This window comes from Conger conger, chromosome 11, assembly GCF_963514075.1.
Source record: "Conger conger chromosome 11, fConCon1.1, whole genome shotgun sequence".
Taxonomy (NCBI): Eukaryota; Metazoa; Chordata; class Actinopteri; order Anguilliformes; family Congridae; genus Conger; species Conger conger.
The window spans coordinates 23,995,847-24,137,813 of NC_083770.1; the positions used below are offsets into that span (position 1 = coordinate 23,995,847).

General features: G+C 44.0%; 4 protein-coding genes across 6 annotated transcripts in view; 1 reads left to right on the top strand and 3 right to left on the bottom strand.

The window, feature by feature from the left end:
• The window catches only part of f2r (coagulation factor II (thrombin) receptor), a 3,159-nt gene extending 2,746 nt beyond the window's left edge, over positions 1-413 (bottom strand). The window contains exon 1 of the mRNA XM_061261009.1: positions 125-413. Coding sequence (XP_061116993.1) covers positions 125-212 — 88 coding nt within the window. The 5' untranslated portion in view covers positions 213-413. The remainder of the gene's footprint in view (positions 1-124) is intronic.
• An 890-nt stretch (positions 414-1,303) lies between these two features.
• Positions 1,304-70,264, bottom strand: iqgap2 (IQ motif containing GTPase activating protein 2). The gene is made up of 38 exons (XM_061259770.1): positions 69,922-70,264; positions 63,319-63,418; positions 47,589-47,745; positions 46,039-46,116; positions 44,526-44,602; positions 39,791-39,858; positions 37,289-37,402; positions 36,782-36,960; positions 35,903-35,990; positions 35,161-35,324; positions 34,733-34,817; positions 33,851-34,014; positions 33,172-33,332; positions 32,470-32,594; positions 31,220-31,383; positions 26,050-26,140; positions 25,199-25,366; positions 24,705-24,847; positions 24,229-24,399; positions 23,438-23,521; positions 23,109-23,180; positions 22,887-22,956; positions 22,047-22,255; positions 20,134-20,286; positions 19,606-19,769; positions 18,930-19,154; positions 18,049-18,189; positions 17,114-17,198; positions 16,198-16,430; positions 14,709-14,841; positions 11,527-11,629; positions 10,715-10,856; positions 6,107-6,194; positions 5,296-5,508; positions 4,864-5,024; positions 4,144-4,290; positions 2,390-2,498; positions 1,304-2,049 (listed from the first exon to the last, which is right to left on the bottom strand). Exons 1-38 carry the CDS (start codon positions 69,965-69,967, stop codon positions 1,936-1,938), a joined length of 4,989 nt encoding a protein of 1,662 aa, XP_061115754.1. The 5' UTR covers positions 69,968-70,264; the 3' UTR covers positions 1,304-1,935.
• On the top strand, positions 27,738-32,150 carry f2rl2 (coagulation factor II (thrombin) receptor-like 2). Its single transcript, XM_061259771.1, has 2 exons — positions 27,738-27,919; positions 29,171-32,150. The coding sequence occupies exons 1-2, from the start codon at positions 27,835-27,837 to the stop codon at positions 30,208-30,210; spliced, it is 1,125 nt and encodes a 374-aa protein (XP_061115755.1). The 5' UTR covers positions 27,738-27,834; the 3' UTR covers positions 30,211-32,150.
• A 1,845-nt stretch (positions 70,265-72,109) lies between the features above and the next one.
• On the bottom strand, positions 72,110-118,524 carry sv2ca (synaptic vesicle glycoprotein 2Ca). 3 transcript variants are annotated; one of them, XM_061261813.1, is made up of 13 exons: positions 118,413-118,524; positions 107,141-107,776; positions 95,033-95,213; positions 90,387-90,538; positions 84,550-84,683; positions 83,395-83,484; positions 82,877-82,987; positions 82,588-82,676; positions 79,625-79,789; positions 78,560-78,693; positions 77,087-77,290; positions 76,529-76,688; positions 72,110-76,106 (listed from the first exon to the last, which is right to left on the bottom strand). In XM_061261813.1, exons 2-13 carry the CDS (start codon positions 107,679-107,681, stop codon positions 75,923-75,925), a joined length of 2,145 nt encoding a protein of 714 aa, XP_061117797.1. In that variant the 5' UTR covers positions 107,682-107,776; positions 118,413-118,524; the 3' UTR covers positions 72,110-75,922. The 3 variants fall into 3 exon arrangements, with proteins under 3 accessions (XP_061117797.1, XP_061117799.1, XP_061117798.1); XM_061261815.1 differs by lacking the exons at positions 79,625-79,789; positions 82,588-82,676; positions 82,877-82,987; ... (4 more) ...; positions 107,141-107,776; positions 118,413-118,524 and adding an exon at positions 79,372-79,507; XM_061261814.1 differs by lacking the exons at positions 79,625-79,789; positions 82,588-82,676; positions 82,877-82,987; ... (4 more) ...; positions 107,141-107,776; positions 118,413-118,524 and adding an exon at positions 79,363-79,496.
• Between the last annotated feature and the right edge of the window lie 23,443 nt (positions 118,525-141,967).

Sequence of the window (141,967 nt, forward strand, 5' to 3'; positions counted from 1 at the left end):
TTGCAATCTAAAACTTTCATGTAGAATAGTTGCAATGATGACTCCAGCAGTTTACAAAGAATCAACCAACATTTCGGTATACCAGTCCAGATAATTCATTCAAAGTTTCGCTTCAGAGACTTACCACTAAATGATGCATTTTGCTGGGTAGCTGGGTCCAAGCAACGTATGAGTCCAAGCAACGCCAGAACGATAACCGCTTTGAAAATCATGGTAGTTAAAGCCTAAATTACACCTTTTCAAAAAATTTCAGTTATTCAGTTAATAAATGTATACTTTTTGGCTGAGATCAGTCACCTACTCGGCGTGATGAAAGATTCGGGACTTTAATCGGCAGTAGAACTGTCACGAAAAGCAAGGATCCGCTTCTGCCCCAAATTCCTCCAGTTCCCAGCGCCGGACCGCCCACGCCGAGAGAGCAGGCTGGGTGTGAGCGTATCTATTCGGTGACGTCAGCAGTTCAGTTTGCTTTATCAGACACGCAGCCGGAGCAGAAGCCTGCCAGCTGCCTTCTGCGGTTCGCTGAGACATAGCCCCGAAATAACGACTTACATAGGTTACTTACAGCAACGGTTTTGGACTGAAATGCGGGCACGTTATTATATTTTAGAAACAAATGTGAACTAACGCCACGATACAAATTAAACAGGCGTGTACACCCAACCTAACGGTGTACACTCCTGAACTTAATTTACCAAAATGGCAACCTGTTTTAGCGATGTAACTGTTTTAACTTGTTTAGGCTATCACTTTAGGACGCCATAAATCCTAAATATTCAGATTTTAAAAACGATTTGATAGGTTCGATAGGTTTTAAATGTGTTGCGGTTTCTTCTGCAGTCTCGCGCAGGAACCAATAGAAAGTTACTTATAAAACTCATAATGATAATGATGATGATCTGGTGTAGGTGGGGCTCCTCTTGGAGCCAGTGATTCAAGCCTTCCTATAACACTGACCTTCAGCCAGTGATCCATAGCACAAGGCTGGCCTAAACGGCAGGAAACATATCTCACACTGTAGCCGATCAGTACAAGGTCAGCCAAGTTGATCCACGTTCCGTCCTATACCAGAGACTAATCGTGAGATTGTCCATCTGAACAGAAGGACAACAAAGAACTGCGTGACCTTTGAACTGGGTGATGCCTGATGGTCTGAAATGTCTTAATGACAATGTACAGAATGGTACTCATAGCAGAGGCACAGTGAATAATAGGGTCATGTTCAAACCAAAAAGCAGGGCATTAATTCTAATATATTTTCCATGTGGAGTGTAATCTTCCAAAAACTACATAACACAATGGGTTCATTGAGGTTTGTAGTTTATTCATCTTTTTTTTTTTTTTTAAACAGAAATTATGTTAATTTATGATCCGACTGCATTTAAAGGGAAGAAAGATTGGGAAGTATAATGGTGAATGAACTGGTTTTAAAAATATGCAAAGGCACAGCGTAACACGTTCAGCAAACCGACAGTCTGCTTGGAATGTTCCATTTCACATCCTAAACAACCGTGAGGCAGTAGTGCATTTTACAACAATTCACTATTATCTCTTATTCACAAGTGATAATGTTGTCTGCTTATATAACGTCTTTATATAAAATGTCATTTTAATTATATTCTTAAAATATATATTCCATATACAATCACCCAGTGGATAACCACAAAAATAAACCACAACAATAACATTGACAATATAAGTAACCATTCGTTAACTTTTTTTCAACTGTGGAATGAGTGGAATGAATTCCAATCAACTTCTCATACAATAATCCAGTTATTCATTAAATCACTAAAAATGAATCCAGTTATAATTCTGAAAAAGCAAGTTCATTTTACAGAAGGCAAGGCACAATCCAAATTTATCCAACTTCAGAATTAGACTCTGTGAAATGTGCCGGGGGGGGGGGGTTAAACTGTGCTTTGGTCAGGGGCTTCACTTCCCGTAGAACTTCTTGTTTAGCAGAAAGATGAGCAGGTTGACGTTTACTTTGGCTTTGTCGAACATCTTCATGACGGCCACGCCTTCATACTGAAGCTGAAGCAAGTCCTGTAGGAAGACATTCGGGGGAAATTCATGTCCTGTTTCTAGTTCTCTTGCCTCATTTCATTTTTCAGAATGTGTACACCTGCACTAGTGAAATGATTCACATACTCTTTGATGCATCTGTAATGCAGGAGTGCTGCATACAGCTAAAACAATTATTAGAAAGAATACAACTGATTACATACATCCATAATTAAATAAATATTTGACATTGATGTCTGCCATTTTACAGTATTTTCTGAAGCATAAATATAATAGAACTGGTGTGTGATGGCTCACAAGCACGCACCCACGCGTGCACACACACACACACACACACATACACACACACACACACACACACCTGAAAATGCAGCGGAACCTTCTCCATCTCCACTCCCATAAACTTGGCTTTGACCTCAAAGTCCCCCACTTCCTCGCTGGGAGAGATTTCAAACATGACGTTCTTAAACCTGGTAAACAACAGAGATATAGGACATGTCCATCAGCTCCTCTGCCCCTGGGAGAGTGTGACAGAGATGTGCGATGGCACACAGCCCAGCTCCAGCACTGCACTTTAATAATCCAGAGAGCAAACGGAGGCATACACAATAATGTAGTATAAAAAAGATTATTTAAAGGTACAACAGGTAAGATTTTTGTGTTAAAATATTGTTACAAGACCATTGTAAATCCCTTCCTATAGTTGAAAAAGGCTCACTGGTACTGCCTGTGTTTATAGTCCTTAAATTCGGGTTTAAAATATGCAGTTGACGGGCCGTCACTCTGTATCAAAACATTGGACAGCTGTACAATAATTCAAGCTCATTGGTTGAAAATTGGTTCTAATTGCCACAGCCAATGGCGTGTTCGCGTGTAGCTGCCCAAATTGCACTCCAGACAAGCGATGAAACTCTGTATACAATTCCTTATTATCCAAGCGAAGACTACATAGCTAATAATAAAGCAATCGCAGTTCACTATCGGTAGCAATGGATATTTGTAAATTTGGCAAGCTAACTAATAATAGCTCATTTGTTTGTTGCTACTGCTAACAAGTTATATTGCGCGTTATATTCATAGACTGTGGGAAAGTTACTTCCTTTCTTGACTGTTAGGAGTCCAAAATGACCTATTGTACATTAAACAACAAATAATGTTCCCCCAGTTAAATCTAAACCTAACCCGAATGTTTTCTTCTTCTTGCAGTTGCATTCAATATTTATGTAGGCTAGTTTCTTTTCCCTTAATACAATCATTCAGTACAAGAAATCAATGTAAATCAATTTAAAAAACAAATAAAACATTGACTTCTTAAAGCAATTCATACAAAATAATTGCATACATACATTGCAGCTTAAATATGGTAAAATAGAGCAAAATATATATTTTTAATATACTTTTTGTCTGTAATTATTTTATGTCTACCTTCACATGTCTGCACATGTTTTAATCATACATTCAATTGAGGCTAAAATCCTTCTGGAAACAAAAAAGCTTTGAAAAGGAAGCTAGGCCGTGTCATTACAGCCAGGCGTTAAGTGATTTCAAAGGGAGGTTACGTAATGTGGAATGTGCGGAGTTCCTGAGTGCCTCTCCAAGGCTACAGTGAGTCAAGCGAGGCCCGAGAGACACGGTCACACTGAGCAACGATGGAGCCTTTCCTCATTTCTGCATAAACGGGCCCAACTTTGGTACAGAGCCTACAGAACGGCCGCAGAGAGAAGTGCAGTGATTCATGATAGCATATCCTCATGCAGGAGCGCACATTTATAAAAGTGGGTTTTTGACCATTCCAACAAAAACATTGCAGTTGCTGACATTTTTAATAAGTGTTTTACCATTTGAAGGAACCCAGTATTAATCACTGCCCCCCCCCTTCCCCAGCTCTGTGCCCCAGGTTTCGGCCCCAGGTCCTCCCTGCTCTGACTGGAAGGGGTTTGACAAACAGGAAGGGCCGGAGCTGCCCTCTGAGCCTCTGCCTGCAGCTTCGGGCCCAGAGGGGCACCCAGAGAGCCTGGCTCTAATAGCCCTCTTCCTTCCTGCGTCAGAGTGCAGTATCTCTCTCAGAAAGCAGATCCTTTTTCAGAGAATGCGGGTGAATCCCTGGACACTCACTGATTGGTCTGCAGCCCCTCGATCTCCAGGATGACGCCCTTCTCGTGGAGACGCGCCGCGTTGTACTTCAGTGACTGCAGCGGCCGGGACTTCCTGCTGCCCTTCTCCTCCCCCTTACTGTCCAGCTTGATGGAGCGTCGGGCATTCCTACGGCAGCGCAGAGACGGCGGGGTGAGCACAGTGAATGTCACGGGCAGGCCCACCGTAGCCGGCCTATCATTATAATTGCACTTTATGAGCCGATTCCAGCCGGAAATTATGGATAAACACTGTGTGCTTGTCACACGCTATGATCTCAGGTTTTGGCATCATGGGCTAACTATGCAGCATTCCTGAGTTACCCAGTATTTCATTACATCACATTTAGTTACTTTTATCCAGAGCGACTTCCAGTTGATTAGACTATGCAGTTAACTGCACCGTTTAAGATCTGCATCAATTGCGAAAATGCGATCAGTAGGCAGTCCCATTTGCTGATTTCTTAATGAGCTGTAGCCTTCGTAAATACGATGTTAATTTCAGGCAGACTATGACCGCACCAACACACCCTCGTCAGGCCGCATTTTGTACCCGTAAATCTGGCCCTAAGGGTAGTATGTCTTCTAAAAAGCAGCATTTAGAACCCCAGTGTATGAAACCTGTACTATATATCGCACGATTTTAAAATGAACGAATCATTAAAGTAGTATTTAGTGTGCAGGTTGTGGGCCGGCTGCGTACTTGCGGTTGAGGTTGTCGAGGCAGGTTTTGATGTAGGTGTCGTAGTAGTTGACCTGATCCTGGTAAAAGGCGGTTTTTGAGTTGAGAGCGCTGAGCGTCTGCTGCAGTTTCACCAGTTCCGCCTTCCGTCTCTGCCTGTACCGCCTCTGGTACCGGATGTCCTGTCAATCAATTAAAGACGTGAGCCAGTGATCACACTGATGGGAGTTACATCATCCCTCTTAAAATGGGCGTGCAGTGGGGGGAGGCATAATTGCTACAGGGACACCCAGGTCAGGAGGGTTAATCGCACCCCACTGTGACCATGTGTACCAGGATGCATGCTCTGGAGGATATTGCAATGATGCAATGATGGGACATTTTCTCTGAGGGTGAATTATCTATTATTTAATACCTCAATACCTCAGTTGTGGGCGGGGTTTGGTGCGTTACCTTGGAGATGTCGTTGATGACGTCCTGGTACGCGTTGTGGGCGGAGACACGCCCGGCCTGCTCCAGAGTGCGCAGGTTCCGCAGGATCTTCCTCTTCTTCTGCTCCAGCGGGAGCTGCCGGTCCTCCAGCCCCGCCCCGCTGCTCCTCAGCCCGTCTGGCATCTGCTCATCCTGCTCCGCCCGCCGCTCTATCACCCGCGTGTGCTCCGCCTCCTAACAACCAATCAGAGACCAGCCTGCAGTGTCATACCGGGACCATTCACAGGATGGTTTGTGATCGGGACCGTAAAGGCCAGTTTACAGTCCAGCGACAGAGCATAGATCGATTGAACTTGCAGAACAATCATGAACCTTCTACTGTCGCACAAAGTAGACTGGTTGTTGTCCTTTGCAAAAAGTAAAAAAAAAAAAGTGCATTCCAGTCACCCAGGGTATAAACCATTTTGCTGCAACCAGCAACATCCACTGCACGTCATTGGTTGCAGCGATGCTCTGTCGCTGGACTATAAATGTTATGCCTTTCTACGCTTTACTGACCTTGGTGTATTGGAAGCTATGAAGCTATAAAAAAGTGCAAACCCCACCTTCTAGTCCTCTTGGTTCGCTCAGTTGCACCAGGCAAGGTGACTCAAACACAGAAAATTGTTGTTGTATTTGAATCCAAAACCACTATATTGAGACCAGGTCTGCCAGACACTATGTAACATCACTGAGATGGTACACTCCTCTCTTAATGCAAGTTTCTTTCATTTAAGTCCTGGGGGAGGGTGAGGGGGGGGGGGTAAGGTACCGCATGAGAGGGGACCTCTACCTGCACAGCTGTGGCCGGTGTCTCCAGTGTATCTGTGAGCGTCTCTCCAGGCTGAATTCGCACCACATCCACGATCAACTTCTTAGTCCTGATTAAATCACAGAAACACACACAGCTTGGGAGAGAGAACTGACACTATCACCATGGAAACGCTCCAAATGGGCCACAGGTTCTGCTCAAACCATTTCCTGCAATGCATCCTGGTCATCAAATTCGAGCATTGTGCACCAAGCTGAAAATGCTTTGTTTTTATGTGACATTCTGCCTCTGGAAAAGTACAGCTGACCTTTGACCTATGACCTATGAAAATACAGATGCACCAGAGAGGAAAGAAGCGCTCAACCTTTTGAAGACATATTCTCTTCAAGACACACGTTAACACACTGATATTCTCTGTCTCATCAGAAGCTTCAGTTATCAGTTTGTGTTGCAGTTATTAATTTGTGTGCAGTTATCTGGTTGTGTTGTAATTATTAGTTTGATGGCTCATCGTGCCTGGCACTCAGAGAGGAAACTGCACTATGTGCGGACTTGGACAATGTGCCACAGGTTCAGAGTTATTGTATAACTGGGTTTATTAGGAAATTCTCCAATTGTTTGGTTCCACTTCCCATTTCCTGTCTCTATTTCCCCTTCCTCTCTCACTGCACACTGCGCCCTGGATGCTCACGCCAGACTAAATATGACTCTACAGAGGGAATGGGGTCTTCAGAAGTCAGGAGAAAGTGCTGGAGGGGCGAATTTCAGCGCTTAACGAGTAGAACAACATACTGTGACTAATAGTGGATTATGTCCTGTATGGCCGTTCTCAGTGTAAGTGTGTGACCTTGTATGTTCAAGCCATGGCGGCAATGCAAGCTATAAACACACACACAGGGTTAGCCTCATGTATTCAATGAGTTTTTATTTACTAAATAAATTAATTCAAAAACTTTCATCAAACCTATTCTAAGATGAATTAGAACCATGCTGAACCCCAAATATATGAAATAAAATACATAACCCCATGTACAAATAATTCAAGGTATTCTAATTTCACAGTAAATGTACATCACAATGAAAGCAAGTTGACAGTCCATGGCTTTGAAGGTCACAAGCTTGCCACTGTAAGAGACTGTTCAAATGGCAAATGTCTGCATGGATATAATGCCTTTATCCAAACCAGCTTGTAAGGAGCAACTGGGGGTTAGGTGTCTTGCTCAGGGACACTTTGACACACCCAGGGCGGGATCGAACCAGCAACCCTCCGACTGCCAGACGACTGCTCTTGCCTCCTGAGCCTCCTGAGCCAATGTGGCCAATGTTCAAGGATTAAATGGGTCAAATGCTTATTGATTCTCACTCAAAACCTCAGAGGAATGCATCCGTTTTGTCTGTAGTTGAGTGAAGGATAAACACAGCTGGGCTTGGAGTATGAACAGGATATTCATCCTACACTGGGAGCTGGTTGAACTCCAGCTATGTATAGTGCATACAGTGACCTGTTGCTATGCTCAGATCAGTCTCTGCGGTTCCCACTGGCTCATGAGAAACTGGACAGAAGCCTTGGCCTGAAACACCCAGCTTTGGCCTGAGAATTTCACATAATCCACTCAGTCTATAAAACACAACGTGGGTTGTTTTGGAACATATCGACCAGGAATAGGCTTATTTCATTTATTTCCTTATGTTTTTATTTCCCACATGTAGAACTTTACATTGAGTTATATTGAATTTAATTTGCCCGGTTTCCACCCACTTCTAGATTCTATTTCTTCCTGGATTACTTCCAAACTGTTAGCTCAACCTCTTAGTTTTATATCATCTGCAAATTTAACTAAAGGACTTTCAATGCCCCAGGACCGAACCCTGTGGGACTCCACTTCCCAATACCTTGCTCAGATAAGGTCCGTCCTACTACTCTTTGTGTTCTATCCCGTAACCAGTTCCGAACCCACTCAGAGATGGCTCCTGTAATTCCTACAGTCCTCATTTTGATAATGAGTTTGCGGTGCGGTACCTTATCAAATGGTTTTTGGAAATCTAAACATACAATATCATAAGCCCTGCTAACATCAAAACACTTGGTAGTTTCCGAAAGAATGCCAAAAGGTTTGTCCTACCCTTACAAAAACCATGTTGGATATCCCTTCAAGAAATTATTTCAGTTTGTCTCAAATGATAAGATTCCAGTATTTTACATGTGATGCAAGTTAGATTGACAGGCCTGTAGTTTCCTGGATTAGTACGGTCCCCTCATATATTGGTATTATATTACCTTGTTTCCAGACATACAGTATTTGTCCAGTTTCTAAAGACTGTCTAGAAATATTGGTTTACAAATGATCTCACTTAACTCTTTGAGTACCCTTGGGAATATGCCACCGGGCCCTGCTGCCTCATTTGTCTTTAGTTTATGTAATTTAAGTAGTATTTCTATATCCCCTATCTCAATATCAGCTAATACATCCAATACATTCTGAGTATTGGATATGCCTATTAGTAACCTCCTTCTTGGTAAAACTCTCAACAAAGTAGCTATTTAAGACATCAGCAATATCTTTCTTCTTTATGCACATAACCTCCTCTTTAACTTTCCTGTTCCATTAGACTGAGATCAACTACATTAAAGTAAAACTGTATTGCCAATTTCACTTTGTTTGATTTTATTTGTAATAATTGCTAGGAGTGTCAATAATTGTATCACCCGTGGTATTCAGAAAATGAGATTACAAAATAAAAAACATTGAAACATGACAGTAAATCTGTTGTTCATTACATGCAGCCTTTTTTCTATATTAAGGGTGCCAATAGCCACCTCACATATCCACCATGGTTATATTAGATCACATGAATATTATATTACATCACATGAATGACTCTGTATTTAAATATACTCTGGACTCATCCTAAGGCCCTTTCCAGCAGAAAGGGACAGAACAGACAGATAACACCTCTAACCACTGTGGCCTCTAACCACATCCCATCTACTTAAGGAAACGATAGAGAAACAACCCGTCTGTGTGGGGCTGCCATTTTGAGATAGCTGACGAGGAAACAAGCAAGTGGAGGGACACTAATGTCTATCTTTTCCTAAACAACAAGACCGTATACTGTGCTTGTACAAGTTTAATGGTGGGAATGGCTACTGGGCCTGTTGTTAAACAAGAGGCCTTTACATCCGGTAATAGCTTTCTGTGTATGGAACAAGAAATGCATCAGGATGAGCTGCAGCAATTTTATTGTTATATGAATAAAAACAACTAAACAGCAGCAGATGTTTCCTCCCATGATTGACTGCATCCTTTCTGAACACAAACGACACGACTAGTCTCTTCTCTGCTCGTCACGGATGGCCCTGAAATACTGACAAATTATGAGAACATCTCCCAAGTGTGTGACATAAATTACACTAATAATAACACTCCTCATTTGTTCTCTGGTTCAGCAGATCTGAACTGCTGCACCTCAGTGTTTGAACAATAACGGCTAATCAAAATCTGTTCCACGGCACATTAATTTCAGCTAAACAAAAAAGCTCTCCAGAAGTTATGTCACACTGAAGACTTTGCTTGGAACCCCTTCTCCACAAAACAGAACCACTGCCACTGCGAAACAGACTCTGCACAGTGAGACCGAACAAGTCATCTGCAAATTGAATAAGCAATATTTCACCATTTTGCACAGCAGACTGTAACTAACAATTAGCCTACAGTGCATTCCATTTTCACACCACGCCATTCTAAGGCCTGAGAGGGACCGGAAGACATATGGGTGTGATATTACAAACGAGGAAAAAGCATAAATCAGTGACTGCTAAAACCATGCCCATGCATACAGAGCCTACAGTCATCTGCCCGTTTACAGTACAGTACAGTACAGTACATCACATGCAGTCATTTGGCAGAAGTTCTCATCCAGAGCAACGTACAATAAAGTGCAGATCAGAACCAGGGACAAATGGTAAATGGTAAATGGTTGGCATTTATATAGCGCCTTTATCCAAAGCGCTGTACAATTGATGCTTCTCATTCACCCATTCATACACACACTCACACACAAACGGCGATTGGCTGCCATGCAAGGCACCAACCAGCTCGTCAGGAGCAAATGGGGGTTAGGTGTCTTGCTCAGGGACACTTCGACACAGCCCGGGCGGGGGATTGAACCGGCAACCCTCCGACTGCCAGACGACTGCTCTTACTGCCTGAGCCATGTTGCCCCCTCAAGTGCGCTGAAAAGGGAAGTATGCTTCCAAGTGCTAGAGTGACTGCTTGAACCTCAATAATCAGGTAGCAATACCACAGTTTTGGCAACAACCCCTCACCGTGGGAGACTTTGGAGACAGACACCCACCAATCCCATAAGGCACAGCTCCATTACAGGCAAAAGCTTCAACATTTTCAAACACAAATCACTGTATTAAATGTTTTTAAACCTGGTCGTTTCAATGTTCCAATACCTGGCTCCAAAAATAATAGCAGTGAGGCACTGGATTAAAAACAGCAGAAGTGCGCACTGTGGGAAATAACCCTATCGTGTGATCTCTGTGTGAAATATGCAGCGCTGCTGTTTGAGATAAGGGCCCCGCCGCTGCACGCTGAGAGGCGGGGGAGGCGCGGCTCTTACTTCATCATGAGGCTGTTCATGTCCTGCTCGTCCCCCTCCAGCAGCTCAAACTTGCTGGTGAGGGTGAGGGAGATTTCCGTTTTGGCCAGCTGGGTCAGTGTGCTGTCCTTGTTGGGGTCGCTGGGGTCCACTGCCCCCTCCCCTGAACAAACACGAGCAGATAACCACGGGTCAGCGGCACAGACCACTTTCTGCCGTTAGTCAGCGATCGGGAAGGGGGGTGGGGATAACGGGCAGGTCGTAGCGATAAGGAGGCTACACTGCTACTTATTTACTGAGCCAAACTCCTGCAGAAGTGTCCTGCCCTTATGAGACATTAAGGATTAGTGTACATGACTGTAATCGGATGCCATTTTCTAGGTAAATTCAGGGAAACAATTGAAAACATGCAACATCTTTGCACTCTACTCTACATAAATCTGTAGAGTATATCGGCTGATTATGTGCAAGGGTGCAATGGGGGTGCAGAACCTTGTGCAGGGGTATCTGGGGTAAATGTGGGGTAAAAACAGGGCAGCCTCCCAAACTACCTTTCAGCATCAGCATTTACCAAAGCTTGTGGGTTTGAGGGATTACAGATGACCTGTATGTTCTATTTTCATTCAGTAGCCCTCCATAGGGATAACAGATGACCTGTATGTTGTATTTTGATTCAGTAGCCCTCCATAGGGATTACAGATGACCTGTACATTCCATTTTCCTTTAGTAGCCCTCCGTAGGGATTACAGATGACCTGTATGTTTGTCCAAATTAAAGTGTTGCGCATCTTTTCCATTGTTGTGAGTGGAAGGGAACATTCGGGAACATCATACCCAGGAGAGACTCCACATCGGGAACGTCACCCAGATCCTCCAGGAGCTCGTGAAGGAGGTCGTTCTTATCCGGAGAAATGGCCTCCTGATGTTCCAGAACCAGCTACGGGACAAAAGCAAGAGCACTTGCAAAGTGGACAAAACCCGGCTTTCATTTTCCAAAGTTCTTTGTGAAAGAAGATGCCTTACAGCTAAATTCAGCGGTTGGCACAAACACACCATTTTACAAACTGCACATTGGTTACACAATAAGCCTCAAGCTCTCAGCCAACAAGTAAAACAGTTCATTTAATTATTTTAATTATTTATTGTTTGGCTCAGGGCTTTCAGCATGTTGTAAATAAGAGAGTAGGATTTTATATACAGCTCCCGTCACAACAAATTACACCACGCTGCCTGCCTCATTGGAGTACATTTGCTAACCACAGCAAATATAACATAGCAGCAATCTTTCGGTAAAGACAATACAATACCTAGAATCCATTAGATGCAATCAGTCTTGTCTTGGTCTCAACAATAATTTAATTTAATAATTAAAAAATAACAATACTCCAGTAGTGTGCAACAATTTTGGCCCCTCCTGTTCAAAATTTTTTTTACAATCAATATTTAAGTGAACAGAAGCAAACCTGACCTCTAAATGGTACAATGTTACAGTTTCAATATAATAAGAGAAGGAAGGCCCTGTGCAAGCGTTTGGGAACCCTGTCAGTTAGTACTTTGTAATTCCTCCTTGGGCAAGTATAACAGCTTGCAAATGCTTCCTGTAGCCACCTAAGAGTCTTTCTATTCTCACTTTTCTCCATTCTTCCTGGGAGAACACCTCTAGCTCAGAAATATTATTTGCAGTGGTGTGGGTTCTTCTGAGCATTTCTCACCAGGTCTCGGGCCATTCTATCTGAATTCCAACCGATCCTTGGACAACTGTCAAGAGGAGCCCATGGTTGTTAACACCAGACAGAACAGACACTGCAGTTGGATACTTTGCATGGAGTTACTTCAGAATAAAAAGTTTGGCCCTGTAACTCACCTGAATCATTGAAGCCCTAATGAGTAAATCATCTGGGTCTGAGCCTTAGTAATCATCTTTTTAAAAAGTAACAAAGAATAATCCAAAAGGGTTCCCAAACTTTTGTACAGGGCCCTTTTCCTTTTTTATAATTTATAAACAGTAAAAAAATTGAAATAAAAAGCAATCTTGCTTTAATATTTGCAGAAAGGTATCATGTTTAACTCATTTACAGTTTAGGTTTGCTTTCGATCACATACAGATTCATTGTAACAGGCATTTAAACCATCCATCCATTATCTGAACCCGCTTATCCTGATCAGGGTCGCAGGGGGGCTAGAGCCTATCCCAGCATACATTGGGCGAAAGGCAGGAATACACCCAGGACAGGTCGCCAGTCTATTGCAGGGCACACACACCATTCACTCACACACTCATACCTACGGGCAATTTAGACTCTCCAATCAACCTAACGTGCATGTCTTTGGACTGTGGGAGGAAACCGGAGTACCCGGAGGAAACCCACGCAGACACGGGGAGAACATGCAAACTCCGCACAGAGAGGACGGGGATTCGAACCCAGGACCTCCTTGCTGTGAGGCGGCAGTGCTACCCACTGCACCATCCGTGCCGCCGCATTTAAACCAGGGGCGCCAAAAAGTTTTGCTATTTGCTATATTCTATCTTACACTGTTTACTCTTGGATCCATTAATGCTAGAGAGCTGTGTGTTTGTCAGATTTCTTTAGCCTTTGGATGACATTGTAAGACACTTAAGCAGAGATTTGCTCCCCAAAACATGGAGGCAGACAAAATGTTCCTTGTTTTTTTTCTCTATGGACAGAAAGGGCACATTTTTGTGAGCACTTACAAAGATGACCGGGAAAATATATTATCTTGTTTGCATCAAAACTGGCCTCAACTTACTGCATGCCAGAGCTGCAGTCATTCCAGTAATTTAACACAAACATGATAGACTACTGCTCTCTCACCACTGAGACAGGAGACAACCTCCAACTGGAAAAGTCTCTAAAAGTACTGGCTATGATCGATACAACATTTCATAGAAATGGTGTCACACAGTTTAACTGGTTAAAAAACATGCTTAATAGAAAAATCTACTATGAATCACAATTATGACTTTTATGTCAAACAGAAAAAATGAATGGTGTATGAAATGATGCACACACAGTATTGCAGAGTGTCTGAAACAGAAAAGCTGCCTCTGCTGGAACACAGGGCTCCCTGTGAGAGGGGTGGGGGCCTCGCTCAGCCCAGCAGGCTCTGACCTCACTTCCTGTCCTGGGGAACAAGCTGGGGCTGCACTGCTGCTGGGAGGGGGGGCTCAGACAGAGGGGCCCAGTGCCAGGAGAACAACAGAGAGGGCTGTGCAGGGCAAAGGGGGGGGCAGGGCTCTTTTGCGCAGGGGGGTTTCTGGGGGGGGGGGCTCCTTTGTGCTGGGAGTGCAGGACTGAGGGGGCGTATTCCCGCCACTGACTCATCCAGGCCAGGCGGGCGGTGAGAAAAACAAGGCGCCGTTACTTCACCCGTGTAGCGTGTAGCATGTGCGCACGTATGGTCCTGATTACCGCCGGCTGCTCGCTCCGGGGCTCCTGTGACCCATTAGCGTGACGCACTGCAGCCTCCTTTCAGCAGCGACTACGCCAACATCATCAAACCCCACACAAAACCTTACAGACAACAGTCCACCATCATCACTGAAACCCCACACTTAACCTTACAAACAAGTCTTAGATCCACCATCATTACTGAAACCCTACACTTAACCTTAGAGACAACAGTCTTAGATCCACCAGCATCACAGAAACCTCACACTTAACCTTACAAACAAGTCTTAGATCCACCATCATTATTGAAACCTCACACTTAACCTCATAAAGAATAGTCTTAAATCTTAGGTTAACCGGACAAGCAACACTCTTAAATCGTATTCATTGTCTGACAGAGGATGTGGCCCTATGTGCCGATAATCTGCAGTGAATTCACATTTAAAGGCTTAACATGACAAACATAAACGCTCTCATTCTGGGTAGAAATACTGGGAAAAGTGAAAGAGTGGCTTTGTGCAGCTATGCAGTGAGCAGACTGGCTTTGTAGTCATGCTCAAACGATGGGCAGATAGATAATTGTCCAGAGTGACCCCCCAGTCTTACTGAGTGTGTGTTGATGATCTCCTCAATGGAGATGTAGATGACAGGTTTGCTCAACGTGATCATGTCGGAATACTCGTCCACGTTGAATTTTTCCTCCGGCTCCGGAACGTCGCACGCAGCCTGGAAAAGAAGCCTGAAACAGCAGGAAAAACCACGTCAGCGGAATCGCAGCGAGAACACTCACTCATAAACCTGCAGCGCTGTGTTACTGCAACAAACCAGACAGGGAACAGGAGACAATGTACTAATGCACTCTGTAAAATGTACTAATTAATTAGATTAATCAATTAACTAATTGCTGAATAAGTGATTTAAGATTAGTATCGATAAATCTGAACAAAGATAAAATCTGAGTGAATCCCGCAGCTGGTAGAGTGACTCACACTACAGAACTGACTCACCCTACCGAACCCTGTGCTTATTTAGTGACACTAATATGGATGTCAGACGCCCGCCTGGCAGGCTTATGCAGGCCCTGCTAGCTGCAGGAAACGCTGATCAGACAGCGGTGGATCTCATTCAGATACTCAAATTACAGCCCCGTCTCTGCTCCGTTCGTTCAGTTAAACGTCCCTGGAGAGGTCTGACAGACATGTTTTATGCACGGACATGGACACTCGATCCCATGAAGTTTCAGAAAGTGTGAGTCACTCCCCTTGGCTTATTAGTATTCCAAGAAGACCCCCTGTTCCTGTTCAGGCCATACGGAGCCCCAGAATACCCTGATGGACACGAAAACAGACAAAACATCTGTTGTTATTCCAGTAATCCACTGAACCTGCTGAACGCCTTTACGGGATCATATTTAGCCACTTTAGGCCATCCTTCAGAAGCTTTTATTTCTATGTATTTTATTTCTAACTATTTTGACTAGTTATTCATCCACCATTAGGTGGTTAAGGAATGGCAGTGTATGTGATGCTTGTACAGTGTGGCACTAAAGAAAGAACTGTGACGTGTCAGTGGATAAGTGATCCTCGCAGTGCATAACCACATTACTGTACTATTTATGGATTTCATATTCCACCACACGCCCATGTTATCAAATTAGCCATTAGGCTGAAATGAGGCGTTTCAGGACCGAATGTGTTGGAAATGAGCAATGGGTGATACCAAGTAAAACATCTAAATGTAATCTTACATCTTAAATCTAATACTAAAATTCAGTGGAGTGGAGAGAGACTGAATTCAGGCCACAACCCTAATTGTCTGTCCATAGTTGAATTTACAGACTGTAGGGAAGGGTGCAATCCAATGCACGTAAAAAATACTTATGTATGTTTCATGTGTTTGATACATTGCAAAAAACTGACTTTCACCCTCTCACTGACCTCTTAGATCTGTAAAATAGACCTGAGGACATGCAGTCTCTCACCTGAATTTCTGGTATGTCTGGGAGATGTAGTCTCTCACCTGAATTTCTGGTATGTCTGGGAGATGTACTCTCTCACATGCATTTCTCATAGGTCTGGGACATGTAGTCTCTCACCTGAATTTCTGGTAGGTCTGGGAGATGTAGCTGTTCATGGAGGCCATGTGGTCGGTCTCTCCCTCGAAGAGTTTGTTAGCAGCTGCGTGCTGCAGCACTTTGGCCACTGATCCCAGGTTCCTGCGCTGGTCCGAGTGCAGCTGCCCCCCCGCAGTCATGTCGATGATGTCAAACCCGTCTGGAGCCACAATGGCAGGGTTCATGTAACGGTAGTACAGCAGGTTTCCCACAATCTGCAGTTAAACAAGGAAACTGTTACTTACCCCAACATAAATACATACACACAAACACACGCACACATACTCATCAAAGACTGAACTCAAAGATGATCAAGATCATGAAATGCATGAATCCACATAAAAGAGCCAGTCATGCGTATGTCACCTTATAAAGAGCATTTCATCAGACTAAATATTATGGTCGGGTCACAACAGCTATGATTCCTAATGATATGTGTAAGTGTTGCATAAAATGTTCAATAAGAGTTCATAAATGTAAAATAACAATGTCCAGAGAGACACAGGACTGACAACTCTCAGTGCAATTCCCACGCCCCTATTTCTGTCTTGTTTGTTTTTGGGGAGTCATACGCTCCAAGCACGAGGTGGGGGGGGGTGGGCGGGGGGTTTGGTATTTGTTGGACTGAATGGTATGATAACGAGGGAGGAGGGGGGGGGCACAAGCCTAAAACCAGGAGCATGTTTTTGGAGAGAAGGGAAGAGAAGGACCACACAGCAGGAGGTGACAGTGCTACACACGTTTTTTCCCCAACCTGGGTTTTCTTCTGGGTTACTGCTGCTTACTCCCCCCCCCCGGAATCAGGCCGGCTAAAGACCCCCCAGGAAGGCTAATAAATCTTCCTCCTGCAGTCAGTAATATTCTGTGTGACTAATGGCCGATGCGATGATGCCAGTACCTTCAGGAGCTCGTCCTCAGTGGCGTCGGGGAATTTCTCATGCAGTGAGTTCTTCAGAACTTTGGCTATGTATCTCATGCCATAGCTACATGCAAACAGACACAGTTTGATGAGGTGAAGTCACAGTACATGACCGAGCAGGCACACACAGAACAGGGTGGTTTTCAGGACACACTCCACACCACAGGAAACACCAGTATGCTGTACAGTATGGAACAGAGGAAGCAGGTGAAAACATTCAGCATTCTGTGTCTGAAATCTGACACACAGCACCCTCTGCTGGACAGCAGCTGCACACATGCTATTATGGAGCGGTGTCCATGAGGTCGATGTAGCAGGGCTTTTACTGCCAATTTATAATTTGTATTAGGAAATATGTAATGTCTCCTGGTGGAACTGCTTGGCAGTCATCAGTAAAGAGGCAGGTGTTTTACAGATTTCAAATGCTTTATATGAAAGTTTATAAAACTGTTCAGTTACCCGGAACATCCTGGCATACCAAACATCAGAATGTTGCACGATAAAAAAGGCTTATCAGTTTACTGGACTGTCCAAGACAACCTTTCTCACACACCCTGCACAATTATGGATTTCTCTCCTCTACTGAGGCAGCAGCGACCTGCACAACCCTGTGCAAAATAAGCCCAATCATGACATACAACGACACAAGTCAAAGGTCAGCGCTGTCTTGTCATGCAGTTAGTCATTAGGCTTATCCTAGTGGGGAGAGAACTTCTACAGTATGTGCTGTCATGTGGCAGTTTCACACTGTCAGAATTAAAAAGATGACAACAGTCAAATGCCTCACAATTATGAGATCATTACAACTTAATGTGTGATGAAGCGTTTTTCCTGCACTGTATTGCTATTCTCCTATTCTTTATGTAAAAAGATGAATCCTTGTTTGTGATGCGTTTTTCCTGGGCAGGACTTACGGGATGTTGTCCAGCGAGGACACAATGGAGCCCAAGAGCTTATCGGTGGTCATACGCAAGTTCTGACTGGAGGTCTCCAGCCGGGCCCGCACCTCCTCGTGGGTCACAGCCTGCTCAGGGGTGACCTCGTACGGGAGCTTACTGAAACCACACAAACACAGCGCTAACAAAACACTATGATAACCGGCGCGCACAAAACACCATGATAACCGGCGCTTACAAAACATCATGATAAACAGCGCTAACAAAACTCCATGATAAACAGTGCTAACAAAACACCATGATAAACAGCTCTCACAAAGGCAGGAAGACGACAGGGTCTTGAAAGACTGCTTCACATGACCAGATGTGAGTTCACCATAAGTACAATAAAGAATGCCAAGAGAAAAAGGATTTGTTTGGTAACATATGAATGCCAATGAATCCTTGAAACTATCATATTTAACTGCCGGTATGTACTGAATATGCTTAGGGAATCATCAATTACCATAGCTTATACATACTTAACAAATTCAAGAATAACAATGTATTACATTGCATTTTATTTATCAGACACTTTTTTTCCAAAGCGGCGTACATAGCAAACCTTTTTTTAGACACATGTAAACTCCTTTACAGTGATTTAACACTGAAAATATTGCTGTATAAATCCCTTGTTATCTTTATTTCTATACTACAATATGAAAACAGGAGTTTGGATATGATCATGCTTAAATTTTTTTACATTTTCAGGAAAAAAAAAAACTTTCCTCAAATAAACAGACTAAATAAATGCTCAAAATAAATAAACTACTCAGTTCACAGTGAGACTGAAGAAAAACCGCCATCATTGTACTGAAACACCACTCCGTGGTGTCTAACCCCGTGTCCCCAGCCCTTACCTGGCTTCCCCAGTGGCAGACTCCAGCTGGTTGACCCAGGCCTTGTACACGTCCACAGGGCTGGTGTTGATGCCCAGGCTCTTGTCCTGGATGATGTCCCTGACCACCGGGGCCAGGAGCTGCCTGAGTGCGTTCTGACCGCGCGCTCCCCGGTTAAAGCTCACCACCATCTTAATGACCGTGGGGTTCCCCGTCACAATGTCCTGGAGCTGGTCCACCTTTGATCTGCAGCAGCCAGGAGAGAGCCATTTCTCACAAGAACCGAAAATAGCGCATTTATACCTAACTGAGCATCCGGTAATGCGCAGGTACTGTAACTACACCCGCCCAACCCCCCAGCCCTGAAAAACACCCACTTAATCTCTCCTCCCACTCATCCCAACCCTGAGAGACCTACTTAACACACTGCAGAAAATGTCTGTTTTTAATCTTGATAAAACAAGATCACATTTAGTAGAAAATTTGCTTGTTTTACGTTATTGTTTGCTTGACAAGTGAAATTCCTATGCCTTTGGAAAATCTTGCATTAGTCAAAACTGTCTTATCTCATTGGCAATATTTTTGCCTTATTTAGCAAAAAAGTAAAAGAAATTAGATTTTCAGTCTCAATATAAGCACTGAAATACTTGCTGAGCCTGACTCCCTTCCCACCCCACCCCACCAGAGAGAGACCCACTGTATCTCCTCCTCCAGGGCCGTCTTGAAGAGCTTGAGCAGCAGGTACTCCTCCCTCTGGTTGGAGGCGTAGTTGTACAGGGTGAAGATCACCGTGTCCATGAACTTGGTGGACTTGTTTTGGGGCATCTGGAAGATCAGCTTGGCCAGGTACGAGGGGTTGGTCTGTGCACAGAAGAGTCAGAAACCAACAGCTAAAACAATACATCCAATACATAACACACACCGTCAGCATTATAAAGGGAAACGCTTTGAGGCTGACTCATTACATTACATTACATTATTGGCATTTGACAGATGCTCTTATCCAGAGCGACGTACAGTTGATTAGACTAAGCAGGAGACAATCCTCCCCTGGAGCAATGCAGGGTTAAGGGCCTTGCTCAAGGGCCCAACGGCTGTGTGGATCTTATTGTGGCTACACCGGGATTAGAACCACCGACCTTGTGTGTCCCAGTCATTTACCTTAACCCCTACACTACAGGCCATCCATAAACAGAAGTAGTTATACAGTGTCGGTGAGACTCACCTGGAGCAGGTAGAAGAAGTGCTGGTAGGCCTCCAGCTTGCGTCTCTTGCCCTTGCTCAGTCCCTTGATGCCCTGTCTGTCCCCCATGGCCAGGTCATCCTTGTTTACTTTACTCTTCTTGTTCTTCAGTTTCTTACTGTGAGACACCACGTCCTGTTATAAAGGGTTACAGCGGTCAGAGAACCCTGAGGACAACTGTAAAACCCCACACTAACCCAACGACGGAATTTAGCGAGGGCTGAAGGTATCAGCGTGCTCGTCCTTCTGGTGTTGCTGAAAGAATACTAATAGGGTTAAAAATTAGTGGCCCCTATGCAGACAGTCTAGATCAGCCAATAAACAAACCACGATACAAAGGCAGTAGTACCACTCTGCCTTCCGCTCTTTACTGGTCCGGGCTGACCGAGAATCTCCACAATAGGGCCAATAGATTCACCTTCGTTTATCTGACTCCATTTTAGAATAATAATTTAGATTAGTTATCCACATTAGTGGATGTCGTATTTATAATTTTGACTTGATCACTATAGGAATCCTGTACTGAGATTTCCGAACAGTCCTCTGCTGGTACCACCGCATGTCACATCGCGCGTAATGTGCACGTCTCACGAACTGACTAGCTATCTGCAGTCATCAGAGGTCGCAGGAATAGCTACTCTTGGGTATATCTGTTTATAGCCTAGGGACCCAAGCAGACCAACCTAGCTACGGCTGTGCTCGACATGAATGAACTACCATGCGGAGGCGAGGGATTTACCAACATAGGTCTACGGGTGCTATACGCCGTGATACATTAAGTGGAAATATTCATCCTCCCTAGACCAGTTCGAGAGGGTAAACCACACATTCCCTGTATAACTTTGAGTGTCAGTAAGCGAAACCAAACAGATCAAGTTTTAACAATTTATTTTACCAGGCAGGTTACATACACATAATTACATTCTAGTTCCAAATCAAAAAACATCACAACGGAAACCAAATTACGGAGTCTTAAAAGTCATACCTGGTAATAAAAGCTACATACGGGAGTCTGGCTACAGACACCCTGTACGTAGAAATTACGTGCATGGAGTGCACGGGAGGCTAATTGCATTCTCCCAGATTGCTTAGTTTGCTGTCCTTAAATCCAAAATCTGGCCTTTGATGTTAACCCTAAAAATGGGTCACCCATCTGTAATTTGGAGCCACGCCTCCCCAGGAAGCGCAGGGGGGTTGAGGCACATGGCTTTCACTGGGGCAGAGCTCCACACAGCTTCTCCTGGTTGGTTATGATGTACAGGGTTTGCTGTTGCAGAAATAAAACCATTGCACCAGTCGCACTGAAACAATCAGAATAATACCAAACATGAATATTATCTAAACTGACTTTGTCATGAAACATCCAATGCTGTACACATCATTTAGTGACTGAGTAAAAGAGGGAGAGAGCAATAAAGGGGGGTTCAGGAGAAGGTCAGGGCCTAACAGGCCGTGCCCTCTGAAACCTTCTGAAACCTTCCCATGCCGTAAAGGATGGCCTGAGTCTTCCCCCACAGGCTCCTGCCCGTATGGGTGCGGAGATAGTGGGGGTTAATGATGCATGCTCCTAAATTACTTTACAGCCACATATTCCACAATACCAGAGGAAGCCAGCAAGCTGACCAGCCCTGAGTGATAATGCCAGATTTCCAGCCTTACACAACGCACCCGTCACTGCGCAACTGTTCCTATGCAGCTGTCACTATGCAACCATCACTATGCAACCATGCTCATACTGTACAACTCCCGGAAAGAAGCCTGAGATTTGTACAAAGACATTTGTACCCACACATGCACAAACACACACAGGCATGCATGCATGCACGCACACACACAAACACGCACACACGCACATGTACACGCAAACATGCACACACACACACACACATACCTACCTGCAGTGTGATCCTGTTCTTGACCAGCAGGCCGATCTTGATGTCCATCAGGTTGAGGTCTCTCTCCAGCTGCTGGTTGGAGCGGATGCGGGTCACCACCTCCTCCCGGAGCGCAGTCAGCTCCTGCTCCTCCTGCAGGTCCAGCCTGCTCTGCTCCAGGAGATGCACAAACTTCCGCACCACCGCCAGGGGGGGGTCCTGCGCCCCAGCTGGGGGGAGAGAGGCGGGTCAGCCTGCTGAAGCCTTGCTGGTACTGCTTTACTGCACTTAGCGAGGGCCCCCTACAGGACTACGGCAGTGTGCTGGTTTCTGCTCTATGACTGAATGACCTCACTCTGTCCCAGTGACCACAGGGGTATCTCATTCCCAGGTTGATACTGGAGCTTTGACACTCGGGCACGTTAATGTAAATCCCACCTGGCAGAAGCAGGAGTGAACACAGCAATTCAACGAGAAAAATACCACAGATTAAACACTATTAAACACCACCAAACGCCATGAAACACAGCCATTGGGCTGCTGCAGGTCTCTCTTCCAGGAACAGGGGAACATGGAGTAAACAGTGAATGAGTTACATTATACATTACACCAGCAGCATAAAGTACATACTGTGCAAAACAAACAACAGTTATAGAAAGACATATTTGTGATGCGTTTTTTGGCGTGTTCTAGAAGGGCTTGCTGTGCATTCGTGGGGATGCAGATGTCCAGCTCCAGGTTCAGACATGTTCATCTGTAGCCAGCCGTGAATAACGCAGCATCTCAATGGCCCTCGGGAAGCTGACGTTGCTAAAGGGCGAATTTCCCGTCACTGTGAATTAACCAGGAAGCCTCACTCACTCAGAGTCCTGTAGTCTTCTCTCGCCTTATTCGCCTTCAGAAACGCCTGTATTTTCACAATCTCCTTCTCCTGACCACCAAAAAAGAGGAGAAATAAAATTGATGTGTGTTTCTTCAAAAGCTCCGGTTTGCATTTGACCGACATGTTTGTCCATGGTTCTGAAGACCAAAATGGAATGTGTAACTTTCTTTTTGCAAGAATTAAGGCTAAGCACCACTTACATGCTCTTTGAAATACTGAAGCCTTCCGGAATATCTGTGTCTCAGTCTCCACATTTTCACCCATGACTGTATCTGCAAGTCAAGAGGTCAAAGGTCTTAATGCACACTTCGGGCTAAGTTAACGTATCATAAAAAAAACAGAATTTCAAACGGACTTAGACAGCAGATACCGCAGAAAGAGCCAAATTTATGTCTTAAGAGGAAATATGATCAATAAGATATGATAAATCATCAATGAGACTTTTCAAAATGAGGACAATAAAATTTAATTGTTGTACTATGAAAAAAAATGTTGTTGTCTGTATACAGTAGGCCAATTTTATGCTTACCTTGACGACAGCAGCTACGTTATTTTGGAGCACGCTCAGTCTGTTCTTGTAGGCCTTTCTCTGTTTATAGCCCTTCCAGGAAGCCTGCAGAAGCACAGAAGATTCCGGAGCGGTTAACCACAACCTGATGCTGTTTATTTGCATTATCTTCAAAAACATCTACAGTGGCACATGTTTTAAAAGCTCATAAATAACGAGCTGAGAATGACATGTTATGTCAAATATTTAGAGATAATTTGTTATTGCGTCAAAAGTTCTGTTCACATGAAAAGTTAGAACATTTTTCCATCATGAGAACAACAGTATTGCTTGACTTTATACACAACCATTCCATTCCATGATCTACTACGTCGGGAAAGCGAGGATGAAGTAACATGCATTCACAACAGCAATTTTTGAATCCAGCAACTTTATTTGATTTATTTCTCATTTTTCCCCAATTCCAATTGCAATCCCATGTCAGTTGCGGAAACTGCTACAACCCCGTCCCCCGGTAGCCAGGAAGAGATTGACGCGCCTTCTTCAAGCAGCATCATTTCAATGCCTCCCAGCCGAGTCTCTCCCACCACCGTTGGAGCGGCAAGCTAATCATGCCACTCCCTCGCCATACTCAGCTGCGGTTATATAGTGCCAAGCGGTCAAAAAACAGTCAAGAATTTCCCACAAGAATGGATGGATGGATAGATGGATACATGTATTGATGGATAGATGGAGAGATGGATCTTTTCACAGGCCCATGGATAGTCGTTGGGTGACGTGACAGACTCTTGGGGAAACCGGGGCATTCTCACCTGCAGTCTGATGACAGAGGGCTCTTGCTGCCGCAGGTACTGCAGTCTCTGGGCATGCGCCCGCCTCACCAGGTACCCTCGCACCTGAGCCTGGAGCAGCACAACGAGCGGCTCGTTCGCCCGCCACAGCTGCTCACGGTTATACTCCGCCGTCACGCTTCCCACAATGCCCTGCGGCGGTCACACACAGTACAGGATGACATGCACTGCACATACTCTAAATACAGTACATTTATTATATACAGTATACACATGCAATTAAGATACTCTAGTCTACACACTCTACATAAAGTGTATTTATTATATACAGTATATTTTTACACTACACATACTCTATGCAATGGACATACAATACACACTCCCTTATACCGTATGAACTTCACGATGTGTAAATTCAATGACAGCTGAGAGACAGCCCATTCTGGCAGCTCAGACATTCAGCTCTGTAACGACCCAGTGGGGGGGACGTGCAGTACCTGGATTAGCTCTTTGCTCAGCTGAGAGCTGCAGTGCACAAAGCCCTCTGGCTCCAGCCAGCCCCCCTCCCTGGTCTCTAAGTTGTAGAAGAAGTCATACTTTTCTCTGATGCAGTGTTTCACCCACACACTGTCACTGGAGCCTACATCCGGAGACAGAGAAAATAACAGCCATAAACAGTGGGAGGATGAATGGCTATTTGCTGTATGAATGTTGACTGGAAACTGTTTCTATGTACATTAGTTATTTAGCTGACTTATAGTTGATTAGACAAATCAGGGGCCAATCCACCCCAGAGCAATGTGGGGGTAAGGGCTTTCCCCCAAGGCCCAAAAGCTGCAATGATCTTATTGACAAGGACCTGAGGCTTTAACCACCAACCTTCCAGGTCCCACTTAAGTACCTTAATTCAAACTCAGTAGAGTGTGAAACAGAGCCATAATGGCGCCGGTAGGGGGATGACTATAGCAGTAAGAGCTGTGTCTGGCAGTACCTTCAGTAGTGTTGAGGATCTGCTGCTGGGACAGGTGTAACAGGTAGGTCTCTGCGCATTCGGGGAGCACCCCTCTCAGAGAGATGCTGGGGGACTGCAGGGCCTGCAGGGTGGCCTGAGCATCCCCCTTCGACACCGCTGTGTTAATGTCCGCCACCGCTCCAGCCACTGAGGAAACAAACAGGAAGTTAACACCACCGCTCCAGCCACTGGGGAAACAAACAGGATGTTAACTCCACCAACCAGCCACTGGGTAAACAAACAAAAAGTTAACTCCACTGCAACACAAACAGGAAGTTACCTCCACTACACTGACCACTGTAACACAGGAAGTTAACTCCACCTTAACTGCAGAATTATAAGAGTCATTAATACTATAACATGGTTGGGGACACAGCACAGGTCCATAGTCCAAAGTCCAGAGACACTTCTTCACACACACTGCACTAAGGCACTACGTCAGGCCGGAAGGGTGTTGTGTGTGTAAAGAGTTATCTATCCACCTCAAATCTCACCTTTCCTTGGGAGTGTGCTAGGGCCAATGTTCAGTGGCCATTTTTACAGCACTGCAGACAGTAAAGTAGTGATACTCTTGAGTAGTACAGATTACTATGAGAGGGTGAGTGGGTGAGAGGTTGAGTGAGTTGGACTTAAGGTCATTCTGTAACTGTGGGCTCAGAGACAGAGAGGAGCAGCATTATTTTTCATGATGCTTTGGCTGCGCATTATGATAACCGAACAAGCATAAAGAGATTTGTATTCATGGTGAATAGCTGCACTCAGAGCACACAGTGTAGCATGTGTTGCGTAGACACTCGAGCCAATACGGGTGTAGCTCTCCAGCAGCTTACGGTTGAAAGCCTCTTCTTCGTTGGTGTTGGCGGTGTGGACCGCATCTTGGATCTGATCTAGCCACAGCACTGCGCCCACATCACCCGACTTCTGCAGAACACATCGTCATCGATACACAACACATCAGAGAACCCGTCACCCCGGAAACAGAACACATCAGAGAACATTACTGCGAACTCAGATTGAAGACCTTTTAAAACCTCTTATCAAACCAGATTTAAAGCTTTAGTCCCTATTGAAAAGAAAATGACCCACCCTGAGGTGCACACTAAAACTGATATTATCAGTATGACTGAATCTTTATCAAGTACCAAAGTATTTCAAGTATTGAAAAATATGTCCTTACTGGACATGATTTTTCAGAACAAGAAAATTGCTATCTACTTAAACGAGACGATTTTACAACACAAATTCCTCCATTTAAAAAAGTGTGTGTTTAAAAATCATTTTAAAGGTAAAAATTGACATTCTGTTGTTGATAAAATGTTGCCAATAGAAGTATGCTCCCTTCTGTGTCAGTATTGCAGCAAGTAATTGAATTTCTTTTATAAACAGAGGAAGATCTACAAAGAATTACTACTCAGTTAGAGTAGTAATTCTCCTTCTTCACATTTATAACTAAGAGTATTACACAGTAACTTTACTTTGTAGTTTTTGTATGCTTAATCATACACTGCTATTTTGATTTGAATCAAGCAGAAAAAGCACTTTAATCAATGCCCAAAACATGTTCTCATGTTCGCATTTGGGTTAATAAGGCATTTGGGTACAACAGTAAGGATCCCTTTGATAAAAAAAGGTTTGTTTAGTCTACACATCTCTTATCACATGAAACATATCAAAACAGTTTGGGAAAGCGATTCCCTTGAGAGATGGAAGTATTTCCCTTGTAGTAACGAAACACAAAAAACGTCTCATCTGCCCAAGCCACACTTCCTTCCTCCGCGACATGACGACCAAACTCATGATTCTCTTCTTTAGGAGATAGAAGCTCAAAATAGTACACAATGAACGTTTATTTTTAAAATCAAACCATGGCATAAACATTTCCACAGTTAGTTTATTCAGCCTGTTCCAGCTGATCAATTGGAATATGAACTTTGGCCCAGGATCATAGAGAACATTTCTCACATTTATCTCAGCACATTCAGTATGGCTGTGTTTTCTCACATTTATCTCCGCACATTCAGTATGGCTGTGTTTTCTCACATTTATCTCCGCACATTCAGTATGGCTGTGTTTTCTCACATTTGGATAAAACATTTGGATGAATAACAAATTATTATTTATTATTTCTCTCTGTGTTTTCTCATATTGATGTGTTTTCTCATGTTCCGTTTGTGTAGCCTGGGCTCTCAATACTGTAGCCATAAAAGGTTATTATTATTCTCCAGGAAGGGGAAAAACACATTATGACATGCAGAGGGAACTTAACTAAGTGTAAAAACGAGACGAACGAAAACTCCCGACTACAGAGACAACGAGCAGCCGAGATCTGAATGAAACACACAGCACCCTGTAAATAGGAAAAGGAGTGTAACACCAGAGCAAGTTGAAGTCTCCACTTACAGAAATAACTCTGGCCCTGACAGGATCCACTGCGTCACGTCCATAAACACCCACCCACATACACACACCCGGCTGCGTTATTGCGCTTTCCTCACAGACATGTGACTTCTCAACCAGACAACACAATAAACCTCCACCCTGAGCTATAGCCGTACGACATCGTGACAACATTAACAACTGCCGTTCTCATCGCACATCGCTCTCCGTAAGCTGGAATGTGCGTGGAAGAAACCATGCGAAAAGTCCTGCTATTGGTGTTGATTTCTCTAATGCTCCTGGGCGTACCACTCCCAGCAGAAGGTAAAGTAACATTTTTGCTACTTTAAATTTTGTCTGTAAAATTTCAGTCAGTTTCACATCTTGTAAAACTGAAAGAAGACTGGCAGTAAGAAATGTACAGACTACTTATTATAATTATTCTGTCGATTATATTCCTATAATTTATTGTTAATATCAAAATGTATCATTAGCAGAATTTTTAACCAGAATGGTGTCAAGCCTTTCTCTCCTTTTGGTAAATAATTAACCCAACAGGAATGTTAATAGAAACCAGAGCGCAGTGTCACCCTGCAAGCTTCTTTTATTTTTTATGTGTGCTCTCTCTTACCGCTGGGTCGAGCGCAGAATGTTAAAAAGTTTTTTTGTTTTGTTAGAAGCCACGCTGAATGAAGGTCATGCATTTTAAATACAGCTGAAAATCATCAAGTGTTTAAGTCAGCTAAAATTAAGTTAATCCTCTTATTATTATTATTTTATTTTCACAGGCTTTCACTGGCTTAACTAAATGATTAAACACTTTAAAACTGAAAAAGGAACCCAGACAAGAACCGTAACAACCGTAACAGTACTCAGAGATTAAAGCAGCCAGCACAAGGATACTCTCCTGTTGTGTACTAAAGAAAAAAACTTAGTAAGAGGTTAGGAGAATAATGTTAATATGAAAAGACCTCAGGAGAATTACAGAGCTTTTGGGGATTACGGGAATGTATTTGAGGAATCAGGACGAAGCAGCTTAGAGAGGCATTCTCTCTGGTCAGTGGAGCGAATGTTGGAACGAGCGAAAAACTTCCAAACTGCCTGCCACAGAATATGTGGATAAAGGGAAATACTCAACTGGGTGTGACATTTATTTCTGAGCAATTCAATTCTTTGTAGTTTATGTATTACTTTCTTTCTACTGAAGACTTCTGCTAAATCATATGAAATAATATTTAACTGTCAGAAATGAAATAATTGCCAACATGTACATTTATGATGGAATTGTCTAATAAACAGCACTCTCTTGAAGCCAATGTGTGTACAAACATCTGTACAGAAAACGTGTGTGACAGATGTCTAAATAGCCACGCTCATCAAACCTACCACTTCTTTGCACTTTCCAGTTTACAGTGCATATTCTCTCATGGTCATCTTAATTTAGTAATCCTGCCAGGTTTTCAGTCTAGTCTTCAGAGCTAGGACTGTGGTCCCATTAGAAATTGTGAGGAATTTGGTGCACTGGACTTCGATCATACGTTTATAAAATATAGTTTTTCTCTTTGTGTTCAACAGGACAGAAGCCCACAAAAGGAAAAAGAAATGCCTCAGATACCCTTAATCCCAGAACCTTCAAAGGGAGGAGGACTGAGCCGAACTCTACGGAGCTGAATCTGACCGCTCTCCTGCCGGGGCTGGAGGTGACGGAGCACGTGACCGAATTCACGCGTGGGGTCATCAGCACACACCTGATCCCCGCGGCCTACATCATCGCCATCATCATCGGGATCCCCGCCAACGGCATCATCCTGTGGACCGTGAGTGCCAAAACCAAGGCCTTCTCCACGGCCGTCCTGTACTGCAGCCTGGCGGTGTCGGACCTGCTCTTCCTCCTCACCCTCGTCTTCAAGGTGCACTACCACCTCAACGGCAACGACTGGGTGTTCGGGGAGGCCGCCTGCCGTGTGGTGACCGCCTGTTTCTACGGCAACGCATACTGCTCCATCCACACGCTGATGTGCATCGCGATCAAGCGCTACATGGCCATTGTGCACCCCTTCACCTATAAGAGCCTTCCCAAGCACCCCTGCACCATCTGCTGCAGCCTGGCAGTGTGGGCCATCTTCATCATCGCCATGGTGCCCGAGCTGCTGATTAAACAGACCTACTCCCTCCTCCAGCCGAAGGTCACAACCTGCCACGATGTCCTCCCCCTGGACAACCCATCACACTCCTTCCTGATCAACTACAAGATGGCGCTGACGTTTCTGGGGTTCGCCCCGGCCTTTCTGGTCACCGTGTTCACCTACGGCTCGATCCTCCGCGAGCTAGGCAGGTCGGACTCGGATTGGCTGCACTACATCAAGGCCAGCACCCTGGTGTTGGTCATTTTCAGCGTCTGCTTCATGCCGAGCAGCGTCATCCACTTCGCTCACTACGTTCAGCTCTACAGCAGTGGTCAGGACCACTTCTACATGTACTACAGCCTGGCCGTCTGTCTCTGCGGCCTACACAGCTGTCTGGACCCCTTCCTGTTTGCTCTCATGTCCAAGACCACCAGGTCAAAGAGGACCTTCATGAGCTACAGGGGGAAACATATCAGCATTTCCACGTGAATTTTAAACTTTCTGCAAGACAACTGCTGGACAGTGTCTCACAGGAAGGCCAGTACAAAATGACAAAATGGCAGACATTGGTTGCCACTGGAAACAATGAAAGGTGGTTCTCTACGAGCTCAGGGACTTCATTGGAACACACTTTGACCTTGCTGTTACAATGCACATATTACAAGACTTAGCATCATTTTTACTGTGAAAAACTACCTTTTCCACAACGCACCATAGTGCAGAGTCATCGAGGGGTCACTGGTACTTTCATGTTGGAACAAAAACGTCTGAAATTCCAGTCTTGTAGCAACACACTCTCAGTTCAATTGTGATATGTAGCCTTGTAATAATTTATGTCTGCCACAAAACTATGGAGGTATGTGTATATACAGAGTAAACGACTGTTACTTCATCCATATATTCTGTTCTTTCTGTGATCAGATCAAGCTGTGAGCTATGGGTGGAGTTTCTCCTAGAACATATTTATGTGGCATTAGCGATATATCAATATGAATACACTGGGGAATATAAAGAGCTTGTGTCTAAATCTATTCCACATGGCCCAGCCAGTTTTCAATGTGCCATATAATGAGAGAAAGATTTATTTACCCTGGATAAGATATCAGGTTGTGCTGTGTGGCAGCTAAAATGTGTACTGTATGTGAAAACGTAAATGGTAAATGGTTGGCATTTATTTAGCGCCTTTATCCAAAGCGCTGTACAATTGATGCTTCTCATTCACCCATTCATACACACACTCACACACCAACGGCGATTGGCTGCCGTGCAAGGCGCCGATCAGCTCGTCAGGAGCATTTGGGGGTTAGGTGTCTTGCTCAGGGACACTTCGACACAGCCCGGGCGGGGGATTGAACCGGCAACCCTCCGACTGCCAGATGACTGCTCTTACTGCCTGAGCCATGTCGCCCCGTGATCAGATAGCTGGTTTGGCACTAATAACACAAGACTAGCAATGAACGGGAGGGTGTTTATATCAGATTCATTCCTGGGGCCTCACCTCACAGATGAGTGCTTTGGCGTGCTGCAGCACGTCGTGGTAGTGTTTGGCTGTGCGGGGACACACTCCCTGTAGTTTCGCCGTGGGCAGCAGCAGCGCACACAGAGTCTTCTCTGGGTCTCCTGTGCTGAGCGCCTCGTTGATCTCCGCTATCGCCAGGATTCCTGAGGACAAACATTCAGCCGCTAAAGCTAATTGACCACCTTAATACATATGAGCCGCTAAAGCTAAATCAACACCTTAAACATCTCACTGTTTAAAAACAGGCTATGTCTATCAAAGAAGGTTTAGGCCTTTAACTCTTTTCTATTTGGTGACCTTTTCTTGTTCTAAAAATAAGTCAATTTCATAAGAAACAGCAGAGAATGCTTGTGCAGGGTTTATATTGGGAAAGTTTTCCGCTTGCTGTGAATCTGTATGAAAGTGTAATAAAGCACATGGAGTGTATTCTGCTCTAAAAGGCATATATAACTGTGATTAGATGATAATCAGGCATGCAATCTCACCATCAATCTCAAGTGACTCTGACATACCGAACCAGAAGGTCACAGTGTTATTTTTTCTGTAGTGCCATAGCACAGCCCATGACTGTCTGTTAGGGGTGAACTATTTATAACAAAAATATTAATATTGTAATATGGTTGTGTGTAGCAGATTGAGATTAATTTCCTCCATTTAGCCAACATTCAAATTTATTCAGAATGAGTGCCAAAGAACTGATGTGTCTCAAAGGAAAGTGTCTGAAGACCATGATGCTAAGGATATGCTAACCCTATCAATTTATTCAGGCAATAATGAGTCAAAATTTGGGCAACAGAACTTAGGCAACATATTAGGCGTTGGTAAAGCCTATGACAAAGAAACATGTAAATAAGAACTGAATTTTGTTTTGTCCGTAAAGTTTAATAAAATAAGGTTTATTTGGAAATTATTTGGTCTCGTTTTCCTTCTGTGTCCAAAGTAGTGCAGCTGATTACCTATTCCATGTTTAACTTTATCACTGTGTGTGATTAGTGTAAATAGTCAAAGTCTTCACACAAGCAATCTGCTACAGATACTGCAATAGCAGTAACATTTAGTAATAATATAACAATAATATCACAATGTGGTTAGTTTATCCATATAATGCAGTATGTCTGTTTAAGTGATCTGCAGTGTCTGTGTAGTGTTTACGAAGGCATTATGCAGTGCCTACGACAGGTCTATGTAGCTTGTCTGAAGTGTGTTCACAGGGACACTGTCACACGTACTCTCATGCTCCTCGTGGACCTGTGTGTTTACAGAGTCGATGCACTTCTGCACGTCGTTCCAGGTGAGGAACTCGTGTCCCTGGGAGAGGGCCTCGGCCTTCTGGGTAATCAGTGCGTCTGCGTACCTGAAGAGAGAATGCTAACTGTGTCAACGTCACAAACACCCTGAGGAGAGAACAGGTCACACATCTGACATCACACTGAAGCAGGCTAATGCCGTCTACGCCACTAAAACCCCAAAATCCCTGCTCTAAATATTTTGTTGTTCCATTTTACAAATTCAGCCAGTATTTAAGAGCTCAAATATCAAAGTTTTAGAAAAAAATATTTAATAAATATTAAATAAAACATACAACTATTTATTTAAGTATTTAAGGCTGGTATAGTGAGAACATCGCTGTACAAGCGCCCTCTGCTGGGGAAACTGGCTGTTGCAGGGCCTGCAGTGTCCTGGCCTAACAAAATGTTAAACGTCACAAAACAAACATGACTGTCTTGAAACGTTCAAATGTTAGGAATATATCTCTCCCTTTAGTAAGGTTTTCAGTGATTACCTAATGATCAGTAATCTGTAGAAACACGGTGTACTCTCATCAAACACTAAAGCCCTCATGCAGGTCTAAAGCTCTCAGTCAAAAGTACAGTCGAGTTCACACAGACTGAAGCGGTCATCCTTACTGAATCGAGTCCCACCCCCCTCACCTCTGCAGGTTGTCCTGCTCCATGCTGCTGAAGCCCAGGGGGGAGTCGCTCAGCTGCTCCATCACGCCCTGCGAGTCTCTGGTGTCCAGCACCTCGTTCAGCACCGCCACCGCCGACAGCATCTCCACGGCAACCGACAGCTGCTCGTACCCCAGGTACACCTGCATGCCAGCGTACAGTTAGAGCCGTCGCTAATCCAGCTAACAATGCCGTCCTAACCAGTGAACAGTTAGTGCCGTTGCCAAACCAGCTAACGATGCTGTCGCTAAATCAGCTAACAATGCCGTCCTTAACCAGTGAACAGTTAGTGCCATCGCTAAACCAGCGAACAGTTAGTGCAGTCGCTAAATCAGCTAACAATGTCGTCCTTAACCAGTGCAGTTAGTGCTGTTGCTAATCCGGCTAACAATGCCATCCTTAACCAGTGAACAGTTAGTGCCATCGCTAAACCAGCTAACAATGCCATCGCTAAACCTGCAAACAGTTAGTGTCATCGCTAAATCAGCAAACAGTTAGTGCCATCCCTAAATCGGCAAACAGTTAGTGCCGTCGCTAAACCAGCGAACAATTAGTGCCGTCGCTAAATCAGCGAACAATTAGTGCCGTCAGCAAACCTGTAGCAGTAGCTGTTAGTGAGCCTGTGTAGTGTGTCGCAACAGCCGTTAGCGGGAGGACTCACCCCGGTGCTCTGGGCCTGCAGGCTGTAGAGCTCGGGCTGGTACAGGTTAGCGGCAGTTTGGTACACGATGGGCAGTTGGGCCTCGGGGTTCATCAGCTCCTCCACCGTTTCCAATGCATCGCCCCGTCGAACAGCCGCATTTATCGCAGCCACAGCCTCCATCTCTGAGAACGGAAACAGAGTTTAACTTCCACTAGAATCCCCGTCACTCATCCATCAATGCTTAATGTAACCAGGTATGGTGACTTTTAAAATATTCTTCTAGTCTGGAATGGAACAGAAAATGTCCCATGTCGCACACCTATGAGGACGAAGATGACAGAATCGTTCTTCATCGGAATAAAGACAGTATCAAGAACTTTGAATCGAAAAACAGCTTTAGTAAGCTCCAATTGTGTTTGAAAGAAAGTGTAGTGTTTGATTTGCACTTTGTTGTACGTCGCTCTGGATAAGAGCGTCTGCTAAATGCCACGTAATGTAATGTAATGTAGTTCCTGCCAACAAACGCTTTCAACTTCTGTTGGCATCGACAAACAAGAAGCACAATAACACCAATCTGCATTCCCTGTACAAATCATGTCATTTTCAGTCGCGTTTAATTCACTTTCTGAAGCACTACCTCGTATTCTGTTTTTCCCTCGAATAATTAGAAAAATCTGAATAAGAATAAGAATTATCTGAATGCCAGAGGTTATTTGTAAAAAGTAATGTTTCAATGTCCCATGGCATCCTAGAACACGTGTGCAGCGCAGTACACAGTACAGTCATACGTAGTCTGAAAGGGTGTTAGCAGTATTCTTTAGCACTAGCACACACTATTAAATACTAACACTGTATGAAGCAGGGCTGTGGATTGCAGTAAGTTGCGGAATGAGGACATACTTCGTTTCTCTGCCTCTGCAAAGTCGTTGCAGGAGCTCACCACACACTGGATCTCCTCCCTCTGCAGATGCACGGGAGAGCCATCCTGCGTGAGCACAATATTCAAACACATTCAAACAATATTCAAACATATTGAACACACACCCAGACATACTGGACACACACCCAAACACTCCCAAACACACACTGAGCACACACTGAGCACACATCCAAAAACAGACTCAACACACACCCAAAAACACACTGAACACACACACAAGCACACTGAACACCCACCCAAAAACACACTGAAAAACAGCCCCACTATCCTGTGTGAACACACATTCCCAAAAACAGACAATCTGCCAACCTCTCTGAATCAATCAACCCCAGCAAATGATTATTAGCAAATTAGAAGGAGTGGGATTGTGGGACACTGGAGGACTGACCGTAGAGTTTTGCTGGCAGTAGGTGGTGAAGTGGCCCAGGTAGCAGGAGGAGTTGCCCTCCAGCAATCCCAGAAGCCGCAGGGCGGGCAGCTTTAGGGCGGCCAGCAGAGCGACCTCATCCTGGGCACTGATGGCCTGGTTCACCCGCCTGACTGCCTCCTGGGCTGGAGGGGAGGGTGTTCACTCATATTACACAGAACAGTGCTGCGCTGGGCTGTTACACACAGGGACCTGCTTCTGTTATGGTTTCCCAAGAAAACTTTCAGAAATAGGATTTCTGTCTGTGACACCTGCTACTCTGTAAAGCGTCTTTGTGACAGTGAGCAGTGACAAGAGCAGTAAAAAGTGTTATGTTCAAATGAAACTCAATTACATTGATTAAGATGGAGCAGTCTGGAATTCGGCCTGGGCCCTGTGTCACAAAGCAGGATTACTAAATTAGCTGGATAGCAAAATCAAGAACCCTCCCAAATCTGGAACATGGACTGCAGTAAAAAGCGCTGTTCTGGGTTTTACTAAGCTATTGCACTATTCCTGCCTTGTGATACAGGCCCCTGGTCCTTTTCTGATTGTGTCGTTCACAAACAAATCTCATTCTGCAGAGCAATATTCTGGCCTGCCTGAGGGGGGCAGCAGAGCTCAGAGTCAGCAGCTCAAACGCTCCCTCATACAGTTGAACGACCTGACCCGAGTCTCGGGACGGCCAGCTGACAGGGTAATGATTCACCGTGGTGACACTCACTGTTTACCAGATCGATGTTAGTCTGAATTTCCGACTGTGTCAGTAACTCCTCGTACACGTCTCTCTCCTCCGTCGCAACAGAAGAGGGCTATGGAAGAAAATAAACAATCAATCAAGTATTAATTTCACTACAACATACAACACATGCTACTGATTTCAGACACAAAAACATAGTTTTGTGATAAACTGAACTATAAATGAGAAAGAATGGGGAGAAGTGGACTGAGTTGTGTACAGAAACCCTGCGGAGTCCTGGCAGGGCGAACAGCGTCAGCATAATTTCTGTTGATCCACGGGGAAATGCAGCGTGATAGACAGCTACTCCCCACGGGGGCGGTGTAAATGAGGAAGGAGTTTTCCTGTTCCCCTTTTGGCTGACACAGCAGCTCCGGAATGTCAGCCCTTTAGGAACGCGTCAGGAGGGAGTTCTGGAGTGCTTTTGTCGCAGTGCATCTTCACCCATTTCTCTCAGTAAAGAACATCAGCTAATGTAGGTTATACATGAAGGAACACAGCGTTTCACTTAAGCTATCGTTCAACTACCAAAAAACTAATTTGGAGCGCTCCTTTTCATACATAAAGCACAAGCTTTCACTATATACCACGGTACTTCAGATTCCTCAGTCTACGCATTACCACACTGTGGCCTGAGAAATGAGTATTAGCTGCAGTTTCAGGGAGACTGGAACCAAAGGGGTAATGGGGTGGGGGGCTCAGTGTGGGGCTCAGTGTGAGCTCAGTGTGGGGCTCAGTGTGAGCTCAGTGTGGGGCTCAGTTTGGGGCTCAGTGTGGGCTCAGTGTGGGCTCAGTGTGGGCTCAGTGTGGGCTCAGTGTGGGCTCAGTTTTCAGTCATTGGGAGTGAGAGAGGGAAGCTCGTACCTCCCCGGAAGCTTTCTCCGGCTTGCGCCTCTTGGCAAGGCTCAGGCTGAGCTGGTACTCCTGTGCGAGTGTCTCCTCTGTGTGCCGCAGCATGGCGTTGGGGTTGTTCAGTGCCGCCATCGTGACCTCCGCCTGACCCCGCTCTATCGCCTCGTTAATGGCAATCACTGCCGCGTGCACTGCAACAGGGGACAGAGACCAAGACAGACGCTCAGCTGGGGAATGCTTATATCACAGTGGGAACCAGAGTCCCCGAAAACAGAGCTGCTTTTAGGATCCTGCACCTCGAAGACAACCATCAACAGCTGAAAGCAAAGCGTTGACTGAAGAGTTGGCACTATACCATCCACTATCCATTACCATCCACTAAACAAACCTTTTCATAGGTACACATGTGAAGGTCAATGGTGTGCACACATAATCTGTAGGGTTAACAGAAATACAGAATAGGAACCTGAAGATTTATATATGAATAATAATATTTGTGTATTGGAGAGGGTTATTTACAGGCAGCTTCGTCCACAGAGAGCTCATTGGCCAGGATTCCTCCGATCTTGCTGAATGTCGGCATCTGGATCCCATATTTATCCAGCTCCTTCCGCACATTACTGATCTCCTCCTCTGTGTACAGGAAGTACATCACACAAACGAGGAAATACATCACACACACCAGGAAATACATCGCACACATCACAAAATACATCATCACCAATCTGGTAACTTCAAGTAAACTTTCAATGGACACATATTTTCAAAGGTAGCTCACTTTTTCCTACATTAAATCAGTATTCTTATCAATGCTTAGGCATTTAAATGCATTTATATGTTCAGAACAGGAGATCTGTGATCTCTCCAATAAAGGATGAATTTATTTCAGTGGCAGTACAAGGGCAAACACAATAGCTCCACAATGCTCAGCCTATTTCTGTGAATGTTGTTAATTATCTAAATTCAGTCCTCAGAAAACACAATGATGGCAGCAGTTTCAATTAGGCTGAAAAACAGAAGCGTGTAATTACGTGTCATTACACCCTACAGAGAGCCATTAATCACAGTCTCGCACTCCTGAGAAACCACAGCGGAGTGTTTTCAATTACGCAGAGAAACGGCCTGAGGCTCCTGCAAGGCCTGTATCTCCCTCACTAAGCCCACTATCAGCTCCTGCTCACTAAACCCACTATCAGCTCCTGCTCACTAAACCACTATCAGCTCCTGCTCACTAAACCCACCATCAGCTCCTGCTCACTAAACCCACCATCAGCTCCTGCTCACTAAACCCACCATCAGCTCCTGCTCACTAAACCCACGATCAGCTCCTGCTCACTAAACCCACGATCAGCTCCTGCTCACTAAACCCACTATCAGCTCCTGCTCACTAAACCCACCATCAGCTCCTGCTCACTAAACCCACTATCAGCTCCTGCTCACTAAACCCACTATCAGCTCCTGCTCACTAAACCCACTATCAGCTCCTGCTCACTAAACCCACCATCAGCTCCTGCTCACTAAGCCACTATCAGCTCCTGCTCACTAAACCACTATCAGCTCCTGCTCACTAAACCCACTATCAGCTCCTGCTCACTAAACCCACCATCAGCTCCTGCTCACTAAACCCACCATCAGCTCCTGCTCACTAAACCCACCATCAGCTCCTGCTCACTAAACCCACGATCAGCTCCTGCTCACTAAACCCACGATCAGCTCCTGCTCACTAAACCCACTATCAGCTCCTGCTCACTAAACCCACCATCAGCTCCTGCTCACTAAACCCACTATCAGCTCCTGCTCACTAAACCCACGATCAGCTCCTGCTCACTAAACCCACTATCAGCTCCTGCTCACTAAACCCACCATCAGCTCCTGCTCACTAAGCCACTATCAGCTCCTGCTCACTAAACCACTATCAGCTCCTGCTCACTAAACCCACTATCAGCTCCTGCTCACTAAACCCACTATCAGCTCCTGCTCACTAAACCCACCATCAGCTCCTGCTCATTAAACCCACCATCAGCTCCTGCTCACTAAACCCACTATCAGCTCCTGCTCACTAAACCCACTATCAGCTCCTGCTCACTAAACCCACCATCAGCTCCTGCTCACTAAGCCACTATCAGCTCCTGCTCACTAAACCACTATCAGCTCCTGCTCACTAAACCCACTATCAGCTCCTGCTCACTAAACCCACTATCAGCTCCTGCTCACTAAACCCACTATCAGCTCCTGCTCACTAAACCCACCATCAGCTCCTGCTCACTAAGCCACTATCAGCTCCTGCTCACTAAACCACTATCAGCTCCTGCTCACTAAACCCACTATCAGCTCCTGCTCACTAAACCCACCATCAGCTCCTGCTCACTAAGCCCACTATCAGCTCCTGCCCATTAAACCCACCATCAGCTCCTGCTCACTAAGCCACTATCAGCTCCTGCTCACTAAACCACTATCAGCTCCTGCTCACTAAACCCACCATCAGCTCCTGCTCACTAAACCCACCATCAGCTCCTGCTCACTAAACCCACTATCAGCTCCTGCTCACTAAACCCACCATCAGCTCCTGCTCACTAAACCACTATCAGCTCCTGCTCACTAAACCCACTATCAGCTCCTGCTCACTAAACCCACCATCAGCTCCTGATTTACCCTCCTACAGCAGCTCTTCATCCACTCTGGGAGCTCCTGCAACCTTTAGCGACCAGACCAGACCAGACCAGTTATTTAGCTGAATGTTTTATCCAAAGTGACTTACAGTTGATTAGACTAAGCAGTGGACAATCCCCCCTGGAGCAATGTGGGGTTAAGGGCCTTGCTCAAGGGCCTAACAGCTGATCATACCGTGGCTACACCGGGGCTTGAACCACCAACCTTCTGGGTCCCAGTCATGCACCTTAATGAGGCTACAGGCTGCCCCAGTCCAGTCCAGTCCAGTCCATAGCCCTAAAACTCCAGTCTGGCTCTGGTTTAGATGCTAACACCACACTTTGAAAGCATGAGAGAGACCTCCAGCCCTACCTGTGAAATCCACTTTCCCCAGCAGGTCCTGGATCTGAGGAGCGATGCCCAGCTTGTACAGGTACAGACTGAAACAGAACAGAAACAGGGCGGGACAGGGAGGAGGAGGAGGGGTGACCTTCACCATCACAACAAACTGTCAGTCAACTCCACCTTAAACTATGGGCATGAACATATTAAGAACAACAGAGCATACATTTAAACAGCCTTTACGGAGTGACCTGCATAAAATATTACAAGATCACAAAACATAGCCTAATTAAAACAACAAATTTCATAGTTTCAAAAAACCCACAACCACCATTTGCCAAGCACATGTACTGCAGTACGTAACCCCATGCTACAGTGTGGAGATAGACCCAAACAGGAGCACTACGGCTGAGGCGCCTCTACAGGGTACGAGTGGAAAGAGCGTTAATATTTAACGCACCGCTCTGTTTGTGGATAAATGGGTGTGAATTATTGAAGGGCTGGGGGGGGGTGTGTGTCTACGTGAGGAAGCGCGAGCTAGCATGCGACCTTTGACCCCAGTGGGAGAAGAAGGCCGTGTGACACTGGGAGCTCACTGTCAGGCCAGGCTGGGCGGGAGGACCAAGGTTAAATTGCACAACCTGGATGGTATCCTCGGCAACGGAGCTCAGCTGACGAAGCTCCCAGCCCATAGGAGCTTAGAGAGGTTACATTTATTCAGGCCTGTTATCTGAGCAAGGAGACAAGCTCACCTCCCACCCTGGCTCCACCCCCATGTTGTTTTTTAATTTCTGCATGTCTTCCCTCCCCAAGGCCGCTATAGGGCACACTGTAATTACAATACTGCCCGACATTCTGCTGTGATGTCATTATTCTGACCAATTAGAGTCAGACATACTGCTGTGATGGGATTATTCCAGCCAATGAGAGCCTTACATACTGCTGTGATGACATTATTCTGAGCAATAAGCACGCAGAGCCTCAGAGGCGCGGGGTTCGCTCAGGAAGGAGGTTCGACTGAGCGTGTGTCAGCGCCACCGTCTCACAAAGGAAGGAAGTACTTCCTCAAAAGGCCCGTGAGTGCAGAAACAAACAACCGGTCTTTTCTCAGAGCACACAATCACTGCTGCACTTTTGTCTGTAGCAGAAAGAGACTGCAAATTCTAGCATTCTAGATGTTTTAAGCACTACCATCTCGGTAACACTTTCGCATATTAAGCTATTTGTGTCGGAAGGCTCTGCAAGGTAATCAAATGCCTAAATGCATAAATCAAAATGAAAAAAATTAATCTGACCTAGAAATAACTGTCAGGCTGGTAATGCTTTTCCTGCTGCCCTGTCAGGTCTTATTAACGCACATACTGTGTATAGAACGTTCTCTACCCATCAACCACTAGGGGGAGACAGGGGGCTGCTCTGTTCCCAGTGCACACCCGGCCACAAGAGGGCGGTGTTATTCGGTTAACTTTGCTCACTTGGAGAATTTTACACCAACATTGCAGAGATCAATGTAAGAAAGGCAATTTGCTCATACAAACTGCATTTCATCACTGACTGACCACAGGCACATAGCGCCTCTGTCTTTAACCTCTGCATTCCTCTCATATTTATGATTTATGATATAAGCATTCATACAGGGTAAATGTAGAGGCAGGAGGTGCCAGGTTTAAACCTGCACAGTGAACTACAGCACACTCTGACCTCACACACTGTAGCATCACACACTGAAGAAAGCACTCGGGAAGAGAGCGGAGGCACCTGCAGCTGGTTCTGGATGTGAAATCAGATTTATATGGAGTGCACTTTATTCGCACAGAGGGACAGAGCCCCTCCACTACGCAGATCAGGCACTGGGCCTAGGCCCCGTCTTCTCACTGAGCCCCCTCTTTTCACCTTCCTTTGATGGATCGATTTTTAAATCTCCGTAAGACTCCCCGTTTTGGAGGGGCTCCCAAATACTTTTTTGGCTAGGATCCCTAACAGTCTAGGGATGCTCTGGGTGGGAAATTATAGCCTGTAAACTGAGGGGCTGGGGCTTATTCAGCACAGAAGAGCTAAAAAACGGGTGCTCATGTTCCTGCCACAATGACAGCTCTGACCAAACCTTTAGACGGTCACAGGTTCGCACGCACTACGGCTAACGTAAACATGTCAGCGTCAGTCAAGCTCACCTGTGCCGTACGCATAACCTGTTCATCAGAAATAACTGTGAAAGGAGTGGTCAAACAAACATTTATACTGTAAATGCAAAACACTGCCAGCTCAAACAAGCTTACTGTTTCCACTCAATAACAATAAAAAACTATCCAGAGTTCAAATGTGCATTTACACAGCAGAAAAGAGCCGGCAGGAATATGGGAACTGCAAGCCCTGTAAAGAAACTGTTTCAGAGTCCCCAACATGCAGAAGCAGAGTTCCATTTCAAGCCACTGAAGATGTCAATATTTATTTAATTATGGGGAGGCCAGAATAAATACCACCGATTATACTTCCTGCTCTGTCACATCAGGTCACGCAAACTGACACATTTTTATAATCAGTTTCATGTCAGCTTCCTACTGCAGGAGCAGAAATTCAGGTAAACATCCATTTAGTGATTATGAGGCCCTGTACGTGAGTGACAGAACACACCTTTCAACTGAAACACGCATGTAAACCTGCTGCTTAAGCCCTGAAAACAAAAGGGCTCATGGGTAATTCCAGGTCCCCAGTAGCACTGTGATTAGGGGAACCTGGAACACACACAGCACAGTCCAGAACAGTTTAATGTGTGTACAGTAGCATAACAACAGCTGTGTAACGGAGCCCTGCCATTGTCCTCCTGCAACAACGAGGGGCACACAACCGTGAAATAACAGTAACATGTTTGTATTATTTCATCCATTGCTTTTCATAATTTATTACCCATTCCTATTATTATCAATGAAGAAAAGTTCACACAATGATTGCAGATATGATATAATGAGATTTAATATTTCATAAAATTTAAACCCTATAGATTTTTTTTTCTTTGTCATTTAAAATGTTAATTTCTTAATTATTTTACTTGGACAAAGGAGAGTAATTAAATAAAACGATGTGTTTGCAGGTCAGTCTATGAACTTAGGTGGATGTCTTATTGATCGATATTTAACATTGGATGAAAAAGTCTGACTCCACACCCTCTGCATTCACAGACACATGCCTGACCGTGTCTGTACTGTAAGTACGCTGTACTACAGTGCACTTGGGACTTTTATGCAGAGCATGAAGGACACACTGAGGTGCCTGCTCTCAAACTCTTATTTTATTACACCTGCATTTAATATACCACAGCTAAGGCGGGGCCTGGGTCACATGACTCGGTTAAGACTGGTGTGTGAGTGATAAGGAGAAAGGGATATCACTGTGTGTTTGTTCAAGCAAAAGAGCACATTTCATATGCAAACACAATGCCCCTTCAGAAATACTGCCATTGGAATATTGTGGTACTTACTGGAGTTTGAGACTCCACTCACTAACAACAGCCCTCGGATTCTTTGATGCAAAAACCCAGGTGTTGACACCAAAACCACCACTGTTGTGGTTGGTCAAAATAAAAAATAAAAAATAAAGAATTGGTCTCAGCTGACCATAACACCCAGTCCCAATCGATGTTCAGCACTGGAACTTCAAATGGAACCACTTCCTTCATCAGGAGGAACTGAATGGGAGTCCTGTCCATTCCAGGCTCTATCTCAGACTCAGAGGTTATGTATGTTGGGGCCTAAAACATATTTTTCCCCATTAAAAACTGTATCCGCTGCCTCCACAAGGCCAATACCCCAGCCCAAAAACAGCATCAGTCCTTGGTGTTTAAGATTGTTGTGTGACTTGTCTCCGACACCCATTATATTACATTATTGGCATTATCCAGAGCGGCATACAGTTGATGAGCCTAAGCAGGAGACAATCCTCCCCTGAAGCAATGCAGGGTTAAGGGCCTTGCTCAAGGGCCCAACGGCTGTGCAGATCTTATTGTGCCTACACTGGGGATCGAACCACCGACCTTGTGGGTCCAAGTTATCTACCTTAACCACTACGCTACAGGCCACCCAAAGAGTAGGAATGTCCAAAATGCGCACAACTTAGTATCTTTTGACTGCTCTAGAGAATTCTCAGCAGAAACACTGATGACATGGATATTACATCACTCGAGCCTCGGCTCAAGACACCGTTTGCCAGCGGGAGAGAATATGAACACGGTCCAGGTTTCACCATTTGACAGATGGCAAAGGGAAAACATATCTGTTGACAGGAAATGACTCAAAGCAGACAGGAAGCCCCCTATCGGCCTGGTGGGCTGGCCTAAAGCAGCGAGAACTCCAGTCTGGACATACACAAATTATTCTTTTTTTATTTACTGTTGAACTGTTTGAAACGTTTAAATTGCAATCTTATGCTCCTTTTAACATGAAAGAATAGTGTCTGTCTGCAGTCTACATCAAGTTACACACGAGTGGGTGCTGTCTCCTGTAGTGCTGCTCATTTTTACTTCAGTTTTATTACAGAAAGTACAATATTACAGTAATCACACAGAAACACACTCTGCAGTACTCAGGAAACTGCTTCATGTAAATCATATAAATCTCTGCAGGAAGATACCGTTTTTCACCAGAGATAAAATAATTTGCGTTTGAAATAAATAAAGCCTGCAGTCAGTGAGTGGACTGTAAGTTTGTGAGAAATGAAGTGAAAAACCAGTCAAACTAAACTACATATCTAAATTCAGTTGAGACTGTCTTACCTTAATGCGTGTATGCAGTAGGTAACTTTCGGCATGTTTTTACGATCATACACGTCAGTTGTTTCCGGATAGAATATCTGAAAATGGGAATAAACCACATTAAATCCCCAACCTTGTTGATCTTGAGAACAGCTTTATAAATTTAGACAGAAATGCAGCAGCACAAATAGATATGCTAAGGAACTAAGTGGCAAAAGATGAAGAAACCATACAGTACAGAGACAAGCTATGACTACAGCAGTTAGACATTTAGGTCTGTTTGCTATTAAATGGTTCAAAAATGCAGAGATCATGACAGATGAATAAATTAATGTGCGTCTGAAACACTCACGCAGTGTTGGAACTCATTTGTACAGAGTATACCAAGAGTGAATTAATCCACTATTCACCAATTCATCTGTTCTTACTACTGCTTATGTGTTTATTATTATGCGTTTACTATTATTTTCAGTTTATGCCATGTAGCAATGCGCCCACGTGCCAGATAAGTCACTGAAACCCAGCTCACTTCATTTCAATATGTGTGCACTGAAATGTAGAAGAGTCTACTCATAACATAATAATTAACAACAGATGCTAGTTTATAGCATCACTTTCCATAGGCATACACTGTAATACATTTATGAGATGAATGATATATTGGGATTGAGAGTCACTTCCCACACACACCCGCAGTGCATTCTGGGACAGGGCTGGTGTACAGAGAGAGGGCGGGGGGGGGGGGGGGGGGGGGGGTCTGTGAGGTTCTCCAGATTTGGGAGCGGAGCTATAACCTGCACTCGGGTGAACGAGTCTAACGGCGCGGGGGTATGACATCATGAGAAAAAGCAGAGGCAGAAACAGCCCGCTCGAATGTTCCCCAGCTGCTCTCTCTCAGGACCTCCACCGGCCAGACCGCCGCTTCCCAGCATGCCTTGCACCAGGACACAGGCACTGACCTCCACACTCACAGCTGCGCTCACACACCAGCAGGACTCCGCCCACAAGGCTATTTACACGTCCAATCACAGATCAGCTCTGTACACACCAGGACGACTAATCTTTGACTCACTAAGCTTCAGGGACACAGATGATGTAATCGCCAAACACCCCCTGCAAAGAGGACACTTATAGATATCCCACCAACACTTAACAGGTTCTCAGGCCAAATAGGCAGGTTTAGGCAAAAACCAAATCACCTAATTATGAATCCATTAAAGCATTACAACAATGTTATTTTATGAAGGTAATTCCATAGCAAGAGAGATACATTTATTTAAATGAGGGATTTACGCAGGCAAACTGAGGCATATTGAAGAACTACATCACACATTCAGCAGACCCTCCATGGACCAAAGGCTCTGAGTTGGCTTCACTGGACCCTCCTGGCTTCACTGGAGTGGAGGTGCCTTAACAATGCCCACCTGTCTCGCACAATCAGCCCGGACCCCCAACATCAACGGGGTTGACCAGGAGAAAATGGCGGTCAGGAGAAATGGCAGTTTGGAGGTCAGGATAAGTTGGCGGCCCCTACCTTGGGAAGGCCCACAGACTCCATGGCTCTCAGCCACTGCACCGTGTTGTCCGTGTGTCGAAAGTGAAGTCCCGTGTGCTGGAAACAATTCAAACAAAACTGCCTCATTTCTGCACTGTAGTGGGGATTTTCTACGTATTAAGGGCCTCTCAGGATTAAGAGCTTCTGAATCTCTCAAAAACAGTGAAGAGGAAGCCTGTGTCTATGGAGAGTGTACCTGTGACGCCAATGAGAAAATGACCAATGTACTGGAGAGTCATACTGTTGCTTAATTAGCAAAACAGCGGACTTTACAGTCTTGCAATTTATACTGTATAATCTGTGAGTGAATCCCTGTGAGTAATATATCTTAATACCATAATATCTTAAACTCTGGCTGGAAGCATCAATCATTTGTGTGAGGTCTCAGTTAACAGTGTAAGCTAAAAGGAAAATAAACAATCCACTTTACACTCCATTTTCTCTGTACACTTTCCTCTCTACATGTTAACATCATGATGCAACATTACTGCATTGCCCAATTATTGAAGATGTGTTCATGTAAAGGATTGCGGCATGTACATCAATAGCTCATAAGTACCAATCGCATTTATGAATATCTTACGGTAAATGTAAAATAAGTTCTAAGAGATGAAGTATAGATTACACAATGAAAAAAGTGTGAAGACATGAACAGACATGAATCACATGAACAGGTCTGCAGCACATCAGTGACACAGGATGCGCACTTAGCTCTTTCTCATGACACTGTAGCAATGTTGACGGTATGGTGCCTTGTTCAGGTCAATTCTCAATGAGGTCACCTATACACCAGGTCTTATCATACTGCCCTGACCTTTGACCCCTGCCCTACGCCCCCCCGCCAGGATGCCTGTGATCTTTTCCCAAACAGCGTGTGTCCTGGGACAGAGTGTGTTTGGGAGACGGTGCTATCAGTGCAGCTGCTCTGTGCAACCGTCCTAACCCTCACAGGGGGCGGCTTACAGGAAATGGGACCTCTATGTGGGGCAGGATTAGACCCATGGCTTCCTGTTTGACACTGTGAAGCGTGGGTCTCCTGACAGCCTTCCAGCTGTTACAGCTGTGCCCCCCTGCAGAGAGGCCACAGAACATCCATCACAATGTCTGTACATCAGGCCTGACCAACTACACACTTTACTGTGTCAGTACAGGCCTGACCAATTACACGCTTTACTGTGTCTGTACAGGCCTGACCAACTACAAGCTTTACTGTGTCTGTACTGGTCTGACCAACTACACGCTTTACTGTGTCTGTATGTCAGGCCTGACCAACTACACGCTTTACTGTGTCTGTATGTCAGGCCTGACCAATTACATGCTTTACTATGTCTGTACAGAAGACCGGACCAACTCCAAAGATATCTGCCAAGTTTGGCTAAACTGCCCCTACGGGATTGCACCATCCATGAATTCAGATACAAAGTTATGTAAGAAAAGTAGACTGGTTTATGTGAGATACAAGATTGGCGATGATATTATAAACATCACAGCCTCGTGGCGATGTTGATTTATGATGTTAATTTCTGTACCTTGTAACGCGTTTGGTCTCTGTCGTAAATCTTCTTTTCAGACACCATTTTTGGGGCGAAGAACTTGGCGAGTTTGGCGAGGTAGACTCCGTTCCGAAGGCCCTCCTCCAGCTCCGTGGGGGCTGGCAGCTCCTCCTCCAAACACGCCTCCATCCACCTGAGACAGGATGGGCACCATCAAACCACAACCCAGACCACACCCAAACTCCCAAACCCAGCACCCTTCACACAGCTGATAGTCACTCCAACCCTAACAAACCACACCTCATTCTACATCTAGAGCAGGGATGTTCATGGAGATCTACTGGCCAGTAGGTTTTCACTCCAACCGTGGCGACACGGACTGTAAGAGCTGTGATTGGTCCGCTTGGTGGCATTGCATAATGCATTTCTGGCTGCTCCGCCATTGATTAGTTTCAATTGCCTTTGCTGTGTCCAAAGCCAAAATCAGTTGACTTAATGCCTTGTTGCCTGATTAGTAATCTGTCCTTCAAAAAAAGGCAACTTCAGAGGTGTGTTCACAGAATGCAATTGAGATGCACTTTGCTGGCAGAAAGTTGTCAGAGTGAAATGAAGTGATTACGTGATGCGTAATTACAAGCAATTTAGCTGGCTAGCTCACGGAGGCTTAGAACCTTACATATGTGATTTCAGTGTGTTGAGCACTTAAAATGTGGTTCATAAAGTATAACTAAAACAAAATGTCAAGCTCGTTGTGTACTTGCACTTGTGAACAAGCTCTTTTACAGTTATTTCTGAACTCCGCCGCTGTTTTCAGCCGCCATTCATTTAACGAAAGTAAGATCCATACAGTTAATCGCAAATGATTATGGGATATAATGACAACGAAAACTACCATTTTGGCGGTGTAATTGCAAGGTGACGCAGACATCCCAAAGCAAGTATAAATGCTCTCAACAGCGTAGACTCGACACAGAAGTATAAATCAGGCTTAACAACCAAGGCCTGAAACACACTGAAAGCCATCACACACAGCGGGATTCAAGTGTGAGATCCCTGATATAGAGAAATACAACAGTGAAATGCATTTGAAAAATAAACAGTTCATTGTCTAATGAGATGATACTGACAGCAAATCTGCCAGGTCAGAACTGAACCTGAATAATGTAGCTGACATTAAATTTGATTAAAATAATTCTGTAAAACGAGTCCACCGTCGTGAAGCTGGAGAAGTAGAGTTTTGTCCAAGTGAGGCGATTCATGTGAAGAATTCAAATGATAAATTATGATGATATATTTTACAAATTTTACAAATATTTAGTCCCAGAAATGAATAGCCAGTTTTTGAATGTGAGATCTTATGCAATGTGCCCCCCCACACAGCAGAAATAATGGCAGCCTTGCACAGTCCCTGGCCTCTGCCCCCATGTACCACCGTCAGATAATATCTGAGACAGAACCCCCCAAGGCTGTGTCTGAACGCTGGAAACCCATGAGCTGACCCAGAGTGAGAGCGTGTCAACATTGACCTCAGCAGGAGGGGCTGAGGTGGGAATTAGCCACAGTGCCACGCGGTGAGCTAATCCAGCGGAACGATCGGGGTTAATAGTGGATTAAGTGACTATTGATCCTCTCGCCCCCATGGCCTGGGCCTCTCACACCTCTGACACAGCTCTGAGACGCCAGTGGCCCCACACCTGCAGGATCCCGTTACCGTGGCAGCACCCATGGGCTGTGGCTAAGGGCTCTCATTGGCCAGTCCTTGGCACCGCCTCCTACACACACAGGCAAAGCCCTTCACTGCTCCGCCCTCTTTGTGAAAGGTCCTGGCAGGAACAGGGCGGGAAAATTCCCACGTGAGCAGAGATAAACCGACTGCCATACAAGCGCTATCTCTCAATATAAACCCAGCTCCGCATACAAGCGCTATCTCTCTATATCAAACCCAGCTCACACTATGGCTACATTCTGAGCTCAAAGTCAGGAACCAAAGCCAATATTGACTCAGTTTTTTGCGGGACTCAGTGGTACAGGTTTCGCATTGCTGGAAACAGCAGGCTATGGCTTCGTTTAAACCTGGGATTGATGAATAGTCCGACAAACTCGTTTTATTGGCACTGCGACCCATTTCTTCAGAATAAATGAGCCCTTTGGTAACAGTATGCTGAAAAAAGCTTGGCTCTGTAATGTATGGCATCAATCTAGAGTGACAGTGTTACCATTGTATTCTTTTCTACAAATAGAACAGACAATTATGGATCTGTGAGACGACAAGGGGGCCATTATCTGAGTGGCTATTCTGCATTAGGGAAAGAATGAGCAGCAGGCCAGCACACACCAGCAGCTGCTGTGCATCCACGCATTGTTCTTTCAGAGCGCTTCCATTTTACAGCAGTGATGAGTTACGCACAAAACCAATATATCACATTCCTCCACTGCTGGAATCTGGAATACACCGTCGGTGTGTGTTTGTGTGCCAAATTAACCTTCTCACACCAAATACATATCCCTAAATTTTAAACTTTGTGTGACTTTTAAGTAGGGGGGGCTGTTCATTCCCAAATTAGTGCACTACCTTCAACAAACCCATGTGGTCAGGACTAAAGCTAATGACAATACAGGAATTACCAGCAATACAAAATCTGAGATCTGTCAGAGTGCAATATGCAGAGTGCATATTGACAAGATCATCAACTCAAAGGCAATGCACTACCTCTTTCCATTGAGTTATGCAATGCATGAAAAGCAACAGACATCACAGACAAAATCCAATGCAAAATATTTTCTCAAAACTTTACAGTCATGAACCTGAATGCGTGCAGATATATCACAGTGCTGAATGCATGCAGATACATTTCAGGGCTGGCTGAAATTCAGGCCTGTAAGTATTAGACAAACTCTGTTCTGGGAAATAAAATTTCAGTGACCTTTTGCGCTGAGACAAGCGGGCATTGTTAAGGCACCTACACTGGGTCTGGGCTCTGGCCCTTACGGATGATGTCATCGCTAGCTCTGCCCAATCACAATTCAGCCAGCCAGTCCGAGCCTCCTCACTTAATGAGCCCAGAGAAAGTATTCTTACAGACAAAAAAGTATATGAAGGCTGAAAATGAATTTGACGTTCTAAATGGGATTGGTATGGTGAAGTCATAAAAGACGTGAGCAGTTCACAGCTGTACTAAAGCAACATAGACAGATTAACACACTGTGCATTTTCGCTGTACAGTGTGTACCATTATAATTACGGAAAAAGCCTGGCTACTTTACAATGAGAGGGGACATGGCATTTGCGTTCAGGGAAGATGCCAGGGGCTCATGTTTAAAGAGATCATTAATTCTGCATCAGAGAGAGAGTACTGAAGAGCCCAACCCTTTACATAATTCAGAGTTACACAGAGGTTTGCAGCTGCAGTCAAACGAGCCGACAGAGTAGCCTATTACGGAGATACACTAAACACATACTGCGATTAACTTAACATAGCAACAAATCACGTACTGTATAATAAAATACAACAATTAAGAGACATGTAAATATTAATAGGTGGTGTGTTAAGCTGTCTGTATAGGGTGGAGTTTGACTGACTGTAGAGTTTGAGCTGCTCAGAAATGCAGAATGGCAGTATTATTACTTCACAGGCTAACACCAGTTGACGGAGTTTGGGGGGTCTTGCGTGTCCCCCCAAGGGGTGGTTAAACTTTGGGGAAAGGGAACCAGGCGTCCAGCCAGAGTCTGAAAAGCCATACTGAGGTCAGGAGGTGTGGCCAAACGCAGGGCCTGTAAAACACACAGGGAATTTTCGCTGACAATGATATTCAGAAGACTTGGAAGATGAGATTACCAGAGAATATGAAATGAAAAATGAGATATGGGCTGTTTTTTGGGTAGTAACGTGCATTTTAACACATTTGGCAACGCACTGATGTCAATAGTTTGTCTGCAACCGCTCCCCCCCTCCCCCCCTTCCTGAATCCAGATGAGATCGTTTCCCTGGTGGAACAGATACAGAAACAGACACGGATGTGTCTGTCCCTGCTCACCCCTGCTGAGGATGCCTGGAAGCCCCTGGTCATTTTCACAAAAGATAAACTAAAGAGAGCAGATCCTCTGAGACCTTTGACCTCTGACTGCTTAACTAAACTCTGTGACTAAATACTAGTGTGATGGACGAGGGTCTCTGAGCCTGCTAATTACACCCCTGCTTGGATTATTACCAAATGAGACAGACAGGGGGGTCTGTGGAAGTACTGCAGGGGGTCTCTGACCAGACTGGATACAAATTGACTATATATAAATTTGGGAGAATACTGTATTTCTAAATATAAAACCCTTTTTTAAATGTAGCCCTTTTTAACTTGACGTGTGTCCGCTGGATGCCTTTGGGCCTGGGTGGGGGTCCCTGGATGAGAAAAGGTTGAGTCCCCTGCTCTAAAGTTCTGTGGGTGATGGTTTTGTGTTTCCAGTATTCTCCTTAAATACTGTCCTTAACTTCATTAGCAGAAGTGAGGCCAGACTAGGCTGAAATCTGCACATAAACCCATCAAATCCCGAGATGAGGAAAACCAGTCCAAACATCTGCTGAATAACAGAACAGAGACATGTCAGATTGAGAGGTGATGATAGGGACAAAAGTCAAGTGAAGAAGTTGCTTAATGCAAGACTCCCAGTGACCCTTGCAATGCGTCACTGTGTCAGCAGAGAAATGTGGCAAACAGTCAAAACCTACAGCGTCGTTTTTTCATAATGCATCAGTTTTCAAGGCACTTGTAATGCTGAGGAGACGGTAATTCTATGATGATGGCATCCATGGTATGCAAACCATAGAAATGATTAAACACATAAATTACTGAGCTCTGTTAATAATCTGCTGAACATTTCAACTTCACATTAGCACCCCACTGACCAGGAAGCACATGGTCAACCGGGAGTGCACTGCCAGGAGGTCTCACAACAAGGATTGCACGCACAGACACACACACACAGATTCTTCTACAACAAAAACCCATCTCCCACCACATTGAGGGCTCTGTGCTCAAGATCTGATCCAACACTGACAAGGTAAACTCATAGGGGGAAATTTCTTGAAGTGCATCTCACAGACTGTTACAACCTTAAACAGTGAAAGTAAAGGAATCTGAATGCTGCTGTACCGACAGTGAATCAAAACTGAAATTAATTTTTCCAGTTTGCTGGGCGTGCTATTTTACAGGAAGTGGCAGCCGCAGTGAGATGAAAGTTCTGTGCCAGACAGTGTGCGTTCCCGAGGTGTCAGAGCCCAGCGTCAGCTCTTCCACAGTCTGTAGAAAAAGCACTTTTCCCTGGAGTGGAGTCTGAGGAGGATCAGTGAGCACCACCATTACTTTCACTCCTCTCCTCTCTTTCCTCATTAGCCCTCCAATCATCCACTCATCCACTCATCCACTCATCCACTCCTCCATGATGGATTTGCCCGTCTTAAAGACGCACGTTTAATTTACTGAAGAAGGCTCGGACGTGACGTGTCAACACATTTCTTGGTTTCTTTAAAAGACCAATCAAGCCAGTTTCTCTGTCAGCAGAAACTGCTTTGTTTCTTGCCGTCTAAGGGCTTTCCCTCCATCATGATACATTTTGAATAACGGCATGGAAAGTGAAGTACATCAGTGCAGAGAGAAAGGGCCGGGCTGGGTCCTACAGGAAGCACCCTGAGACAAGTGAACCGCCCCTGAGGGACAAGCCTATGGTGCAGACATACCTCACAGCTACCAGGCTGACACACACACACACACACAGACACACACACACACACACACACACACACAGACACACAGACACACAGACACACAGACACACACAGACACACACAGACACACACACACACACACACAGACACATACAGACACAGACACAGACACACATACATACACACAGACACACATATACACACACACACAGACACAGACACACACACAGACACACACACAGACACATACACACATACATACATACACATACACATACACATACACACACAGACACAGACACAGACACACACACACACACATACATACACACATACACACATACACACACACAGACAGACACACACACATACACACACACACACACATACACGCACACACATACACACACGCAGACAGATACACACACACACATACACACACACACACGCAGACACACACACACACACACGCACGCACGCACGCAGACACACACACCAATGCTGCATGCATGCCTAACAGTGAACAGCCTACACACACACACACACCAGTCATGCATGGTCGCAGGCAATACAGGGTGTGGGGTTTGCCCATTCAAACTGTATACCTTCAGAAGGCCAGCCCCATCACATCACAAACAAGCTGTGCAGTGTGGCGCTGTGTTAAATCCTGTATGCATGAGATGAGGGTAATCTAGGGACAGTTAAATCTGTTCACAGGGAGATTCTACTTGGCTGATTGGCTATTGTGTATTTCTGGTTTATCTGAGCGCACAAACATACCCTGTGAGTATCTGAGCTCCAGTACAGCTGAGTAAGATCCCTCCAGCCTGAAGCTGCTCTTCTGTTTAAACAGTTCGCACTTAAGGCAGGTCAATAACTTAATATCAGATAACATACAAATAGCAAAAGAGAAAAGCAATCTCAAACAATTCCCCAATTTTCAAGAATATATTGGATATTACAGTAGGAATAATATCATAGGTTATATAATATACAGGTTAAGATAAGTTGCCGAAATCTTCTGAAACGTGCTTATTTGTGCTACTTGATCAATACAGTAGGTACAGACTCTATATTATATTATATTATATTATCAGTATATATTACACTTTTATATGCATCTTCCCTTGAGAAATGATCAAGCATAACACTCTTCCTCTCCCCATGGTTTAAAAGCAATTGCCCCAGTCAGTCAGAGCCCTGAGGCTATAGGCAGACATCATAGGCAGGGTGGTGTGCTCCAGCAGACTGTGGCATGGGTGTGTGTTTGAAACCGGATGTCGTTTGGTTTGGCGCGTGTGACAGAGAGAGGGGAAGAAGGGTACGATTCTGAAAGCTGGTGTGGTTTCAGGGTGGAGTCTTTCACAGAAACATGAGCCAGCGAGGCTATGCACTAAGATATGTTCAGTAGTGAGGGGGGTTGTTCAAATTTCTACGTCGACATATACATATGGCACAGTCCATTCACTGATGTGCTGTACAATGATTGTCTGGATCTCTATCAGAAATGATCAAACTCGAGCTCTTTTTGGCATATCTCAGGATCATAAAAACACATCTTCCCTCCGCACGCAAAGGCAGCGGTGAATCACTTTCAGTCTTGCGCACAAGCCAACACGCTGACGACTCCAGTAACGGCGAAATGTCCGCATTACGGAGTGTGATGAGGGGTATGTGATTTTAGGCCTGCTCTAACACTCGCAGCCAATCAGAAGCTTCTTCTCCAATGCAGTCATGCTGTAGCTGATTGGTTCCAGACCTCAGCAGTGCGCTGCTGATTGGCTGAGATGGCCCGACTCCAGGAAAGCAGCATGAAGAGGATTTAGGTTGTCGGATTCATTTAGCGAACGGCTTTTAGAAGCAGCTTAACGAAGAGAGAGGTCCAGTTACAAAGAGAAGTGGAATCTCTTTCTAAATTAAGCCAATAAGTTTACTTCATTAGCAGTTTTTTTTTTCTCGGTGTGACCAAATTTTGAAAAGATTGTGCGACTTTCACAAAGAATGGAATGGAAAAACATCCATCCACAAAATGGCTGTTCTATATTTTAGTGTAGTAGATCATGTGTCAGTCAAAAAGTGATGGTTTCAGCCGTTTATGATTTGAACCTTGTGATGATTAGTGATCGTATCTCACAGCTTACAGAAAGACAAGCATAAAAATCTGAAATGTTTACTTTCTTCAACGGTTTCACAACCGCAGTCACAAGTGAAATGAAACAGGCTTCATACACACTGGTTAGCTTCCAGAGAAGAAAACACTGCTATGCTAACAGGCCTGATAGTGATCTGTTGTGTAACTAAATGGCAGGATGTGGCATAAAGGAGATCCTCTCATATAAAGACAATGATGGATGGTGCCACACAGGCGCTGAATTTGTCTGTAATGAGAGATACATACACAGGCTCTAAAAGGCCAGTACGTATGTCAGCACCTGACAGATCTGAACAAATAGAAATTAAAGAGCTCACAGCCATGCAGAATTAAGCAGTGCTGTGCTGTGCATTACATTAGCTTCCACTCAGAGGGCAGGGAGGTAAAATGGCGGGAACGGAATTCACCTGCACTACCGCCCTTCACTTCACCCTCTGTCCCAGCAGGCCAAGCAACTGCCACAACGCTGGAGATACAGCAAGTTTACCTCTGATAATACAGGCTCTGCTCTCAGCCTTACAGATAACAAAAAACACACACTCACAAGAGTGAAATACACACGCACTCTCACAGTACAAAACACAGGCAATGTGAAATACGTTTGCAGTGTGAGATACATACTGATGGTTTGGATATCTTCAAAGAAGAATAAAATCTGACTGACAATCAGAACTCTGTGGGAAAATTAACTGTCACACACTGACGCTCTTAATGGGAACAGCTGTAAGCAATTAATAATCTCATACTCTTTTGTTTGAACTTCACAGCATATCAACTGGATAATTATTAATAAGGATGTTATCACTACCCTGTTGACAATACAACAAAAGTCTAAATATTCATGATGCTGATTGTTTTTCAACAGCTGTGATGCAAAATGAAGAGTCCATCAGATGAACCTACCTAGATAGCCACACACCTGTGGGCTAATGATATTCTTAATTCAAAATGTGTTTATTTTTTAGCAGTGTCTGCACAAAGTAACTTTAATATATGTAGAAGCTACAGACCCCCACTCCTTAACAAGGTGCTACATGCCGTTATGCACCCCCACTCCTGCACACTGTGGTACATCCCAGTAAAGACCCCCACTCCTGCACAGTGATACATCCCGGTACAGACCCCCACTCTGAAGTGCCACTTCCTGGTGCTGAACAATGGTGAACGTCTCCCTGGCTAAATCTATGATATTATTTTTAACTAAAAACCCCCCCTTCCTGTTATTGTTCAAACTGCAGCAAATAGACTATCTGTTCCCTCATTGTATAAATTAAACAAGAGTCTATTCCCAGTACACAAGCCATGTATTTTAAGACTTCTGCAAACTGAATTTAAACTTTGGTGCTGCTAACAGCTGCTGTTTTGATAAGCTAGCTCAAGTCATTTGGCAAAGATGCAAGTACTTTCATCAATTTAATCATCCAGAAGACCATCGATTAAGAATTTCCTACCCTCTTTCTAGCCAAAGAAACTATGACTTGATACTGGAGTTGTATCCAGACTGTTGGTCATCTGGTGGAGTGTAGTGATCACTGGGAGTTTGGGCCTGGTCCAGATCCACTGTAAATGGCTCTGTTATTCAGTTTCACTTCATCATCCCAGTGGAGAGCAGCTTCGCTTTCCTCTCCGGCAGAAGGAGACGCTTCCTCTCAAACCCCCAAAGGCAGTGTGGGATATCTTTCAGTGGAGGTGGAGGATAAAAAAAAAAATGTCCGGAGGTCACAGGTCAAACGACCCAATGCAGGGAAAAGGACAATGGTTCAGATTTCACACTTAAGTGAAAATAACTGCAGAGACTGTTTTCAAAGGCCTTTCCCAGCCCTGACAGGCAGCCAAAACCTGAACTTCCTGTGGCAACTTGGCTGAACGAGGGGGAAATTCACACCTGCATGACGGACATTCTACACAGCATCGTCTCCCATCCCCCGATACCCTGCCTGCTTGGCTGATATCTCTGCGTGGATGACTTCCCACCACCTGAAGCTTAACCTTGCCAAAACTGAGCGTCTCTACATCCCTTCTAAGTCCTCTCCGTCAATCAACCTCTCACTGACTGTTGAGGACTTTGTAGTTTCCTCCTCCAGTACAGCAAAGAATCTTGGGGTGACTCTTGATAACTGCCTGGCTCCACAAGTATCCTCCACTGCCAGAACCTGCAGGTTCTTTCTGTACAATATACGCCGTATCCGTCATCTCCTGACGGAGAAAGCCACCCAGCTCCTAGTCCAGGCGCTCGCCATTTCCCGCCTGGATTACTGCAACTCCCTCCTAGCCGGTGTCCCAGTGTGTGCCATCAAGCCCCTCCAGCTGGTCCAGAATGCTGCAGCCCGCCTGATCACCAGTCAGCCCAGGTCGGCTCATGTCACCCCGCTTCTCATTGGCCTCCACTGGCTTCCTATTGCCGCGTGCATCCGATTCAAGGCCCTAGTGTTGGCATTTCAGGCTGCTAAGGGGACTGCCCCACCTTACATACAATCCTTGATCACTCCCTACTCCCCAGCTAGACCACTCCGGTCTGCCAGCTCTGGTCGCCTTATGGTTCCCTCTCTATAAGCACCTGGCGGTCGAGCTGTACGTTCACGCCTGTTTTCCGTTATGGTTCCTCAGTGGTGGAATGACTTGCCTACCACTGTCAGGACAGCAGAATCCCTCCCCCTATTTCGACGCAGACTAAAAACACACCTTTTCAAACTGTAACTTAGTCCTCCCTCCTGATTTCCCCCGCCCGCCTTTCTGATATCCCTATCCCTTTTGTCTAACCCCGTCTCCCAAATGACTAAAATGTAAATGTCTCGTCCTAAAAGTAAACGGTCAGACAATTTCCCATGAGTCATCGTGTCATTTTGTCCAAACGCACAAAACGTTCTACTTCTGATACACACAGCGTAGCAGTGTAGCTTGGCTTAGCCCTCAGACCAGCCCACCTTTAACCTTATTGGACACTCACAGTGTTTCACTTCCTCTTTTCCTGTTTCCTGTAGTAACAGCCAAGCATGAGTGTGCTTAACAGACTCACAGTTGACCTCAGTGCATTACTGTGGAAGAACTGTCATGGGGAAATTAAATTAGTACATGTTTCATTAATACATGAAGTAGTACATGTTTTTGAGTCATGTGAGCTAACCTACAGAATGGCTCCCCACACCCCTGATTCACAGTTTGGGCCCAGCGTATGGAGGGTGTGGCTCACTGCGTTGGTTAGAAGTCTATTTGGAGAGAAAAATAAGTCTTCCATGGTATATGATCCCGGTCCTCAAAGTACTGTATATTGGCAAAGCCTATATAAAGATCTACACTTATATTGGTATTTCACATACGTTTATTAGTCTACATTGTGTCACTCCCCCTGCTCCATTACAACATTTTCCCCTTTTGTAATTTGAATAATAGGCCTATACCCCAAGGAACACATCAAAATGTTTTCAAAAATTAAACTATTCTTGCCTGATTATGGCTGTTATAAATGTTTAACTCATTTTCCATCAGCTCTCTGTCGTTCCTACCCTGCCAATGTGTCAGTCAGAAAACATTTCTAAAAGTAGTCTGCTATCTAAAAAAGCCAGAGTTAGCTGTATTTGTTTAGTGCTGCAGGTACAAAGTCCAATTCTTAAAATCCTGAGGGGGGAACAGTTCTGAACAGAACAGGGGTGTGGCCTGCAGAGAGTACTGGGGGTTTGTTCCACCCTAGAGACCACAGACCACAGACAATCCAACATCACCAAACACAGTGACCTTCAACAACCCAACACCACTGAAAACATTCACCTTCACCAGCCCAACAGCCCAACACCACTCACAGTATTTTCACTCACAGTATTTTACTGATCTGTGCAATGGCAGTAAACCTATTACTCATCACTACAACACAGATTAAGCCTAGACCAAAATTATTATATATATATATATATGTATACAGTGGTGTGAAAAAGTGTTTGCCCCCTTCCTGATTTCTTATTTTTTTGCATGTTTGTCACACTTGTCACAAATGTTTCAGATCATCAAACAAATTTAAATATTAGTCAAAGACAATACAAGTAAACACAAAATGCAGTTTTTAAATGAAGGTTTTTATTATTGAGAAAAAAAAATCCAAACCTACATGGCCCTGTGTGAAAAAGTGATTGCCCCCCTGTTAAAACATAACTTAACTGTGGTTTATCAAACCTGAGTCCAATTTCTCTAGCCACACCCAGGCCTGATTACTGCCACACCTGTTCTCAATCAAGAAATCACTTAAATAGGACCTGCCTGACAAAGTGAAGTAGACCAAATGATCCTCAAAAGCTAGTCATCATGCTGAGATCTAAAGAAATTCAGGAACAAATGAGAAAGAAAGTAATTGAGATCTATCAGTCTGGAAAAGGTTCCTAAAGCTTTGGGACTCCAGCGAACCACAGTGAGAGCCATTATCCACAAATGGCGAAAACATGGAACAGTGGTGAACCTTCCCAGGAGTGGCCAGCCGACCAAAATTACCCCAAGAGCGCAGCAACGACTCATCCAAGAGGTCACAAAAGACCCCACAACAACATCCAAAGAACTGCAGGCCTCACTTGCCTCAGTTAAGGTCAGTGTTCATGACTCCACCATAAGAAAGAAACTGGGCAAAAATGGCCTGCATGGGTTCCAAGACGAAAACCACTGCTGAGCAAAAGGAACATTAAGGCTCGTCTCAATTTTGCCAGAAAACATCTTGATGATCCCCAAGACTTTTGGGAAAATACTCTGTGGTCTGACGAGACAAAAGTTGAACTTTTTGGAAGGTGTGTGTCCCATTACATCTGGCGTAAAAGTAACACCGCATTTCAAAAAGAACATCATACCAACAGTAAAATATGGTGGTGGTAGTGTGATGGTCTGGGGCTGTTTTGCTGCTTCAGGACCTGGAAGACTTGCTGTGATAAATGGAACCATGAATTCTGCTGTCTACCAAAAAATCCTGAAGGAGAATGTCCGGCCATCTGTTCGTGACCTCAAGCTGAAACGAACTTGGGTTGTGCGGCAGGACAATGATCCAAAACACACCAGCAAGTCCACCTCTGAATGGCTGAAGAAAAACAAAATGAAGACTTTGGAGTGGCCTAGTCAAAGTCCTGACCTGAATCCTATTGAGATGCTGTGGCATGACCTTATAAAGGCGGTTCATGCTCAAAAACCCTCCAATGTGGCTGAATTACAACTATTCTGCAAAGATGAGTGGGCCAAAATTCCTCCACAGCGCTGTAAGAGACTCATTGCAAGTTATCGCAAACGCTTGATTGCAGTTGTTGCTGCTAAGGGTGGCCCAACCAGTTATTAGGTTTAGGGGGCAATCACTTTTTTTTTCTCCCTTAATAATAAAAACCTTGATTTAAAAACTGAATTTTGTGTTTACTTGTGTTGTCTTTGACTAATATAAAAATTTGTTTGATCTGAAACAATTAAGTGTGACAAACATGCAAAAAAATAAGAAATCAGGAAGGGGGCAAACACTTTTTCACACCACTGTTTATATATATAGTTCATATCTCCATTGGGGAAATGTTTTAGTCTAACTAGACTTCATCCCTAACTGGGAAATCAGCCTAGTGGGTTTAACTTAAAATCATTATCAACCCAGGAAATAGGAGCTACAGCATAGTTACCATATCAGCATCAAATGGCCTATTTCAACCATTTCCAAAGGGTGATTTTCCTCTCCAACTGTGATTGACACAGATTCACACTGGGTTTCTGCTCCTCTGAACACCATGGTGATGCCCCCTTCTAAGAGGCTGATTAGCAGCCAGAGGTATAATCCTTCTTGGAACAGGGCTTTAGTGAGGGGGCTTCATCTGGGCTCTCGGGAGCTTTCCAGAGGCAGAGATAGCACTGTCACGACATAACAGTGCTCTGTCAGGACATGAAAGTGTACTCAAGTTAGGAAAAAAAAACCCAAGCCGTGGTTAAGGTGGCCTCCATTCCACTTCCCCAGTCTGCCTTTAGCCTAACCCAGCTGAAACCAAACTGAATCTGACACAACAATGAGGTGAACAACTGAAGATCAGCATTCAGAGCTGGTCTGAATGATGGCAGGAGAGTGCAGTTTAACCAACATGAGCGATTAACCTTCATCTTAAACCCTTCAGAAAACATGTATTCTGGCATGTGGAATGTGCAGAATCACTCCAGTTTCCACACCAGTGTGTGCTGTCACAGGCGTGTGCTGGGACAGGCGTGTGCTGTAACAGGCCTATGTGTGTGACAGGAATGGTTAAAGCGTGTGGCTGAGGGAGGAACTGAGAGACTTGGGCGGAGAAACGCACTTCCTCTCACCACAGGTGTGTGTGCGGACCATGCCGCTCAGAGCTGCAGCAGCAGGAAGTGTTACACAGAGTATGAACAAGCCCACCACAACTGGCCAATTAAACCACACCCTTTAAAACACAGCCCATGAATCTCTGCAGTATTTGTTTAAACCAAGAAACATCAACAACTTAGCACAGCTACTTGGAGTGTCCGTTACTGCTCAATCATTTAGCAATTTCACTACTGGGATGAATATTTTCAGTTCCACCCACAATAACACAGAATCATCAGCAGGCTGCCTGTCTGAAGTATCCATGTCCCCTGTGTACAAACAGCAAGGGATTGTGGGACTTTCAATAAAAGGGAAATTAATGGGATAAGGATGTAAGAGCAGCTATTTACATCACTGAACGAGGAGGCAGGCCATGAACTCTGACCCCAGCACCGATCCCCTGCTAATCAGGTGAACCTAATACGCTTAACCTGCGGGCTGTGCCTGAACAGCTGTCAATCAAAGCCATGAGCCGCCACTCCCTCCACTTTCAGAAAGCTGAACATGACAGCGCTGACATTCTCAAACTGAACTTAAAAAAAAAAACTATTTTACCAATGCCTTGTGTTCATTCACATTATGAAAGCAAAATGGACGCCACAATTCAAACACGCATTGGGAGGCTAGCATCAGTTTGCAAAGTAAAAACATTTGGTTGAAACTATGCATATAATTGGGCTCAATTTAGACCACCCTGCCAGTCCCAGAGCAGAAATCCATATCACCGAGAGAGGAGTGTTTCTGTAAAACACTCTGATGATCTTCAGTCTTAAAGCCTTTCACAGTTTCTATAGCTACATTTTCTCTCTGCATTTATAAAGAATACTTTCCTAATCCCTTAACCCCAGTGTTTCCATGACTAATAATCTTATAATCAACTACAGATACAACCAGGAGCTTCTGAACAGCAGTGTGCAGTAGAATCTTAAAAGGAGCTGCACTAGCCCACAGGATTCTATGGAATATACTGTAGCCTTGGTGGTGTCCATTTTGTAGATCAATCGAGCTAGACACCCTGGCTACTAAATTTAGGCAACATAAAACAAACATAGTGTCATGAAACTCCAGATACGACAGGTAACTGAAAACAAATCAACCTTTTAAGCCATTTTTGTGCGAGAGCGAGAGAAAGAGAGAGAGCTGTACTGTGGAAAATATTTCATACAGGACAGAGAGCAGCTCCACACTCCCAGAAATACTCCTCTTTGACCTTAATGAAAAACACACATCACTCCTGTTTGCGCTCAGCACTATAAATACACATCACTCCTGCATGCACTCAGCACTGCCTAATTACAATAGCATCCTTATAAACACACAGGCAAGCTCACTTTGGCAACAGAGTGACACAAAACACTCAAATGAAAGCCTAATCACTGTCACCTCTTAGTGACAGGTAAAGTGCACAGGTGTGATACTCACTGTTTGGCCCCCTCCAGGTGACACAGGTAAAGTGCACAGGTGTGATTCTTACTGTTTGGCCCCCTCCAGGTGACACAGGTAAAGTGCACAGGTGTGGTACTCACTGTTTGGCCCCCTCCAGGTGACACAGGTAAAGTGCACAGGTGTGGTACTCACTGTTTGGCCTCCTCCAGGTGACACAGGTATTCGTAAGCGATGTTCTGTCTTCTCCTCTCGTCCATCTCCTCCGCGGACAGACGCTCATCGTCCACAATGGCTGTGAAACAAACGCGATACACACACAGGTCAGACCTGGAGACATGAAGATGGAAACTGGACCTGAATGAACCCATTCTACCTGCTGTAGGCCCTGTAGGCAGCTTTCTCAATTAAATCAGTGGGGTGGCAGGGATTGCTTATGTGGAATATGACAATGAAACAACGTAAGGAGAAAGTAAAATATGCTGATGAAAACCAAAATAAACTAAATTATGATTAAATACACCTCAGTACATGCAGGGTTAGTGGAAATGCAGAGGGGTTGGAGCTGATTTAAACAGAATCAGGTCCAGTGTATCTGACGGCAGCATTAGTCCCAGCAGTGAAAGGCCTGGAGGAGACGAGCTGCAGCTCCGGGCCGATCGCCCCAGGTGGGGTTTATGGGGACAGGAGCCGTACTCCTCCACTGCCCTTTCACATGTGCTAATGAGATCCCCCTCATTCCCATAAATCCCCTGAGCGGCTTTATTAGGGCTGGCTGCTGCCCGGGCTGCGCTGGAGAATGTGTGTTTAAAGAGCCTCATGACATGATAGAGTGCAGAGGTTACTGCTGTCAGCTGAGCCTGCTAAGGCTCAGGGCTCAGGGCTCAGGTAAGGTGTGATGTTAGATACTCATAACCACTCCCCCTGAGCCTTTAACCTCTCACACTCTCACACTTTCACACTCACTCACTCACTCACTCACTCTCACTCACTCTCACTCACTCTCACTCACTCTCACTCACTCTCACTCACTCTCACATTCTCTCTCACACACTCACTCTCTCACTCACTCACTCACACTCTCTCACACACTCACTCACTCTCTCTCACTCTCTCACTCTCTCTCACTCTCTCACTCTCTCACTCTCTCACTCTCTCACTCTCTCACTCACTCACTCACTCACTCTCAAACACACTCACACACTCACACACTCACACACTCACACACTCACACACTCACACACTCACACACTCTCACTCCAGGGCAGACATTGGCAGAGAGGAATCTCCAGGAATCAGGGAGAGGTGGAAAATAACACCACTGATCTGTCACTTGGAATTAATTATTTAAAAAGTGAATCAAACTGCACATATAAAACTATCACTGATTACTACTCTGCTACACAGATAACACAAGCACACACACATTAAATAAACAGCACAATAATTATTTCAGGCGGTTGGCCCATGTTCAGACATGAGGACTAGTGAGAAGGGAAGACTTCACAGGAAGATGTGTGCTGGCTGTGTGTGAAACACGCACGTGTGCATTTCCAGCATGATGGGAGAAGCAGCCACAGACTGTCTGGCTCACCCCCCTCCCCCCCAGACTGGGGGGCTGAGATTAGGGCCCAGGGGACACATTCCTGGGGCCGATTTGGACATGTGTAATGCCTCCCCCGCGACTCTTCCCTCTGTAGGTAATGGCTACAGCTCCACCAGGCCACAGACTGCTCTGCAGCTCACCCCAGACACCCTGCCAATGGGATTTAGCTCATAACGTGATGTCATTGTTTTTTCTGTGAGACAAACGCCGAGCGCTCTACATTACTCCCTGAAGATTGTCCAGAGGGGAAGTGTGGCTTTGCAAGACACATGTTTGGAAGGCAACTGTGCTGAAATCAAGACAAATGTTCCATACTGTGAGATGAAGAAACCCCAGCCTTTAGCTGGGAATCCATCTGACCTGGTGTGAAATCAAGCCTTTTGCTCATTTTGTAATCTGTCATGATCTAGTCCAACATATGGTACGCCATTTCAGAATAAAAAGCTTTCATGGCTGAAATGTCTTGGCAGACACTGTGTTCTTGATGTTAAATTTCTTGTATAGCTTACCACGAATGCATCATTGTGCAGTACAGTACAGCCATTTAGTGGCTAGAAATAAAAGATTAACAGAACCAAACTTTCATGACAATCACGGTAAAAATCATGGTAACCAACTCAGGACAGCAGAAAGTAAATTGGCACTTGAGTTCAGTTTCTTTTATCATAGACGTAGAGTTTCTGCCCGTCTCCAAATATAGGCCACCCTTCAGGAGGTCTGACACCGAGGTCCTTTTCTAACTGCATCCTCTCTTCTGCCTTTGGAATGAACTCAATGGCATCCTTGAGTTACAAGTGTGGTCAGTCATTTGCACAACCTGCTTTGTAAACATATTTTTAATCCGTGAAATAAATTGTTGTGGTCAACCACACAGGCTAAAATCTCACTGGCTGAAAGCTGATTGGTGGAAGGAGGGTACGCTGGCTGAAAGCTGACTTGCTCAAAGTGGGTACACTGGCTGAATGCTGACTGGCTGAAAGCTGACAGGATGAAAGCAGATTGGCTGAAAGCGGACAGGGGATCAGCCCACTGGGATCAGCCCAGCGCGATCAGAATGATCTGTGGATGGAGCAGACCAGCAGCAGCCGGGATGCTGACCGCTAATCAACGAGAGGAAACTTTCTGTCCAGTCGAGCAACCTTCTCTCTGAATGTGCAGCAGCTAGTGAAGAAAAATGACAAACAGCTACGTTCAGACAGGATTACACACATCACACGCAAGAGCGGATTTCCTAGAAAGGATACATTCTGGGATACATTGAGCCATTGAGGAAAGGGGCCTGTAACAGACAGTAAGGGACCATGCCATGTCTTCCTGTCCAACACTGTCCTGCTGCCCCAGGCTATTCTCTACAGCAGTGTTTGGACATGTCACTCCAGAACAGATATGCACACTTTTCCCACCACCCCTACAGATAATCAGTGTGAATACAGCGTGTCCCTCTCTGTGGACAATAACTCACAATCTCACAGGGAGTGCATGGGCCCCCCTGAAAATACAGTATCCAGGGAAACACCCATTAAGCACACAGACTCCTGCCCTATAGGAAACAGTGGGTCTGCAGGCTCTCCTGTCTCAGCCTGAATGAGCCAACTTGTATCTTCATTCACTCAGTAATAATTAAACTTGCTGATACACACACACACACACACAGAGACACACACACATACATACACATACATACACATACCCCTGTGCTGTGACACACACACCCCGTGCTGACACACACACCTCTGTGCAGCGACACACAGACCCCATGCTGACACACACACCCATGTGCTGATACAGACACACACACTCAAACCTGTGCTGACACACACACCCTGCCACACGGGAGAGTGCAGTGAGTCGCGCAATATTATCCAGATAGGCAAATTCTCATCCCTGCCAAACAAGCTCCGATTTCCTTTGGCACTCTTTGGATCTTTGTGGATCTTTGTTCAGTCGTATCAAACAGATCCACACGAGTCCAGCCACAGTCACTTACATACGGAGACCAAACCATTGACATAAGAAAATGGTTTATCTAAAGAGATTACCACTTCTACCTCCAGACATGCGCCAAATGGTAAAATGGTAGGCATTTATATAGCGCCTTTATCCAAAGCGCTGTACAATTGATGCTTCTCATTCACCCATTCATACACACACTCACACATGGCTGCCATGCAAGGCGCTGACCAGCTCATCAGGAGCATTTGGGGGTTAGGTGTCTTGCTCAGGGACACTTCGACACAGCCCGGGCGGGGGATCGAACCGGCAACCCTCCAACTGCCAGACGACTGCTCTTACTGCCTGAGCCATGTCGCCCCAGCAGGTGTGACAGTCAGAATACTGTTAGTAGGCAGGCTAGTAGGCTAGTAGGGATTCACAAGCACTATACACCAAAATATGCACTCTTAATTTAGCTCACCACAGCGCAGAAACCTCCTTCAACAAAGCCAAGCTATGCCCACTTGATCTTGAGCGTTTCTCTTTTTAAACACACCCCAATCTTCCTTTTCTCCCTGTGTGTGTTTGCTGTCTGTGCGATGCTCCTGCGAAACCTCTCCTCGTTTCAGAATGAATAACCCAATGAGCTTAGCAGACAGTACTCTGAGATATTTTAGCTAATGCACTCCCTCTTGTTCTCAGTGCCATGAGACTGTGGGTTAAGAGCAGGCCAAAGCAGCGTGCCGATGCAGCGGAGCGAGGGGCAGATGTATCGAGGGGCAGCTTAACCGTATGAGTCACAGGGTCCTTGAGTTGGAGGCTTCGTTTCAAGCGAAGGCCGCCCCATTCCACCGGCTGAACATGTACTCTGTGAACTGGACTCTAAAGAGCAGCAGCACTGCTCTTAGTGTGATCTGGCCAGACACAGCTCCTCTAGCAGCCATTTTAATCTCCCAGCTTCTTCTACTGCTTTCGTCCATCAGAATGCTGAAGGTGAGACTTAAACCATCTCCAGATAAACATCTGGCGAGGTTGGTGTTTTGAGCCCCAGTGTAGCCATTATAAGAACCACACAGCAGTTGGGCCCTTGAGCAAGGCGCTTAACCCCACATTGCCCCAGGGGCGATTGTCCCCTGTTTAGTCTAATCAACTGTAAGTCACTTTGGATAAAATGTCAGCTAAATAACAAATTATTAAAATAATTACCATGTTGCTCGCTGCTTACTTTCACGCCCAAGTTACCCAGGTTGGGCACACACTGAAAAACACTTATAACCATCTCTACAAATCATACTGTACACATAAAGTTGTCATCTATTACATTTACCAAGCTGAAGCACCATAAAACAGTTTAAATTTAATGTCAAGCAGGACATTAAGCATGATCAGTGGGAGGAACCATCTTTACTGTGAGCACCAAGGGGAGCTCAGCCTACTGGAGCATGGAGGGAAAATCGTGAGTCAGGCACATTACCACTGGAGCCGAGCATTTCATAATATGCACGGTATGTATGTCATCAACAACCCAACATGTTAGGCTAATTAAAAGAAGCATACTTTGCACAAAGTTCATCTGAATGGTGTGTTGGTTATGACACTCTTTAATGCAGCATGGCGTTCACCTCCCCTCTCCATGAGCAGGTGAACGGCACTGCTCCGGTTTATCAGCGATGACTAGGAGACTCAGAGGGTGGCACAGAGCGCGCCACAGTAAACAGAAACGTTAGCTAACGGGTGCCTACAGGCCACAGCAAAATCTGCTGATGGAGGGGAATCGCTAAGGGCTAAACAACAGATGCTTCTCATAGTCCTGCGTCACATAAACAAAGGCCTGAAAAATTACAGTAAAATAAAAGAAAATTATTTTTAAAAGACTATTGGATCTTTTTAATATTCATAATTTCTTGTGAAACCCCATTAGGTAATTCGTTATGTTGAGTAACTTATGTGATTTAGGCCAATGTATAATAACGTTTATTTATATAGCACTTTCATACATAAAATGTAGTTCAAAGTATGCAAGACAAAGACAGGGCCGGCTACGCTATTGAGCTGCACGAAACCATGCCCTTTTACCGCTTTGGCAATCGAAATGTTCGGTTTGTGTGACGTGCAGTCATACAAAACCCCAGTGCAATGTCAAACAGAACCTTTACCCTTTTCCATTTGATCTCGCAAAGTTGGTTACGGTTAATATTATACTAGTAAACAACAATCACTAACACACAAATATATTGAGACATTTCTGACCCCTTCCGCAACCAGAACCGGGATATTCACCTCTTGCTTAATAGATAAAAGCACTATTCTCCACTAAAAACAAAGGAAGAAATGATCGATTCTATAATATTCAGATCAACAAAGACAAAGCCTAGTGACAGAGATTCAACCTGTTCTGACAGCAACAGAAAATGTCATCCAGTCAAAGCAGAATCAATATGGATTGCAGAAACGTGTTGCCGTGCCCTAAAAGCTGTAGTTAATTACTCCTTGTCGATCATACAGGTGAAAGTTTTACAAGTGCAATAGAAGCGTTAATACTTAACTCGTAGGATTTTTTAACTGAGAAGAAACATCGCTATGCTCTCCACAACCACTTGAATTACCTCGATTTTAAACCAGGAAAAAATAGGCTACAGACTCTGGAGCGGATTAACCAATCCAAAATCAAACCAACATTTCTAACTAAAACTGCGGTGTGTCCCAATGCAAAACCTATTCAAGAGTACTTCTGCTAGCCATCCATATGGGCTGCTTTGGTGCATGCCACGTTTAAACAAAAAATAAAGAAAATCGAATATATTAATGCACAACTACATACATATAGAACAGGTGTGTACGGTAGTGGGTGGAACAGGTGTTTAAGGCAGACAGACACAACTCGGTAATAAAATTAGTGGGTCGCCTGCGAAAGTTAGGCAAGTTTATGTTATGTCAGTTATTTTAAATTATTATTATAAGGTCTTTTGCCTGGCCAATATAACTTACGTGCAATCTAACCACTCGTCGGCTGAAAAATAATGCTATGTGCAACAGATGGCAAACTAATCTTGTGCCTGTAGCCTTGATCTACAGTATAATGTCAGCTAATGTTAACAATAATGTTACCAACATATATGCTCGCCGGTTATCACCAAAAGGAGCTTGCTATAATGCATGATGATGATGCTATATTACACAGCAGAGTTAACTGTTGGGTAAGGTAACGACCAGAGAAAGGAATTGTACAGTAATTAATAAGTGACAACAATTTTACTTACATCCATAGCGTGGCCTGTGTGCACTCGCGTTGTCTTCATAGTACATCCTGCCTCAGTCACCCACTTTAGCGCACTTGAAGTTTCAGATCAGCTAGCTAACTAGCTTATGTTAGCTCGCTCTTACAATATGCAACGACCTATGCTGAACCCGTTGACACGATTTAAGTTTGTAGCAACTTTTGAAAACTGTCCCTCGCCAATAGAGCTTAGCCTTGTTGTCTCTTATTTCCGAAATTAAGACCTGATCTCCGCTACACCACTTTTCGCTTCTACCAGCCGCAATTCCTAAATCCCATTGCATTCACCTTCGCCTCACTCATTGACAGAGAGAATACTCGTTTCCTCTCCCTGCCCCGTTAGCAATTACGGTCTGCACCTTGGCGTCCGCAGGGATCAAACCCTTATTGGACCGCAGCACCACCTGGTGGCACATACAGTTTTTTTCACATCACTACCTAGTTAAAGAGGTTCATTTACACAGAATATTTTGGCAGAAATTATACTTTCTCCGAGTTTAGGAATCAAAATTATTGTGGCGTTGTACTCTTTGAAGCATCTGAGATGTATGTAGGCCTATGTTGCTCTGCCGCAAACGTTAAGTGTATGTTTTTTCTGCAGTTGTATTCTGCATCAATAGGTGTACGAACCAACTTCCTGGAGTCCAGTATTTAAGGACCCGTGCATTTTATATAAAAGACCACTCTTATCCAGTCAAGATTTTGAACGAACGATTTTGGTTTTCCAGTCTTAACTAATTTAACATTCATTTGACTTTACATTTGAGCTTGCTTGTATGCAATTCTGCGCAATATTCGTTTGTTTATTCATGGGTATTATCACTCGGGTCACCATGGACCTTGAACACGATTTTATATTTCATTGCATATTTAAAATTACCAGTGGAGGATTTGATGTTCCAAAATAATTTTAATATACCCAAATGATCTTTAGCTGGATTTTCAGGTATTTATGTGTAGCAGTCTGAGAAACAGCGATGTCACTGACTTTGTAGCTTCCTCAGCAGCAATCATATTTTACCATTGGAGATTGCAAACCCAAGCGAAGTCTCTCCAGTCATTGTACTGTGCGAGGGTGTTTCTGATTTGCAGTGTTACCACTCTTCGTCCGCTCAAACAGGTAGTGTACGGTCTTATTGCATGTAATTGCTTATTTAATTTAAATAAAAAATGAACTAAACAAAGTCTTTAATAAATATTTAATATAGTTATAAAAGAGAGTAGTTAGCTAACTCTAATATGTTTTCATTTGAATATTTATTGAATAAAGATAAACCTTATTTTCACCTTTCACTGTAATCAAGTTCCATCCTGTAGGACACAGACCCATGTGTTTTTATGTATATGTATATTTCACAGTATGTCAAACTCTAGGACTGGCCCTTGCCGTATAATTGAGGAATCAAACAGAGAGGCTTCACAGAGGGAGGTTATTTTCATATTTACAGTCTACTTGTTTTAAAGCTGCACCCTACATGTGTCCTTCATGTGGCCTCTTTTAAATGTGCAAACTTTTCAAGAAAAAACATGTATTTCTGTGTTAATAATCTGTTAATAGCAAAACTCAACAAATGCTGCCTGCACAACAACATGACTGTTATTCTACACATTTCAGAATTATATCTGACATGGAATGTGTCTCTTACAATTCATCACAGGATGCCGAAAAATATATCAGAATACAGTGTGCTGATGGCTGCAACACAGGTGAAGATAGTTTCATGATAATTTTGGCGCTCTTATAGACATACACTCAGTAAGCACTTTATTAGGTAGACCTGGAAACCACTTTATTAATGCAAATATTTAATCAGCCAGTCCTGTGGCAACAACTAAATGCATAAAAACATGCAGACATGGTCAAGAGGTTCATCTGTTTTTCAGACTAAATGTCAATTTTGGGAAGAAATGTGATCTAAGTGACTTTGCCTGTGGAATGGTTATTGGTACCAGACAAGGTTGTTTGAGTATATCAGAAAGCGCTGATCTCCTGGGATTTTCAAGCACAACAATCTCAGGAGTTTGCAAAGAATGGTGCGAAAAACAACAAATAAATTGATAAATACCTAATAAAGTGCTCACTGAATGTATTTCACACAGCTGAGAGTACAAGCCCAATTAACTATTTACAAAGTACATACTAGGAAAAGAAACAAAGAAAGCAAGCACCGTTGTTATTATAGAGAACATATCTTTATTTATTAGGTGTGGACCACCTCTGTTGACTTTGCATCTTTTGCCTTCCCTTTTTAAAATATTAAGGATAGCTATTTGGCAAATACTCTGACACACACCTTCACATTTTGTACAGGACATATTTCATACACACAGTCGTCTCACAGTTTGCATGCCCTTCACGATCATAGACACATCTGAGCACACACGTTGTTTTTGTTCATTTCAACAAAATGGCCAAAAAAAACCTGATACCTTACAAGAATGATACATTCACATTTTCCAAATCAACATTTTTGTTCTTCTTCCAGAAGAATACGAGAACACAAATTTGAACACAAATAAAAGATAGTTCAACACACACATGCAGGTTTTGTTAGACTAGGATACGGCATGGTGTGGAGGTTGGTAAAGAAGCTTGCAGCATCTGGAGTTCCAAAAGCTGTCCCAAGTCCATGAACACGTCAATAAATCAAAACATGAAAATATCAGCCCCAGAAAGCAACTATAGTATCAATATATACAGTATTTACATACATACACACAATTGCACAGGCATTCTGTACACAAATGGAAGAAAAGAAAAATCAACATTCTCCAGTTAAAAGCAAAAGCCGTGTTAAAATGCTATCTATCTAGGGGCCAAGATTTAGAGCTGGTCTATAACCAGAATTATACAGTACAGATGTATTCTTTCCAATTCATTAAACAGCAATTCATAGACTTCATGGCATTACTGAAATGTAGCAGCAGAAAGTAACTTTGGTATAACTCTGGCCTAATTGTATGGCTTATTTGTCACTGGTAAGCAAGTTTTAATAGTTTTTGAAATCATTATTTTAACGAACATATGGCTGTTGCAGATTTGCACACATTAAATCAAGCAACCGATAACAACAATCAACATACTTCACAATGACTGAAATATGAACACATATTTTGTATTATATACCTTACTGGAAATTGGGAGGTGAATGGCCCTCTCTCTGTGTCATGTTGATGGCACTTCTATGAGTTCTTATATTATACTATTTATAAATTGTTACAGAAACTACAGGCACACAAGAGGACAGAGACGTTATGAATGTGTTGTACGGACAGGCAATGCACCAGACAGCAAAACAAGGAATGAAAAACGTGAAGGCAGAGGTCTTCATCTGAAGCTGGAACAGAAACGCACTCTGATATGGATTTCAGTGTAAAATTATTTATTTTTGAATGGCCATTGAGCTGTCCAATGAGCTGTCATGCACAACCAGAGAAGTCACCATGGAGATTTACCATCAGAATTCATCAATGCCATTCATACTCAAACGGGTCAGATCTGTATACCATCTCCTCTTTTTAAAACTGACATGAAGTCAGGTAAAAGCACACTGATAAAATTTGTTTTAGCAACAATTCCAGCAAGGTGAACCAGAAATGACCTTCCTGCATTACTTAAAACATAACAATCCTTGTTCATTTGCGATTAAAGGTTTTTTTTTCATTGGCAACACAAAACATTAGGAATCCTCTGACTATTTCAAAACCCCACTGGTTGATCTACTTCTTTTATTTAGATATACTGTAAGAATCTATAAAGTTGCTTGTTGTATTTAAATGCTGGAAAAAATCTTAATGAACATTGGCATTAACTTTTCCCCATAGCCACTGACGTGAGTACAAGAGCATACTGCTGACTCGGATGGTCACACTCCTGGAAGGAGAGGCACGACATTTAAAGGCCATTCAGAGTTTTCAAAATGTACAGCATGGGCATATCGTCACTGCCACAAACAACTCAAAGGCTTTCCAGCATCTTCTCTGGAACAGCAAATAAAAATGCAACACAAAACAAAGCCCTTCATTTAGAGCTTAACTGTATAACAGAGGGACCAAACTAAACAGTTTACTGCATAATCTTTTGCATCTTGTTGACTCCAGTCTAACAAAGCAGAAAATGTAAACAGTTTTTTTTTTTCTGATAATGAAATCTGCACCTTAATGCAGGTATACACACTACACTGAATGTATGCATTATGTGTAAAATGACAGTAGTTACAGATTTTTTTATAGGGCCTTCTTATTCTTGGATTAGAAGATCCACAGCACTGACTCTAAGGGGCCAAAATGATGAGAAATCACAGAAGGCCTGAGCTCATGACTGCAGATGCACAAACTCCAACAGGCTGCCATTTAAAAAAGGCAAATGAACGCTAATGTCTGTTTTTAACAGCAAATGCAGTCGTTAAATTTCCAGTGAGAAACTGGTGAGATTTTACTGATACTTAAAGGGGAGAGGAGCCTCAACACTGAGGCAATCCAGAAGTTTGAGCGCTGGAACATCATTATTGTCAATTAATCAGTAGTCATAGTGATAGCTGAGCTTTACAGTAGTGCATATTTGATTTCATAATTCCAGCTCTCTGAACAACAGATTCTGCGGATACATCTCAGAGAAAAGTGTCATCTGCACCAGTGTTTCACACACATCCACTTACAGCACCACACCTAACGCAACCAGGCCATTATCCAGTTTCATGTCTTCTATCCTTGTTCCAAGGAAATGGTGCTAATGTGCATCTGGTTACTATGTAAATCCAGAGTAAGAATGAAAATTACAGTTGAAGCTCCTTCTCTTGAGCAAGCTGATGGTATTGTCAATGTGAAATCATAAAAATATGCTAAAGAACCTGTTAGCCCCATAGATCCATCAAGCCTTAAAATGTTATCACAGCACCACAGCAGCATACACTGAAGAGGGACATTATGAGGAGAGTTGATGCTACTGTGTAAAATTTCCAGAAGGCCCAGGACAAAAGTATGTGATTAGATTATTCCTGGGCCCAGGACATGTGAAATACAGGATGTCTCTATGGTCTAAGCTGTGAAATAGAGTATCTCTGTGAATAAGTGTGAAATAGAGTATCGCTGTCTCGCTCTGTGAAATGGAGTATCTGTGTCAAAGCTGTGATATAGAGTATCTCTATCTGAGCCCTGTGCCATTACTGCAACTCAGCACGGGATCGTATTGAGGCAGGACATGAGGACATTGGCGTTACATGAGGACGTTGGCGCTACATGAGGACATTGGCGGTTCATGAGGACATTGGCTCTACATGAGGATGTTGGTTCTACATGGGGAAGTTGACGGTACGTGAGGATGTTGGTTCTACATGGGGATGCTGACGGTTCATGAGGATGTGGGTTCTACATGGGGACGTTGACGGTACGTGAGGATGTTGGTTTTACATGGGGATGTTGGCCGTTCATGAGGACGTTGGCGCTACATGAGGATGTTGGCATTGGTGGTATATGAGGATGTTGGGAGTTTGTAGGCATTACATGAGAATGTTGGCTCTACATGAGGGCATTGGTTTTACATGAGGATGTTGGCCGTTCATGAGGACGTTGGCTCTACATGAAGACGTTGTCGCTACATTAGGACATTGGCATTGGCGGCACATGAGGATATTAGAGTTTCTTGGCGGTAAATGACAATGTTGGCTGAACATCAGGATGTTGCCGTTAAATGAGGACAATAGCGTTACATGCTGACATTGGCTCTACATGAAGAAATTGGAGGTCATTGGGACTAAATGCGGGCGTTGGCTCTACATGAGGACGTTGACGCTACCTTAGGACATTGGCGCTACATGAGGACGTTGGCATTGGCGGTACATGAGGACGCTGGGAGTTTGTTGCCTCTACATGTGGATGTTGGCGTTACATGAGGACGTTGGCTGTACATGTGGATGTTGGTGTTACATGAGGATGTTGGCTGTACATGAGGATGTTGGCGGAACATGAGGACGTTGGCTTTGGCGCTACATGAGGACGTTGGATCGCGTGTCGGGGAGCCGCAGCCCCACCAGACCCCCACACACCAGCACGGACGAGGCCAACAGGATGGGGATGGCTTTGGTGATGCCCACCAGCGACCCAAAGATCAGGTTCCCCAGCACGGCTGCCAGCTTGCACAGAGCATTACAGAACCCGAAGCCCGTGCCCCTGGAACACAGCAGAGGGGTTAATGTGGAGATGCTGGGTCAGACACACATCTGAGCTTCATGCAGCTCTCAAGCTCGCTCCAAACACTGTTTGACTTATAAACAGGAAAAGCTTCTCATGCATCATTTAATTATCTAAAATGTATACTTCCTCCTAGAGTGTGTCTGTTTATGTGGGATTATCTGTGTGTGTGTGCATGTGTGTGTGCACATAAGTGTGTGTGTGTGCATTAAACACAACACAGAATTACCCTACTTTTGCTGAAAGCCATCTGAGAGCTAGACAGCAAACTTTAAGGACAGGCACTAACCCAAAGTACAAGGGAAAGTGTGTACAGCAGTAGTATTACTGTGCTCTGCAGGCACACTGTGTACTGTGTGTAGTGTGTGTATAGTGTGTGTAGTGTGAGGTAGTGTGTGTACCTCCTGTCGGTGGGGTACAGCTCCACGGTGACCACATCCAGGGAATTCCATGCGGAGATGCTCAGGCCATTATACAGGCACAGCATTCCGATCATCATGGCCTCACTGGTGCCGAACCACAGGAAGAAGCAGCTGATCCCAGACAGGATCATGGAACCACCTGGAGAGATCAGTCCAGCAATGTTACAACTATTAATGACTCCTACTGGACAAGACCCCTTACTTAACAAGTCTAAACACCAATATCTATCCACATATCATATCATATATTGACAGGTAGCATATTCATCAAACCATGTCTTATAGTCTTACCCGGAAGCATTATTGCTTCTTCATATTATATACAGTACATACCGACAACATCCAAGTTCTTGTCAGAATTAAAATACACAAAGTGCTATACTAGATGATAGTAAGGACAATCCATGTGTGTAATCTGCATACTGCAGGCTTGATGACATTCAACACGGTGTGTATTTTCAAAGTTATACAATAAGAAACTGCAACTGCAGTCTGTAAATGGCAGCTAAATGCTTGTATCAGAAACAGGGAGATTACCCAACATCGACAGGCGTCCTATTTTATCCATGAGAAGTGCAGACACAATATTCCCAGGCAACACCGCCAACGTTCCCAGGAAGTTGACAAAATAGACCCAGTAGGCACTGTAGTCATCGTCAAACGTCATCTGGCAGCCGGTCTTGTTGTGGTGAAACGTGCTGTTTATCACCTCGGTGTCTATGAGCTTGGAGTCGTCGATATCTGGAGTAAAGGGAGAAGTCTTTAAAGGAAGACACAAAGACCCTACACAAGGCCTCTGTAACACTCTGATAATCAGTTTTTCTTGCATTTGAAAATGTTCACAAATCCACAAATGAAGATGTATACATACTCATATTTGTCAAATGTAGGGAAATTAACATAATATAATATTAAAGCAATCTCGAAGCAATACATGTAAATTCTGTATGGCTATTAAACCCAAGCTTACTTCTGATTGGCTTCCTACAAAAATGGTGAAACCAATGATTGAAATGAATAAAGTAGGCATAATGTCATAGCATTTGTTTTTATTTTCAGTTCCTTATGTTTTAAAATGTCACACTCCCAGTATGTACTCCCTGTATCAGTAGGCTGATGCAGGTTTCAATGCTGTTCTACTCAAGCTGAGTGTCTGCTGCATGGCTGTTTTTCAGATCCTTTGAGAACACACGCGTGGGCATAAACCCCCCCCTAACATATGCCACTGTCAGGCTTGGCCCCAGCGGATAAGAGTAAACCTCGGGTAAACTCCAAATCTAGTGAAGGGGAAACCGTACACCCTGCAGCGACTATCACAGCTAATGCAACATCACAGCATCCATTTTGTTTTCTCCTTTTTGGTAGGTGCAAGGGAATGTGGGCCTCAAGATATAGACATTACCCATCAGGCCCTTCTGTTTGTACACACATTTGAGCAGGAAAGCAGCACCCTAAAATACACCATGGTCATTCAGGGGACAGTGTTTTTGCAGAAGTCCTTATTGCAGAAGTTTATTAAAATTTCGAAAATATTTTCCAGGAAATTGATATTTACAAGTTTGCAGGTGTAAGGCAAACTAGAGATCTCTCTTGCTCAGAAAATGCTGTGAGCACTCTTCAATATCTTTAAAACTATTTTTTACCAGACTATGCATGGACTAGGAGATTTCTGATAGAATTTCTGCACCAGGAAGTGTTGCTGTATGCATAGCCACTAGGGGGTGTGGTTTTCATTATGTGTTTCACAAAACGTGGCGCTGTACCTTGTCGAATAACAAAGTTAATTTAGTCAAGCCAGTAACAGAAAAGGTAAACCATGCACTTTTTTATCGGCACCTGGTCTTATAAAACAGATTGAAGCTTTGCTGCATTGACTTCACACTGAAAGAGACGTGCCCATAGCACTACATTCAGCACAGCCAGTGTAATGGTAGAGAGAGCTGCTGTAGGACAGTGAGGCCTGTGCTCGGTACCACCCTGGAACGGGGCCATCACAGTAGTCTGACTCACCAGTGTTGAAGAAAAACGCTTCGATGAACGTACAGTTCCGGAAAAATGAGCCCACAGACGTCACATCATCAAAGTAGCAGTTCCGGAAAGTGGAGTCGATGAAGGTGACTGACTTGAACTTCATGTTGATGAACCTTTAAAACAGAAGACATTTAACACAGAGAAAAAGTCTAGCTGCTGAATAAGTTAAATTAGCCAATCTCACATAGCATGGTCAGCCCTGGAGCAGACAAGGGACCCTTCTGCCTTAAAACTCACTGTAAGATATCAAACATAGTGCTTTGTCTATGAGTGTATTTTTTCTGTATTTCGTCTCATCAGTAAATGGCACTTTTGTGTACATGCTGCTTGCACATCAGATCTCATTCTTCTAATAAATGCAGCAGTCAGTTGAACTGGATTCATAACTACAGTTAAACACTTCTGTTCATCCCTCCACTGACTAGGACTACAATTAAAATAATCCTCATAAAGACTCAGAGGTGCAGAGGATGAGACTGACACTGTAACATGCAGCTAATCCGTTTAATTCCACTAATTCGCACTCCTACTGGCTCAAACATACCGACAGGCTGACAACAAATGAATCTTTTAACGATCTACAGAGAGGGTGAAAAGTCACATCTCTGAGCACTGACTGAGTCAGAATGACACTCAACAAAATGACACTTAAACACTGAACAAAAGTACACTTATTTGCTTGCAGGTTGAACACTTTAACATGCCACTGCAACCAGGCTACTCAAGGCAGCGTTCCCTATTCACTGGAAGACTTACTAAGAACTCTTATCACTTATACATACTCAACTAACAGTCATTTAGAGTTTATCGCGCTCATTTAGTCAGTCTGAATTCTTCTTCAGGGGAGGCAGTCCAGTTTTGGTGGGCCCCTGCTGTAGGACCTACAGGCCCTGCTGCAGCAGTGCACTCGTTCCTGTTTCCTTTTCGCGCAGCAGAGCGAGCAGGAAGGCCCACCGCAGAGAGGGCAAGCGGGAGAGATAAGGGCTTTAATTTCCGGCTCAGGCGCAGAGAGAGAGAGAGAGAGGGCGTGAATCCTGCGCTGACCTGTCGTTGACGAACAGCCCGTTGGTGTGGATCTGGTTCTCCAGGGTGAAGTTGAAAGTGATGTCCTCGATGCGCTCGTCACTGTGAGTCTTCACTTTGGAAGCATACTCGTCCGCCTGCAGGTGTTTGATAACATCGGGGAACCAGACGGACAGGCCGTAGAACCTGCAGACGGGACAGGCGATAAGATAAGCAGCAGGAAATGAAGCAGTCACACTGACAGCAATAAAGGAAGATGTTTTTTAGGCAGGAATTTTAGTTGTGCTGCTCTTTCACACTTCCATATTTTTATGCTTTTAAAAAAGGATTGCAACTCTTGCCATATTATTCTAAAATCACAATTTATTTTCAATTCAAGACAAATTGGCAGCCACTTACTGCACGGCTGTAAATGTTCTATTTCCAGAGTGGAAAGGAAAAGGTTTCCAGAATTGGATGAAGTCATGCACAGTACAGCACATGACACTATTCTAACAGGCTAAGCAGTTCTCCTGAAACACTACATTTTTCGTCCCCGATTTGTGGAACTGTTGCTTATTGACAAATTCTATCAAAATACCATGTATTTTCCCAAGCACTCAATATAAAATACTGCATATTTTAAATATATATATTTTATATATAATAATAATAATGTGTAGATACAGCTTGAATTCAACAAGAATTATCCATCGTACCACGATGGAGCACCAGTATCAAAAGTTATCATCAGTGTCATTTTGATTCTACTCATCGGAAGTTGATTTTAAAACATTATGCAGTGCATGTGTACACACAGTTACATGGTATCAGAATAGTTAAGATCATGTATAAGTGTATACGTTTCTGCTGTATTTCCGTTAACGGGTAGAGGGAACTCCAGGACAGTGAGGTGAAATGCACAACAATAAATAACAACCTTATTTAACATTTCAGAGAGCCAGTAAAGCTCTGAGTCAGTACTAGACACCGTGTGATCTCGAGATTGCACACAGGAGATAAGGGCACTGTAGGTCAGCCAGCAGCCGTCATAGCAACAGCCTCCATGGAAAACAGGATTTGTGGGATTTCACAATATTCTGGATTTAAGTCATGTGAAATAAATCAGAAATTGTCACCACAGGGCCATATCTGACCACTATCACCTAACCATACGATGTTGTAAGATTAGGCTGCTCTCCATAAAAGGACACCACAGAACACCTTCTTAAACTCCACCGCCTCAAATAACTATGCTTGATGTGGATTATATGCACACTGCATGCACACACTGTCACACACACAGACACACCTCTCTCTCTCTCAACAAGGAATACTTCACTTGTAATGGATTTTTTTTGTCTTGTAACAAGCATTATCCCAAGTATACCTCAAAATCAACAAAATAGTTAAACCACCAGAAAGGCCATATCAAACTCCAGACTTTTACAAAAGTCCACCAAACTTAGAAAATAGAAGAACTGTATACAAAGTACAGAAAGCAGCAGAGTAAATAATTGGGACACATTTCTAGTCAAAAATATGGCTTGCTAAACAACTATATTAGTACAAATATATGTTATCTTCCTATTTCTGTGGGTAAAATACAGCTTGTTACCTGTATTGTTTATTTCCTACAGCCTGTTTTGCTAATAGTTTTCTGGCAGGGATATTAATGAAACACCTGTCAGTGGGGGGGAGGTGTTTGGATTAGCTTTTTTGATTAGTTTTCTTAACTGAAAGAGAGTTGAACAGAATATCACATGCTAATGCTAAGCCCAGTGTGAATCTATGTGGTCTGCCCTAACGCTAAGCCCAGTTTGAGTCTATGCTGTCTACGCTAACGCTAAGCCAAGGGTGAGTCTATGCTGTCTGCGCTAACGCTAAGCCCAGTGTGAGTCTATGCTGTCTACGCTAACGCTAAGCCCAGTGTGAGTCTATGTGGTCTGCGTTAACGCTAAGCCCAGTGTGAGTCTATGCTGTCTACGCTAACGCTAAGCCCAGTGTGAGTCTATGCTGTCTGCGCTAACGCTAAGCCGAGGGCGAGTCTATGCTGTCTGTGCTAACGCTAAGCCCAGTGTGAGTCTATGTGGTCTGCACTAATGCTAAGCCCAGTGTGAGTCTGTGTGGTCTGCGCTGCTGCTAAGCCTAGAGTGAGTTTATGCAGTCTGCGCTAATGCTAAGCCTAGCGTGAGTTTGTTGTCTGCACTAACTCTAACACTTCAACCGACATGGACCCTGGCTGCCAACCATCTGCTGTATAAAACAGAACAGATTCGCATAATTTGAGGTTCGGTTTATTTTTGAAGAGTGCTTATTTTCAGTCCTTTTTTAAGCATACTGAACATGAAATTATGCCACATATGCAGAATTCATCTGCGTGTTTTATCTACGTAATTGTCCAGATCTGTCAGCACACAGCAGGCCTCTGTGAGAGGTGCACTGTCAGCACACAGCAGGCCTCTGTGAAAAGTGCACTGTCAGCACAAAGTAGAGAGAGCTGAGGTCTACTTCACTTTCACAGCTACTGACGCTGGGCCACAGTGTGGGGTGATTAAGACACACACCAGTCGACTTTAATCTCATGTTTGAATGCTAATGCTAATGCTAATGTGGCTTCTACATACTGACTGGGCTTGGTACTGTTTTCAGTGTGCAATACCATCTAAGCCAAAGGCAGATAGAGAGAAAATCACTCCGGGAAACTATGCAACCCCTAAAGTTCCAAAATATGATACCCTTTACATTGGGCGCACAAGATATTTTGGAACTCCAGGGCTCTATAGGAAACTGCTATTAGATAGACTGCTTTGATAGTGTATTACGTTGCTGTAAAAATATTGAAATACATGCTTGATACACACTGGAAGCTCAAGCAGCCGATGTAAAAGCTAAGACATGAAACCATTTATGAACATATGTACCTAATAAGGTTTCTTGACTGAGAAATGTCATAAGGAAAAAATAAAATGAAATAAAAGCAAACCAAAGTTTTTGTAGCTTACCCAAAAGACAATGTAAACCACACAATAGCCAGTTTAATTGTGTTGTCTTTCACTGGGTAGTTGAAGCATTTCAGAAAGGTCAACCAAATCTGAAAAAGAGAACACATGTTTACTGGAACTGAAGTAAAATATTTCCATCCCTCCATTCAAAACCATAAACTATCACATTGACAGGTTAAAGGTGACAATACCACACTTTTTCTATTTTACTGCTCCGTGATAAATAAAATGCTTTGATTAAGCATAAGCCTGAGACGTTTCTGATCTGTGGGGACGTTTTCACACGCACCCCGTGGAGCTCCGTCTTCATCCGGAACAGCGCTTTGGAGAAGGGGTTCCCCGACTCCGACTGCATCTCCACCAGCTCGTCTATCTGCTTCGGAATCTTGATCCTGTTCACCTGCGTAGGCACAACCGGCTCAAATCATGGCTATAGGTTTCCCTCAATTTATTTCCCTTTCCATCGATTGCATCTGCTCAACAGGACAGCACAAGTGACTGCACTGCCAAGGCACACTGCATATAGGTTAGCAGTTTGTTTTCTCTCCGTTTTTCTCCCTGAGAGCCTGACTTGGTGTTTGCAGTGAATAAGCTTGACATTTTAATGCGAAGACAGGGTCTGTATAGTGTAGCTGCAGCCGTGTGTGAGCTCATCCAGCTTTGATCTCAATTTCACGACTCGCCCCTGCCACACGCGATTAAATTAGAGTAAGTGCCTGTGAATACCTTAAATGCTGTTCGGAGTGGGCTAACACGAGTGGCGCTAAGCCGCTTAGCGCTGGGAGAGAGGATATCGGCGGGACTCACGGTGAAGACTTTCTCGGGCTGCCCACGCGCGCGCATGTTGGTGTCGTGGATCTGCTTCAGGATCATCCACGCCTCGTCGTGCTTCCCCACCTGCGGGAGAGGCGGAGGCGGGAGCGGGATTAGCCCCTAGCGGGATCAAGCGTTAGCGGAGCCGCTGACATCCCCGCTCCAGATGAGCCGTGATGACAGAGGAGTGGAGTCACGACAAGCACGAATCACGACGAGCATGATTCTCTTCGGTTGTCTCTGGGATAGAGTCGTGTCTGGAGTGTAACTGTGTTCCCACACGTTTCCCAGTCTGTGTGCAAAGCCTGGGGGGGCCTGCCATTTCATTAACTTGTTTTTCCCCAAGGCAAAAAAGAAAGAAAGATGATTCTGGATGATATATTGAGCATATACTAGAAGCTGTTTTTTTCTGGTGTTTCCATCAAAAAATATATAATACATAATAATAATGTACAAGTTACCTGAGCTGCTAAATTAAAAGTGCACTGAGAGGGAACACTTCATCAGTTATATTCCGTTTCTTAGTAGCACTCAGTGGCTCTGTGCGAGACTAATAATCACTTCATCGCTATGAGCTTTAACACCATTACATGATAAAGCCACTTAATATTCTTTCAGTTTTAATGTCTACCTGTACCACAAACTCTTATTTTTATTATGTTTGATAGTGTGAGTGTGTATTACCTGCTAGGGCATGAAGTAGCTATAATAACAGCAGTAAGATTAGAAAAAAAAAGTTTATATCAAATAAACCAGCTGAGGGCAGGTAAGTATATAATCAACTGCTTGAATTTACTAATGAAGTGCTGAATAACAATGAGAACTGGTATACCCTTTGACCTCTAGTGTAGAATACTGCAGGATTTCTGTATCCACCGTTCCCCTGTACAATCATGGTTGTTTGTTATTTAAATGTAAGTGACATACATTTTATTAGACTAATCAGGGGACAACCCCCCTCGAGCAATGTGGGGTTAAGGGCCTCACTCAAGGGCCCAATAGCTGTGCAGATTTTATCATGGCTACACCAGGGATTGAGCCACCAACCTTCCAGGTCCCAGTCATTTACCTTAGTCACTAGGCTACAGGCTGCCCCCAGGAAGAAGAAGGTATGTGTTTACCTCCAGGTAGAAGCGGGGGGGTGTTTACCTCCAGGTAGAAGCGGGGGCTCTCCGGGATGAAGGTGAGGGCCACAACTGCGCAGACGCAGGGCAGAGCGCAGACCACCACGAACACCCTCCAGCTGTGGAACTGGTACGCAGAGCCCATGCTGAAGCTCCAGCCTGCACCGGGGAGACAGACACAGCAGCAGTTATGGACACAGCGCTACACTGGAGCAGCATATGCTAATTCTGCTGCAGCAGTTATGAACACAGCGCTACACTGGAGCAGCATATGCTAATTCTGCAGCAGCAGTTATGTATACAGCGTTATGCTGGAGCAGCATATGCTAATTCTACAGCACCAGCCAATGGATACAGCGCTATAGCAGCATATGCTAATTCTGCAGCAGCAGTTATGTATACAGCGCTATACTGGAGCAGCATATGCTAATTCTACAGCACCAGCCAACGTATACTACTCTTTTTAATAAATAGATTCAATTTATTCAACATTTGAAATGATAACATCTACAAACACTGGAGTTAGTATTTTATCTGTAATAATTTTGACAACCTTATTCCTTAGTCCTTTACTTTCACAAATGTTAGAAAATGTCATCAGTCAGTGCAGTATGTCAATATTCCCACTCACTTTACAGCCGCAGCTGGGAAACTGGGAGATATATGGCTCAGAGAGCACAACAGGGACTGTTTCTTATGTAAAGACAAAAGACTAAGACTGAGTGTCACAGAGGGAGCCATTTTACTCATCTCTGAGATATTTTCACCACAGAAAATACTGTCAGTTGGGAACACCGGGGAGGCTCTGAAACATATCGCCTGTTAAACGGACAGCCACGCTCCCTAGGAAGCTGTAGAGAGGCCGCTTCCATTTTAATGACACTCAGATGATACATCTTGCTGTTTCAATCGACAGTCTAGCCTACCAATATTTCCCCTAACAGCATTTACTGCACTCAATCACTGTATCTATACCCCCCATACTTTACTGTGCCCCCAGTCCCTTATGGGCTGAAATCAGTCCTAGCTCTAGTGGTTTGGTTTGGCTGTGGTTACAAGACTATATGGAATGATACAAGATGAAAGACATAACCTGCACCATACCATCACAAAGAGATTATTTAGGCTGTGTTAGTCTAATGCATATTTTAGACTAACACATCACAAAGAGATTATTTAGGCTGTGTTAGTCTAATGCATATTTTAGACTAACCTGCATTTACACGTGTCTCTCTCCCTCCTCTCTCCCCCATTATGGGGCTACGGGGGGCTGAGTGCTCAGACACAGGGAATCACAGCGGCTATCAGACCTGCTGCCTCTCACTCTCACAGTCAGGCAGGCGCTGACTGCTATCAACCAGCTCTGTGTCTCTGCTGTACCACTGTCTCCCTCTCCCTCCCTCCGCTCTCTCCCCATCTCTCTCTCCCTCTCTCCCTCACTCCCCCTCCCTCCCTCTCCCCCCTCTCCCTCTCTCTCCCCATCTCTCTCTCACTCTCTCTGCTCTACCTCTCTCTGTCGCTCCCGCGCCCCATCTCTCTCTCACTCAAATTCAAAGTGCTTTATTGTGCTTTATTGCACTCCCTTTCTTACTTTCTCTCTCTTAATCTCTCTCTCCCTCTGTCCCTCCCCCTCCCTCTACTCTCTTTCCCTCTCCCTGTCTCTCCCTCCCTCCTTTCTGCTCTCTCTATTTCCCTCTCCCTCCCGGGCTTTAATTGAATGTGTTTTCTAACGGCACCATGGATTCCCTGAGACCACCCACTCCCATCAGCGTCCCCCACATGCACTGCAGGGAGGCGGGGCTACAAGCGCAGTCCTGAGAGACTGTAGCAGGGGGCTTGTGATTTTATCTCAATCAGCAGTGAACATAGGGCCTGGCAACTAGGGCATATAGGGTAAGTGGACTCCAGCCGATGAACTACTTAACTTAGCATTTAATTTCTGATACACACTGAAACCCACCAAACACTGCCCCTCCAAGACTGTGTTATGTGAGTTTAGAGTTTAAAATCATACTTATGAAGTAGTTGCAAGATTACCATTAGGTAAGCATCGATACAGCAAAGATATTTTGACCATATATCAAATGAAGTGCAGAAGGGCTGATGTAAATGTTAAACTTGTGCTGTGCCCCGTGTCACCAGCAGAGGGAGGTGTGAGTACAGGAGATCAGATGGACCGTGCAGATCTGTCCTCGTAGAGGACCACAGGACTACAGACAGTGAATCTGATCCACACTGGAGTGGATCACTGTTTTTCCACTGTATGATCAGGCCTTTTCTACCCCTGTTTTTCCTCATCTTTATCCTTTATCTTTGCACCTTTTCTGGGGCAGTGTGTAGAGAGCAGGGGCGTTAAACCCAATCCCCGGTGCACTGCACAACACTTAAGTGGTTCAATCAGTTCATTGAGCCTGCATTAATACAACAAAGGGTGTTAACGCAGTGAAAATGTACATGCCAGATGTTCGGATTTTCACCTTGAAAACAAGAAACTGAGTTTGGTACATGCTGCCTTCCCCAAAGCAAGTCTGACCCCCCAGTGTAGAGGAACACAGAGCTGATGAACTCATTAAGAGACTGCAGTGTTAGTGAGATGCAGTTCGAGCTCCCCTCTGTGATTATGGCATAATGTTACATTTTAATTAGCAAAGCTTTTAGCCTAATGCAAACTGGGGGGGGGGGGGGGGTCACCCAGTATTCCGTCGTCCTTTTGGGGTCCTGTTGCATGCCGGACCTGAGGCTCCTCTGAACCGTTCTTTAAACAGGACCCTGCTATAAGTGCAGGATGTGTAATTCCCAGATTAAACTGGTCATTAAAACAGATTTCATCCCTCAACTCACCCAATCATCTTCCTCATCATCATTCAGAACTGCGCGTGCCTTTACTGTAAACAGCTGCCCCAAATGGGAGGTGGACTTTGATGTGAATGCTGTGAAAGAGGTGGTGAATCTCTGGCGATGGATGTTTAATCATACAGAATTAACTCCCAGCTCACATGTTCTCTAACAGATGCTAATTTCTGTAAAGAAATATGCCTTGCAGGGGGCTTGACACTAGAAACTGCGGTTCAGGGCTTCTCTGAGGCTGTTAGTAAGGTGTGAATTTTACAAGTGTGTTGTTTCAGGTTGTGTTAAATAAGCCTTTCATTCAGGTTGTGATATGCTGTCTCCTTCTTTCCTCAGGAGAAAATAATCACTGCTTCTGGAAACTTTCCTTCAATCTGTTTAGATTCACGAGCAACTGCAAAAACTAGAGAGAGAAAAACAAACTGTTTTTATTTTCGTGCCTGACAAATATAAGCCTCAACTATAATTCAACTTGGACAGAAAGGAAATGAAATGCTACCAATCACTTTCACTTTTGGTGAATTGATTATCATGCAATAAAGATTTTTACCGACATCCTCTCTGCTGCAGATAAAATCCGAACCAAAGTGAAAACATACTCCCAGGGAAGCCTGGATGAGCACCAGGATGGGGCTACAGCGAAACTCTCACAGAGAGCTTCCATACGCAGTGTGGGTGGACCCTCATTTTAGACAAAAGAAAGTGACGCAAAAAAGTGCCGCATTAAATAATGGTTTGATGTTCAGGAAGCAGTGAAATTCTGTGAATACTCCAAGCAGACATGAAGCACTCAGAATGTGCACAGGCTGGGCTGTAATGTCGCTGAAACAACATGGCATATGTTAATCAGCATTGTCTTTATCTGGGAGAAGCAGCTCCACTGAGCGCATTCCCTGATTGATTGTGCTGTGTGCTTTGGATGAGCGGGAGCAGGGGCTGATGGGATAGATATCCTCCTACATGCATCGTGAGGCTCTGAGGTAGGGGCTGCAGTAGCACTCCTATCGATTCACACTGGGCCTGGCAGGACACTGGTAGTGCAGACCTGAGCTAGAGGGGCTCGTGTTTCGGGGGAGGGCGGGTGCCGGGCCTGTCGGTGGCTCTGGAGAAAAGATCACCATCAATAAAGGCCAGTTTACAGAGTGTCGCTTGCCTGAAATTGCACAACTTTCATGAACGTTCTAGACCGTGGTCGTCGCACTCCAGTCAGAGTGTGAACAGGATGTTGTGGTGGGACAGACGCAGTCTGCAGGCCCCTCAGGAGAGGGTGTGCTGGGGGAAGAGGCTCTCCTGCAGCAGGGCCCACAGGAACCTCATCAGGGGGATTATGGGTATACCTGAGGAGAGTGTGGGAGGCGCTGAGACGGGCGAGCTTCACACCGATTCAGACCCTGCGCTGCTACAAAGCAGGCATGTAAATAACAACACAGCTCCTTCACCAGCTGAGCTTCACCCAAACCGGCTAATTCATCCCTTTTTCCCACACATCCCCTGGAGACAGGAACGCTGCAGAGTCAATTATACTCCCCGGCTGTTAATAGAAAAAAAACCTGTTAAAACTAATCAATTGACCTCAATTACGGGCCCAGGTGGCTGGTGACAGGAGAAGAAAAGGCGGGAGCTTGTTTTATGACGGCCTCTCGTCGAGGGCTTTTCAATTTTGTCGGCTTTTAAGCAAAATCAATGGGTGTTGGGTGACCTCCCGTCAGCCTCTGTAAGAGCCAGTAAATTAGGCACTTCTTCCACACAAAGCTGAGATCAGTCCTAGTTTCACAGGAAACAGTGTGAAAAGTGCTTATTCAGTAGAGCAGAGTGCTGGGCGAGCTATGAGCCAAAACAAAAACGCTGCTACTAGCAATGCGTTTAGAGCATAGTCTTTTAGACTGAATACGCTGTGTTCAATTCATACAAGCAGCCCTGCTGAAAAAAACAGCTCAAGCTATGTAAACAGCTGGTAGCTGATTATTTCAAGCTGGTCATAGCTGGATTTTACACCAGGTTTGTGCTCAGTGTGTGTTCTGCATTGTTTTTTCATTTCAGCTCTGGGAGAGACATTCAGCTAGACCATCTAGTCTTGCGTAGTCAAAAGCCATGTCTCTCAAGCACACAAGCTAGTCTGGCAATGTCTTCATATGGACATTCTGGGGGGTGAGATGTCTCCCTGGCCCCCTCCTCCCCAAACCTGAGAGTATGGTTTTGAGGACCAAAACAAAAAAGGGAACTCTCAATGTTATACTCGATCTGGGGGAATAGGGAATGCACTATGCGCTCTAACATTATGGTGGGCAGCATATTCCTGCTCTGAGTGATGAATCTCCCAGAAGCACAGCTTCATCCTTTAAACATCCTCGTCCTCAGTGCACATTAATCAGCTGACCTGGACCTCTCACCGTCTACAGCCACTCAGAGAAATTACAACACAGCAGAGCCCTGCACCAGCTCACACAACACAACACACCGGAACCGAGGTCAAGCGTTTGCCATTTTTCTTCAGCATCACTTTACTTGATGTTGCTTATTTGTCTTGTGGATGCACAGAAGGGAGCTGGGCAATGTACAGAGTTTCAATGTTGCCTTTTCAGTCATTTGGTCACATATCGTAGAAAATAATGCCCCTCAAGCACAAGTTTCAAACCACACAAACCATACTGTATATTCTGACATCAGTTAGATTTGAGACTGTTGAAGCTAAGTGTAAGATGTTTGTAAAATATTACATGGACTCAGATATTTTTTGCCCAGCTTAAAGGTGGAAACATGCCTGATTATATCTTAAATATCTGAAAATATCTCAGATTCAAACAATTTTATTCAACACAGAACTTGAATGTTTTCAGAAGATCACTTTGCTTTTTGATATGCATTGCATAATAAGTGAAATATGTTTTAAAGCAGGTGATTGTGATGATGTGAGAGGCCACAGGCAGAGAATGGGAGCAGGGGGTTATGGGGACAGTAGTGTAGTGTCGGATACAGTGGTGCAGTGGGAGCAGGGGGTTGTGGGTATTCTCTCACCGTAGTGTGGGATGATGGCCCAGGCCATGGCAGACGCGTAGATCCCTCCGATCATCCAGAACATGCAGAGCCAGCTCAGGTGCTCCCCTCTCTTCTCCCGTGCCAGCGTCTCAGCGAAGAAGGAGAACACGATGGGCACAGCTCCTCCGATCCTGCAGGGGGCGATACACACACAGGCCCGCAGCAGTGAGCATCACAAACAGAAAACAGGAGAGAGAAATAGCAGCAGGGTACGATGACGGGGTAGAATATGCAAAGTATTCCACAGGACTTGGGATAAGGACAGGATTACCCAGCGGACTCTGAGGGGAATTGAGTGAGTCTGACTGGAGACATTTCAGATGAGCGTTTTGATCAAGGTGACTCAAAGCCAGGATCCTCCGTCACGATTCCCGAGTACGCCTACCCGTCTCTGAGATTTATGTTTGTTAAACTTTTCCTGACAACAGTTGGAAATCTCCTTTCGTCAGTGCGGCAGTGGGTAATGGTCCTTGAAGCACTGGAAGCACAAAGCGCTGGTGATTTAAAATGCAGATCTGCTCTGACAGCTGAACCTTCGTTTGTGACAGAACAGCAAGCATTGAGAGCTCTGTGACACTGCAGCCAGTTTCAGGCCAGGCTCACGGGTCATACAGCAGCCAAATCTAACCATCACTGGGCCTCATTCACAAAACCTTTCTAAAATTCACCTTCCTTCTGTTCATTTTAAACATTCCTATGAAAAACCAACATGCGATGCATTAAACATACAGCAACCTTCAATTCTGTATCCAGGGTGTATCAGACAATGAATGTCAGTTGTTCCTAAATTGTATGTGCGTGCTTGTTCATGTTGATTAGCATAAGGATAAACCTACCAAAAACCTTTATGGTTCTACCGTGAGACATTGTAGACACTGAATTATTGAGGTAAGAAAAATGAGATACTCTACCTACTAGCAGAAGATCTCTTCACAAATATGTCCTAATACTCGCAAGTATATACTGTAGATATACTGTACCATACTGAGTCTATTCATTTTGAAAATGTCTGTCCGGCTTGTTCTAGAAAATTCACTGTTGACTTGTTTCATTTGTATTCACTGGCTCAGCACTTTTGCCAATAACACATATACAAAAGTAGGAGGACCCAAAATGCCCCATAGCAGGGTGCCTTTTCATTTATATTATCAAGAAAATGTCCTTCCAACATACAGTGCAGTCCATGAGTATTTGGACAGTGGTACAATTTCTGTTCTTTTCGAGATCACTCAGAAACATAGGCCAAAGACTAGGCGTACCGAAGCAAACTGTTCGGTACATTGTTGCCGCTATGAAAATTGTAACAAATGAAATATTCCATTCCATCCATCCATCCATCCATCCATTATCTGAACCCGCTTATCCTGATCAGGGTCGCAGGGGGGCTGGAGCCTATCCCAGCATACATTGGGCGAAAGGCAGGAATACAACCTGGACAGGTCGCCAGTCCATCGCAGGGCACACACACCATTCACTCACACACTCATACCTACGGGCAATTTAGACTCTCCAATCAGCCTAACGTGCATGTCTTTGGACTGTGGGAGGAAACCGGAGTACCCGGAGGAAACCCACGCAGACACGGGGAGAACATGCAAACTCCGCACAGAGAGGCCCCGGCCGACGGGGATTCGAACCCAGGACCTCCTTGCTGTGAGGCGGCAGTGCTACCCACTGCACCATCCGTGCCGCCCCATTCCATCCAAACCGATTAATTAGTAATTGTTTTTCCTTGTGTGTGCTTTTAATTATGCATTCACTTTATCGTCCTAAATGCATTTATATGTTGATATGATGTAATAAATCCTGTTATCTTTAATGTAGGCGCATAATTACTGTAATGTTTTTTTTACTCTGTAGTAAAGGAAAAAGGAAAAACAATCCACGTTGTGCTTTATCCCACAGAACATATCAATTAGAGCGATCAGGGACTTAATTACAGACGCTGAGGATCTACAGCGTCAGTGGGGTGCTGAGCAGAGGAGGCCTGCAGAGACTATTGATCCAGGAGATGTAACGTATGTTCTGTCAGGAGGAGGCTGATATCTAGAGCCAGATGAGGCTTCTGCAGAGCACTTTCTTTCAGAGGCTCCTGTCTCAGTCTCCAGTTATTCACATAACTACATTCTCTTTCCCTTTCTCTTTCTCTCCCTCTCTCTCTCTCTCACACACACACACAATTTTTCTCTATCTCACGCACACACTCTCTCTCTCCCTCATATGTTTCAGTACAACGTTTGTCATCATGACTCATCGTGCTGGTATTAGAATAACCACAAGGCCCAACTTGTCATAACAGTGCAGCCCAAATTTCAAAACGCAACAAACAGCTAAATCTGTTCGATTTCCCTGTGGCTGCTCTCCTTACAGTGGGCTAGCTTCTCTACACCTCTTCATCTTACATTGGACTAGCTTCCCTCCATCTCTCTGAAAAGCAGTGTAGGAAAACATGCCCAGCAGAGTAATGTAACAGTCCCGTCACATGGACACATGCTGTCTGCTGTAAGTGATTGACTACCATGTAGATTAATAGATATGCAGTAATATTACTGCACTGGTAAGAGTGTACAAAAGAAGGCCAAGCTTGTCAAACTGCATTGTGAAATAGCATATAATTTGTGTCTGTCTCCATAGATGTGGTGCAAACGCCTCCATTTAGGACTCAGAAATGGCAGGATCCCCTGCTGAGGTCACATGACAAGGCTGATGGGTCCATACTAACAGCTCTCTGTATGCACAAAGACCCCGCAGTGCAGGTGTAATAATATCTTCCAGGAAGGCTTTCACAATACAGCATATGCGATAGCTGCATGGGATTATGGGTGTTGTAGTGCTGAGAGGGCTGGTCCATTATCCTCTGAGGTCAGAGGTCAATAATCTTACACATGAGCCCCTCCCCTGGGATAGCAATCCGCAGTGGCTGAAATGTAAGTGGTCCATTGCACCATATCAGACACAGTTGAGTGCCGAGTGAATTACTGAAGGTCTTGGGATGAGATGAGAGCTTACTGTTCCACAGATCTCCGTTCATAAGGCTGTGGAGCTGGTGGTTCCATGGACAAAAAAGAGAAAAGCAAAAATGGCTTTTATTTCGTCATAATTGTAGCTTTTTTAGCAAGATATTGATTTGTTTTTTATTATTTAGTGCTCATCTTCCCAAGTTGCAGTTCCAATTTCTGGCATTTAGAGTAGAACCTGCAGCTGTTATTGCAGTAGTTTCTAACACAAAGGCTTGTACATGATGCCAGGCTGTGATTCGGGCAGACAGTGCCCAGTGCTCGATAGGCCAGCAGGATGGACTGCTGCTGAGTCTCTCTCTACCTTGTGCTTGTAGTATCAGCTCATTCCTATTACAGATTAAAGAGATGAAATCAAATGAAGTTTGAGAATGGAGATGAGCCTGCCAGGCAGGCAGAGAGATGGAGAAAACTCATATTTGAAGAACCTGAGACACTGTCTCAGAGCAGTGTCCTCAGCTTTAGAAAAATGTATATTGTCCCTCACAAATTGTCATTGCTTGCATCGGTTGTTTTTTTTTTTTGCTTGGCTCATAACTTTTTTTACATGGCCATTTTTGGCTGTGGAATGTTCTGGGTCAGATTCTGCAGGATGAGCTGAGAATGTCACATCACTCATGAGGTGGGAGAGCGAGGTTGATTCAGAGCGATGAGCTGATCACGGGGAGAGTAGATTAGCTTTACAATAAAACATTAATTTTTAATGTTCCCCATCAGTTCAGAGAGTTTAACCGTGAGTTCATACTGCTTTTACACCAAGTCCAGGTTTGACTCTTGAGGCCTATGTACAGTGCTCTCCATAACGTTTTGGACAAAGACCCATTATGTCTTGATTTGCCTCTGATTTGCCACAATTTTAGATATGGAATCACACAATTAAAATGTTTGCCTCAAAACTCACTAGCAGGCGGTTAATTCTACAGCAAGACAAAGATCCCAAAAATACAGCTAGATTCTCAAAGCTAAAAAATAGTAAATTCTTGGCCAAGTCAGTCATTCAATCTGAACCCAACTGAGTATGCCTCAAAACAAGCATGAGCTAAAGATGGATGCAATACAGGCCTGGCAGAGCATCACCAGAGAAGACATCCTGCAACTGGTGATGTCCATGAATCACAGACTTCAAGCAGTCATTGCGTGCAAAGGATATGCAATATAACAAAATACTAATAATACTAATATAACTAAACATGACTACATTTATGTACATAACACTGCAGTGTCCCAAACATTATGGTGCCACTAAATGGGGAGACTACATATAAACACAACTGCAATTTCATCATGGTGAAACCAAAATGTAAAATCTGACAATGTGCACTTTAACCACATTATTACAAATCACAAATTCCGGAGTATAGAGGCAAATAAATGAATGATGGGTCTTTGTACACAATATTATGGAGGTCACTGCATGTGTTTATATACACAATGGCAATCAAACTGAAACAGGAACTAGCATCACAGGAGCAGTGGAGGGATATGTGATAATGGTGGAGTGTGTGATAATAGTGGAGTGTGTGATAATAGTGGAGTGTGTGATATTGGTGGAGTGTGTGATATTGGTGGAATATGAGATATAAAACCCACTGCGGTGGCAGTTCTCACCCGAAACCGGCAATGAGGCGGCAGAGCAGGAAGAGGCCGTATCCCTGGACGAAGGAGGACAGGAAGGCGAAGAATCCGTTCACCGACATGCTGATGAGCAGGCACTGCCTTCGCCCCACCTTATCCGACATGCCCCCCCAGAAAAACGCCCCCAGCATCATCCCCAGGTACACGATGCTACCTGTGGAGACATACAAAAACACCTGGTCAGGTACACTGAGCTACCTGTGGAGACACAAACACACACACCTGGTCAGGTACACTGAGCTACCTGTGGAGACACACAAACACACCTGTTCAACCTTTCGGCTCAGTACTTGATCTTACATTCATGATCATCACACTGCATCTTTGAGCAGAAATAGAAAACGTCTACAAAGTAACACCTTTAAGTCTTTGTTTGGTCCTTAATCGAAAGCTTAATCATCACAGCTGCCTGAGGAAACTAAAGTGGCTTTGAAATGGATATTTAGTAATATATCCAAGAACAACAGCAGATTTGCAGTGATAGAATATCCAGTTGGTGAATATGACAATTCCTGAATCAAATGACACCCTATATGTATATAAATTAACCACAAGTTCATTCCAAACCCAGGGTTTATAGATCTCATCTCTCAGAACATTGACCTTTACCCCAACGCTGCATTATGGGAGTCAGGGGAATGTTTTCCCCAGTTCCTTGCAAATGAGGAAAAACATTTTTAATTGCATTTGTGCTTTAACTTTCTCCAAGCCAGTGTAAGAGCAGAGAATAATTAAATGTGTTTCTTTTCAACATCCTGAAAATGGCTGTCATTAGACGGGCTTAATGGAGGTTTTATCTCTCTGCTCTGGAGTGAGGGATCTCTCTGTTAATGGACCATTAGCAAAACAACCTTCACTTTTATCCTCCTCTTCTCTGCACTCATTTATCTGTTTGTCTCTCCATATTCCCTTTATCAGCGCCTTTGTCACCTCGACTCATTCTCTGCAGCAAGAAGTTTAGGGCCTTCTGCAGCATTTTAGTAGTTTGTGTGTGTGTGTGCGTGTGTGTGTGTGTATGAGCATGTGTGTGTTTGTATGTGGCCTTTTCATACTCTGCAGAACCCAAAGAAGATCAAATCATTTATGACATGAATGATAATTCCCTTTCTAATCATTTTATATTTATTATATAATTGTATTATACAGCATATACTTAGAATTTCACATCATTAAATCTTAATTATATTATTGTATACATATAGTTTCTTTGGAGTGTGTTTTCTTGCTCTAGAGCAGGATCCTCCAAATGCCCTTACAACCATTATAACATTGGCAGATACACAAAAATGTCTGTAAATATCTCAAATGTACTTTTAAATAGTTTTATATTCCTGTAACCTGTAGGTCACTGAATGAATGCTCAGTGCTTCATTTTTAGTATGCATGCAGACTGGTATAACATCACAAATATTTGACCAATTAAGAAGAGTAGTTTATGTTAAACTAGCTAACTAATAGCAAGCTAATTGAATAACAATCCCTTTTTCCTGAATGTAAAAAAACTTGTTCTCTCTACTTGTGTTGCTAGTAAAAAATGAATGTTGAAAATTGATGAATTACAATATGCAATAATAATTGCACAAAAGTGCAGGCCCCTCCAAACTAAACACACAACGTTTTATTAACTAAGGAACTAGTGACCAGCACAGCAAGCACATACGATCATGATACCGTACAACATAGACCCAGGCCCAATGGGAGAGACCCCTATAGAACTCATATCTGAACACTGAAATCTCCAACATTATTTAACAAATTCCTAGTGTCCTACACATCTGGGAACACATTAAAGTATCACAATCCCAGCACAGCATTTAATCCATATTTTATTCAGTTAGCACTTTGCTTTCGATCATTTTTTATTAGCATCCTGTGGAGGTTGCAGTGAATTACTCTTGGTGAAATTGAAGTGGCTGATAAGATTGCATAAACACTACACTGAATCCTTTTTCACATAAATCAGGATGTCCAGGAAAATAAGAATGCACATTCACTACTGACTAAAGCAGGTTGTTTGGCCACCCTGTTCAGTTGGTGCACCCTGGTGCAACTGAATGAGTTTTTCCTTCTTTCTGATTGGAGAGATATCCCGAAACCGGTATCCTTTCTAGAGCAGCACGTTTGTGATGATGTGGTGTGCTTGTGATGATGTAGTGTGTGTATTGTGTGCATGTGTGTGTGTGTGATAACGCACTGCGTGTGTATGTTTGTGATGATGCGGTGTGTATGTACTTGTGTGCATGTGTTTATGAAGATTTGGTGTGTTTGTGATGACGCAGTTTGCATGTATGTTTGCGACGATGCAGTGTGTTTGCAATGAGGCAGTGTGCTTGTGATGATGCAGTGTGTGTGTGTTTGTGTGTGATGACGTGGCCTTCTGGGTCTGTAGTCCCCTGACAGCTGCAGAAAAGGGCATATCAGTGACTGCAGTCTGGCCCTGTCTCTCTTGTGAGGGGGGTTTAAAGATATTGATTGCATTTCTCACAGTTTGATTCAGGGTCAAACTGAGGCCATGATTTTTCCATTGGCCAATCAGCTGCCTCTGAGCCCTGTTAACACAAATGGGATAAGAGCAGTCAGAGGAATGTACAGCCCTGAAATTAAGATGGAGGCTGTAGAAAGGTAAAGTAAAAGTGTGTCTCTAACTACAAAGACCCAGCATTTCACAGCATTTCACACATTTCACAATTTACCTGAGAAAAAAAATACAACTGGAAAAATAAAATGATTCATCAACAAACAGAAACTTAAGTAAGATTAAAACAAATTTAGCAAAAAATATAATTGATTGTCAAGTCAATTTGAAAATAAACGAATGAATTGACTGGAGAGGAGTAGCACACAACAGAGCAGTGTGACAGAGCAGGACACAGGAAGCAGAACTTCAGCCTTCCAGTGCACCTCTGAGGTCAAAGCACAACGTTCCACCATTTCCTTCCTGACTTTAATTGAAACTGAACGCTGCATACTGCATTTCCCCAGAAACTCACAGGCCTTGAATATCGGGCTAGTAGAGGATCCAGATAGTATGAAGCACTTTGGTAATTAAGCCACACTCCGATGTGCTGTTCAACTATGCACACACAGATAAAGAAAACACAAACAATGGGCGACATCTAATAAATACCAACAAATCCCACTCAGGAATACCTACAGCTACAGCAAGCATTTTGTGAATAAACCCCAGTATTTTACTCCAATCACCTGGATTTGCTAATGAGCATAATTCTTCAGCCAGGAGGTAGAGTGAATTAGTGAAAAACTGACCCCTGGACTGTGCACCTATAATTAATTCCCCCCATTATAAAAGATGATATGGAATGGACAAGGTTGGATATTAAAAAGCACAGCAGTGAGGATATTAATTGAGCCGGATTTTGGAAACTTTCTGTCCCTGTCAGTCAATGCTTTCTGAAAAATGTTCATTACCGGGTGGATGAACATACTTTCACTGTAATTAACAAACAAATTAGGCTGAACAGGGTCTGCTCTACACTACAGAATCAATCTGCATGAGAATTTTATTGAGCATTAATTAATACTCTAAATGTGAGCTATGCCTCTGCTATATCTGCATGAATATAGTACTGTATGTATTCAACAATATTATTTTAGTATTATTAAAAAAACATCATGTAATACAACGCAGTATAAGCCTAATTAGTCTCCATAAACATAATAGTTTGGTAATTTTATAGAACAGAGTATAGAACATTTTTAGATTACTTCATTAAATGTTTCAGTATTACTGCACCCACACAAAGCTCACAAGGTTTTTTCCCCGGGTCATTTATTCAATACAGATCAATACTACTTCACAAAGCTCTGTAGGACTGAGCGTTTAAAGCTGACACGGCAAGTGAACTGCTTTTTATCAGCTTCTATACTATAGTGTTTGTGATAATATACTTAACAGCTGATAATAGCCAATGTGTATATTTATGAGAATTGCTAAAACCTTAACCCTCAGACAATTTCAGTATGGACGCAGTGAGAAAACTGACTTTTAGTGTCCTTAGTTCTGCTCCAAAATACAAACACATTTATTATGTTGTGTTCCAGTGTGCAGCCCGGAAAATGTATGTTCTGATATTACTGAGAACATTCTATGTTTGTCCCAAAGCCCATTATTAATAGAAGAAGAGGTTGTGAATATGAGGAGTGTTGGATTGGAGCTGTTCTGCTGCAGAGCTGCACCCGGCCGTGGGCCTGAAACTGCATCGTCATGCGCCTGTTTGCCAGCTGTCGCCATGACCGAGCGGTTTGCTCGATTCCGGCTGCAGGCCAAAGAGCCGCTCTTCTGGAACAACCCAGGCAATTATTACACCAAACTGCTATATTAGCGTTTCAAAAACGGCAAGTTTCACCATCAACTGTCAAAACCACACGAAAACGAAGTCGGGAAACTTTGTCCAGAGAGAAAAAATGCCACCCCCCTGCCACTCTGTAGATCTGCCCAGACATACGAAGCACTAATTCTGCCAAAGTGTGAACATGCTGTGGATGATGCTTGTATCCATCTCCACACTTGCACTGTGACATAGAGAGATAGTTTGCAGCAATGAGATAAATGAACTCACACGAGGACATAAAAGTTCAATTGAGAGCGTAATTAAAAAGGATTCAGTTGAAGTGATAACGGATAATGAGGAGGAGTGAGGCAGGGAAATAAAGCTCAGGTGTGTTTTAAAGTGCAGCTGCGGGGTTTACTGGAGAAGTAGGAGTCCGGGCAGGTATTATTCACAGCAGGGCAGTTCTCTGTAGACAGGTAGGGCTCTAGAGCAGAGACTCTAGATGGGGACAGCCTGTGGGTCTACTTTGGGTCTGATAGTCATATTTCTGCTCCAAATAACTGAAGTTGAAATACATTCTTGTTGAAATACACTATATCACACAAATCAAATATAGAGACAATATACATTTCTGTAATCAAATAAAGAGACAAGATTATAAGAGAGTAAGAGAGTGAGAGAGGAGAGAGACAGAGAGAGAGACCAGGGCCTGGTGTTTTGCACTGTCAGATCGTGTGATAGCACCCAGGAGAGTAGTGGAACCATTGAGCTGCATCATGGACTCTTTTCTGATTTCATGGCTGGATGGTTCAACTGAGAGGAGGACAATTTCAGCTGCTATTTTAGCCAAACCATCTCCGCTTTACCCGCTATTCCAGCCACACATAAACAATCTCTGCTTTACCTGCCATTTCAGCCACACATAAACCGTCTCTGCTTTACCTGCCATTTCAGCCACACATAAACCGTCTCTGCTTTACCTGCCATTTCAGCCACACATAAACAATCGCTGCTTCACCCGCTATTTCAGCCACACATAAACCATCTCTGCTTTGTCTGCCATTTCAGCCCCACATAAACCATCCCTGATTTACTACTATTTCAGCCCCACATAAACCGTCTCTGTTCTCCCCACTATTTCAGCCTTACATGACCTGTGTTGCGTGTGAACTGCACACTCACTAGTTGTGGATGGAGCAGTTTTTTTAAATGAATTCCTACTCTCCTATGTATGTTCAATTGCAGCTGGCATGTAATTCACTTTATTATGTTACTTACAACGCCTGGCTTTAATGGATTCCGTATTCTCTTCATAAATAAACCGTGCCATGATCTCAGCAGAACAACACTGAAGCTTTTTGTGCCATTAAGGTTTTAGCATATACATATCTTGCATAATGTTGCTAGCTTAAACTGTTTCACCTTTATACATAACTGTATTTTGCATCACTGTACTCAGCTAAACTGATGTCAAAACAACAACATGCTAATTAGCTCACTTTAAAGCCATAAAGACATTAGCACTATGAAAACAAGATAAGGCTCACAATGGGCTGTGTGTATCATTAGCATTCCCCGCACTGGCTGGCATTACCGCTGTGCTGTAATCTCTGCAGCAGCGAGATTTCACTGCAGTTTAGCCACGGTTAGCTGCCTCTGGTCTGCGCACAGAATGGCTGCTAGCCTGCTCTCTACTGAGAGGATTAGAGAGATAGAGCTGATAACAGCCATGGTTCGGATGTCAAAAACAGAGTAGCGAGGCCCCTCTTTGTGTCAGTAATATCTGAGAGGGGTGCCTGCCTTTACCCCTGAGTATCACATCACAGCGCAGTACATCAAAGCCAAGCTCTGGCAGGTGAAATAAGAGGATCAGAGGTTGTGCGTTAACAGTGTGAAGTTCAGTAAGTCAGCATACAGGTAGAGCTACAGCGGGCATGTTTACAATCCCTCAGACCCGGTCAGTAGAGTGTAGCAGGACCTAATGATGTAATCCTGATCAGTATTGCTGTACCTGCCTATCAATGCTGGCAATGGGACTCATCATTCTGACGAGGCTTCCCACAACTGATTATAAACTGACAAAACAGGTTGCTCTCTTACCAAGAGACAGCTAGCACAAGCTTTTGGTCCAATGAAGTCCACAGGTCAGGAGAATTTCATATTAAGGTCCAAATAAAATGACCAAAGATCAATCACCAAAAAGTAAGCTTGTTTATGAATGGAATGCTGCAAAATTAATGTTTGAAAATCACAGAGTGGGCAAAAAATAGTGAAGGGATATGAATAGAGGCTGGGGAAAATGTATTTTCTTCACAAAAGTATGTAAGTAAGTATGTAAGAGCATGAGGGGGTGCTATAACATGCAGGACGAGTCCTCACACTCCCTGCTGCAGTCTCTCTGTAGGATCTGCAGCACAAAACCAGAGGATCTGCAGCACAACACTGTACCCTTATCAAAGACAAAAGCACACCTTCATAACATACTGTACTCTTATCCAATAGAAAAACACGCCTTCATATTACGCCCCCAAGAATCCTTATCAAAGACAAAAACACCTTTATATTACACCACAAAAAGCCATTTTCAAAGACAAAAACATGCCTTCATATTACGCCCCAAAGAATCCTTATCAAAGACAAAAACACCTTCATATTACACCACAAAAAGCCATTTTCAAAGACAAAAACACCTTCATATTACACCACAAAAAGCCATTTTCAATGACAAAAACACGGCTTCATATTATGCCCCAAAGAATCCTTATCAAAGACAAAAACACCTTCATATTACACCACAAAAAGCCATTTTCAATGACAAAAACACGGCTTCATATTATGCCCCAAAGAATCCTTATCAAAGACAAAAACACCTTCATATTACACCACAAAAAGCCATTTTCAAAGACTAAAACACAACTTCATATTACTTCATATTACACCGCAAAGATATGAAAAAAACATAGAAGCAGCGCCCAAACAAAAAGTCAACAAGAGATGCAGAGGTGCTTCCTCTACAGTTCTAGACTGTAATGTTATTTGCATGCTTGTAGAAGTATGTGCAGAATCAGCTGAATCAGTGGATGAATTGTCCTTCAACGTCTCATAACTGGCACTGCTCTAGAGTAGACTCAGTTTGTTGTGCTGTACACAATAATGCTCCTGACCAATCTCCTCTAAGAGCTGTTTATGATGCTGGACCTGCGGCCACTCGCACGTACAATACAGCGCATCATAGAGACACAGAGATAGCCTATCACGGGTATACAGAACAGGTATAGCCTATATCTATATCTATATCTGGACCAGACAGTCAGCTGTACATGTCTGTAGAGCTGACTGTCCTGCCATTGAAGCTTGGGTTGCTCTTATTTTTGTGGATAATTAAGAAGTTAATTGACCTGCGTCATGACAGAGCTTTCCAAAACACACTGCTTTTGAAGATATTAATTATACTGGGTGTGTTTGTAGATATTTATAGGCATCACTGGTGGTGTACTAACTTAATTATTGACTGGTACTTTTCATAGTAGCTTTCAGGCTTTCTGTCATCTTAGCTCTTGTATTATGTACATTGGAATACAGTAGAGATTCTTAACTGCGTGTCTCAGAGCGGCAATGAATATATTGCCGGTGATCAGTCTGTGTCAGAACATCTCCCCACAACCAGACTTCCCAGCTTCAGCTCTTTCATGCTTCAAAGAGCTTCACTGTTTCCCTCTCTCTCTCCTCTCTCTCCCCCATTTCTTTCCCTCTCTCTCCATCCCCCCTCTCTCTTTCTCCCTCCCGCTCTTCCTCTCTCTCTCTCACTCACTCTACAGCTTGCTGCATTCTGTTACAGAGGGCCCTGCAGAGGCCCCTGCAGAGAGAAAACTGTCCTGCAGCCTGACTATCTAAATACAGGCCCTCTCACACACACATACGTATCTCAGCCTCACACACTCATATCTCAGCGTCACACACACACACATACAGTCAGGTCCATACATTATTTTAGCTGTCTACCACATATTTTTTCCATTGGGTTCAGTAGGACAATTATTCAGGAGAAACAACCTTTCTGACACTGTTCACCCGATTTAGATGTAAATACCCTAAAATTAAAGCTGGAGGTCTGCACTTTGAGCTCATATTCATTATTTACTTCCAACTCCAATATCCTGTGGTAGAAAGCTAAAATAACAATAACTCTGTCAGTACCCAAATATTTATGGACCTGACTGTATATCTCAGGTCTCACACACACACACACACACACACACACACACACATATCAGAACAAGACAGAAAGATTATATTGACACCTGAAAAGTAGCCTGCAGTTGTGTGTTATTAGGATAGTAGGATAGGGCTGCACAGTGTGTACGTTAGCCTGGCTGGACTGCAGTTCCATACGTTCTCTGTATGCTGCACTTGGCTCCCTTCCCTCTGCTGAACCTGGCCAAGGTTGTTTTCATTCACAAACGCTCTCTACTGCGCAGTAGAGAAGAGGCTTAGCCTTTGTGCTTCACTCCATTATCACCCTGCTGAAAACATCAGCATAGACTAGACTAGATATCATTTCCAATCTGGTTCATCTGTGGACCTGGTTGGGCAGTGCTGAAAGAGCATCTTAGTGATTTGGTAATGTGATGGGGATCATACTGGTTCCAGTAGAACCCTCTTCAATGATCTAAGCTGGTCCTATTAGCAGGGTGATCATAAGAAACCACAAAATGAGGATTTAGAAAATACATTTGATAACAGATTATTTGCTTAAGGTAAATAATGACTGTCTCGTCGATGGTTAGCTAGCACTGACTAACAGTACTAATCAATAAATACTGTATGCAGAACTACAATACAAATCAATAAAGAACTGTTGACAGTGTCTGTACCTAAATTTAAAACCAAAACCTGGCTATAGGGGCCAAGAATGCCTCCAACACTTCAGCAAAAGCATGCATCAGCACCTTAAATAACCCTGAGCCAATAGAGGACTGCCTCTCTGCAGTCTGAATGTGTGAGAATGAGGCTGACGCTTTCAGACCAGCTCCTGCAGGACTAGAGAGTAAAATATAGCCAAGATAAGAAGTCCCTTTCATAGCTCTTCCGTTCTCTTTCGCATATTCTACTACACTGGGTATTACGCCTTTAAACCAGCCGCTCACTGGCAGTGAGAGGGGAGCAGCGGACAGTGCTGCCTTAGCGAGAATAAAGATGATAGAGTGTGGAGCTGAATAAAGATGTGAGTGTGTGGAATTGTGGGAGAGGTGGAGCCTAAATCCCCACAGAGCTGATTAAAGAGAGAGTGAAACTTAGGGCAGCTCAGCTCACTGCAATGCCATGCTCAGCTTTCCAAATGACCTCACCTTCTGCCTTTAATGTGGAAAACAGTGGGAAGAAACACACACACCGAGACCTGAACACACACACACCCAGAGCGTAATCACACACCCCCAGACCTGAACACACACACACACCCAGAGCAGAATAACACACACAGACCTGAACACACACACACACACCCAGAGCAGAATCACACGCACACAGACCTGAACACACACACACACACACACACCCAGACCAGAATCACACACACAGACCTGAACACACACACACAGCCAGATCAGAATCACACACACACACACACACACACACACACAGACCTGAACACACACACTCCCAGAGCAGAATCACACACACCCAGACCAGAATCACACACACAGACCTGACAGCAGCCCGCATAAGGCTCCACCTGATGAGGCAGGCCATGCATGTGCCTCATGAATGATCTTAAACAGGGGGTATGAGCGGGGGTGAGTGCACAGGGGCACCCCCCGGCAGCTTTCCCTCCTCATGAAGAGGACAAGGAGACACCTGTGCTCCCGCGGCTAATGTGTATCCCTTTCACACAGATCCTACCCTTACAGCTCAGAGAGGCAGGTAAAGTAACAGAAGAGAGTCCCTCTAACCAGCTTCAAGTTATTCTTAATGAGTCTTCATTTACCCTCCTGTGCTACAGTCACATGTGCTTCTGAGCCCAAAATGAATTTCTTATGAAGTTAGTTGCCGAAAAACATCAGTTAGCATTTGCAAATCTACCCCAGAGAAAGTTTTTATTAGGGCATCAAGCACACACTCAGCCTTTCAAAGAGAGACTGTTTCTGGGCACAATTAAAAAGCTATGCTTACTGCGACTATCGTGCGTGAGCAATGGCATCATTAGTGAAACTGTCTCTGGAAACAAATGGAAAGAGGAAAATAGATTCAATCTCTGCATTAGCAGGATGAGATTGGAATAGGTCTACATTATAAAATCAGTGTTATGGAACGTGCATGAATAGTCTGAAGCTAATGCTGAATTCCAGGAGTCTCATTCCCAAGGAGTGTCCAGTGTAAAATAAACACAGAGATTGAAGTGTTCAGTGGAACATAAACACTGGGATTGAAGTGTTCAGTTGGGATGTGGATATGCTCCTATTGCTCACTGAACACCATAATTTCTACAAAACCATTACAACATTACTGTCTGTAAACCTGAAAGCTCAAACAAACAAAATGGTACAGAAACACTATCTATCAGATTGGTCCAGAGGAATGTCTCCATCACAGTCTTTACCAGTGACTCATTGAAGCCCTGTGTACACAAAGTACCATTAATGTGAGTTATAACTGTGGCTTAATGTGAGTTATAACTGTATGGCCTGACCTTCACAAGAGCTCTTAACAGAGGCACTGCATTCCCTTCTGCAGGAGAGCCAACCAAGCAGCTCCTAATGCATATCTGCAGCATCGACAACAGTACTACACTCTCATACATCTATTCTCAGACGCACTCTGAGTAAGAATCCCAAATAGTTTACTCAATCTCTGTGACAAATCCCTTTTTAAAATGTGCATACTAATCACCCTCTCTGTAGTGCATTATGTTCCCATGTCTGCATGGGTGTCCAAACAGCAAGAACATAACAGCAATAATTACTCAACTTACAAAAGATACAGCATATTTTCTACATTGCAGCACACACCACATTCAAAGCAACTGCCATTACTGGATTAGTTTTACTGATTTAAACTTCTTCTTTCCCGAAATGGCTGATTCATAACGCAGGACTACATACACATGCATGCCAGCACACACACTTTCTCTGACTGCCTTCAAATGTATTAATTCATGATGACACCCAATGGCTTGTACCAAACTATATCATTAAACATGGAGACTGCAGAGCTATAAAAACATTGGGCCTGTAATTCTGACACAGGAACCAAGACAGTGACAGCCCGCTCTTCCTCTCCATCACATTACAGTGAATCAGCACATCAGCACCTGCTGGGTTTCTAATACACAATAAAGTGTATCAGAAAAGAGAAACGGTGACCCTGTGGTTCAGACTGAGGATGGTTGTACTTTAGAGCTGTATGAATTCTCTGAGGATATTCTCCAGAATAAGTGGGAATATTGTCACACACCTTTAAAGCATGTCTGATGTCTGGGACAGTTTTAAATCAAACAGAACAACCTGTTTCACAGGTATTAGCACACTAACCCTTACCATCGCCCTACTGTAGCCTTGGGCGCATTAGCACGTTAGCATGTTCGCACTTCCCATCGCCCTGCTGTAGCCATGGCCGCATTAGCACATTAGCCCTTCCCATCACCCTGCTGTAACCATGGCTGCATTAGCACGTTAACCCTTACTATTACCCAGCTGTAGCAGCGGGCACATTAGCACGCTAACTTTTACCATCACCCTGTTGCAGCTGCGGGCACCAGCCAAAGCAGGAGCAAAAGCACGTTAGCCCTTACCTAGCCAACCGGAGCGGGAGTTGGGCACACACATGTCGGTCTCGGCGCTGGGAAGAACGAAGCCCACCACGAAGACCTCCACGCCGTCGGACATGAGGGCCAGGCCCAGCACCAGGAACAGCTGCCACTGGAAGCGGCCGTGCCCACACTCCTGTATGATGAGCTCGTACTGCTGCGCCAGCTCCTCCTCATCAGCCTGCCGCTCCGTGTCCAGCTCCCGCCGGTCCTTCAGCCCGTCTGACACCGGCGGCCCCATGCGCAGGGCCCCGTCCCCCGGGATGCCCTGGTACTCCCCCTCGTAGATCTCGTCCTCGTCGTCGTGGCCCTCTGTGGCATCGCTGGAGCCCTCATCGTCGTTGGCGGCCCCTGGGCGGTAGTCCTCCTCCTCCTCGTCCTGGAAGCGGCTGTAGGAGCGCTGCGTGTACTCGTCCGAAGCGCGGTCCACCGCCCGGCCCACCTTCTTCACCGCCTGCCGCTTGGCCTCGCGGGCCATGTCCTTCGCCCCCTTCACCAACGTCCTGTCCTGGTACGAGTCATCCATCTCCACCCGAGCAAGCTTACTATGGGATTCTGGGAGTTTAGCAGGGGACAGATCACCGCATAAGACTGTCCGCTTCAGGGGCGGTGATCATCCGTCTGCGGGAAACGAGAGAGACGCGTCATAATCAGGTCAGAGGTCACAGCCTCTGCTTAGGCATTCTCATTTCCGTGAGTAAGCTCTGCCCACACCAGGATGATCCGAAAGGCTTGGCTCTGTGAGATACTTAAATACCAGTTGTCATAATTGGAACATTCATTATTAATATGGGGTGACTTCTAATTCAGACTAAACAAGAAAGTGTTTTTTTACACTAGCAGTCCAATGACAGCAGTGTCTTCTCTGCCTGGGGACACTGGAAGAAATCACACCTCAGACCACTCTCCCCTACACACTTCCTGGTTCAATATACCGATTGACATGTAGAATAATCACAGAAACGTGTTCAAACCGTAGCGATGAATCAGGATCACAGTGGAAGGTTGTGCCGTGTAGAGCGAGGCTGTAGCCTGAGTTTCTCTGAACTTCCACATTCATCACTCAATGAGGAAACCTTTAGCACGAAACGATGCGTGCAAGAGGCACGATTCACTGAGACACCAGATAATTAGTCTAATTGTAACTGCTTACTCCGTTGTATATTATGTTGCATATTCTTGTCAAACAGAAGATGGTACATCTCAAGGGGATTTATCCTTAAATAAAGACATTTATCAGATTGTGCAACCAAGAATCAGTCAATCACTGACCTACACTGCCACTATAGAGTTCCATCATGAACATGCGTGTCAACTGTCCAAATCTGTCAGTGAGCTTTGGTGAGATGCAAGTAAGAACACCAAATGGCACACAATCAAGAAAAGCCTTCTGAAGGCAGTGACCATGTCATACGTCAGTGAGAATCAGAAAAGAGAGATTCATCCGGTTCTGCAGTGTGATTTATATGTTTAAGTGGGTTCACTGAGGCTGTGAAGAACTACAGTCACTCATGATAATGAGGTCCACTGAATATTCAGTCAAAAGTTACCATGGCAGCTGACCATGAGGGTCAAAGGTCGCACATTAGGGAAATAAACAGCTGCCGTTTACAACACCAGTCAGACTTTGTTTTTGCCTTCAAACCTGTTTAATTGTGTCCAAAACATGGAATAATGGTCTCTGAAAATGCTCGATTCAGAAGCCTAATTTTATAATTCTACAGATATATATTTTTTTCATGCATTACATTTCTTGCCCCTTACAAAACCAAACCAGTAAATTAGTTCAGGGTTTAATACAGGTTTTGCCTCCTGGCTCACTGAACTGCCAGGATAAACTTTTACAATGAAAAGTGTCTCAACATGTCATGTTGTCTTAGAAAATATTAGTTTTTTAAATTTATTTTTACCTCCAGCAAGGCAGTGAAAGGCAGCACATAGCAGTGGTGGGTCCTACAGCAAGAATACACAGAATTGGGCAGAGGGGAGGGGGTATGCCTGGGACTGCGGGAAGGAGGGGGAGGGGTGGCACGGCCAGTAGATGCAGTGGGCATGGTGGTGGTGGAGAGGCCTGTCAGATCGGCCTGATGACAGCAGCTCAACCTGAGCGCTGACCCCAGATCTGTGGGCGTGCTGTGACTGGCTGCTCACTGGCTCTGTGTGCCCCCTCCCCTCCCTGTGCACTCCCACCCTCCTCCACATAACACATCAAAGTCGCTTGAAAGCTCCCTTATGCTCTGTATTGCTAATACCATTTCAAAGCTTTTAAAGGGGAGAATAGCCATTGTACCAAACCTAGGCACTGCACTTTTTCACCGTTTGGAGATCATAGCCATTGGATCCCAGCTGAGCTAGAAAAACTGATTCACAAGATCAGATTCCAGCCCTAGTCAGGCATGGGTAATTACTCTGATGGGATCTTGTGTCTGAAGCTGGGAAATCCTCCATTCTGCTCAGGAGTGGGCATGCGGGAGTCAGCCACAGCCTTTCAAGGGCTTCTTGACAAACTGAGACGCCCTCTTTCAAACCATGAATTACACTTAATCTGTGCACCGCATGAAATGATACAGCTTTACAAGCATGTAGCAAATCGGGAAACATACTTAGTGTTCTGAAGTGCAGCAACACCCCCCACTCTATCCCACAGGCTAATGGAACAGATCTTTAGCATCGACCTCTTTCAGTCAGAAGCAGAAGCAGGTTGCATATCAAGTAAACATCCACACCCTAAATATCCACCCACACAGGCCCACATACCTGGGAATTACTGTAATTGGCTGAGACTGTGCTGAATGACTGTAATTGGCTGAGACTGCGCTGAATGATTGTAATTGGCTGAGACTGTGCTGAATTGCTGTAATTGGCTGAGACTGTGCAGAATGGCTGTAATTGGTTGAGACTGTGCTGAATGATTGTAATTGGCTGAGACTGTGTTGAATGGCTGTAATTGGCTGAGACAGCGCTGAATAATTATAATTGGCTGAGACAGTGCAGAATGGCTGTAATTGGCTGAGACTGTCCAGAATGGCTGTAATTGGCAGAGTCTGCACTGAATGACTGTAATTGGCTGAGACTGTGCTGAATGGCTGTAATTGGCTGAGACTGTGCTGAATGGCTGTAATTGGCTGAGACTGTGCCATTGGCTGAGACTGTGCAGAATGGCTTTAAGTGGGTGAGACTGTGCTGAATGGCTGTAATTGGCTGAGACTGCGCTGATGTCAGGTCCATCAGACCGTCCGACCATATATTCAGTATTCTGAGTGCGACGCGGACACAATCTGACTGACAGTTGCGGGAATCGCGGCTGCACCCATGGTCACCACAGGCAGACTGATGTACGGAGATTCTCTCTCAAAACCATCCTCCTCCAGATAAGACATAGGGTCACGTCTATCTGTCACCTCTCAGACAATACTGGAATACCTGGAATATTTTACCTTTAACACAAAACAACTCAAAAATGTTTTTAAATTGCATGTTTGCTTTATGAGTCCGATTTGATGCAAATATGACTGATTGTGCAAAGCATTTGATCAAATAAAACAGTAAAAGGCTTTGCCACTGCAACTGCCAGAGGTCAGAAAATCCTAAGGTCCCAATACCAGCAACAGTAAATATGTCTCACTTTCATGAACTTAAGGTTCTATCATATACTTCATCACAAGAAAAAGACAAATCGAAAACATAAAATAGAACTAAAACAATATCCACAAACCCCTATAAATGGAACAATTTCATGACCTATTGTCAATTAACTAGCGTACAGTATCGCTTATAGCACATGAGCAACACAAAAACGAGGTGCACCAAAAACATTTTTATCGCATTTATTTCCTGTCAGAATGCTGCTTCAGGGAGGGAACATCTAGATTGCCCACTGTAACAAAAAAAAGGTAAGAAAGCAGAATGAGTCTTTAAGGGGAAATCAATACTGGGAAAGAAAGATTACACTCATAGCATCAAGAATGGCTGAGGACAGTTTTCCGGCATTCCCAGACAAGCTTCCCATCTGCACTGGAATGTGGAAGAGCTCGGAGGTTGAGTGGGGAGTGAAAAAGAGACGTAGATGTTCGCACAGTGAAACACACGGCACACATACAAACCATTCGGCCCTAAACTATGGAATAAAACAGCAGGATAGCGAGAATAACCAACGGCACAATGCTCTTTAACTCTTCTGTTAAATCATCCATTCCATTAAGTGCTAGTAATATATCTGTGGATTTGTGGAGATCTTCTCAATTCTGAGACGCTTTATTGTGTGAGTCTTTGCCGCAGGGTATCAGGTGGGAGCTGGTTATCTGGCTCATAACCCGCCAGAGGGGATACGCACAGCTAAAACGTCCTCTAAAGCCTTCAGAAACATCAGCTCCCCGTCCCTGTGTGACTGCGCTAATGTCAGACTGCTCAGATCCACACGGACAAATCTCCAAAAGGGCAGAGCCTGTCGTAATTACATCAGCCAAACCACATTACCCAATCTACAGCAGGAGGCTTCTTACATTAGGGGATTTCATCAGACAGCAATGCCATTACTGAGAGAGAGAGAGAGAGAGAGATAGAGAGAAAGGGAGATGGAGAGAGGGGAGAGAGGAAGAATGAGAGAGAGAGAGACCAAGAGGGGGGAGAAGGAGAGCGAATGGAGAGAAAGAGAGACAGAGGGAGTGAGAGAGGAAGAGAGAGACAGGGAGGAGAGAGAGAGACCGAGAGGAAGGGAGAAGGAGAGCGAATGGAGAGAAAAAGAGAGAGAAAGACAGAGGGGTGGGAGAATGAGAGCGAAAGGAGTAAAAGATAGAGACAGAGAAAGTGAGAGAGAGGAAGAGAGAGAGACAGAGAGAGGTGAGAGAGACAGAGTGAGAGAGAGAGACCGAGAGGGGGGAGAAGGAGAGCGAATGGAGAGAAAAAGAGAGAGAGGGAGCGAGAGAGACAGCGAGGGCATGTGGGTCTGTAGATGACTTAAGATGAGAGAGTAAAGTGGTAGTGACATCCCTCAAGGCCACTCTGCGTCTCCTGAGTGTTTCTCAAAAACACGTTTTGGGAACGGTGACCGGTAAAGACACTCTCTCAGCATGACACAGATTACCACTCTGAGTGGAGTAATTAAAGATGATAATTAATAAGGTATACACTCACTGAGCACTTTATTAGGTAGACCTGCACACCAGCAGCTTTAATGCAAATATTGAATCAGCCAATCATGTGGCAGCAACTAAAGGCATAAAAGCATGCAGATATGGTCATGATTGTTGCTGCAAGACAGGGGGTTTTAATATCTTAGAAACTGCTGATCTCCTGCGACAATCATACACAAACGCGTCTCTAGAGTTTGCGGAGAATGGGGCCAAAAACTTTAAAAAACAAGGAGGAACAGCAGTTCTGTGGGAAAAAACATGTTGCAAAGGAGAGAGGTCAGAGGAGAAGGGCCAGACTGGTCAAAGCTGACAGGAAGGTGACAGGAATGCAAATAACCACACATTACAACAGAGGTATGCAGAAGAGCATCTCTGAACACACAATGCATCAAACCTCTTAAGTGAATAGGCTACAGCAGCAGAACACCAATAAGTCTAATAAATACCTAATTAAGTGCCCACTGAGTGTAAATAAAAACAGTACTGTCCAAGTGAGATAAAAACAGAACTTCATTGGGTAAATCACAAATGAGTCAGAGAACACTGAGGTATACATACATATGAACAGATGATTTTTACACTTCTCATTTCCATCAGAAACAGAGGTTATGTTCAAACAAGGAGGAAATCCCTTTGAGCGTGCTTCTGTTAGAGGTTATGTCATATGCCCTGCCAGACATCAGGAAGAAATGCCTCCCCTGTGTGTTTCTTGGCAACCACTGAAGGTGGAATGGAGCTCTAATGCCCCTCTGCCCTGTAGCCATGGAGACAGCTGTGCAGGAGAGACTGTGAAAGACTGAAAGCTGTGCTAGGAGAGGGTAAATGCCTGTGTTTGCAGTGGTTGATCATTTAGAAACAGAGCATGCAATGTAAACATAATATTATTGTAAGGAAAATAAATGAATAACAAACATTTGAGAAGTTAATGACACAGCACTACAGCACTGCACACCAGGCCTCAGACACAGAGAGGTTACAGGTCTTTCTCTGACCTCCTCCTACAGAGCTTGGCATCATACACTGCGCCATGGATGAAATATTCACTCACAGCACCACAGCCATGTTGTACAGAACTCTCACACAGAGCCCACTGCACCGTGGAGCAGGGACCAGGGGAGGCTCAATGTGTTCAGAGGAAATCTACAGCAGGAATAAAAGCATGATGGGGCAGTCCTGGGGTCACTCCCATGTTTCAGGGGAGCCATCAACTCTCTCCTTCACCCTGACCTATCCAACCTGGCAACCCTCTCCTTTACCCTGACCTATCCAACCTCGCAATTCTCTCCTTTACCCTGAACCGCCAAACCTGGCAACCCTCTCCTTTACCCTGACCTATCCAACCTCGCAATTCTCTCCTTTACCCTGTACCGTCAAACCTGGCAACCCTCTCCTTTACCCTGACCTGTCCAACCTGGCAACCCTCGCCTTAACCCCAAACCCCTGCAGGCCTGGCGACCCGTCCAGCCCTCTTCCTCCTGAGACAGACTCAGGAAAGCTGAATGCTGTAGGTACACAGAAGCACTGGCAGTGGGTGTTGGGGGGTGATGGGGCGCAAGTCTGAAAAGTGTAGAATTTATTTTGTAAGACAAATAAAATCAAGTGTTTCCGCTGGTTCATTTTTATGATTTCTAAACTCACTCTGTCAGAGTTAAGGATAAAGTTTGATTAAATGCAGGTCATAATCATGAGGAAAATTAACTTTGAGGAAAAAGCTTTCAGGATTTTAATCGCAGGTGGGAGCCGCTGTGATGCCCTTGGGCGCGATAGATAACCTGATTTAGTGCAGCGATACCTAGCTCTATAACCAGATCACAGGACAGGGCTGCATCACCCTCGATAACATCATCTGCTAATGGAATAACATATGATGGTATGTCTTTCATCAGTGAGACTGCATCACTCAGCCCATAAGACCCTTCTTCTTTGGGGCTTGTGATTGGTTGAGAAGCGATGGGTGTAGGCCAAGGCCTTTAGCTCTGACATCACTGCAGTCATACTGGGACTCCACACAGTGACTGGCCCAATGCAAGTGACTATTCTAATTCCACATCACATACCCAGTGTCCACAAGCTGATAGCTGACATCACTGATACAGCTTTCCACTAACTGATGCTAGCTCTCCTGTAGTACTGTGAGGCCTATAACTGGACATTAACACAGAAGAGCACACCAGGTGTGAAGAGCATATGCCTTAGAGGCATGAAACCCCTCACGGGGGGGTGTTTGGCTTGCTGTTTAAATGTTTCCTCATAGTGGGGCATCGTGAAACCCCTCACAGGGGGTGTTTGGCTTGCTGTTTAAATGTTTCCTCATAATGGGGCATTATGAAACCCCTCACAGGGCGAGTGAACAGTTCATATCTTGGACCACATTCACTGGAACGTCCTGACCCAGCAATACACAGCATTATTGTGCCCACACACTGCTTTCAGCTCCTGTCCAGCTTCTGTCCAGTGACGCAAGGTTAATTTGCTCATTTTGTAGGTGCTGTTCGTTTCAGACGCACCTGCACATTTCACTGTAAGGGCAACCGTGTGGGTGTTTTCTGAATGCACAAACATTTAAATTCAGTGTGTTGGTTACTATACACTTCCATTCTCTCTGGGACATCCTGTGTTAGTTACATTTATCTGATAATAGAAACTGAGGTGCAGATTATGCAACATCTCAGTCTGTAGTGAGTCTAGGTGGCTGCTCACTGCCAGTAATTCATGAAAATCCAAACAGAATGAAGGACAGCATGAGCTAGCCTGCTAGCATCTGATCTGAAAGGCAGACATATGCTCACCAGGCATGCCAACGTACAGTGTGAGGACAGATCAGCAGGGACCCACACACTGACTGTGCGTAGAGTATGTGTGGGCTTTTCCAGTCGTATGCAGTTAAACATGCCACATTTCTTCATTTTAAAGTAATTTTAAAGTAAGATTACTTTTTATTTCAATTTCTGACAGTTTCTAAATAATACAAATATATTATTATTCTGCCTCCTTGCATTTTACGGCATTTTTCAGATCACTCCACAGATTTCAATAATATTCAAGTCTGGAGACTGAGCTTTGCCTCTAGAATTTTTTGATATTTGGTGGAATCCATTCTTCCTTCCACTCACACAATATTTCCTGTGCCCCCAACTGCCACACAACCCCAAAGCATAATGGATCCACCTCCATGCTTAACAGTTGGCAAGGTGTTCTTCTTCTTCTTCTTCTTCTCTACAAAGGCTTCAGGATTTTTCTCCAAAAGATACCTAGTGGCCAAAATGTTTTGGTTTTGTCAGTCCATAGCACAGTTTTTCCAAAGGCTTCAGGCTTCAAAGTGGTTTTTTTTGCATACTTCAGACACTTAATTTTGTGGTGAGGTTGTAGGAAAGGCTTCTTTCTGGCAACTCTGCCATGTAGGTATTTGTTGTTTAAAGTATGTTCTAGGTCTATTTCTCATATTGTCTTGTTGTCTGTTTCACAGAGTCTTGAGCTGGATTCAGCACGTTTATATTTTATTGATGATGATGGCTTTAACCTAGCTAAACGAAGGGGACAGGGACGGAACATTGTTGGCCACTGTTGTGAATGACCCTGGACAGCGTGGAGGGAATATCACCATGTGCCAGCCATTAGCCTGCACGGCGTCCTCCATCGCCATGCCAACCCTGGTCCCTACAACACAGCCCTTCTCATCACAATCCTGGACACACTACACCCTCAGTTCAGCCCGGCAGAGGGGTGGACCAGAGCAGCCCAGCAGAGGGGTGTACCACAGCAGCCCAGCAGCCCAGGTATATTATCATCTGGGACTACGTGACTTTCCACCAGGCTGCTCTGGTCCGCAACTGGTTCATCAACCACCCACAATGTATTGTTCTATACCTCCCACCATATTCCCCATTCCTAAACCCAATTAAAGAGATTTTCTCAGCATGGCGATGGAAGGTGTATGACCGGCATCCCCTTGCACACATGAAGAAGATTCTTTCCCCACTGTTTAGCCAGGGAGAACATCGCTTGTGATGTAGATGAGGTGCTGTGGTCAGACCAAAATACGAGGAGGATGCAGTCGAATTAACTTTTTCTTACATTTTACATTTGTTTGAAAATTCAAAAGGCATGAGCGTACTGATAAGATATTCATCGTAGTGTTTTGTGTTGAGGAGGAAGATCTATAAAATCTATAAAATCTGCCGGTTTTACTCTTGAGCAAGCTGCATAACCTGAGCTGCATGCAGTCGTGTGAATGTGTGATGTGAATATATGATGTGTGAATATGTGAATGTGTGATGTGAATATATGATGTGTGAATATGTGAATGTGTGAATGTGTGATGTGAATATATGATGTGTGAGCGTATGAATGAGTGGATTGAGTGTGACAGTAAAAAAAGATATAAGATTCCAAATGGCAGCTAATGTGTTCAAGTCACTTACTGCCACTAAATGGCTAGTGTTATTTATTAATCTATTTATTAATTTATTTTCATAGAGGCACGTACTAAAATAAATTCAGACTCTTGAAGCCAGCTGGTTGAATGAAGACCACAGTCAATTACTAATTCCATATCAGTTTAGGCAGTACTCATAGTTGTAATCCTCATTTGGATTGATTATCCGAGTAATAACCGTATACACCAGTGACACCATTCAGGCTCTACGTCAGTGTCCCTCATGTCTGAGAGAGGGCGGTAGTGGAGACAGTCAGATACAGGTGATTGTCAGGATTCTACAGCAATCAACTGACAGTGTGCAGTATTTTGTGTCCTGTCAAATGTTGTCAGTGTTGTCTTGGGGCATCCGTAGCCTACATCACTTCTACTCTCATCAAACGCATCTACAGCAACATCAATATCCCAAAAACAACTGGGCAAATAGCTTACATTCCAACACCGAATCCTGTGCAGTTTGGAAACGACAAATAATAATATTAGCCAACTTTACAAGTAGGAATTTCAATGTTCAGGGTCGCCCATTTGTTATATACAGCTATCAAAATAAATTCTGAGCTTAAACCCTTTTTTTTTTCTTCTTGCACAAGAACCTCCTTGCTTGCAGGCACTTGTGAAATGTACTGCGGAATGTGCACTAGAACAGTGGTTCATCCTCTACCATCCTCTTCAAAAAAAATGTTATGACCATCTACCATTGTTCACAAGAACTAAAAATGGAATCAATCAATAAATGTAGCTCCACCAGCTGCCGTCTATTTAAACCTTTCTGGTACCTTGGCAGTGCGCTTTTCAAAGACTCCCTGGCACTGCACTCTCCTGAGCTACAATGCATGCACCGATGACTCAGTGCCGGTAGATTCAGGAGCACTTAGCCGGATCTTTCAGCGTAATGCAGCGCGCTGGCGCCCGGGGCCAACTGCCATAATACACATTTTATAACATCGTTGTCAGTGAAACTGTGACAGGAACGCTACAGTAGCTACGCTAGACTGACTTTTGTATTCAGTCTCGCCGTGATGTATTCTATATCCCCGATTGCGCAGTAGGCTGTATTCTTATTGTATAAGTAAAAAGTAGCTACTGGTTACAGTTACAATGGTGAGTCTACGGCACTAACCAATTTCAGCCTACCTTAAATTGATTATTTTTGCGTTTGTTGTTGATTTACACAAAACGGACCATAACTCGATGAATGAAAAGATAATATGAGATATTCACAGTAAAAATATTTTGGGGTGAAACATGTAATATAGGCCTATTTACCGCAGCGTAGAATTAATGCATCGTGTACGGGTTTTGTTCAGTTGAGTGCTGTTAAAGTCCTTGCAATTCACTTACTGTATATGCTGTTTCTTGGTCATTATAATGTAACATTGAAAAACGCGCTAACGCTGCAATCGCACGTGGCTGTATTGGTCAGAGTTGGACTGGAAGTTAACTTCCAAATGATTTAAACCGCAAATTCAATGTGCATGTGCATTGCTATGTAACTCTATATCATGCGGGCTGTATGTAATACATAATGAAAGCATGTTCCTTGGTATTCGTGTATTTTCCTGGGTAACATGTGCATATACATATATGCATATGGTACCTGTGACAAATATGCACACGTATACGAAACGTTATGCAGAGACGGGGGAAACCCCGTCACGCGCAGCAACTCTGAAGGAATAAAAACACTTACCGCTGGAGAGTCGAGTGGGGGTTAGGACTGAGTACCCATAGCACAAAACCAGCTTCGTGTGTCGGAGATATCTGCTGCTATCCCGCAGCTGAATGAAAGGGATTGAGGTAGAAACAGCCGGGGAGGGTTTTTTACGTTGCAGTTATGCCTCTGCAGTACTTCAAGAAAGAAGGCAGCGAAAACGAGAGACCGAGAGAGAGAGAGAGAGAGGGGGGGGGGGGCGGCAGACGTACTGGGAAAATACGATCAATAATTGTATCCCATGGGGGTGAAGTGGGCAATCCCTTCTGACGGAACTGAGCTGGCAGCGACTGTGGGGGTGGTCAGCAGAAAAGAGACGGCGACATCATTCTTAAAATGAAAATATTATGGACGAGACACTTGAATTCAAAATAGCGAAATGTGTTGTATTATTGGGGTTTTGTGAATTAATGAATGCAGCATATACTAAAGGAGTTACATTAAAATAATAAAAAGCATTTGTGTGAATCCGCCACATTCTAGTTATTTTTAACATGAAGGGTTTTTACGCACGCGACACTATAGCAGCAGACGTACATGGTTCGCGTGGGTAGGCATGCCATGATTGAAGTTACAACACCACGTACAGAAAACTCTTAACATTTACATTAAGAGTGATGCTTACCAACCAAGTAAAAGTATAGCTTACTAGAAATAAACATTTTAATGAAATGAGACGCTGAGCAACTGGGCGTATCTACCTTATGTTCATGAATTGAGAAACAAAAACAAAAACAACGCGTACTCTTGGAAGAATTGCTCAGGCTACACTGTATATTACATATAACATTGCATCTCCATGCAGCAGAACAAACCTAAACCAAACACTATAGGCTAATCTTTATAAATATTGAAATTCCTTTGAGACAATCCTTTGATGGGAATGTGACCGTTGTATGACGTTTCTGTGACCAGCTTGCTCCATTCATGCTTTTACTTCGTAGGCTGCTTACCATGAAGTCATATGAGCCCTATTGAAATGATCGGTCCTGTTCCCCATTTCTTCTCGTTTCCTGGTGCCGAGAGAATCTCGAGCTGGCCGTGGTGCTGAAACTGTACTTGTTAATCAACAGCCCAGTTTATCAGGCTTCAGCATGCAAATGAATGTCTGTCAATGGGCTTTCCCTTTCGCTATCTGGTGCCCCTGGTCAGAAAGCCATCTGCGCGCTGCTCAGTCAGACTTTGTGGGTGTTATTTAGCCCTTCAAATTTAAGCACCGGTTATGCGGTTAACGCTTCCCATGAGACAGCTGTGGAGCACAGATGACAAAAACTAGGAATACGAATTATTAAAACCGTCAGAAATAACAAAAAACATATCGTTTGAAGAAAGTTGGCCTTGAAACATTGTGGGCCCACTTGCATAATCAAAACAACAGCAGATGTAGTTAATTAGAGCTTTTACACAGCTATTCATAAGCAAGCACACACAAATACAAACCCAAAACACACATACACAGCTTACTTTTTTGTCATTAATTGCCCATGAATAACAGAAGTAGCTTCAGTGATTTTTGGCTCATTTTATTCAACATGTTGTTATTCGATTCACCGGTGACAGAAGGTCATTCACTTTGAGTATTACCTGTCCTTGACTCCACTGTTCTGTTGTGGTTCGGCTGCAAACTCAGTAAAATGCTTCTGAAGGTAATGAGCTGAGGATCTGTTGAGATCTACAGAAGCAGCACCAAACTGCATCTCCCTAAATGAGCTCAGCAAACTGTTACCGGATCCTTGACAGCACAGAAATTAGTGAGACATATTGCACAGACTCAAAGCTATCGTCCCACTGCTGCACTGGGCATGGATGAGGAGACTGGCGACTTGTATATGCAGTATGCTTTTGTTCCTGCTGTAGAAGTTAGCTTAACACTGTCTCAATTGTGAGTGCTGGTGACACATCCATTTCCACGCACATCCATCTCCATACACATCCATTTTCACACACATCAATTACTGCACACATCCATTTTCACACACATACATTACTGAACACATCCATTTTCACGCACATCCATTCCTGCACACATCCATTTTCACACACATCCATTACCACACACAACCATTTTCGCACATATCCATTACCACACACATCCATTTCCACAATCATCCATTACCACTACATCCATTACCACGCACACATCACTTTACCGCACAACAGTGGTATGCAGAAGAGCATCTCTGGATGAGTGTGGAACATGTGTGTGGAACACATCCATTACCATGCATCTCATTCATTCATTCATTGGTACAGGGGCCGCAGCACATGAGCACCCCTCCAGCCCTGCATTACTCCACCCGCGCGGCCAGCGTTTACAATGCTGTCTCTCAGCCTCAGTCTGGGGAAGACGAAAGACATGTTCTGGGAAGAAAACATTGTTCACAGATTTCAGCTGACAGAGATGAGCAAAGAGGTTTTATTTATGTCCTTTTACTGTGCAGCACCATCCCAGTATTGATTTGCATAATGAATCTCTTTCGATTCTTATCAAGCTTTTAGCCTTCACTCGTATTGCAATTGTGAATATTCAGAGAACTGTCCTACACTTCCAAACACACAAGATGGCATATGCATTTTTATGACAAAATCGTATTCATTTCCTTCACCATATGCATCACAGATGTAATAGCTACACATTTAATGAACATGATCATTAAATTTCGTTTTGCCACAGTAAAATAGTCATACATACCCTCTCATATAAATTCTAGCAGAATTCAATGAGTCTCTACTGAATAAAAGGTATTCTTTCCATGTGAATTGTACTCAGTAAACTGTAACCAGAGTTGATTCTGCACTGAGCATTTTGATGTGTGGTGCAGTGTCACACAATATGACATACAGCATCTCCTGCACCTAGGTGTTCACTGCAGGGTTCATTTGTTTTTGTACCGATCTTGAAGGCAGAAACAGAGCTGAAAGTGAAATCCACGGCAGCACAAGCTGCAACCACAACCTGGAGCGTGTCATCTGGAGTCGCACAACAGAGGCAGTCACAGGGGAGGAGAAAAGACATCAAACACAGAAAAGGATCAATACATTGTCCGTTTGAATTCCACCTTGAAGAAATGTCATTTTCCCGGTCGGGGCTTGTGGGCCTGTATTAGTTGTGATGTCAGAAACATTATTGAGTCTGAATGAGCCTGTCTGCACTCTGCCAATATTTTTTTCTTCTTCTATACACAAACAGTTAGACAGCGCTGGCCTGTGAGGTGGCAGCCACACTGAATATTTTCATTGAACTACGCCCAATTATATGGGTTTAATGGGCAGGAGAAGATAACTCTGGTTAGCTGAACAGTTGGAAGATGTTCAGACTGCAGGTATCTGATTGGCTAAAGGAAATGCTTAGGGGTAAAAGGGGCAGCAAATGAACACATGGTCAAAATATGTTTAAAAGGGTTCTCCTTAAGGATAACAGATAAGGATCCCCCAAATACTGAATGCAAATAATTATTTAACAGGATTACACCTTTGCTGAAGGGAATTATAATGTTATAATAATATAATAATGTGTTCATAATACTATTGCATATACACTGTACATTTATTTCCACCAACTACAACCTACTACATTTTTCGCAAGTAGCTTTTTGTACTGGCAGATATTCACTAGTTTTAAATTTATGCACAGCTAAAAAGTCCACCAGTGCAATGAAACTGAATGATATTAATATGGTTTGGATTGCATGCATTAACGTGCAGTGCAGAGTGCTGCTCAGTGAGAGGGATGAAAAATAAGCCAGAAGGTTTCTGTGAAACAGGAAGTGCACCCTATGACTCAGTAACTTGTGGAGCCTCCTTTAGCAGCAATAACCTGCAGTTGTTATCTGTATTCGTTTATCAGCCTCTTACAGCACATCAGAAGGATTGTGGGAAACTCCATGGTTCAGCTCACTGGTGGTGAGGGCATGTCTTTACACACACATCTCCGGAGGCCCTGATTGGCTGGGTTTGGTCCGTGGACACGATGCGAGGCAGTCACGATCCTCGGCTTCAGCAGACCTGAGCATGAGGGCTGACTGCCGCAACACAAAAGACTTTAGAAAATGTAAATTTGGGATTTATGTAAAGATGGAGCAGGAAGTGATGTATAGCCATTGTACTGTATGTCGGTTATAACGCAGCAGTGACAGGATTACACGGATGTCAGGAAAGATGACACAGTCCTCATTTCAAACACTCTCAGAGGGGTATGTACTGTATTTAACGCTCACAATTTTGAGGGCTTGGTACGGAATGTAGCCTTACTGACATCCTACAAGTAGTCCTACAATATCAATGAAAGACAGTGTTTTTGTTTTTTTCAGCATGAAAGCATTCCTCACTTTGTATGTTCCACAAAGCTGGTTTTTATAGCATCTAAAATTGAACAATCTTATCAGCTAATGTTTAGATTTGTCGGATTACACTTTACATTTTGCAGGTCTGAGAGGGAATCTAAAGCCGCTGATCTGATTCTCCCACATAGCTAAAATTTTTTTCTTCCTATGACCAAATATGCTGTCATACACATATACACATACTTTGTCAATGGCTACAAAATGCATGTCTCTACAATCCCACAATTCAACACAAACCTGGGGGAGTGCTTCTTCCTGGGGGCCAGAGTCTTTGTGAAATCACAGCAGCTCAAAATGGGGGTGTGCTGCTGCTTTCTGACGGCAAGAAGATGTCCTCTCTCCTGAGAGTCACGCTGCAGAGAGGAGCGCTGACCAGCACCATACTATACACACACACACACACACACACACACACAGTACACTCACACACACATACACACACACAGCACACACACACACACACACACACACACACACGTACAGTACACTCACACAGCATACACACACACACACAAACACGCACAGTACACTCACACACACACACACACACACACACACACAAAACACGCACAGTACACTCACACACACATACACACACACACACACACGCACAGTACACTCACACACACACACCCGCACAGTACACTCACACACACACACCCGCACAGTACACTCACACACACACACACACACACACACACACACACACACCCGCACACACAGTATACTCACACACACACACACACATGCACAGTACACACATATACACACACACACACAGCACACTCACACACACACAGAAAGACACACACATACAGTACACTCACACACACACACACACTTCCAGGCATCCACACACATACACACACACACAGACACACATGCACAGTACACTCACACACACACAAAGAAAGACACAAACAGTACACTCACACACACATACACACACACAGCACACACACGCACACACACGTACAGTACACTCACACAGCATACACACACACACACAAACACGCACAGTACACACACACACATACACACACACACACACACACAGCACACACACTCACACACACACACACACACACAGCACACACACACACACACAGTACACTCACACACACATACACACACACACACAGCACACACACACACACACACACGCACAGTACACTCACACACACACACACACAGCACACACACACACACACACACGCACAGTACACTCACACACACACACCCGCACAGTACACTCACACACACACACCCGCACAGTACACTCACACACACACACAAACACACACACACACAGTATACTCACACACACACACACATGCACAGTACACACACATACACACACACACACAGCACACTCACACACACACAGAAAGACACACACATACAGTACACTCACACACACACACACTTCCAGGCATCCACACACATACACACACACAGACACACATGCACAGTACACTCACACACACACCCACACACACATACACACACACACACACATACACACAAACAGAAAGACACACACGTATACCCATGAACACACACATATCCACACACAGGCATCCGCACACACGCACACACACGCAGATACACACACCCCTTTGAGGAGGGTGAGGGAGGAGAGTTGCGTGGGCGAATAGCTGTGTTCACTATAATTTGTCATCTTCTGTTTGTGTGAATGATAATAGATGGATCCTGACAGTGATGTTAATTGTTTTTTTCTTCCCTTGGCTCTGCAGAGGTGCGGATAGAGGAGTAATCGTGCTTTTCTCACAGCTGTAAGATACCTGACAGCGCTCAGACCGAGCCCACTCTCTAAAACACTTACTTACCCAGATGAATAATGCATCCCTTTGTGTTTGTCTCTGTTAATCATATTCTCCTATTTTTCTCTTGAGCGTGTTTTGTCCAAATGATTGTCTCACACCCTTTCAGTAATTCAGAGAGGTAATCACAGGCTGATTAAGAGTTCATCTTCATTGCGTTAAACGCATCAGGAGAGTTTCCTTTCCTGTAGCCATGGAGGAGCCATGGAGGCATGTACAGAGGATGGCCGGTTGGTTACATGTTCATGTAGTCGATGGAAACCAATGGCCAGAAATGGAACACAGGATAGTCGTGGTCAGAGAATCAGTCCAAATACAGCCTGTCTCCTTATACCCGAGGTACCCCAGGATTTCATAGTTTTGTCTTCAACACTGATGCAAAGGTCAATTTATGTTATTTACTTCAGAAAAATGTCAAGCCAAAGTCAAAAGCTGCGTGAAAAGATAAGTGAAAGGCTAAGGACAAAGGTTGATAGAATCCATGATGCAGTTCTTTGGATGCAGTAAGTGTAACATTTGACCTCTGGATTCCTGTGCTGTGGTGCTGGGGCTACATGGGCCTGTGTGTGTGTGGTTGCGTGTGTGTGTGTGTGTGTGTGCGTGTGTGTATGTGTGTGTGTGTGTGTGTGTGTGTGCGTATGTGTGCGCATATGTGTGTGCATGCATGTGTGCGCGTGTGCATGCGTATGTGTGCATACCTGTGTGTGTGTGCGTGTGTTTGCGTGCGTACGTGTGTATGTGCACCTATATCTGTGTGTGCGTGTGTGTATGTCTGTGTGTGTGTATGCGTTTGTGTGTGAGTGTATGTGTGTATGTGTGTGTGTATGTGCGTGTTTGCATTTGCATACGTGTGCGTACGTGTGTGTATATGTATGTATGTGTGTGTATGCATGCTTGCGTGCATGTGTGTGCATGCGTGTGTATATGTGTGTGTATACATGTGTGTATGTGTATGTGTGTGTGCGTGTGCATGCGTGTGTATATGTGTGTGTGCGTACGTGTGTATATGTGTATGTGTGTGTGTGTGTGTGTATGGGGGCTTGTGTGTGCGCCCCTGGGGAAGCCCTTCCCGTCACACGGTATTCATCCGCAGGTTCAGAGCACCGTAACCCCCCCCCCCCCAACCTCTTTATATCTCTGATGCTCCTGCGCTGACGGAAAATCCATTCAGTCAGGAATAAATGCACTGTGATACTTTTCAAAGCACACGGCTCAGCGGGGTATCCAAGGCAACGGCGAGGTTGACGCCACAGAACTGTGACCAGCATGCATCCTGGCAAACTACTTACTGTAACACTCTGCATCATTAGCTGAAAAGCTTCAGAAGCTTCACAAGATTTACGTACCTCCTAAAAGAAGCAGCTGTTTCCATGAAGGAAAACAACGTCATGTTTTATTATGGATACAATAAAGCAAGTGGTGATGGGACACATGAGTCATGCGCTATACCTGTACGCACAGTGACTAAATCTAATAAAACACAGGCTCTGTTTGGCCCAGGACAGAGCACCTCACCTCACACTGGCCTTCTGAGGCCGGGGGCGCTCTAATGAAAACGGACATGCAAGCAGCGGAGGTTTTAAGCCACATGCAAATCCGCTTTCCCTATTTCTTACAATCTCCGTCACCCGAGCTTTAAGGAACACGTTTGAGATGCGAGCTGGCAGGTGCTCAAATAGAAATGGAAGACTATCCATAATATAAAACCTCTTAGAGCCGAATAATTCACTACCTGCCTGTCTCTGAAAATCCCTTCCGCCACCTCATAATAAATACTCCGGGAGTGAATACTGAGACTTCAGCTTTTTTGACAGCACCAGCTTAGGATTTTAGCTTTTTCCTTATAGGTATAAAAGAGCATCATTGAGGATCAAATTATTATAAACCTTATTTATTCATAGATTTCACTGGCTACAGTGCAGCATATGCTATATTAGTTAGTGAAAAATCATAAACGGCAACCATTCATTCTACAAAAGCTGGTTTCTGCTATAACTTCAAAATGAAGATTTGGTTGAAATTTTGCTTAGCTTTAGTCTTTGATTTAAAGGTCCCGTACCATAGAAATTGGAGCGAGAAGTTTTGCCATTGATTCTGCAGTATAGGCTACTTATGTGATGGTAAAATATGAACTCTGCTCTTTTGTTGTTGTCACCAGGTTAAAAGGTCATTCAGAATGGGCCCCAGTTTCTACTTCATAGCTTGTTCCCATGAAAATCTTTTACTTTAAAGCCATTCACATAAACCTCTCTGTGCTCTATTAGAATGAGGCAATCTTTTAGAATGAGGCAATCAGCTCTCTAAAGCTGAAGGGTGTGTGGCTTTAAACTCCAGATCCGATTCCTAGGCCTGCCATATCGCTTGATTTACGGACACTGTGTTTGTTAAGGTTTGTTTGCTTTTACAGTTGTCCCTTCTTTAAGGGGACACATGAAATTCTTCAGCAGGTGATTCCTAAAATCTTTCGTTTTTCTGCGCAGGGATGTGATCCACTCACTTTATATCTGCGGGCTACTCATCTTGAACTGATGGTGGATGGTGGAAAAAGCAGTTAAGACTAAAGCGCTTTCTGTTTGTCAAACAGATTGTGGCTTCAGAGATACAAAAGGTACAGTAAATGTCAGCATCCAATGCAATTTAGGCACCATTTTATAGGCAAACGCACGGGAATGAGAAAGCCCTGAAACAACTTAGTTTGCCTGTACTTTAAAGATAACTCCTCCACATGAATCCAACACAAATTAGATAGTGATACTCTGGCTTTTACATTTTTGTGTAAATTTAAAATGTTCACAGAAAAAAATGTTTTACTTGAATTTATCAAAGTTTTCACAGCCCCTAATCGGCCTAATTGTGTTTTCTTTTTACTTTCTATGTAAGTTGTTACTTATTTTTGGAATAAAAGGGTAGACACCTTGAAATGAAAGTAGCCCAGTCTCCTGTTTTCCATTAGTCCCATGGTGTGCGATCATTGCCACTGTACCATATGAATCCCTGTAGTTTGCCCTAATTGAATTCTTGTGGCATTATCATTACAGAGGCGAGCATAGAGGACATCATGGAACCAGCTAAAGAAAAATCACACACCATGATTGATTCGATTAAGGCTCGTCAGATTGCTCGACGTCATAAATATTTCTAATTAGTCAGTTGTTGCTGTTGTGACTCATCTGTGCTCCAGGGTAACTCATGTTGATAACTCTCGGTCCAGGGACAGATGAGAGGAGAAAGGCTCTTATTCTACAGGACAGGTCACCCGTTTGTCACTTTGTGAAGAAAATTCTGTCACGGGAAATGTGTTACATGTTGTCTAATATATCACAGCCACTCAAAAGAATTTATGTTATGCTGTTCTCGGGATGTAAACAAAGAAATCAAAGATGGTCATTTAAACTGTTTTGCAAATTCTGAAGACTACAGTGTGCATACTCTCACTCCAATAAGTTATAGCAAATAGAACAGATTCATTAGTGCTCTGGCACTATTGTATTTGGAAAATGTTTATTGGTATTTTTATGTACAGAACATACACAACAAATTGGAACGCAGGTGATTCAGTAACCTTGGTAGACTACAGGAGGAGCTGTCTGAAGCACCAGATCTGTCCCTATATGTTCAATTCAGCCACATGGGTGTGCTTTACTTTCATTGGTATGATGAGAGGATACAGGGTCAACAGAAGGGCATTTCATTGAGTTTACACTCAGGTTCTTTGACATTTACTGCAGAACAGAAACCAGGTATGAACGCCAATATAAACAAGGTGTAAATTTTATTATTTCAGACTTATTTAGCCAAGGTGCTTGTTGCTCATCAGCTGTACTAGCACTTTAGTGGATCATTGTTTGAACAGTTTTCCACAATTTTAGAAACACTTCAGTCCAGTACCAAAATGTGTTTTAAAATTTTAGGTCACTCATGCAGAATTGCAGATGCGGTTTTTGGTGGAGATCTCAAAATATATAACATGAGTCAACAGTGTGTTCAAAAGTAATGAAGAGCAAAGTGCAATGTGGGCTTTCATGGAAGTCTGAGAAATCGTGTCCGTGTTCCAGCCTAAGAGGAAATGACATGAAATGTGTTCTAATTCTCCTGGGGCTGACGTCTCATTTTTACAGGCCCTATCCTGGGGAGTGCGTGACTGGGGAGCAAAAAAGGGCTATCTACCTCATCCAAGGGACATCTGTGACGAATGGGCACAAGCAATGGGCCAAACGAGGAAGCAATGCACATAGCACAACTGAAGACAGCTTTAATCCAACTCACATCATTAAATTATCAGACGAAACATAACAGTATTATTGCTATTGTTCTCCTGAAGGAGTTCAACCCTTTCATCTTCACTGCCGTCTAAATTATTATTAGTTAGTATTTAATAGTAAATCTAATGTTTAATTAAGCTAACTGAAAAGGAGGCAACTGAACTGACAGCAGAGCAGTTGCATTAAGTATGGATGTGTGTGTGTGTGTGTGTGTGTGTGTGCGCGCGCGCTGCTTCTCAGTTGATTGATTGTCTCCTCAAAATACATAAATCTTTGAATTTGACTATTTTGCACAGAATAATCAAAATGAGCATCTGCGTCCAGTGTTGTCACGGCAGAGTCACTGGAGTGAGGGGTGTAATTATGTTCAGTGGGTGTAATTATCTCCACACACCTGGGTATCCAAGCAGCAGCTCAATCTCAATCAACTCATACCTCCCTGCGCAGAACTCAGTTACAGCCAGGTACAAATGTGCTTAAGTGGAAATGCCTTTTGCAAATCAGTACAACAAATTGAAAATATGGGTTTGATAGTGCTGATTGCAATACTACTGATCTATCTTTCATATCTTTTCATATTGTCTGTGCAGTATTTTTAAGATGTATTATACACACACACCCATGCATATTCACATACACGTTAGAGATTTAGTATATGTTTACATAAAACAACATTATAATGTTTTATAGAAATTAAAGTTCAAAGTATTAAGCTTCAATATATCTAGGTTATCTAGTTCACTGGAGGTTTATTTTCAGCATTTATAGGTAGTATACCTGCCTTGTATGCTTTGCCGTAGGCAAGAAAAAACTGTGTTTCTAGGCAACTGTTCTCTGGGCTGCAATCTCCTTTTAGGGAAAGGACGACAGTGTTGGTTTAAAAAACAACAGGGAATGAAAGCCAAAATAAATCACATATTCTTGGCATTTATATAGTATATCATGTGGAAATGTATTAATGACAAGGCTTTTGGGAAAGCTGTTTTAAAGCTGTGTTTGTATACCGAACGGATGGCAAAGATATATATATATATATATATGAGCAAACATACAAAGTTTACAGACTTTCAGATAATGCAATACATATTATTTTTTAAATCATTGTTATGAAATCGATCTAAATGTTATTTTTAAGTTCACATACACATCCATCCATCCATCCATTATCTGAACCCGCTTATCCTGATCAGGGTCGCAGGGGGGCTGGAGCCTATCCCAGCATACATTGGGCGAAAGGCAGGAATACACCCTGGACAGGTCGCCAGTCTATCGCAGGGCACACACACCATTCACTCACACACTCATACCTACGGGCAATTTAGACTCTCCAATCAGCCTAACGTGCATGTCTTTGGACTGTGGGAGGAAACCGGAGTACCCGGAGGAAACCCACGCAGACACGGGGAGAACATGCAAACTCCGCACAGAGAGGCCCCGGCCGACGGGGATTCGAACCCAGGACCTCCTTGCTGTGAGGCGTCACATACACATATTATTGTAATATTAGTGGATTGGATTTGGAATAGAATAATATAAGTTACCAGTTTTGATGGTAATCTGATGTGTCCAGAGTGTAGACGTCCATCTTTGGTGTCTGAACTAAAGTAGGTCGGCCAGGATGCATGCCATGATGGAAAAGAACTTGGGAAAGATTTCTGAGGTCAGATGAGAACCTGAAAAAATACATACAGTATTTATTTTACTTTAGGAAATCTAGCATGAGACCTGAAAAGTAAAGGTTGTTTTTCTGTAATGTTGCTGTCGTTATTTTTTACACTTTTTACTGGAGAGTTTCTAATGGTATTTTTTTTAGCTGTGACAGCAGTCTGTTTGTTGGAATGATGGCATCGATTCCACACAATACAATGAAGCCCTGAGGAGAAGATAAGAGAAGCAGATTTGAGACAGCAGTGCTGGAGAAGGGCTGAAGTGGTGCTGACACGGGAATGATGGATCTCTCACACCAAGAATGTGCACCTTTTTGTAAAAACAATGGACTGTTATGAAAGAACAATTAATGGAAAACATCAGTCAAAATCATCACAGTTTTATTAGAGGCATGTGCTGGGTGGACAGGTATTGTGACTGATAAAAAATATAATGTAGTACAATGTAACCTAGGATATATGTATCCAGATATGTACAACGCATATAGTTAGAAAACTGCTTAAAAGAATAAATTGTGCTTGTGACAGATAACCAGCAAAAATGTAAGGGAGGGGTGAGTGCTCTGCCACAGCTTACGTCATATAGGCATACGTGCAGGAGATGTTGGGTACGCTCATGTGCTTGTTATGATAAAAAATAATGAGGAGGAATCGCATCCAAGGTCGGTTCCTCCTTAACCAGACTAAGGAGGAAAGACGGATGATAAATGTAAGCTTTGTAGTTGGTGTAGCATTGTGTTCATTGAAAAACAAATGTTACATGACCTCTAAGAGCAGATGTGGGCCCAGGAGTACAACGTGTGATGGAAAAGTACTGAAACACTGTATGAAGATGATTGGCTTTCACCGGAATGTATTCATGTGATAACGTAGGATGTGTAATGGTATAAGAATAGACACCCTGTCTGCTAAAATCTAGAGTATATTCTCATATTGGTGTGATGCATTCTCCATGCTTTGTTTTGCTGCAGTATGAATAAAGTTTGTATTATTGTAGCTCTCCTTGCTGTGAAAGAACTGGGTTCTTTTAAACGGGAAAGGTTGCTTGCAAGATGTCTCTCCAGGGAATTTCCCCAATAGTAACTTGGCGTAGTCGGCAGGATCTCTAACTCGTTTCTGTCTCAGAAGGGGCTCACCAGTCTCACCAGTCCGGGACTGGAAAGGGATACTCCCTAAAACAAAGACCGCCTTCGGGAGGAGAAAGCGATACGGGATCCGAATACTGAGGAAGGAGAAAGACTGAGCGGCAACCCCACAGAAACGAGAACGAGACTTGGGCAGACTACACCGGGTGTAGGGCGTGCCTATGCGTTGACGAACGCACCGGTCCGGGACCGGAGATCTCGTAAGGCCTTAAGACTCATTTCAGGTTGGTACCTTTCTGTAATTGTTAAAATGGGGAATAGTTGCGGGAAGGAGGTAAATGTGGGCTGTGATAAATTAACAGGACCCCTAAGAATCATGTGGAACCAACACGGACCACCAGCCGTGGAAGGTTTAAAAATTTGGCAGGAACATGGGTTTCCTTTAAATGGCACATTTTCAACACAGAGGTTGGAGGATGTTAGAAAGAATATGGAAAGTTGTACCAAGAAAATACATTTTTGTAAAAAAAAAGGAGTTAAGGGGACTTGAGTTATGGGAACGAGAGGCGCGTGAAAGGCAGACGAGACAACAAAGAAATAATGATAAAAGAGGGGAAACTCAGCCTCCGTCTTATTTTTCAGCTGGGGAGAGTGGGAAAAGCACACCCTGTTTATATCCCTCACTAACCATGTTAAAACATTCCGAGGTTGACACGGACCTGGACTGCCTGGTGCCCCCTCCACCTCCTCACGCACCTCCACCGCACCAGCCAGCCCCGGTCCCCAACACCCTGACGACACCACCTGCTCCAGCCCTGACTCTGCCATCGCCACCACGCCTACAGACTCCTGGAAGAGGGACCCCTCAGCCACCAATGTTGACACCCTCCGCCAGCCCCAGGATCACCCTGTGGGACGAACCAGGCACCAAACCCTCCACGGGCCACACCAGATCGGGATTACCGTATCAGCCACGGAAAAACTACCCGTGCGCAACACCAAACTGTCAGTTCCCTGCCACAGGAACTGCAGCAGACGGAGCCCCTGTCTGTGCCTCACACACCGCAGAGACATGGGAACGCCAGTATGGATTAAAAGACATTCCAGAAGGAGAATGGAATAAAGAAACATACCAGGGTGATCCCGAAGGGTGGTACTGACCTAAACCTGATGGTCCTCCCCGCCCCCAGCTAACAATGGGACAGTTTCCGATGGTAGAATGTCCGGACCCCCATCAACCGGGGCAGGTACAATTGGTGTACCGACCCTATACTAGGGACGAACTAAGGGCAATCTGCACGGAACTACCAAACCCAAGTCAAACCGGAGGAGATACTTTCTATGACAAACTGATGGAAATAATACAGTGTGCTAAACCAAGCAGTAATGATATGGAAGGTATCATGCGCATGCATTTGGGCACCAGGTGGGGAAAGGTGAGAGACAGAGCAGGAGTACCGGATCCCCATATGGCTTACAGGCTGCGGCTGAAGAGTCAGCAGCCAGCTAGAGGAAGAGGCAGAGGAAGGGGGAGAGGAAGAGGGGCTGGAAGAAGCGGCGACAGAAACGGCCCTTGTTATGTCTGCAGAGAAAAAGGACATTGGGCACGAGACTGTCCCAAGAAATACAAAGGACAGGGCGGAGGAGAACAAAGACTGGGTGAAAGAGGCGAGCAAGAATGGCAACACGCTCAACGGGGCCGGGGCACAGTGAATCGTCCAAACGGAGAAATGGTTGTTACACAAGGGACAAAGCCCGTAAAAAAAAAAAAATGGATTTATGCATGGGGGATCACAGAGCCACCGACAGCTGCATGTCTAAAGAACAAAGCAATACATAGGAGAAGGAGATATTGCAAAGCGCCAGGGGATGAAATGTCATCAGACAAACAGCATGTAACAATGAAGGTAACAGAGCAGGAAGATTGGGGGTTCTTGGGTAAGCTAGGAGATGGCCAAGTGTATATAGGAGATCTCTATATGGGGCCACAAGCTACCGCATTTTCTGTAAATTTGACAGAGGAGCAAAAATCGCTGTTTTGTGAGCCAGGAAGTGTTCCACATATTTCGATTGAAAAGAATTCTGATTGGACTTGGGAAGACCTGGGCCCTTGGGTGGCTCAGTGTCAGAACACCAAAGATTGGGAAAACAAAGGGTGGGGCCAATATTCACCCTCCCTTCAGGTACGTCAAGTCTCAGTAAGAGAATACATACCTGTTTTTCCGCAGTTGTTAAAAGGAGGGAAAGGCCCTACGATGAGCACCTCCCTGTTTCTCAATGCCTCAGAAAGGGAAACACTCCTGGCACAGGTCCCAGAACAACTCTGGACCACAAATACAGCATCAGTGGGATTATTGGCAGGTGCCAAACCGCTGGAAGTCTCCCCAAAGTCATCTTACAGGCCATGCAAACGACAATATCCTCTTCGACCAGAGGCCGAGGAGGGTATTACGCCAGTGTTTGAAGAACTATTAAAAGAAGGAATTATTGTGCCGTGTACAAGTTCCCCATGTAACACACCTATACTGCCAGTACAAAAGCCCGATGGAACTTGGCGATTCGTACAAGATTTGAGGGCAGTAAATTTGGCAATCATTCCTAGAGCCCCTGTGGTGCCTAACCCTGCTACTATTCTGTCCCAGATCCCGGGTGAAGCATGCTGGTTTACTGTGATCAATCTAGCAAATGCATTTTTCAGTATTCCTGTAGCTCAAGAATCGCAACCATGGTTTGCATTTACGTTTCGAGGGAAACAATATACGTGGACTCGAATGCCACAGGGCTACTGCCTGCTGTTTACTCTGCCGCACTAGGTGAATGTTTGGAAGGATTCACTTTTCCCCAAGGAAGCACATTGGTGCAATATTTTGTTGATTTATTGATCTGTTCAGAAACAGAACAAGATTGCACTGGAGACACTGCGGCACTTCTCACATTCCTAGCTGAAACTGGGAATAAAGTGAAAAAGGCAAAATTACAATTGGTACAAGAAACTGTACGATATCTAGGTCATGACATTTCTAAAGACGGCCGTTCATTGGGCTTAGAGAGAATCGAAGCGATTCTCAAAATACCCAAACCCCAAACTAAAACTCAGATGATGTCTTTTCTAGGCATGACAGGATACTGCAGATCCTGGATCATGGATTATGCGCAAAGAACGCAACCTTTGCAGGATATAATACATGGTAAAGAGTTAGGGTCACATGACCCCTTAGAATGGACTGAGGCAGCAGAAGCCGCATTTTTAGATCTAAAAGGGCAATTACAACTAGCCCCTACATTAGGAACACCAAATATGGACAAAGACTTTACTCTGATGGTACAAGAGAAGGGTGGATATATGTCCGCTGTCCTGCTCCAGGAGCATGGAGGTAAACAACGACCTGTCGGGTGTTACTCAACGAGACTGGACTCAGTAATCCGGGGACTTTCCGCCTGCTTGCGAGCAGTTGCAGCGGCTGCTGCGGCTGTAGAAGCCACCTGTGCTTTAGTGGCTTATCGACAGCTTACTGTCCTGGTTCCGCATGCTGTGGCAGAAATACTGTTGAAACAAAAAACCGCTCACCTTTCAGCTTTGCGCATGCTCCACTACCAACATGTATTAACAACCCTACCTAATGTTGTTGTGAAACGATGCACTGTTTTAAATCCCGCTTCTTCCCACAGAAGCAGATGGAGAAGCACATGACTGTGTTGCCATTTTGGAGGAAGTCCTTACCCCCAGACCAGACCTAAAAACAGAATCCAAACCAAATATGGATATTTAATTTTTCGTAGACGGTTCCACCTCAAAGGATCCCACAACCGGTGAAAATCATGTGGGCTATGCAATAGTAACCGAACATGCGGTACAAGAGTCCGCCCGGCTACCGGGTCACCTTTCTGCCCAAGCTGCAGAATTGTTCGCCCTTACCCGAGCGTGTCATTTGGCAAAAGGTAAAGCTGTAACAATTTACACAGACAGCAGATATGCATTTGGAGTGGTACATGATTTCGGTACAATTTGGAAACACAGAGGATTTCTCACCAGTGCAGGAAAAACCATTCAGAATGGACCCCTGGTCAGAAATCTTCTGGATGCCATCATGCTACCCAGATCTGTGGCAGTTTGCAAATGCACCGCACACACTGTGGACAATACACCCGTGGCTAGAGGAAATGCAGCGGCTGATGCGGCTGCTAAGGCAGCAGCACATGCCCCTATGAAAACGACCCTCCAAATGTTGAATGAACAAAAAGACCCACAGCTCACAATACAAGATAGTCAGGAAATGGCTACCGCCACAGAGAAGGCAAAATGGAAAAACAAAGGGTCAAAGGTCGATGGTCTGTGGGTGGGGAAAGCCTTAGGTAAACCTTTTCTACCCCAAGGTTTGGTTCCATACTACCTGAAATTGACACATGGAAAGACCCATGTGTCAAAAGGAGGGATGGTGGCAGAAATTGAACAATATTGGGACCTCAGCACAAAATATTTGTTCCAGATGCATCGTGTGTGCAACACACAACGTCGGAGTAGCAGTAAAGGGCGGCCTGTAGCGTAGTGGTTAAGGTAAATGACTGGGACACGCAAGGTCAGTGGTTCTAATCCCGGTCTAGCCACAATAAGATCCGCACAGCCGTCGGGCCCTTGAGCAAGGCCCTTAACCCTGCATTGCTCCAGGGGAGGATTGTCTCCTGCTTGGTCTAATCAACAGTACGTCGCTCTGGATAAGAGCGTCTGCCAAATGCCAATAATGTAATGTAATGTAATGTAAAAATGGAACCAGGCGCTCAACCACCAGCACAAGAGCCGTTTGAGTACTTAATGATGGATTTCATTGAACTAACCCCTTGCAGAGGCCAAAAATATTGTTTGGTGATCATTGATATGTTTTCAAAATGGATTGAAGTTTTTCCTTGCAGACATGCAGATGCAACAACGGTGGCGAAAGCACTTATTCGGGAAATCATTCCCAGGTGGGGAATACCGAAACAAATGTCCTCAGATCAAGGTTCACATTTCTACAACAATTTGATGAAAGCATTGACCAAATTTTTCTCCATTGACATGCAGTTCCACTGCACTTATCACCCGGCCAGTGCAGGAGCAGTGGAAAGAGCAAATGGAGTGGTCAAAAACAAATTGACAAAAACAATGGCAGTGGCAATGGCTAGATTGGATAACAGCTCTGCCCATAGTCATGTTGTCCATAAGGTCAGCGGTAAGTAAGACGACAGGATTGTCGCCCCACGAGATCATCACGGGAAGACCCATGAGAACTTCTGTGGGTCCCCCGAACACTGGGACAGATCTTGCCCTAGTGGATGATCAAATGGTACACTATTGTGTGGAATTGAATAAGGCACTGTGATTTGTCTCAAAGCAGGTAAAGGCAGCACAACCAGCCACACAAGATGAACCTGGACACCAGCTGAGACCAGGAGACTGGGGGTTGGTGAAGGACTTCCAGAGGAAGAGGTGATGCGAACCAAGGTGGCGTGGACCGTTCCAGATCCTGCTCACGACTCCGACGGCTGTTCGAGTAGCTGAGCGCACTTCCTGGATACACGCCAGTCACTGCAAGCTGTACAAACGAGGGGGATGCCTGTGATGAGCCATAGGCGGTCTTTGATCAGCAATGGGGACAAATGGTGACTGATCTTTTCTCACCAGGACCATTACCCGCCAAATGGGTGTTGAACTACCCCACTCACCTGTTGCTGACAACGAGACAGCAACACCACCAATGACAGAGCTGTGGGAGGGGCTCCAGTTACCTGACGCCTGGGAGCTGATTCCAGTGAGAGGGGAACAACTGGATGTGTTGGACCGAGACGGAGAAGAATACATAGCATGAACACTGTTTAGTCTGTGCGGACCAGGGTGCCTTTTTTCCTCATCCATCAGTAAAGAGAATATAAAAGTGAATTGGAGAGGTTTTTGACACTTTTGGTTCAGGATCGAAGGAGTGGCTTTTGGGACTATTGGTTGCATCCAACAGCAGTGTAAGAGTAAGATGATGCCCTAGCCCCAAAAGATCACCCCGGGTTGTGTTGTTTTGTTATTTTGTTTTGTTTTGATACTAGCAATATTGCGGATGTGCACCTGTCTGAAGTGAGGTGGCTAGCGATGTAGTGAGGCACGAAACAGCCACATTAATGTTGGATAAGCTTGCTGTGTGTGCGGCTTAGAAGCCGCAAAGCGGGGAATTATATAGAATATTTTCTCTAGTAAGTCTATGTTTATTTTATGTATCAGTAGGTTTATCGTATGCTATTCTATGTATCAGTATCTGCACAAACACAACACTTAACTATGATATTTGCACTGTATTGCATTATTTTTTATATATTCTCAGCACTGAAGTACACTGCACTGAATTGTATTATTTCTGTTTCCTTAAAACACTGGAATGTTTCTTAAAGTCAAAGTGTTGGGGGGGTTGGTTAAAAGTCTCTGAGATGTGGATGATAATGTGTAAGACAATCACGAGAGGTGTTCGAGCAACTGCCCCACACACCCTATGAACGACGCAGAAGCCAAGAGCGGATGAGCAAAGCAGACAATTTTTTTTTTTCTCTTTGAACATGTTATCATTTATATGATAAAAGGAGGGATTGTGGGAGAAAAATATAATGTAGTACAATGTAACCTAGGATATATGTATCCAGATATGTACAATGCATATAGTTAGAAAACTGCTTAAAAGAATAAATTGTGCTTGTGACAGATAACCAACAAAAATGTAAGGGAGGGGTGAGTGCTCTGCCACAGCTTACATCATATAGGCATACGTGCAGGAGATAAAGCAGAACACGCTCCCATTGTTGGGTACGCTCATGTGCTTTTTATGATAAAAAATAATGAGGAGGAATCGCACCCAAGGTCGTTTCCTCCTTAACCAGACTAAGGAGGAAAGACGGATGATAAATATAAGCTTTGTAGTTGCTGTAGCAGTGTGTTCATTTAAAACAAATGTTACATGATCTCTAAGAGCAGATGTGGGCCCAGGAGTACAATATGTAATGGAAAAGTACTGAAACACTGTATGAAGATGATTGGCTTTCACCGGAATGTATTCATGTGATAACTTAGGATGTGTAATGGTATAAGAATAGACACCCTGTCTGTTAAAATCTAGAGTGTATTCTCACATTGGTGTGATGCATTCTCCGTGCTTTGTTTTGCTTCAGTATTAATAAAGTTTGTTTTATTGTAGCTCTCCTTGCTGTGAAAGAACTGGGTTATTTTAAACGGGAAAGGTTGCTAGAAAGATGTCTCTCCAGGGAATTTCCCCAACACTCCACACATTTTTGGATGTTGTGGCTCTCATCAGCATAATGTAATTGAAAATTGATTGTGGGGTACCATTTGAAGAGAGTTCTAAAGCCTTAGAACAAAAAAGGCCAAACATTTAGGGCCCTGGTAACCCACTCAATGACACAACCATTAATATCTATTAACAGCCAACTGTAGCCATCACGTAACACTGTAAGAACTGTGCATACCTGTTTTTAATTGCCTTTTATGATTTATGGGGATTATATGTTTACATGAAATAATTGTGCTATGGTACACCTTGTAGAACTGTAGCACACCCACCACCAATCTGCAACACCAGTGATGTGAATACACACATCCAGGCATACACACATACAGACACACACACAGACAGGCAAACACACATACAGACACCCACACAGACAGGCAAACATACTGCACTACTTGCATACATGCACACATATGTAAACACATACATACCATCATACACTCACATAATTCAACACTGCATTAGAATTTCTTCTATCTTTTGGGCTGAGCTGTGCAGCACTGCAGTAAATGTATATCTACTGAGAGCAAATACAACAGGGAACAAAGTTTAATGGATTGTGATTATTGTCCCAGAACAGATTGAGCCTCTTCTAGCCTTTCAGCAGCGTGTGTGAGCGGAATGTAAACAGAGCGGGATGGATTTCAGGGTGCAGCACCAGGCTGAGGGCTGTGGACCTATTTGCAGCCAGGAGGTGTCCAGGAGAGCAGATCCTGGACACCCCCCCACCCCCCCAGTCTTTTGGATGAGATGTTATACCAAGGTCCTGACTCACAGTGGTCATTAAAGATCCCATGATACTCTTTGCACTGAGTAGGGGGTTCATCAGTGTCCTGGCTAAATTCCCAACTCTGGTTCTTTCAACCTGCCATGTAATCATCCCCGATTCAATTGCAAAAACATTGTTGTTCTCACCCTCTCCATCTCAGCTGGTATGTGGTGAACAGCATTGGTGGTGGTTGAGGTGAGTTTCCCCCTGATCACGGTAAGCGCTTTGAGTGTCTAGAAAAGCACAATATAAATGTAATGATTTAGCTATTTGTTTATTTCCTTTTTCTTTGCATGACTACTTGTTTTCCTTATTCAACCAGAAGAGAAAAAGCCTTTCAGTAAATGTTTTAAAAATGGGAAACAACAGCATATGATGTAGTTAATGTTTTTAAAGGCTGGGATATTTTTCTTTCATTCAATTTTCAAAGATATGTGAAGAAGGTCAGCCTTCTGTCGAAACAGCAAAGCCAAATTTTCTGCAAAAAGTACCCCAATTGTTAGTCCATTTACTCATTCCCATAAATAAATAATTCCTTAACAATGTGACCCAGTAATATGGATATTCATTTGAATACCACAAATACCTGAATACTTTTTTACTTGGGCACACTATGTACTCTAAAGGAGGTTCATATGCATATTGATCAATTTAATACATTCACAAATGTAATAAACATTCATAAAGTATTAATTAATATGTGTAAATAAAGTAAAGCTTAATATGTTCTTGGTTAAAACTGTAAATGCAACCTGCAGAACCTCAAAGTAACTGCTGACTGTGCAGCATATCCCAAATATCATATACACAAATATCTCAAACATCAAAAATCACACACACAATTACGTTAACCAGCAAACATTTCAGGGTTAGGTGGCAAGATTGTTCTCGACAGCATTTCATACGTCAATGCTTACAGGTCAGTGGATCTGTGTCAGCTGCTGCAAATGAGAGCATCTGGGAATGGCCGTGTCCATTGCTTATGGCTTCCATTAGATCAACTGAGCACCACCAACTACAGAGGGTCTGTGTAGCGTGTTGCCTGCAGACAAGGCTTTCATTGTGTCTTGAGATTGACTGCCTTACTAAAACATATATTAGTTGCTTCACTCTATTGAAGTACAGCTGTGACTATTTTAAGGCCATAGAAATGCTTATTTGTTTGTGTAGCTCTGTGACATTCTGTCACAGATTCCACAGTAAAAACTATCCCACAAAGACAGACATTATCTCACTCTATTGTTTCCCTCAGTTATTTATTTATTTATTTATTTATTTATATATTTATTTATTTATTCATATCTGAACCATAAAACTGCTGGAGTTAGTTATAGAGCTTTGTTTCTTCTCTTGTCCCCTGTGCATGTTAGGAAAGATAAAGACAATACAGCAGTAGAACAATACAATACATCAATGTACAGTATATCATCATTAAACGTTTCTGTACAGCAGCTATACATAAAATAATCATACAAAAAGAGAACATAGATTGAAAATATTCATTTAAATGTTGATACAGATGAGTTACTGCTTTAATTCACTTAAATCACTTTCATTTTATGTTCATCATTTCTCTTGACTGATTTATTAATTCCTTGGTGCAGCGCAGTAAACAAGATATTTAACTTCTTGTTGTGTTTGAACAAACCCTTGTCAACAGTCATTACAATTCTGTAATACAGACATAGTATTTGGATTATCTTCAAATGGCTCCATTTCAGAAAAAAAGGGGAAAGAATGTATATGTACGAGTATTATGATAGTCTGAATGTGTCTGAATACTACCTTTCGTTCGCTGGTGCTAACTTAAAATAAAATCATGCTTGATTGTATGAAGTTTCATCAAAGAAACTTCGTTATACATATTGGTTTTGCAGGGCACCGTGCCGTTGCGTGACTGTTATAGTCATTCTAGTAAGACAAAGACATGCAGACAATGTCTGACCATATGCTTATGTCTGTCTGTTGACAGCTTATGTAACTTGGGTAATCCGCAAGCCCTTTCTTATCGGCTAATAAATAAACAGATGCTTCTTATTTGCCTGGTTCCTACTAACCCCGATGGCAACAAACAGGCCTGCCGAATGGTGGTATTCACCAATGCAATACACATATTTTAAACGTATAAGCGTAAGTAAATAACTGTTTCATTTGTAATTTAGTGCCCTTTTGTGTTTATGTACGTGGTTTTCGTGTCTGGCTTTTACAAAATAACTTAACGTTAGCGCTTGTAGCGACATGTCAAAAT

Bases quoted from the DNA above. Each gene is read 5' to 3' on its own strand.
- iqgap2 (XM_061259770.1), bottom strand. From the start codon at position 69,967: ATGTACTATGAAGACAACGCGAGTGCACACAGGCCACGCTATGGAT. The intron at 24,400-24,704 runs GTACTGCACGTC...TGACCGCCGCAG, and splicing joins TGAGCAAAGAGCTAATCCAG to GGCATTGTGGGAAGCGTGAC. The intron at 22,256-22,886 runs GTGAGTGAGGCT...CTCTCCCCCCAG, and splicing joins AGAAGACTACAGGACTCTGA to CTGGGGCGCAGGACCCCCCC.
- sv2ca (XM_061261813.1), bottom strand. From the start codon at position 107,681: ATGGATGACTCGTACCAGGACAGGACGTTGGTGAAGGGGGCGAAGGAC. The intron at 95,214-107,140 runs GTAAGGGCTAAC...ATGTCTCCACAG, and splicing joins CTCCCGCTCCGGTTGGCTAG to GTAGCATCGTGTACCTGGGG. The intron at 76,107-76,528 runs GTACACACACTA...GCTGTGTTCCAG, and splicing joins CTGTACCCCACCGACAGGAG to GGGCACGGGCTTCGGGTTCT.
- f2rl2 (XM_061259771.1), top strand. From the start codon at position 27,835: ATGTGCGTGGAAGAAACCATGCGAAAAGTCCTGCTATTGGTGTTGATT. The intron at 27,920-29,170 runs GTAAAGTAACAT...TGTGTTCAACAG, and splicing joins CGTACCACTCCCAGCAGAAG to GACAGAAGCCCACAAAAGGA.